Consider the following 131,219-nt stretch of genomic DNA (forward strand, 5'->3'; position numbering starts at 1 on the left):
TGAAGGCCTTTATTTTTTGAAATTTTCAAATTTAAACTTTTATGGTTCAAATAATTTTAAAAAAATGTTGTATGTAAGGATGTAACCCACATGTGTGTAAAAATTCATGATTAAATACCTTGAGTTGCGACCTGTGCAAAAAAGACAAATTCATGGCCTGGGAACATGAATTGTAGCGTGTGTTAAACAGCCTCAGATTTGTTTTTTTGCACAACCCTCATTTCAACGTATTTTGTCCTGAAAATTTACACACATATGTGTTATGCCTTCATGTATATCTGTGGGTTTTTTTTTCAGAATTTTTGAAACGTAAAAAATATGAATTTTGAATTTGGAGGCCTCATTGGAGGCCGAGCTCCAAAAGGGATTTCCAGCGTTAAGCATTGATCAGTGCCCAATCAGCCACTCATGCTTCAAATTGAAAACCAATGTGGATAATTTTTTATTAAGCAGATCTCTGAACAATCACACTGCATATGCACGTGGTACACGTCATCACCCACAAATAGGAAAGACGTAGGGCTGGAGCCTCCCACAAAACAAGAACTTGTGCGGGAAGTAGAAGGCCACCACGAACCCCAAGATGAACCCAGCCAACGCCCCTATGCTGGACGCGTCGTTGATCCTATGCAGGAGCTTCCGAATCCGGACAAACATCTCCCAAACCCAGACAAGCCGAACATGTATCCGCACCCTGAACCTCTTCCTGCACTTCTTGTCCAGCGGCGCCCCGCATAGCCCCGGATTGCCCATGAAGTTGGCAGCCGGGAAGCGTTGCAGAGAGTCCGGGACAGGACCCGACAACAGAGTTCTCGGCGACGTTGAAAGAAATGAGTCGTGAAAGGTTGATCGTCGGAATTCCGCCGGCGAACTGGTTGTGTTGAAGAGCAATGACATTGAGGTAGGTCATGTTCACGATGCTTGCGTGGATTCCACCTGAGAAGCCGTTATTCGAGATGTACAGAAAGCTCACATAGGGCATCTACTCCAAGATATGTTCCGAGAGCGGCCCTGAAAAGTTGTTGCCTGACAGGTCCAAGGCAGTGATGGAGGTGCAAAGCTCGAGGACTCAAGGGAATGGGCCTTCGAGTCCTAGGCTGCCGAGGTGCAAACTGAGAACCCTGTTCTCATCAGGGTGCCAACATTCCACTCTGGTGAACCAACATATGCCACTGTCATCGCGGATGTCAATAAAATTACATCGGAATTTTGTCCCTAGAATATCATTATCAACGATTGTTTGAGGTCCTTCAAGCATTGGTCATCAGAATCACTGATTCCATGGCCAAAGTACGCTGAAGAGTTGCTTAGGAGCAATAGCCAGATGGCCAACTTTGTGTAGACGTGTTTGGTTGCTGCATTTGGGCCAACCAAGCCGAGTTGGGCCACGAAATGTGTGTTTGGGTGCATAAGGGGTGGACTGGCTCGCATGGGCACGAAGTTTAAAGCAGCCCAGAGCCTCGCTCGCTGAAAACCCTCGAATCGGCAGTTTCTAGCAAGTCGGGCTCAGTGCGGCGCAAGCTCACACGCGCGGAAGCAACCCGAAAATGAGGGGGTGGCAGGAGATGGAAATCGAGCGCGGCGGCACAGCGTCAAATCTAGCCTCACCCCCAATTACTCGGTCACCACTACCTCTAGGACAACCACTTCCTCTAGGCTCACCAGCGGTGGCGGCGACAACTCAGATCTGCGCAAGCGGCGACGATGGCCGCGGACGCGGCAGCAACACTATCCGGCTGCAAGTCCAGTGCCCCCTTCCTGTTGGACACTGTCAGGTTGTCCTTGCCTTAGCCATGCCACCCCTTCGTCATCCTCGTCTCCGGTGCCAGTAAGAAACACCCCCTCTCCCGTATGTTGTTCTGATGGTAGGATCGATTTCCCCATGCTTAACGGACCCTCGATATCGACTAGGTTATGGACGCACAGATGAGGCTGGTAGTTCAGGCGGCAGCACTGATTGCTGTGATTCAGGCATGGGTCATGTTCATGCACAGGAGAGCTGTTCGTCATGGTGAGAGACCCGTCATTTGTTATGCTCCAATGTTTATGTGGGAGCAGGAGAGGATCGCCAATCTGAAATACATCTACAACTACAACGACACAGAGGCCCTGTGGATGTTTCAAATGAAAAGAGCACCATTTGACAATCCTGTATTCAATTCCCTTTGTCAATCGGTATGTTACTTTGCCCGAGATTCGATCGTCGGTATCCCAATACCTTGTTCAATCTCGTTACAGGCAAGTCACTTTACTCGTTCCGTAACACATCATCCCGTGACCAACTGCTTAGTCACATTGAGCTCATTATGATGATGCATTACCGAGTGGGCCCAGAGACACCTCTCCGTCATACGGAGTGACAAATCCCAGTCTCGATTCATGCCAACCCAACAGACACTTTCGGAGATACCTGTAGTGTACCTTTATAGCCACCCAGTTACATTGTGACGTTTGGTACACCCAAAGCACTCCTACGGTATCCGGGAGTTGCACAATCTCATGGTCTAAGGAAATGATACTTGACACTTAGAAAAGCTCTAGCAGACGAACTACACGATCTTGTGCTATGCTTAGGATTGGGTCTTGTCCATCACATCATTCTCCTAATGATGTGATCCCGTTATCAATGACATCCAATGTCCATGGTCAGGAAACCATAACCATCTATTGATCAACGAGCTAGTCAACTAGAGGCTTACTAGGGACATGTTGTGGTCTATATATTCACACATGTATTACGATTTCCGGATAACACAATTATAGCATGAACAATAGACAATTATCATGAACAAGGAAATATAATAATAACCATTTTATTATTGCCTCTAGGGCATATTTCCAACAATATATAGGCGGAAGAAATACATCAAGGGAGCCACGAGGGGCCCATGAGGGTGGAGGGCGTGCCCAGGGGGTGGGCGCGCCCCCTGCATCGTGCTCTACTCGTTGATCCCCTGACGTGCACCCGAAGTCTCCTGTATTGCTTTCTTTCCAAAAATAACTTCTCCGAAGGTTTCATTCCGTTTGGACTCTGTTTGATATTCCTTTTCTGCGAAACACTGAAACAAGGGAAAAACAGAAACTGGCACTGGGCTCTGGGTTAATAGGTTAGTCCCAAAAATCATATAAAATAGCATACAAATGCATACAAAACATCCAAGGTTGATAATATAATAGCATGGAACAATAAAAAATTATAGATACGTTGGAGACGTATCACGTATCTATAATTTTTGATTGTTCCATGCTATTATATTATCTGTTTTGGATGTTTATGGGCTTTATTATGCACTTCTATATTATTTTTGGGACTAACTTATTAACCCAGAGCCCAGTGCCAGTTTCTGTTTTTCCCCTTGTTTCAGTGTTTCGCAGAAAAAGAATATCAAACGGAGTCCAAACGGAATCAAACCTTCGGGAGCATGATTTTTGGAACGAACGTGATCCAGGAGACTTGGAGTTGAAGTCAAGGAAGCTTCGAGGTGGCCACGAAGCAGGGAGGCGCGCCCCCACCCTCGTGGGCCCCTCATGGCTCCCCTGACCGACTTCTTTCGCCTATATATGTCCATATACCCTAAAAACATCGAGGAGTGGAATAGATCGGGAGTTCCGCCGCCAGAAGCTTCCGTAGCCACCGAAAACCAATCTAGGCCTGTTCCGGCACCCTGCCGGAGGGGGAAATCCCTCTCCGGTGGCCATCTTAATCATCCAGGCGCTCTCCATGACGAGGAGGGAGTGGTTCTCCCTCGGGGCTGAGGGTATGTACCAGTAGCTATGTGTTTGATCTCTCTCTCTCTCTCGTGTTCTTGAGGTGGCACGATATTGATGTATCGCGAGCTTTGCTATTATAGTTGGATCTGATGATGTTTCTCCCCCTCTACTCTCTTGTGATGAATTGAGTTTTCCATTTGAAGTTATCTTATCGAATTGAGTCTTTAAGTATTTGAGAACACTTGATGTATGTCTTGCATGTGCTTATCTGTGGTGACAATGGGATATCACGTGATCTACTTGATGTATGTTTTGGTGATCAACTTGCGAGTTCCGTGACCTCGTGAACTTATGCATAGGGGTTGGCACACGTTTTTGTCTTGACTCTTCGGTAGAATCTTTGGGGCACTCTTTGAAGTTCTTTGTGTTGGTTGAATAGATGAATCTGAGATTGTGTGATGCATATGATATAATCCTACCCACGGATACTTGAGGTGACATTGGAGTATCTAGGTGACATTAGGGTTTTGGTTGATTTGTGTCTTAAGGTGTTATTCTAGTACGAACTCTATGATAGATTGAACGGAAAGAATAGCTTCGTGTTATTTTACTACGGACTCTTGAATAGATTGATCAGAAAGGATAACTTTGAGGTGGTTTCATACCCTACAATAATCTCTTCGTTTGTTCTTTGCTATTAGTGACTTTGAAGTGACTCTTTGTTGCATGTTGAGGGATAGTTATATGATCCAATTATGTTATTATTGTTGAGAGAACTTGCACTAGTGAAAGTATGAACCTAGGCCTTGTTTCCTAGCATTGCAATACCATTTACGCTCACTTTTACCACTTGTTACCTTGCTGCTTTTATATTTTTAGATTACAAAAACCCATATCTATCATCCATATTGCACTTGTATCACCATCTCTTTGATGAACTAGTGCACCTATACAATTTACCATTATATTGGGTGTGTTGGGGACACAAGAGACTCTTTGTTATTTGGTTGCAGGGTTGTTTGAGAGAGACCATCTTCATCCTACGCCTCTCACGGATTGATAAACCTTAGTTCAGCCACTTGAGGGAAATTTGCTACTGTCCTACAAACCTCTGCACTTGGAGGCCCAACAACGTCTACAAGAAGAAGGTTGTGTTGTAGACATCAGCCAGAACCAGAGGTTCAGGGTTATACACAACACGTTCCGGAGATCAATGGAGAGCATCTCAAGGTACTTCAAGCAAGTGCTCTATGCCATTAGGGAGCTCAAAAGAGAGATGATCAAGTCACCAATCGGCCGGACTCCTACTAAGATTCACACTAGCCCAAGAGTGGCATCCATACTTCAAGGTGAGCACTGATAGTATGTGCTTCATGGCTTGATATGCTTGTATTGTTCAAAGTGAGCACTAACACAATCTTCATTTGCCATTCCAGGATTGCATTGGGGTAATAGATGGTACTCATGTCACTGCGAGAGTGCCTCAGTCACAATCTGCAGCATACAGGGGGAGGAAGCACTACACAAGCCAGAATGTGCTCGCTGCTGTTGACTTTGATATGAAGTTCATGTTGGAAATATGCCCTAGAGGAAATAGTATTTGTATAATTATATTTCCATATTCATAATTATAGAGTTTACTTTTCGTGCTATAACTGCTATGATCCTGGAATATGTGATTCAGTAGAAAACTCATATGTACGTGTGGAATGATAAACGGTTAAATAAAAGGTTCCTAGTCTCGCCTCTAGGACTAGGTCAAGTATTGTTGGTGTCATGTTTTTTGGATCTTAGGATGTCATTAAGTGGTAGTCCTAGAACAACATTATTCACATGTACATCAGCAATGGAGATGGATCTAAATGGTGGGGGCTTGGCAGTTTTTTGGGATGAGAATTATTTTCTTGAACTAAATAAGTTTGGTGATCATTTTATTGACATGTACATCAGCAATGGAGATGGATCTAAATGGAGATGTACCTTCGTTTACGGGGAACCAAAGGCGAGCCAATGGTACGTTATGTGGGATCTTTTGAGGCGAATAAAACCTCTTGGCACGGGTCCTTGGTTTATGGTGGGTGACTTTAACAAGGCTATGTGGCAAAATGAGCACGTTTCTCGTCATAAGAGGTCAAATAGACTCATGTAAAATTTCTATGAAGTCCTTTTGGAATGTAATTAATTTGATTTGGGTTTCCAAGGCGTCCCATGGACTTATAATAATAAGCAAGAAGGCGACAGAAATGTCAAGGTGCGTCTTGATCGCGCGGTGGCTTGCCCTCAATGGTCTTTGTTATTCCCTCGTTGTAAGGTATCGCACATTCTGAGCTCAAGATCAGACCATTGTACTCTTATTATTCATCTGCTGGGAGATCCCAAAGTTGGTAAAATTACAAAGCACTTGAGGTATGAATCATACTGGGAGAGGGAAGGGATGGTGTTGGATGATCAAGTTAAGTCCTGCTGGACTAAAGGGATTCATGTGGAAGATTTGAGGGATGTTGCGAATAATCTAGATAGAGTTATGAAATCTCTACATGGGTGGAGTCGAGTTCATATTGGTTATCTTCCTAAAAAACTTGAGTCTGCTCATAAAAGGTTAAATGTACTTTTCTCGTCTGATAGTCAGTGTGCTATTTTGGAGAGGAAGAAGATTCTCAATGAGATGGATGAATTACTGTTAAAGGAAGAGATTATGTGGAAGCAAAGATCGTGCCTTGATAAAATGAGATGGGGAGATCAGAATACAAATTTCTTTCATCGGGAGGCTTCTTGGAGAGCAAAAAAGAATAATATTTCTTCTATCAGGAAGGACGATGGTTCTCTTACAGAAAATGTAGAAGAAATTCAAGGTATTGCTAATTCCTTCTTTAAGCAATTGTATACTTGTGATGCCATGGTTGACCCGACTATTATTATACCGCTTCTGAGACCTCTTGTTAGTGATGATATGAATGATGAGTTATGCAAACCTTTCACTGAGAAAGAAATTAGTGACGCCCTTTTCCAAATTGGGCCTTTAAAAGCTCCGGGTCCGGATGGCTTTCCGGCTAGATTCTTCCAACGTAATTGGGGATTGATTAAGAATGATATTGTCCGAGTAGTGCAACAATTTTTTACTTCTGGAAGGATGCCAGATGGGGTCAATGACACGTCTATTGTTCTTATTCCTAAAGTGAAGAATCCACAGTCAATGAAAGATTTTTCGGCCAATCAATCTATGCAATGTTATTTACAAGATTATTTCCAAATTTCTTGTTAACAGACTTAGACCCCTATTGGATGGTATGATCTCCCCTGCTCAAAGTGCGTTCATTCCAGGCAGGTTAATTTCTGATAATGCTCTTATAGCTTTCGAATGCATGCATTCTTTGAGTACGTTAAAAGATCAAAGGGGGGAGTTTTGCGCTTACAAGCTCGATCTTGCTAAGGCATATGATCGGGTGGATTGGCAATTTTTTGAGGAGTATGCTTGGCGCATTGGGCTTTGCACCTATGTGGATTAATTGGATTATGACATGTGTTACGACTATGAAGTTTGCTGTGCGTTTGAATGGGAAGCTGTTGGAGACGTTCTCCCCCTCTTGTGGACTAAGGCAAGGTGATTCGTTATCCCCATACTTATTCTTGTTTGTGGCAGAAGCACTTTCGTTGTTGCTCCAGAATGCTTGCGTGAATGGTACCCTCAAGGATTTCAGGCTGAACAAAAATGCTCCAGGTATCTCTCATTTATTATTTGCCGATGATACTCTATCATTCTTTAAAGGATCCATTGATCAAGCTATGACCATCAAGAATATTTTGAATATGTACGAGAGGGGAACTGGTCAGTTACTCAGTCCAGATAAATGTTCGATTATGTTTGGGAAGTCGTGCAGTATGGAAAACCAAGTGTCTACAATGGTCATCTTAAAGATTACTGTGGAGGGTTTTGAGGATAATATATCGGCCTTTCTGTTCCTCAAGGAAGAATGAAAGCTGATAGATTCCAGTCTACTAAGGAAAAGGCAGTGAAACGTCCCTCTGACTAGATTTATAAATATGCTTCAAGCGGGGTGAAAGAAGACCTTATTAAGTCAGTAATTCAGGCTCTCCCGGTGTACGCCATGGGTATTTTTAAATTCCTTGCTTCTCTTTGTGAGGATTTATCGCAGATTATAAGAAATTTTTTGTGGGGCGATGAGGAGGACAGGAGGAAAACCCATTGGTTGGCTTGGGATAAATTAACGCGACCAAAGGGTGAGGGTGGAATGGGCTTCCGTGACCTGAGGTTATTTAATCAAGCTCTTCTGGCAAAAAAAAGCTTGGCGTTTACTGGTTAACCTGGACTCGTTATGTGCTAAGGTAATGAAGGCAAAATATTATCCTCAGGGGCATCTTCTTGACACAGTTTTTCCTCAGTCAACCTCAGTGACTTGGCAAGGTATTATGCATGGTCTGGAACTCCTTAAAAATGGTGTCATTTGGAGGGTGGTTGATGGAGGGAATTGAAGGAAATATGCCCTAGAGGCAATAATAAAGTTATTATTTATTTCCTTATATCATGATAAATGTTTATTATTCATGCTAGAATTGTATTAACCGGAAACATAATACATGTGTGAATACATAGACAAACAAAGTGTCACTAGTATGCCTCTACTTGACTAGCTCGTTAATAAAAGATGGTTATGTTTCCTAACCATAGACAAAGAGTTGTTATTCGATTAACGGGATCACATCATTAGTTGAATGATCTGATTGACATGACCCATTCCATTAGCTTAGCACCCGATCGTTTAGTATGTTGCTATTGCTTTCTTCATGACTTATACATGTTCCTATGACTATGAGATTATGCAACTCCCGTTTACCGGAAGAACACTTTGTGTGCTACCAAACATCACAACGTAACTGGGTTATGCTTTAGAGACGGCCACATTCACATTAAATAGGGCACCATCGAAATCCGTTGAGACGACACCTTATGAACTGTGGTTTGGCAAGAAACCAAAGTTGTCGTTTCTTAAAGTTTGGGGCTGCGATGCTTATGTGAAAAAGCTTCAACCTGATAAGCTCGAACCCAAATTGGAGAAATGTGTCTTCATAGGATACCCAAAGGAAACTGTTGGGTACACCTTCTATCACAGATCCGAAGGCAAGACATTCGTTGCTAAAAATGGATCCTTTCTAGAGAAGGAGTTTCTCTCGAAAGAAGTGAGTGGGAGGAAAGTAGAACTTGATGAGGTAACTGTACCTGCTCCCTTATTGGAAAGTAGTTCATCACAGAAACCGGTTTCTGCGACACCTACACCAATTAGTGAGGAATTTAATGATGATGGTCATGAAATTTCAGATCGGGTTACTACTGAGCCTCGTAGATCAACCAGAGTAAGATCCGCACCAGAGTGGTACGGTAATCCTGTTCTGGAAGTCATGCTACTAGATCATGATGAACCTACGAACTATGAAGAAGCGATGGTGAGCCCAGATTCCGCAAAATGGCTTGAAGCCATGAAATCTGAGATGGGATCCATGTATGAGAACAAAGTATGGACTTTGGTTGACTTGCCCGTTGATCGGCAAGCAATTGAGAACAAATGGATCTTTAAGAAGAAGACTGACGCTGACGGTAATGTTACTGTCTACAAAGCTCGACTTGTCGCAAAAGGTTTTCGACAAGTTCAAGGGATTGACTACGATGAGACCTTCTCACCCGTAGCGATGCTTAAGTCTGTCCGAATCATGTTAGCAATTGCCACATTTAATGATTATGAAATTTGGCAGATGGATGTAAAAACTGCATTCCTGAATGGATTTCTGGAAGAAGAGTTGTATATGATGCAACCAGAAGGTTTTATCGATCCAAAGGGAGCTAACAAAGTGTGCAAGCTCCAGCGATCCATTTATGGACTGGTGCAAGCCTCTCGGAGTTGGAATAAACGCTTTGATAGTGTGATCAAAGCATTTGGGTTTGTACAGACTTTTGGAGAAGCCTGTATTTACAAGAAAGTGAGTGGGAGCTCTGTAGCATTTCTGATATTATATGTGGATGACATATTACTAATCGGAAATGATATAGAATTTCTGGATAGCATAAAGGGATACTTGAATAAGAGTTTTTCAATGAAAGACCTCGGTGAAGCTGCTTACATATTGGGCATTAAGATCTATAGAGATAGATCAAGACGCTTAATTGGACTTTCACAAAGCACATACCTTGACAAAGTTTTGAAGAAGTTCAAGATGAATCAAGCAAAGAAAGGGTTCTTGCCTGTGTTACAAGGTGTGAAGTTGAGTAAGACTCAATGCCCGACCACTGCAGAAGATAGAGAGAAAATGAAAGATGTTCCCTATGCTTCAGCCATAGGCTCTATCATGTATGCAATGTTGTGTACCAGACCTGATGTGTGCCTTGCTATAAGTTTAGCAGGGAGGTACCAAAGTAATCCAGGAGTGGATCACTGGACAGCGGTCAAGAACATCCTGAAGTACCTAAAAAGGACTAAGGATATGTTTCTTGTATATGAGGTGACAAAGAGCTCATCGTAAACGGTTACGTTGATGCAAGCTTTGACACTGATCCGGACGATTCTAAATCGCAAACCGGATACGTGTTTACATTAAACGGTGGAGCTGTCAGTTGGTGCAGTTCTAAACAAAGCGTCATGGCGGGATCTACATGTGAAGCGGAGTACATAGCTGCTTCGGAAGCAGCAAACGAAGGAGTCTGGATGAAGGAGTTCATATCCGATCTAGGTGTCATACCTAGTGCATCGGGTCCAATGAAAATCTTTTGTGACAATGCTGGTGCAATTGCCTTGGCAAAGGAATCCATATTTCACAAAAGAACCAAGCACATCAAGAGATGCTTCAATTCCATCCGGGATCTAGTCCAGGTGGGAGACATAGAGATTTGCAAGATACATCCGGATCTGAATGTAGCAGACCCGTTGACTAAGCCTCTTCCACGAGCAAAACATGATTAACACTAAGGCTCCATGGGTGTTAGAATCATTACTGTGTAATCTAGATTATTGACTCTAGTGCAAGTGGGAGACTGAAGGAAATATGCCCTAGAGGCAATAATAAAGTTATTATTTATTTCCTCATATATCATGATAAATGTTTATTATTCATGCTAGAATTGTATTAACCGGAAACATAATACATGTGTGAATATATAAACAAACAGAGTGTCACTAGTATGTCTCTACTTGACTAGCTCGTTAATCAAAGATGGTTATGTTTCCTAACCATGAACAAAGAGTTGTTATTTGATTAATGAGGTCACATCATTAGTTGAATGATCTGATTGACATGAACCATTCCATTAGCTTAGCACCCGATCGTTTAGTATGTTGCTATTGCTTTCTTCATGACTTATACATGTTCCTATGACTATGAGATTATGCAACTCCCGTTTACCGGAGGAACACTTTTTGTGCTACCAAACGTCACAACGTAACTGGGTGATCATAAAGGTGCTCTATAGGTGTCTCCAAAGGTACTTGTTGGGTTGGCGTATTTCGAGATTAGGATTTGTCACTCCGAATGTCGGAGAGGTATCTCTGGGCCCTCTCGGTAATGCACATCACATAAGCCTTGCAAGCATTGCAACTAATGTGTTAGTTGTGAGATGATGTATTACGGAACGAGTAAAGAGACTTTCCGGTAACGAGATTGAACTAGGTATTGGATACCGACGATCGAATCTCGGGCAAGTAACATACCGATGACAAAGGGAACAACGTATGTAGTTATGCGGTCTGACCGATAAAGATCTTCGTAGAATATGTAGGAGCCAATATGGGCATCCAGGTCCCGCTATTGGTTATTGACCGGAGACGTGTCTCGGTCATGTCTACATTGTTCTCGAACCGTAGGGTCCGCACGCTTAAAGTTACGATGACAGTTTCATTATGAGTTTATGTATTTTGATGTACCGAAGGTTGTTCGGAGTCCCGGATGTGATCACGGACATGACGAGGAGTCTCGAAATGGTCGAGACATAAAGATCGATATATTGGAAGCCTATATTTGGACATTGGAATCGTTCCGGGTGAAATCGGCATTTTACCGGAGTACCGGGGGGTTACCGGAACCCCCCGGGGGGTTATTGGGCCTACATGGGCCTTGAGGGAGAAGAGAGAAGGAGGCAGGAGGTGGCCGCGCGCCCCTCCCCTTCCTAGTCCGAATAGGACAAGGGAAGGGGGGCGGCGCCCCCCCTTTCCTTCCCCTCTTCCTCCTCTTTCCCCCCTTCTCCTTCTCCAAACTAGGAAAGAAGGGAGTCCTACTCCCGGTGGGAGTAGGACTCCCCCCTGGCGCGCCCCTCCTTGGCCGGCCGCCCCCTCCCCTTGGCTCCTTTATATACGGGGGCAGGGGGGCACCCTAGAACACACAAGTTGATCTTCGTGATCGTTCCTTAGCCGTGTGCGGTGCCCCCCTCCATGATATTACACCTCGATTATATTGTAGCGGTGCTTAGGCGAAGCCCTGTGACGGTTAAACATCAAGATCGTCACCACGCCGTCGTGCTGACAAAACTCCTCCCCGAAGGTTTGTTGGATCGGAGCCCGGGGTGCGTCATCAAGCTGTACGTGTGTCAAGAACTCGGAGGTGCCGGAGTAACGGTGCTTGGATCGGTTGGACCGGGAAGACGTACGACTACTTCCTCTACATTGCGTCAACGCTTCCGCTTCGGTCTACGAGGGTACGTAGACAACACTCTCCCCTCTCATTGCTATGCATCACCATGATCTTGCGTGTGCGTAGGAAAATTTTGAAATTACTACGTTCCCCAACAGGAATGTCAATATCTGGAGGGACAATTGGCTTCCAAGGATTTCTGGCCTCAAGATCTCTGGCAAGAAGAACAGATCAAGACTAAAATGGGTTTCAGATTTATTTAAGAGCGGGTCTAGGGATTGGGACGATAATATCATTAGGCATCTTTTTTATCATCACGACGCGGAAGAGATATTGAAGTTGTGAATTCAATCCTCAAGGGATGGTGATTTCATTGCTTGGCATTTTGAAAAGAATGGATTATTTTTTGTGAAAAGTGCGTATAGTCTGGCGCTAAAGCTTAAGGATCAGAAAGAGAATGGTGGGCAATCCAGTAATGCTATTAACGGAGAAAGGAGATTATGGGATATTATCTGGAAGGCCAACGTCCCACAAAAGATTAGAATCTTTGGGTGGCATGCAGCATCTGATAGCCTGGCGGTTCAGGTTAATAGAGTTTTACATCATCAAGCTACCATTCGTACTTGCTCTATCTGCGGGGTTGAGGATGAGAGTACCTTCCATGCTCTTGTTTCTTGCCCAAAGGCTCGTGCACTTCGTTTGGCATTGAGGAAAGTGTGGAATTTGCCAAGGGAAGAGGCTTTCAATTATTCTGGGCCTGACTGGTTACTTATTCTTTTAGACCACTTAAGTTGTTCGCAAAGGAAGCACGTCTTGTTTATTTTCTAGCGAGCTTGGCACTTGAGGAATGATTTGATTTTTGGAGAAGGAAAAGAAACTGTTAAAGGATCCACCATGTTTTTGGAAATTTACTGGTCGGCATTTTCGTCGTGTCAGCCTACAAATGAGGTAACCATCAGTTACAAAGGAAAAGAGGTGGTAGCTGGTTTTGGTGCAAGTAATACTGTTGTGAGGCCCAGAGAGGTGTGGCAGCCGCCTCCTTTTGGCCATATCAAGATCAATGTCAATGCAAGTTTTGTGGAGAGTTTAAGTGCCGCGAGCATTGGGGTGGTGGCCAGGAGTTATACGGGTGATATCATTGTCTCATCTTGGGACTTCATTGGGTTATGCTCTGGTGTGGATGAAGCGGAGCTTCGAGCATGCCTAGCTGGGATTTATATCGGTATTTCTCTTAACATGCCTATTATTTTGGAAACTGATTGTGCGTTCGTGGCTTCTTTTCTAGCAAAAAAGTTGTGACAGATCCTCGCTCATAGACCTCAAGAAGGAAGAACTTAGCATCATCAGGCTTCTGGGAAACGTCAAGTTGTCAAAAATAAATAGAAAGGCCAATTCAGTAGCGCATGAGATTGCTAAATTTAGTTTCGATAATAGATGTGATGGTTTTCTTTTTAATAATTTCCACCCTGTGTGGCGCCTGCTGTTATGAACGACTGTAATGACGTTTTAATTAATTAATATATGGACGGGTGTTTTTCAAAAAACAACAACATTGAGATTACGACATTGGAAAAACGATCATATTGAATCGAGCCAAACTTGTTTGTTGTGAATTGGATTATATAATCTATATTCAATTGTAATAACCTGGAGTGTTTACATTTGATTTTCCTCCTTAGACCATGAGAGTATCCTGGTGAATTCTTACCGTACGATGAGCTTTAGGATCGCTCAAACGTCACCTGTAACACGGTGATCATAACGACAACTTACAGGTTCATCGAAAAGTTTGACAAGTAACGAGATAGCTAAAGAGTGGGTTTTGCTCCTCCGACGATGGAGAGATATTCTTAGGACACTCACGGTGTGACGACATCAATCATAATCTGGCTAGACACATGTGACTTCCTCACGTGGATGCCGGAACACAATAACGAGAAAGAAGAACAAAACCAATAACAAGGATTTCGGTATAGCGAGCATAGTGATGACTCGGGAGGATACAGATGCATCCGAGTTTTTCGAAGTATCGCGAAGCAAAGCGAATATCACATGATAACCAAAGGTTCACTCGAATATCATTTGTGTGCTCATAGGGATGGATACGGACGTCCATGGTCCCGTTGCTGTCATTGAACGAACGGTTTGTTTCATGTCTACGAGTTACCAAACCTATGGGGTCACAAGCTTAAGGAAATCACGATCTGCTGAGTGTTAGTAGGATGGGATTCATGAGAATATATTTCTGGAATTGTTTCAAGAATATTAGGAATAGTTCCGAGAGGATCCGGAAGCGTTTCGAGGTCATCGGAAGGGTTTCAGACGGATAATACTGTTAGAATTGTGTCAAATATTATTGTACAAGGTAGGTTACAGTTGGACTTGGTTTGGGACTATGTGTAGACATGGTAGGAGTCGTGTCCAAGTAGGACACTTGTATCCTAGGCCTCTCATATATAGCGGGGGTAGACACACGATGTAATCTATGCCAACATAATAGCACGGGCACGCGGGGGAGCCGGCGGCGTGTGCCGGCGCCCGGGCGACACGGGGTGCGGTGTTGTAGCGGTGTCATGGGGAGGAGCGCCCGTAGTCAGGCCCCGGGGACGTAGCCATGATGGTGAACCTCGTTAACAAATCTCGGTGTCGTGCTGGTGTGATTGCTTGGTTCTCGGTAGATTGACGGTATGCCTCGGATTTATTCTAACAAGTGGTATCAGATCAAGGTTCGAAGAGGCGGTGAAATTGATCTAGAGGTGATGTCGCTGAAAGATCAGATCAGTTTAGTCCGTTGGTATGTCCTGCGATCGTGACTTTTCACGGAGATCGAAGGCCAGAAGCTAGTAGAAGGGACGGTGGGATCATAAATCAGCTCGGTGAGATTGGAAGCAATCGGAAACAGGCAGAGGTAGTGCTCGGCGAGATCGAATCCGTTTCGTGGTGGCGGCATAACGTGGACAGACGAAACTGCGACGTGTATGGAGCAAAAGGTGCAAAACCGCTCAGGATCGGATGCTCGGCCGGTGTGCCCGAGCGCGCGTGTGGCTGCAGCCCATTGCGGGCCGATGGGCCGGATCAGGCTGGAAGCTGCATGAAGGCCCAGCGTGGTGTGCTATCCAAGTGTTTGGGCGCTGGTGGGCAGTCCGGGAAGTGGTGGCTGCGCGTAAGGCCAACTCTACCGCGCGACCCTATCCTGTCCGCCCCCGTCCGTTTGGGGTAAAAGGGACAAAAAAGGCGGCCCAGCGCACGGGAGCAAACGGACTTTTGTCCGCTTTGTGTCCGCTTTCGACCCATCCCCGGCCCAAACTTGCGCCGGTTTTGGGGTGAAACGGACAGCGCGCGGACGGGCGGGACGCGCGCGCTTGTCCTCCCCTGGCCCGCCTGTCGGTGGGAGAAACCAAAAAACCCCCGACGGCCATTTGGCGCCATTTCCCCCAAACCCTCCCACGTCCCTCCCGCCCCTCCTCTCTCCCCCGTCCATGGCCGACGCCCGGCCGAGTTCCGGCGGCCTGGCCGTCGACCCGACCGCAAAGGTGAGGAAGAAGGCGGCAAAGAAGCCGCGGTCGGAGTACACGCCGGAGGAGATCGCCAAGTTGGACGCGGAATCGGCGAAGAGGAGGGAACGGAGAGCGGCCGTCAAGATGAATGCCGCCGCGGCCAAGTTCGCCGCCCAGCGCGAGGAGCTGGAGGCCGCACGGCGCAAGGCCGCTGCCGACGAGAAGGAGGACCTCGTCAACAAAGCGCACGCCATCCTCATGCTTGGCATGGGCCGTCCGGCGGGGTTCCATGCAGCGGCCGTCGGCCCGGCGAGCACAGGCTCGTCGGTCGCCCGGCCTACGCACTGCCAGTCGCCGACGTCGCACGCCGTGCCCATGTCGCCCGGCTTTCCTTCGCCCAGGCACGACGGCCAGACCCGTTTCTCGGCGTCGCCGGACGTGGGCTTGTTCGCGCCGTCCACACCACGCCCCGCGGCCGTCATCGACCTCAACGTGACGCCTGGGTCCAGCAGCGGCAGGCGGCGTTCCGTCGAGATGCAAAGAAAGCAGGCGCGTGCACCGTTCACGGGCACCATGCCGGCCCCCCGCGTGTTGTTTGACGAAATGCCAACCTCAACGCCGACGGTGGACGAACCCTTCTACAACCAGTACATGGAGGACGTGATCTTCCAGGGTGGGCATGGACGTGCTTACGACCCCGATGAGACCCAAAGTCAGGATGGCCGCGCCCAGTACGTGCCCGATGAAGAGGCCGACGACCGTGCTGACTACGACCATGGTGATTCGTGGCATGAAGACGATGACATCTATGTCGAAGGTGAAGATGAAGATGAAGCCAATGATGTTGATATTAGTGGCGCTCCATTGTTCATAGACGAGCTCACCCAAAGAGCGGAAGCACAAAAGAAGCGGAAGAGCATTCGCACCGGGTCATATACACAAGATGAGGACAAGTTGAGTTGCCAATCTTGGATGGAGATTAGCCAAGATCCAAGGACTGGCGCGCAACAAAAGGGCATTGTTTTTTGGACGAGAGTCCACAAAACATTCCATGAAAGGAAGATGTTTGAGCCCTACCAAATTACAAGCAACCGTGGCATCGGTTCGATTCAAAAAAGATGGTTGTTCATCCAACAAGAGTGCAACAAATATTGCGCCGCATTTGAGAGCGTTGAAGCACGGCCCGTGAGTGGTCTCGGTGTTGGAGACATGGTATGCTCTTCTCTTTCTAGCCCTTACTACGGCCATGAGACTTCGGCCGTGTATATGTTTGCATGTTCACTTGTTGTTGATCATGTGGTAGGCATTTCAATCTTTGGAGGCATTCAAGGCCCGGCACAATGACAAGCCATTCACTCTTACGCATTGTTGGACGATCATCGGCAATTGCCCTAAGTTCAAGGATCAATACCGTGAACTTCAAAGGAAAAGAGGCAAGAAGACGGCCAAGTTCGTCGGAGGTGGGGATGGCGAGGCATTGAAGAGGCCGAGGGGCAAGACCAACTCCAAGGTGGACGACATCCGTGACGCCTCATCCATGGCCTTGCATGAGACTTTGCATGGCATGATGTCACATAAGGATGTGAGGGACGAGAAGAAGCGGCAAAGCAAGGACGAGCAAATGAAGCAATACCTAGATCTCCAAAGACAGAAGCTTGAGATGGAGGAGGCGGCCAAGAAGAGGAAGATAGACATGGAGGAGACGGCCCGGCAAAGGCAGCTCGACATGGAAGAGGCCGCCCGGCAAAGGCAGCTCGACATGGAAGAGGCCACCCGGCAAAGGCAGCTCGACATCGAGGCCGACAACGTCAAGGCCAGGCAGAGGCAGCTCGACATCGAGGCCACCAATGCCGCCACCAAAGCAAAGGAGGTGGCCCTAGCGATCATGAGTGTGGACTTGTCGAAGATGAGCGACAAGACGAGGGCCTGGTTCGAGGCCAAGCAGAAGGAGATGCTCGACGCCGAAGGCCTAAACTAGGTCGTCCGATCGGCGTGGCCGTTCTTTTTGGAGGCTGGCATGGGTGCCGCCCGCCCGCTGGGCCCCTGGCATGGGTGCCGGCGAAAAAACATTCATTTTGGAGGCCGGCTGTGTTGCCGGCCGCTGGCTGTGTTGCCGGCGAGGACAACTATTCATTTTGGAGGTTGGCTGTGTTGCCGGCCGCTGGCTGTGTTGCCGGCAATGGTCGTGTAGGCCGCTGGCTTTGTTGCCGGCGTGATGAACTGGGGTCGTGAACTGGGGCTTGGCATTTGAAACGTCCCTTTTTTTTAAACTAGACGCGGACAGGATGGGGCAAAAGGATGCGTCCGCGCGCTGGGCGCACGGCCGCCGCATCCCAGGACAGGCCCGGACAGGACCCCAAATCCCTACCCAAAGGGACAAAAACTGGACAAAACGGACGTCCGTTTGGGGTCGCGCGGTGGAGTTGGCCTAAGAGCCACATACGATCGGAGGCTGAGGCGCTGGAGTTAGAGCAACTCCAATGGGGCGACCCATTTCGTCCGCCCGCATCCGTTTGGGTCGGCGCAGACAAAAGTGGCGGCCCAACGCGCCGACCCAAACGGATGCGCGTCCGTTTTTCGTCCGCGGGCGACCCATTCCAGGCCCTTTTTGAGCCGGATTTGCGTCGGCGCGGACACGAGACGGACGCGCGCGCTCACCCTCTTTCCTCACCGGGCCCGCTGGTCGGTGACACATTGGATTCACACCCTCGCCCGCCTGCCACGTCTCCGACGCCGCCGGCCATTTTTTCAGATAAAAATCGATACATAGATAATTCTAGCGTACACAGATAAAAAGAAAAGACCACTACTCGTCGATTTCTGACTCCGACTCGGTAATGTCCTCCTCCGATGTCTGAATGTAGGCGTCAGCATACGCCTCGTCTTCAAAGTCCCAACCCGCCGTTTCTCGTAGCTTCAATTTCAATTGAGCTGCCTGCTTCCGCGAACGCTTGTCCTCCCGATAGGCGGCTCGCTCCCTCCTCCTCGCGTCCCTCTCCGATCTCAATTGCTTGTAGAACTGCCGCTCATCGACGTTGTCCTGCGGGTAGCCTCCACGCCACAGCACCAAGGCTTCCACGTCCTTCTCTGCGATGGCGAGGCGACGCTGCCGCCTCCGGTGGACACGACGATCCTCGTCGGTGAAAAGCCGCGGGAGAGGCGCCAGATCCTACGCCCGCTGGCTCGACACGTTGGGAAAAATTCATATCCCGACGAGGCCTCAGGAGGCGCCACGCCGCCGCGTCGTGCACGCGGGCCGCCTCCTCTGCGGTGTCGAAGGTGCCGAGGGCGAGACGTTTCTCGCGAAACCAGATCTCGACGGAGAAGGCACCGGAGCGGCGCTCGCGGACTCCGCGAAAATCCGAAGCGCGTAGGCGGCGGATCGACATGGTGGCGCAGAGGCGGCGAGAGTGGGCGGCCGACAGAGTGTGGCGAGAGCGCCTTCTTTTATAGCGAGCGCCGGCCGCGGCGCGCGCGCGAACCTTTCCCGCACGCTGGAGCGTCAAAACCAGCGCGCGCGAACCTTTCCCGTGTGCTGGAGCGTCAAAATTAGGGCGGCGGCACGATGTTAAACGCGTACAGTCATGAAAATGGGTTGGTCCGTTGGGCGCACTGCCGACCCAAAACTAAAAGAGGACGGACGGTGGGCGGGCGGCCGACCCAAACGGACAAAAGCGCCGTCCGTTTGGGTCAGCCCGGTGGAGTTGCTCTTACGACACGAGATTTTGTTGAAACAAAAGAGAAAGCGTCTGGACAAGTGATTGCCAGCGTTGGTTGGTGCTATTCATCGTGAGCAAAGAGAGGGAGAGGCAAAGTCAAGCATACATGAAGACGTGGTGGAGTTTGGATCTCTATGACCTCGTGTATTTGGAAAGGCTGCTAGATGGATTTCCTCATTGGTTCTCTTTGCTTGGTACACGTACAGATCATGTACGGGATGACAGCGGTTTCATGCTGCAGTTGATAAAGACGTGGAGTCACAGGTTCAGATGGAGATTGACTGGTTCGATCAGTTACGTGTAATCAAGTGTTGCATCAGGACGAGGATGGTATTTTCACATCATATGACCATGAAGTTGGGGGAAACAGAGAACTTTGGTAATGGCATTTGTGGGTGAATAATCTGCTGAAGCAACGAGATGCTTGATGGTGTAGCGGGATGCCAAGTCAATAAAGATGGACCATCTACGGCGGATGGCGGCGTGCGTATAAGGCTTGGAGGAGTCTGGAGCATGTCGTGGTAGGGATCATGCAAACACATGGCGTCAAGCAATGCACGGAGATGTGCGGGTGGACAAGACGCGGGGTGAAGTATGGTTGCAGCCGGATAGTTTCGGCTGAATCGGACTGGACTGTCTAACGGACCGACATGGATGTTGGTCAAAGCAGAAGACGGCGGTGATTTCAGCGACGACGACGTAGGAGCGTGATGCTGATGGTGGCCGACTTCTGGAGCGTGGAAACACGTGGTGCAGGCCCGAGGGCTTGTGCGGCTTCGACAGACTATGGCGCAGGGTTGATTCAAGACAATGCACATGAGAGCTTGGAGTCGACAGGGTGCGGGAGGGTGGCACGTACAACCACCATGGAGTCATGTTGAAGGTGGAGTTGGAGTCTGATGGATGACTACACTCTGTGCTGATGGAGGGGCTACAGCGTAAATGCATGGAGAGTCGAAGCCTATTTCAGCGGGATAGTGAGAGACACGTGGATCGGACTGGGTACCAGTGGTCTGATGGAGATGTGATACTCGGCATTGGTCGGTGATGATCGGTGGTTCTCTGCAGTGGCGGTTGAGGCAGTGTGGGCTAGCTACCCGGGAGACTCGACCAGGACAGCAGAGGCTCGACGCGGTGATAGCGGCGAGGCGTGCGTTAAGCACGGGACACAGCGACAGGCCAATGCACTAGCGGTCAGACGTGTGGTCAGACAAATTATGCAGGAGGTGCTGAAGTAGTGTTGACGAGTACCAGATTCAACTTGGTGACTGGGTCTATCGGTGCCGGTTGATGGACAGGAGTTGACCATGGAGAATCTGAGGAAGTGGCGGAGAGTCTGAAATTGTCAAAAAGCTGAGAGAGTACATGGCCGTATATTTTGTGGTGTTCAGTGCACATGACAAAGTGCGGATGACAAGTACAGAAGGATCCGGAGTGCTATAGATGTGGGACATGTCAGAGACTATCCGGGAAAAGGGTGAGACAACTGCGAATTTGACTCAGGGTGACACATGACGACGATGAAATTCCTTCAAGTTTCAGACATGCGGTCAAAAAGGAGCGGTGATGTTGAGTTCGGGTAACTCTTATGTGTGACATCCAATATGTGAGTTTTTCATTTTCACGCAGACAGTGGTCGGTGTGTGATAGTGTTGAACGGATTATCCGAAAGTTGGGAGCACAAAGTAGAGTAATGATAAACTTAATTTTGCTCGAGTGTTGACTGTTAAGAAGACGAGAAGGGACTACAGTTGCAGGTGGAGTCACATGGAGTCTGGGAGTAGCAGCGGTGCTCATGACGTATCTCAAGTCCAATGTACATGGAGGTTTGATGCACGGACGAATTTAAGATGGTCGAGAATATTCGCCAAGGTGGAGTTTGTTAGAATTGTGCCGAATATTATTATACAAGGTAGGTTACAGTTGGACTTGGTTTGGGACTGTGTGTAGACAGGGTAGGAGTCGTGTCCAAGTAGGACACTTGTATCCTAGGCCTCTCATATATAGCGGGGGTAGACACACGATGTAACCTATGTCAACATAATAGCACGGGCACGCGGGGGAGCCGGCGGCGTGTGCCGGCGCCCGGGCGACGCAGGGTGCGGTATTGTAGCGGTGTCATGGGGAGGAGTACCCGTAGTCAGGCCCTGGGGACGTAGCCGTGATGGTGAACCTCGTTAACAAATCTCGGTGTCGTGCTGGTATGATTGCTTGGTTCTCGGTAGATTGACGGTATGCCTCGGATTTATTCTAACAAATACAGATAAAAGATGGAAAATATTTTTAAAAAAGTTAAAAATATATATAATGGTCTAAAGGTATTTAAACATTTTATATTTAAAAGACCAAAAAGGTGGAAGGCAACTTGGGCCACAAAGGCCCAAGTGAGTTGGCGCCCCCTTTCCTTTTTTGGGGGGGGTGGGGGGGGGGGGGGGGGATTGGAGTATCCCATGGCCAGCGCCCTGAAGGGGGACTTTTCCCCTTTGGTGGCCGCTCTCTCCTCTTCCAATCTATATATACTAGAAATTTTGCTCTATTGTTCATACAAGTTTTGGAGCCTCCTCTACTTTTTTTAGTTCTAGTTCTAGTTGATTTGATAATGTAATGCAGCAAGCAAATGCTTCAAAATGATGCATGCCTTGTTGTGCTTGCAGTTACCCTCATCAACAATCCCAAGCCACATGTGCTCTGGTTGAACCAGGCATCCGTCAACGCCTGGTACATCGCTGGACTCCCGCTCCACAATACAACGATCGCTGTTTTTTCCGTCAACGCCTGGTACATCGCTGGACTCCCGCTCCACAATACAACGATCGCTGTTTTTTCCGTCATCGGTGTGTGTAACATCAAGATGGAGATTGTTCAGCCATACATTCACCGTTGCATTGTACTTGCTACGTTGATGGACACTTGGTTTTGTTAACCATGAACGACTAGGTAAGTAATGACTGCATGGCAAGGAGCGGGGGGAGCGGGGGCATGGGCCCCCCTAGCCCACCTCACGACACGACATCACATTATATCTCATTAATAATTGTTTTACATTGTAGTACATACATCATATATTCATCATTTGTATCCTATAATCACACACACATAATATATTAGGACCTTATTTGCTATAAAATATTTTTTTATGATTATATCGTTGGAGTGACTTTCATGAGATGTACTATATACCCACATGAAAGTACTTTTCACTCTATTATGATCGCTACATGATCAGGGGCGGAGCTCTGTAGGGGCTAAACTGGGCCATGGACCGCCCAGGATTTTGACCAAAAAAATTTATATAGGCATCTCCCAAGCCCACTAGCCCAGCCCACGTGCATCCTCTCGCTTTCTCTCAGAGACTCATGCACAGAGCAGCCGCAGAGAGGCAGGCAGCGCTAGGAATCCCTAATCCCCAATTCCCAAACTGTCCCACAGTCGGCGAACCGACGGCGTCTATCCTCTCTCGCCGGAATCCCTGTATCTCACATCCACGGTTGAGCCCCTTGCTTTCCTCCCTTCCCCCGACTCTTTGCACCTGCTCACAGATGACATCTGCTCGCGCTCGGCCACGCCGTTGTTCTACTGGCCTGCAGCTTGCCGAACCACTCCTAGCGGCTGGCGCATGAGCAGATCACTGGATGAGCTCTCCTAGTCTCCAGTCTCCTACTGTCCTCCAAGAGTAGAGCAACTGTCAGAAGCAAGAGGTAATTCCCCATTTTATCACTTTTGTTCAGTTCTTTACATCTACTCATGAGTCATGAACTCATCTATTTTCAGTGTCCAGTGTTTATAAGAAACAGATTTTATCCATATGGAATTCCACGTGCACAGAATCCTATTGACTGTTGAGTGTCCAGTGGAATTTCTAACCATTAGTGCCAACTATTCATCTGTTTTGAGTGTCGAGTGTTGAACTGTTGATAAGAAATAGTTGTGTCCATTTGATAAGAAAGTGAATAGGCTGATCTTGTACAAATTGCAACACAGGTAATCATGGGCAAGGAAAATCAATCTCAGAGAAGAATTGATTTGGTTTTTAAAAGGAAAAGAGATGACATAACTCGAGTTCAGGAAGACCAGATATTGCCGTTGCTTGAATTGGAACAACATAACCAAAACCAGTACGAATAGGTTCGAACAAATGAAGCTGTTACATTCCAAAGTATTGAGTTCTTGCAGCGAGACCCTGGAAGATGAGAATCTTGCCAATAATCTGTTAGTTCATATAGAGGGTGGAATTCTAGAGAACTACAACCATGAAGATGTCCTTGCAGATTCTAGAAGCAAGGGTGACCGGAGAGTTGATTTGTAGTATGTGAGTAAGTCACATGTCTAATGTCTCAAAGCTTTTGTATTAGCTAACTTAATAGTGGTTCAGGGTTAAAATGTATTTTGCTGTATATATATACATACTGCTTGCTCCATCCGGTAATCATACTGATGCTTATGATTCAGAATTTCAAAAAAAATATGCTCTTGTTTAGTTTGGCCCACCCAGCATTTTCTTTCAAGCTCCGCCACTAACATGATGCCTCCTCTCGTCGTCTTGTTTTGCTGCCATGACATCAAGTTGAGCCTCCTGCTCCTGCGGTCGGTTATTCCTTTCGCTGAAAGTTTAGAGAGTTTTGCATCAGGTAGTGTGCAGCTCGCTGCTGCAGTGTTTAGGTTGTGATGAACTGACGAAGCGGAGCTGTTAGCACTATGGGTTTATAAGTGAAGCATGCAGCTAGCACAACACTGTGTGGTCTGCATTCGATTTATCAGGGGCCATCTCAGTAGCAGTATTTGCTGCCATATGGCCTGTTGTAGTATAGTATAATATAAGAGGCAAATAACATCACAATGTGCATGTCCATTTTTTTAAGTTAACAAAATCAACCAAATCGTGACTTTCATTTTTCTGTAAAATGTAGCAGATCAACAGCCAACAACCACCTCCAATCCAAGCCAGCAACCGCATGGCAAATGTGGTGATGAGCAACCTAAAAACAAAGAATGTCTAGTCTAGATAAAATGAGTGCCAGCATTGGCATCGAACATATGGAAGCGAGCGTGGCTGACACCATGCGGATCGTGTCCCGGCGCATGGTCCGGCCGTCGCACGGTGCCATGCCGGTGCCGCTGTCGGAGGACATCCACCTCACGCCGTGGGACCTCTGCTGCATCGGCATGGAGTATATCCAGAGGGGGATACTCCTGCCCAAGCCTACCGCCGGAGGTGAGATGAGCTGCCTCGTCGACAAACTCGCACCCTCCCTTGCGCGCGCCCTGGGACGGTTCTACCACCTCGCCGGCCGGCTCGCCGTCGAGGAGCACAGCGACAGGACGATCACCGTCCCGCTGCGCTGCACCGGGGAAGGCGCCGAGCTCGTCCACGCGGCGGCGCCCAGCGTGGCCGTTGCAGACATTGTCGGCTCGGTGTACACCCCATCGTCGGTGGTCTGGGGATTCTTCCCGTTGAACGGGCTGCGTGGCGCGGACGCGGCCAGCGTGTCGAGAAGGCTTCTTCACCTTCTCCGCAGCGAGCGTCAAGAAGCTCAAGGCGAGGGCGAACAACGAGATGGCCGGCGGCGCCACCATCTCCTCGCTCCAGGCCCTGCTCGCGCACCTCTGGCGGGCAGTATCCCGCGCCCGGCGCCTCCCGCCGGGGCAGGAGACGTTATGCGCTGTGACCGTCGGGTGCCGGGGGAGCATGCGCGGCATCCCGGCGGACTACGTGGCAAACGCCATTGAGATCCGCGTAGCCGGCTGCACCATCGGCGAGATTCTGGACAACGGACTGGGCTGGACGGCGTGGCAGCTGAACCGCGTCGTGGGATCGTTCGACGAGGCGGCCGTGCAGGAGTGGCTGGATCGCTGGCCCCGGGAGCCCACGATTTTTTCCCACCGGAACTCGTCGTTTTCTTCAGGTGGCGCTCCCGGCTACTTGTCTTGCCTTGCACTAGTTATTGCTAGTTTCAGTTGGAACCAGGAGAAAAGCGACGGCAGCAAAGAAGACAAATGCCATCTTGAGATGTACGTAATTTAAATTTCCGATTGCAATCAAGCGTGCAATGCAGTGAACAGTGTGACTGAATTTAAATTTCAGATTGTAATGTGATTTGAGAGTGGAGTTGAGTGAATAGTTTGACTGAATGCAAAATTCAGGGCTGTACACTGATGGAAATTGGGATTGCTAAAGAAATATGAGAAAAGTATGTTTTTGGTCCCTCAAGTTTTCACAAAGTATAGGCTTGATCCCTTAAGATTATTTGATATACATTTGGTCCCTCAAGTCTCAAAACCGGATAAGTTTGGTCCTAAACCAAATTTTGAGTACGTTGACCGGTTTTGACCACCACAAAACCGCCCGATGAACAGCAAATTCGAAAAAGAATCTTCAAAAAATCCTGAAATTTTTTGGGGTCGAATATCCTTACGTGCACAAGATGCGAATAAAATTTCAGGCTCTTTCGGCACTCGAGAAGCTCATGGCAAAAAAAAAATCTGCCTAATGAATAGTAAATTGAAAAAAAGTCAAAACAAAATCAAAAAATTATGAAATTTTTGGGGTCCAATATGCTTACGTGCGCAAGGTGTGACGAAAATTTTGTCATGAAATGACACCGGACGGGCTCTAGCAAAATTTTGTCGTTTTTTTTTTCAAATTTACTATTCATCAGGCGGTTTTGTGGCGGTCAAACCCGGTCAACTTGCTCAAAATCTGGTTTAGGACCAAACTTATCCGGTTTTGAGACTTGAGGGACCAAATGTATACCAAATAATCTTAAGGAACCAAGTCTATACTTTGTGGGAACTTGAAGGACCAAAAACATACTTTTCTCAAGAAATATTGAATGTGACCTTGCGTATAGAACCTGTAGGTGCATTGAACAAAATCCATGCCAAACCGGACAGTATTTAGTTCAGTCCAATTATGCTTCAATTCTGAGTAGCAATTAAAATGCTCAATCTCTTGACATTCCTTCCAGAGATATGGCAAAAACCTTCAGAGTTTGGTAGAGGAGGAAGTCTACTTCTACTAAAACATAAATTGTTGCCTGCTAGTACTTGCTAGACCAGTAGCTGTATACCAACAAGAATACCCATGGGGCGAGTGGCAGTCCATTCACGGACGTAAGAGCAAACAAACTAGTCCAGCCCCATGTGAGAAATGGAGACCGCCTGAAGAGGGGTGGGTGAAAGCTAATGTGGATGCGGCAATTTCCAAAATAGGGGGTGTGGGGGAAGCGGGCATTGTTCTCCGGAACCAGGAGGGTGCTTTTCTGGCCGGAGCTTGTCATATTTTCCCACGGTGTCAGGAACTAGCAAGGGCGGAGCTTTATGCTTGTAGAAGAGCTGTGCAACCAGCCGATGAGCTCAATATACCTAATCTACATGTAGAGATGGACTGCCGCGAGATCGTGTGCAAGTTGTAGAGCAAGGAGAAGGACTTGTCTTCGCTGGGACCGGTCATCGAAGAAGTCAAGCAGATGTTGGCATCGAGGGAGAGCTAGAGGGTTACTTGGGTTCATCGTTTAGCAAATAAAGCGGCACATTTGTTAGCTAGAGAGGGTGTGGCAAATAATTTTTGTAAGGTCTGGTTGCATTCTCCACCTGACAGTATTTTGCATGTTGTCTCAGACGAAATCCCAGCTTGGGAAACTTAAATAAAGTTCAAGTAAATTTAAAAAAAACCAAGAATACCCATGGTCCAGATTTCTCGTGCATATGCAAGGTTCTTAGTAGAAAGATGATCGGTATTTTTAGAAAAGGAGAATGACCCCCGGTCTCTGCATCTGGGAGATGCATACGACCACTTTATTGATTATTCTCGAGGACCTTACAAAGTATTGCAACAATATGCCTGAATCCGCCATCTTTGCAACATATGCCACTACTCCTATCCAAATGATGAAGGGGCGCTACCAGGGCCGCATACCCGGTCTACTCACCTAAGCCTATCATCAAAAGCCAGAAGCCCCAGCCGAGCCACATACCGGGTCTGGGGCATAAACTGGTCTGACACACTCACATGTGTCGTCGCCGCCATCTTCCACAGGTCCGTCTTCAGAGCAGATATTGAGGCTTCTACCTTGTCAGGCCACTCCGTCATCGACGCCACCTTGACGCCAGACAACAACCTCCACCTGCGCGAGTCCATCACCGCGCATCGGGCGCCGAGTCTCCACTGCACCACGCCGCCGAGATCCGTCGTCATCAATGTGAAGGATGAAGTACCGCTCCACCAAAAAAGCCGTCCGCTGGTCCCTCGATCCCGTGTACGCCTCCAAGAATGACGCCCCCAAGGAGGAAACGACACCAACGCGCCGCCGTCATCCGATCAACTGATTTAGGGTTTCCCTCAGAGGTAGCGGATAGAGGTCTAGAGCTTCTCCACGGCGATGCCTTCAAGAAGGTAATGACACCACAGGGTGCCACCAACGCCGGTCTTGGCATCAAGCCAAGCACAAGGTTTTCACCCGGATTCGCTCGAAGAACCTCCATCACGTACTGTGCGCACGGGTCGCCGCCGATCTGAGCCGCCGCCCATGGCGCAGGCCGCACCGGCCAGATCAGATCTGTCCGGAGGGCACAATCCGCATGGTGCCGACCCAACCACCAGGCCCTCCATGCCGCCACCGCCGATCCGAGGTCAGATGGTGTGTCGCCGCAGACCCGGCCGCCGCCGCCGAACGCCGCCACGTAGCCCGAGGCAGGGCCGGGTGCCGCACCCCACCATCGCCGCCCTTGGCCGAGGCAGCCGCCGCGCCGCCTCCGGAAGGCAGGCCCGCCGCACCGCCAAGCCAGATCGGCCGTTCCACCCACGCCGCGGGGCTCCGCACCGTCCGCACGGTGCAGGAAAGAGGGAAGACCCCCGCCACCGCCATCAGCCCCGGGCTATAGCCGGCGGCGTCCTTCGGCGGCAGCGGAGGGAGGGGAGGATGGATGGGGACCCCCGGCGGCTAGGGTTTTAGATCCCACCCGACTCGCCCGAGCGGGGGCGACGCGGGGGTGCCGGCGTCAGAAGTCAGATCTGTTCAGAATTGAAATATGCACTACAGGCAAACCAAAGCGCTGGCACTTGCGACTGGCTAGGTATACATATTTGTTACTTAAATCTGTTCCGGAATTGAAATAAACTAAGATTACTGTTCAGAACAAGTGAATCATCTTTCCAAAGAAAAAAACAGACAAGTGAATCATATGCGAACAACGAAGGCACGGAGCCTCTTGGAGCAGACGAAGGAGTGCAGGATCCAATACTGTAATGATCGTTGATCGTGTGGCATTTATGCAATGGTGTACCACAACAAAGCCCCCAGTTACCAACAAAGTTCATAGGCCAAACTTCTTGTGGCAAAACAGGAATAGCCCCCGATAACAAGTTGCCCCCAGTTAACATTGAATGTGTTAGACACCAGATTTTGACATAGTACAAAATGCAATTAAGATGGCTTCAAATGAAGAAATGATCTACATAAAAAATGTCGGTGGGAACGACACCTATGGGATCACAAGAATCCCTACTGTGGTTAGCGGGGCGCGGGGTCGTGAGAAGAGCGGATCTAACAGGTAGCACACGGTTCGTTTATCCAGGTTCGGGCCGCGAGGATGCGTAAAACACTACTCCTGCTTTGGTGGATTGTATATATGTGTTCTTGAGTTAGCTATGGGGCGTGAGGAGCTTCAAAAAACCGAATCCTTCTCCTGGTCGCCTCGGACTTCCTTTTATAGAAAAAGGGGTTGCCACAGTGGCACACAGGAGGTGGAAAGGGTACAGTGATGCGAGGTTATCCCTCGCATTACATGACAAGGCGCATTTAATGCGTCTTGCTTAGGTGTCCTTGCTTTATCGGGGACGGGGGAGAGATCTGTCTCGTCCGTCGCCGCTCCTTCTTGTGTCGACACGTGCCCTGGCCAGCGATGCCTGAGATGCCACGTAGGTAGGCAGGCAGCTGAGGTCGCGCAGTGGTGGGTCTTCACGAAGATTTGCATGCCGCCACGCAGGTGCCTGCCCAGCTGGTTGGGTCGACAGCTGCATGCATGCGGTGGTGGAGGTTTAGTCGGCGTGGGCCTGATGGTGGCTCCGTGGGTGTCCTCGGGAAGGGCCTTGCCGGGGCGCCTGCTGTCATCCCCGGCAAGGCGCTTGCCGGGGGCCTTGTGGTCTTCCTCGGCTGGGATCCCGCCAAGGGTTGTCGTCTCCTTAGTGCGTATCTGATCTTGAATGTCTTTACAAAGATCTGCATGCCGCCACGGGGATGTCTCCCGAATCCTTGCCCTTTGGGGGTAGTGGACTCAAGGGTGATTTGCTCCGTAGGCGCGGGACGAGTCGCCACGGCAAGGGTCTTGCCGGGGCTGCTAGAACTGTCTCCCGGCAAGGATCTTGCCGGGGGAGTCCGCTTTGTCCCCTTTGCTTTTCGTGGTCTTGGCCTTGGCGTCGTAGTTCTCTTGAGCTTCGGTCTTACCCTGGCTCACCTCCCTTGCCTTGCTTGGTGTGGTGGTGCCCGTGGCTCAGACTGTCCGTGCACAGTTATAGGGGTACAAAAAGTGTACCCCTCTTTTTGTACACCGACAGGAGCCCCCGGGCCTGGGCCACACATAAGCGCAACGCGTTGTTGGGCTAGGCCCAAAAACGGTGCGCGGGCAGGCGGGGCGGTTTTTACCGCGGTAAGGTTCTTCCCGCGCTGCGCTTCCCACGACTCCCGCGCGTGGCGCGGCGTGGGGAGGTGCGTGTGACGTGGGCAGCATGCGTGGGGTTGGTTCCTGCGGGCATGCGTCACACCACAGTTAATGTGAAAGGAGGCGGCCCGTGTTTTCCCTCATAAAAAAGGAATAACCGCGGGCGCGCTGCTCACTTTCTCCTCTTTCCTCGTGCCTTTTCCAATCTCAGAGCCGCCGTTTCCTCTCTTCCTTCCTTCCTAAGCTTCTGCCGTCGCCCGCCGTCGTTGCTTCACCATCCCTCTTCCTCAGCCCTCTAAACTTCTTGGCCGCCATGGCGCCCAAATCCATCAAGGGCAAGGGGGTGGCTAAGGGCGCTGGGACTGTGGAGCAGCCGGAGAGCGCGTTGTCGGGGGATCGGACGAAGTCCGCCTTTTTCTTCCCCTCGACGGTTGATGTTCATGAGCTCCGGGCCTCCTTCAGGCCCCTATGGGGAGCAAAGACGGGGCGAGAGAATTCGGGACACCCGGCGACGCGCGTCATTCCTGCTGCTTGCACCGATCCTGCTCCAAATTGGTATCCCTTTTTCGTCGATTATCTTTCTTGCGGGTTATGCCTCCCTTTCTTCGATTTCTTCTGCGACATTATGCACACCTTCGGCTTTCGCCTCTTGGATTTTACTCCGAATGCGGTGGCGTGCATGGCTTTCTTCGCGCATCTTTGCGAAGGCTTTGCCGGGGTGCAGCCCAACACGGCGCTCTTCCGCCATTATTTCTTCCCTCGGATCCAGCCGGGAGGTGCCTGAAGGAAATATGCCCTAGAGGCAATAATAAAGTTATTATTTATTTCCTTATATCATGATAAAGGTTTATTATTCATGCTAGAATTGTCTTAACCGGAAACATAATACATGTGTGAATACATAGACAAACAGAGTGTCACTAGTATGCCTCTACTTGACTAGCTCGTTAATCAAAGATGGTTATGTTTCCTAACCATTGACAAAGAGTTGTTATTTGATTAACGGGATCACATCATTAGTTGAATGATCTGATTGACATGACCCATTCCATTAGCTTAGCACCCGATCGTTTAGTATGTTGTTATTGCTTTCTTCATGACTTATACATGTTCCTATAACTATGAGATTATGTAACTCCCGTGTGCCGGAGGAACACTTTGTGTGAAACCAAACGTCACAACGTAACTGGGTGATTATAAAGGTGCTCTACAGGTGTCTCCAAAGGTACATGTTGGGTTGACATATTTCGAGATTAGGATTTGTCACTCCGATCGTCGGAGAGGTATCTCAGGGCCCTCTCAGTAATGCACATCACTTAAGCCTTGCAAGCATTGCAACTAATGAGTTAGTTGCGGGATGATGTATTACGGAACGAGTAAAGAGACTTGCCGGTAACGAGATTGAACTAGGTATTGGATACCGACGATCGAATCTCGGGCAAGTAACATACCGATGACAAAGGGAACAACGTATGTTGTTATGCGGTCTGACCGATAAAGATCTTCGTAGAATATGTAGGAGCCAATATGGGCATCCAGGTCTCGCTATTGGTTATTGACCGGAGACATGTCTCGGTCATGTCTACATCGTTCTCGAACCCGTAGGGTCCGCACGCTTAAGGTTTCGATGACAGTTATATTATGAGTTTATATGTTTTGATGTACCGAAGGTTGTTCGGAGTCCCGGATGTGATCACAGACATGACGAGGAGTCTCGAAATGGTCGAGACATAAAGATTGATATATTGGAAGCCTATGTTTGGATATCGGAAGTGTTCCGGGTGAAATCGGGATTTTACCGGAGTACCGGGAGGTTATCGGAACCCCCCGGGAGCTAAATGGGCCTTAATGGGCCTTAGTGGAAGAAGAGGAGAGGCGGCCAGGGCTAGGGCCGCGCGCCCCTCCCCCCTAGTCCGAATAGGACAAGGAGAGAGGGGGCCGGCGCCCCCTCCTTCTCTCTCTCTCTTTTTCCACCTCACGAATCCTATTCCAACTAGGATTGGGGGAGAAGTCCTACTCCCGGAGGGAGTAGGACTCCTCCTGGCGCGCCCTATGGTGGCCGGCCGGCCTCCCCCTCTTGAACCTTTATATACGGAGGCAGGGGCACCCCAGAGACACAAGTTGATCCACGTGATCATATTCTTAGCCGTGTGCGGCGCCCCCTGCCACCATAGTCCTCGATAATATTGTAGCGGTGCTTAGGCGAAGCCCTGCGACAGTAGTACATCAAGATCGTCACCACGCCGTCGTGTTGACGGAACTCTTCCCCGACACTTTGCTGGATCGGAGTCCGGGGATCGTCATCGAGCTGAACGTGTGCTAAAACTCGGAGGTGCCGTAGTTTCGGTGCTTGATCGGTCGGGCCGTGGAGACGTATGACTACATCAACCAAATGCTTCCGTTGTCGATCTACAAGGGTACGTAGATCACACTCTCCCCTCTCGTTGCTATACATCACCATGATCTTGCGTGTGCGTAGGAATTTTTTTGAAATTACTACGTTACCCAACAGTGGTATCAGAGCCTAGGTTTTATGTGTTGATGTTATATGCACGGGTAGAACACAAGTGAGTTGTGGGCGATATAAGTCATACTGCTTACCAGCATGTCATACTTTGGTTCGGCGGTATTGTTGGACGAAGCGGCTCGGACCGACATTACGCGTACGCTTACGCGAGACCGGTTCTCCCGACGTGCTTTGCACATAGGTGGCTTGCGGGTGACAATTTCTCCAACTTTAGTTGAACTGAGTGTGGCTACGCCCAGTCCTTGCGAAGGTTAAAACAGCACCAACTTGACAAACTATCGTTGTGGTTTTGATGCGTAGGTAAGATTGGTTCTTGCTTAAGCCCGTAGCAGCCACGTAAAACTTGCAACAACAAAGTAGAGGACGTCTAACTTGTTTTTGCAGGGCATGTTGTGATGTGATATGGTCAAGACATGATGCTGAATTTTATTGTATGAGATGATCATGTTTCGTAACCGAGTTATCGGCAACTGGCAGGAGCCATATGGTTGTCGCTTTATTGTATGCAATGCAATCGCGCTGTAATGCTTTACTTTATCACTAAGCGGTAGCGATAGTCGTGGAAGCATAAGATTGGCGAGACGACAACGATGCTACGATGGAGATCAAGGTGTCGCGCCGGTGATGATGGTGATCATGACGGTGCTTCGGAGGTGGAGATCACAAGCACAAGATGATGATGGCCATATCATATCACTTATATTGATTGCATGTGATGTTTATCTTTTATGCATCTTATCTTGCTTTGATTGACGGTAGCATTATAAGATGATCTCTCACTAAAATTATCAAGAAGTGTTCTCCCTGAGTATGCACCGTTGCGAAAGTTCTTTGTGCTGAGACACCACGTGATGATCGGGTGTGATAGGCTCTACGTTCAAATACAACGGGTGCAAAACAGTTGCACACGCGGAATACTCAGGTTATACTTGACGAGCCAAGCATATGCAGATATGGCCTCGGAACACGGAGACCGAAAGGTCGAGCGTGAATCATATAGTAGATATGATCAACATAGTGATGTTCACCAATGAAACTACTCCATCTCACGTGATGATCGGACATGGTTTAGTTGATTTGGGTCACTTGATCACTTAGAGGATTAGAGGGATGTCTATCTAAGTGGGAGTTCTTTAAGTAATTTGATTAATTGAACTTAAATTTATCATGAACTTAGTACCTGATAGTATCTTGCTTATGTATGTTTGATTGTAGATAGATGGCCCGTGCTGTTGTTCCGTTGAATTTTAATGCGTCCTTGAGAAAGCAAAGTTGAAAGATGATGGTAGCAATTACACGGACTGGGTCCGAAACTTTAGGATTATCCTCATTGCTGCGCAGAAGAATTACGTCCTGAAAGCACCGCTGTGTGCCAGGCCTGCTGCTGGAGCAACACCAGATGTTATGAACGTCTGGCAGAGCAAAGCTGATGACTACTCGATAGTTCAGTGTGCCATGCTTTACGGCTTAGAATCGGGACTTCAACACGTTTTGAACGTCATGGAGCATATGAGATGTTCCATGAGTTGAATTTAATATTTCAAGCAAATGCCCGGATTGAGAGATATGAAGTCTCCAATAAGTTCTATAGCTGCAAGATGGAGTAGAACAGTTCTGTCAGTGAGCATATACTCAAAATGTCTGGGTATAATAATCACTTGATTCAGATGGGAGTTAATCTTCCAGATGATTGCGTCATTGACAGAATTCTCCAATCACTGCCACCAAGCTACAAGAGCTTCATGATGAACTATAATATGCAAGGGATGAATAAGACTATTCCCGAGCTCTTCGCAATGCTGAAAGCTGCGGAGGTAGAAATCAAAATGGAGCATCAAGTGTTGATGGTCAACAAGACCACTAGTTTCAAGAAAAGGGGCAAAGGGAAGAAGGGGAACTTCAAGAAGAACAGCAAGCAAGTTGCTGCTCAAGAGAAGAAACCCAAGTCTGTACCTAAGCCTGAAACTGAGTGCTTCTACTGCAAGCAGACTGGTCACTGGAAGCGGAACTGCCCCAAGTATTTGGCGGATAAGAAGGATGGCAAGGTGAACAAAGGTATATGTGATATACATGTTATTGATGTGTACCTTACTAATGCTCGCAGTAGCACCTGGGTATTTGATACTGGTTCTGTTGCTAATATTTGCAACTCGAAACAGGGACTACGGATTAAGCGAAGATTGGCTAAGGACGAGGTAACGATGCGCGTGGGAAACGGTTCCAAAGTCGATGTGATCGCGGTCGGCACGCTACCTCTACATCTACCTTCGGGATTAGTATTAGACCTAAATAATTGTTATTTGGTGCCAGCGTTGAGCATGAACATTATATCTGGATCTTGTTTAATGTGAGACGGTTATTCATTTAAATCAGAGAATAATGGTTGTTCTATTTATATGAGTAATATCTTTTATGGTCATGCACCCTTGAAGAGTGGTCTATTCTTATTGAATCTCGATAGTAGTGATACACATATTCATAATGTTGAAGCCAAAAGATGCATAGTTGATAATGATGGTGCAACTTATTTGAGGCATTGCCGTTTAGGTCATATCGGTGTAAAGCGCATGAAGAAACTCCATACTGATGGACTTTTGGAGCCACTTGATTATGAATCACTTGGTACTTGCGAACCGTGCCTCATGGGCAAGATGACTAAAACACCGTTCTCCGGTACTATGGAGAGAGGAACAGATTTGTTGGAAATCATACATACAGATGTATGTGGTCCGATGAATATTGAGGCTCGTGGCGGATATTGTTATTTTCTCACCTTCACAGATGATTTAAGCAGATATGGGTATATCTACTTAATGAAACATAAGTCTGAAACATTTGAAAAGTTCAAAGAATTTCAGAGTGAACTTGAAAATCATCGTAACAAGAAAATAAAGTTTCTACGATCTGATCGTGGAGGAGAATATTTGAGTTACGAGTTTGGTGTACATTTGAAGCAATGCGGAATAGTTTCGCAACTCACGCCACCTGGAACACCACAGCGTAATGGTGTGTCCGAACGTCGTAATCGTACTTTACTAAATATGGTGCGATCTATGATGTCTCTTACTGATTTACCGCTATCGTTTTGGGGTTATGCTTTAGAGACGGCCGCATTCACGTTAAATAGGGCACCATCGAAATCCGCTGAGACGACGCCTTATGAACTATGGTTTGGCAAGAAACCAAAGTTGTCGTTTCTGAAAGTTTGGGGCTGCGATGCTTATGTGAAAAAGCTTCAACCTGATAAGCTCGAACCCAAATCAGAGAAATGTGTCTTCATAGGATATCCAAAGGAAACTATTGGATACACCTTCTATCACAGATCCGAAGGCAAGACTTTTGTTGCTAAATTCGGAAACTTTCTGGATAAGGAGTTTCTCTCGAAAGATGTGAGTGGGAGGAAAGTAGAACTTGATGAGGTAACTGTACCTGCTCCCTTATTGGAAAGTAGTACATTACAGAAATCTATTTCTGCGACACCTACACCAATTAGTGAGGAAGCTAATGATAATGATCATGAAACTTCAGGACAAGATACTACTGAACCTCGTAGATCAACCAGAGTGAGAACCGCGCCAGAGTGGTACGGTAATCCTGTTCTGGAAATCATGCTGCTAGATCATGATGAACCTACGAACTATGAAGAAGCGATGGTGAGCCCAGATTCCGCAAAATGGCTTGAAGCCATGAAATCTGAGATGGGATCCATGTATGAGAACAAAGTATGGACTTTGGTTGACTTGCCCGATGATCGTCAAGCAATTGAGAATAAATGGATCTTCAAGAAGAAGACTGACGCTGACGGTAATATTACTGTCTACAAAGCTCGACTTGTCGCAAAAGGTTTTCGACAAAGTTCAAGGGGTTGATTACGATGAGACCTTCTCACCCGTAGCGATGCTTAAGTCTGTCCGAATCATGTTAGCAATTGCCGCATTTTATGATTATGAAATTTGGCAGATGGATGTCAAAACTGCATTCCTGAATGGATTTCTGGAAGAAGAGTTGTATATGATGCAACCGGAGGGTTTTGTCGATCCAAAGGGAGCTAACAAAGTGTGCAAGCTCCAGCGATCCATTTATGGACTGGTGCAAGCCTCTCGGAGTTGGAATAAATGCTTTGATAGTGTGATCAAAGCATTTGGTTTTATACAGACTTTTGGAGAAGCCTGTATTTACAAGAAAGTGAGTGGGAGCTCTATAGCATTTCTGATATTATATGTGGATGACATATTACTGATTGGAAATGATATAGAATTTCTGGATAGCATAAAGGGATACTTGAATAAGAGTTTTTCAATGAAAGACCTCGGTGAAGCTGCTTACATATTAGTCATAAAGATCTATAGAGATAGATCAAGACACTTAATTGGACTTTCACAAAGCACATACCTTGAAAAAAATTTGAAAAAAAGTTCAAAATGGATCAAGCAAAGAAAGGGTTCTTGCCTGTGTTACAAGGTGTGAAATTGAGTCAGAATCAATGCCCGACCACTGCAGAAGATAGAGAGAAAATGAAAGATGTTCCCTATGCTTCAGCCATAGGCTCTATCATGTATGCAATGCTGTGTACCAGACCTGATGTGTGCCTTGCTATAAGTCTAGCAGGGAGGTACCAAAGTAATCCAGGAGTGGATCACTGGACAGCGGTCAAGAACATTCTGAAATACCTGAAAAGGACTAAGGATATGTTTCTCGTATATGGAGGTGACAAAGAGCTCATTGTAAACGGTTACGTTGATGCAAGCTTTGACACTGATCCAGACGATTCTAAATCGCAAACCGGATACGTGTTTACATTAAACGGAGGAGCTGTCAGTTGGTGCAGTTCTAAACAAAGCGTCGTGGCGGGATCTACATGTGAAGCGGAGTACATTGCTGCTTCGGAAGCAGCAAACGAAGGAGTCTGGATGAAGGAGTTCATATCCGATCTAGGTGTCATACCTAGTGCATCGGGTCCAATGAAAATCTTATGTGACAATACTGGTGCAATTGCCTTGGCAAATGAATCCAGATTTCACAAGAGAACCAAACACATCAAGAGACGCTTCAATTCCATCCGGGATCTAGTCCAGGTGGGAGACATAGAGATTTGCAAGATACATATGGAGCTGAATGTAGCAGACCCGTTGACTAAGCCTCTTCCACGATCAAAACATGATCAGCACCAAAGCTCCATGGGTGTTAGAATCATTACTGTGTAATCTAGATTATTGACTCTAGTGCAAGTGGGAGACTGAAGGAAATATTCCCTAGAGGCAATAATAAAGTTATTATTTATTTCCTTATATCATGATAAAGGTTTATTATTCATGCTAGAATTGTATTAACCGGAAACATAATACATGTGTGAATACATAGACAAACAGAGTGTCACTAGTATGCCTCTACTTGACTAGCTCGTTAATCAAACATGGTTATGTTTCCTAACCATTGACAAATAGTTGTTATTTGATTAACGGGATCACATCATTAGTTAAATGATCTGATTGACATGACCCATTCCATTAGCTTAGCACCCGATCGTTTAGTATGTTGCTATTGCTTTCTTCATGACTTATACATGTTCCTATAACTATGAGATTATGTAACTCCCGTGTGCCGGAGGAACACTTTGCGTGCAACCAAACGTCACAACGTAACTGGGTGATTATAAAGGTGCTCTACAGGTGTCTCCAAAGGTACATGTTGGGTTGACGTATTTCGAGATTAGGATTTGTCACTCCGATCGTCGGAGAGGTATCTCAGGGCCCTCTCAGTAATGCACATCACTTAAGCCTTGTAAGCATTGCAACTAATGAGTTAGTTGCGGGATGATGTATTACGGAACGAATAAAGAGACTTGCCGGTAACGAGATTGAACTAGGTATTGGATACCGACGATCGAATCTCGGGCAAGTAACATACCGATGACAAAGGGAACAACGTATGTTGTTATGCGGTCTGACCGATAAAGATCTTCGTAGAATATGTAGGAGCCAATATGGGCATCTAGGTCCCGCTATTGGTTATTGACCGGAGACATGTCTCGGTCATGTCTACATTGTTTTCGAACCCGTAGGGTCCGCACGCTTAAGGTTTCGATGACAGTTATATTATGAGTTTATACGTTTTGATGTACCGAAGGTTGTTCGGAGTCCCGAATGTGATCACGGACATGACGAGGAGTCTCAAAATGGTCGAGACATAAAGATTGATATATTGGAAGCCTATGTTTGGATATCAGAAGTGTTCCGGGTGAAATCGGGATTTTACCGGAGTACCGGGAGGTTACCGGAACCCCCCGGGAGCTAAATGGGCCTTAGTGGAAGAAGAGGAGAGGCGGCCAGGGCTAGGGCCGCGTGCCCCTCCCCCCTAGTCCGAATAGGACAAGGAGAGAGGGGGCCGGCGCCCCCCTCCTTCTCTCTCTCTCTTTTTCCACCTCATGAATCCTATTCCAACTAGGATCGGGGGAGAAGTCCTACTCCCGGAGCGTCGATACAGTGACGTGTTCGTGTGAGAACACACTTTTTGCGTCGAGCGTCGATACGCAAGACACGTCATCGAGGAGGCTCACCGGAAGTGTCTTGCGTATCGCGCTCGACGCTGAGGGTATACAGTGACGTTGGGGACGAAGCTTCGAACGATCTCCGGCCTGTTCTTGCTACGAAGAGATTGTCATCTAGGTTTTGCAATATACAAAGGTAATATGAATAGCCAACTCACCTATGTAGATACAAATAATTTATATGTTGTTGTTAGATCCCCTAATGAGCATAATGTATCGGCTAGCCCTAGTTTTCTCAATCATGCTTCTAATTATGTGCAAGTGTCGATGCAAAATAATCTTCATGCTTCAAATTCTTATGATTTTAGCAACATACAACATATGTATCCTAACTATCATGCATCGGCAACCCCACAAATCCATATGCCGATGAACAACATGATGGGTTTGCTTAATCAATTTGAAACACCCCATGTTAAAATTTTCAGTAGCATACAAGAAAGTGTTTCACCCTTTTATTCATCGACAACTAATTTGCAATATGTGAATCCAACCTTGCTGATGGATGGGAGAATTGGCCATGCTACTACTAGTTATTCGGCAGTTACTCTCAACCATCATATGCTACACCTCATGTTAGTAATTTTTCAGCACCGTATGCAATTGTAGATGTTCATAATTCGGCCCCGCATCTTCCTGGTCATAGCCGAATAAGTGAAAATTTTACAGGAACACATGTGCCATCATCAAATACTGTAACATATAATGCATACCCTACGCAATTCAAAAATTTCAGCAACACTCACGAATCATTGCCGAAAGAATCTGAAAGTATTGCGGAGCAATCCCTTCCAGAAGCGGTTGTGGCTGCATTAAAAAAGAGCTTGGCACAAAACAAGAGGATTAGTGCTCTTTGCCTTGAACAATATGAAAAGGGGTTGTTTCCTGATTATGCTGCAATGAAGGCTAGAGTTTTGCAAGAAGATGAAACTTCATCAATTGATAGTATTGGTGAGAGAGCATATGGTTATACAGTAGTGCATACACCTCCACCTAGTACCGCAGCATATTATACATCCCCTACACAATTGCAAAATTTAAGCAACACTAACACTTCATTGCCGAAAGATCCTAAAAGCATTGGGGGCAAACTAATCTAGAGCGGGCTGAAATTGAGAGGGGAGTTAAAGCTCTGCGTGATAGGGTGCAAGTACTTCGCCAAGAGAGAATTTATAGGGAATTAGCTCAAAGAAAAGAAGCCTTGCCAATTGATATAACCGGTGAAAAGAATGATTATTCGGAAACTAAAAGTGCTTCGGTTGGAAAAACCGAATCAAGTAGTATATATTCCGAATCCATCAAATCCAAAGAGGCAAACATTGTTGAGAAAGGGCATGGAAAGTATAGCAAGACAGCTATACTTAATTTTTCTAAAGTTAATGGAACCTACTTCCTTCCCTATGAGTTTCGTGCCATAGAAATTGACGAGCTTCAAGAACAAGAACAAGTAGCCGAAGAAAGTTTGGGGGACAAAGATCTTCAAACTAATGATGCACGAAATCAAGAAAAAGATGATGACACGGCGTTGGGGAGCTATCCGAAGGTGGAGCAAGATATTCTTCAAGTCACACCACCACCATGCTCTCCCAACATATTTGAAGAGGTATGTCTAGCAATTAATTTACCTGTTTTCAGATTTGGTCATGACTTAGTTGTTGATGCATATATTAGAAAAATCTTCATAAGAAATATTGAGAGACCAATGAAGAAGGGTAATTTATTTGTTAGCAATCAGATTGTCACAAAGAATATCAGTCAACATATTGCACCATTCAGAAAGTCCGATAGGGAAAAATTATTGTAGCCAAGGATTTCCCCATTGCTTTATTTAAATCTCATATCTAATTGGGTAGCTTTGCTTATTTCTTACTTGGCTTACACTTGGTCTCAATTGAGACATGTATGTTCTAACTATTTTCATTTCAGAAATTTAAAGCCAAGGTTAAAATCTTCTGAGCAAACCGATGCAAGCATAGTTTCTTATCCAAAGACATCAGAGATAGAGTGCAAAACAAAATGCATAGCCGAATGAGGTGATGCAAAATCTGAACCATTCGTTTGCTTAACTCCAAAGCCGTTCTCACAACAAGATCAGCTAGAGAATAAAAAGTTTACCTTCAATTCAAGCATGTGTGATCAAATATTTGGTTTCTTGTTGAGAAATAATTATATTAGAATTCTTGATCACCATGTTGAGCTATCTATCCAGGGACGAATCTATTGTAAGTTGCATGATTCGTCCAAGCATAATTTTGAGGATTGCAACATGTTTCGTCAAATAGTTAAATTAGCCATTGATAAAGGATGATTGAAATTTGTGAGACACCAAGAGATGACCAGTCTATTCCGATTGGTCCCGATGCCAGAAAGTTTTTGCATCGGCTGCTTCAAGCCGATCCATTTAAAGAGAAGGTAAAAACTGCAGGTGATGGGATCAAGCTTTCAAGTAAATAAGTTGTTGAAGAGCATAATGAACATAATCTTGAGGGTGAGAATTCCATCGAAGCTACAATGGAGACGCCAAGGACTGGAGGGCAACAAGCAAATCCAATAATCGATGAAGGCAAACCAAAAGAAAACAAAGGCTGAAATAAGCGCAAGTGTAAGAGATCAAAAAACACCTTTGCTGAACTATTGGATAAATATCAAAAGAAGAGTGAAGAGGAGAATGCTTATCGGCCAAATCATGCAAAGAAAGCAAGATCACCCCCAAGGCACAAATATGAGGATCGGTATTGGCAAAGTGAGAATTTTAGTGCAATGTATTCATATCCTTATTTTGGGCCACCAATGCCAATGCCGTGGATGCCTCCTTATGCTCATATAGATCCATATCCATCATGGGACAGGTATCATACAAGGGCACATTCTTCATCTTATTTTAGACCATCTCACAAATATGATGCAGCTCCAAAAAGATCAACATTTGAACAATCACATGTCAAAGACCGTTTCAATCATAAGGGATCGGTCCGGACTCCATGGACGAAGAAAGAGGTGGTCAAGCAAGTATACCGGGTCAGGAAAGATGGTCATAAGTGTGCTACTTCAGATTTGATATCAAATGACAAAGAGCCAATTAAAATGTTGACATTGGCTACTAAAGGCAATGAGATGAAGCAACCAATTATTGAGAGTTGAAGTGCCAAATCTGAAGAAAAGAAGTTGAGAATGCACAAGGCTAAAAAGGAATTGCCATTGGTCAAGACAGTATCACAGCCAAGATGTCCACTCGGCTTATCGTATTGGCAAAAGAAGAAATTACAAAATCTTAGCGCACAAGAGCCGAGACAAAAGAACATGGCATGGGTTCCCAAGAGGATCAATCATAACAAAATTGATGTGCATACTTCTATTGCAACAAATACAATAAAAGTGAAGAAAGTTAAGAATGGAAGCAACAATCAATTAAGCCGAAGGTGTGCATCACAACATCAAAATCTTCGGTTAGCACATCATCCATTTTCTTTAACAATGCAATTAATGCCTTTGCCCTAGAATTCATCCATAGGAGAAGCAAGGATAGGAAGAAGTTCATTCATGATTATCTGCAAAATCCTAGTAAAAGGGTGAACAATATGGTTCGGAGGATGGTTTTGGGATACATATCTATGAAACTTTATCACCGGAATGTTATAGAAGTTGAGAAGTTTTCACCCGAGTTTGCATCAAGAGGTTCAAACAAGCAATGGACGATACACAATTATCACCCTAAGAGTACAAATGGACGATGGAGTGTTGACATCGTCCTTAGAATAAACACGGTGCAAATTATTTTTTGGCATTCAAGTTTTGCCGAAAAACAGGAGGACATGTGTTGACACCAGATTTTGGCATGGTACAAAATGCAGTTAAGATGGCTTCAAATGAAGAAATGATCTACATGAAAAAGATCTGTATTGTCTACGTGAGCGTCTTTGAAGTTTGGGCCATTACTATCCCATCTCATCTCGAGGGCCGAAACTATATTCAAAGTACTCAAATTTTGTATTCAGATTAGTATTGGGCCTGTCGGTGTCAAAATCGGCGGATCTCGGGTAGGGGGTCCCGAACTGTGCGTCTAAGGCGGGTGGTAATAGGAGGCAGGGGACACGATGTTTACCCAGGTTCGGGCCCTCTTGATAGAGGTAATACCCTATGTCCTGCTTGATTGTTCTTGATGATATGAGTATTACAAGAGTTGATCTACCACGAGATCAGAGAGGCTAAACCCTAGAAGCTAGCCTATGGTATGATTGTATGTTGTCCTACGGACTAAAACCCTCCGGTTTATATAGACACCGGAGGGGGCTAGGGTTACACAAGGTCGGTTACAAAGGAGGAGATATCCATATCCGTATTGCCTAGCTTGCCTTCCACGCCAAGTAGAGTCCCATCCGGACACGGGACGAAGTCTTCAATCTCGTATCTTCATAGTCCAACAGTCCGGCCAAAGGATATAGTCCGGCTGTCCGGAGACCCCCTAATCCAGGACTCCCTCAGTAGCCCCTGAACCAGGCATCAATGACGATGAGTCCAGCGCGCAGTGTTGTCTTCGGCATTGCAAGGCGGGTTCCTCCTCCGAATACAACATGGAAGAGTTTGAATGCAAGGACAGTGTCCGACCCTATAAAATAAGTTCCACATTCCATCGTAGAGAGAATACTACTTCATAAATCCAATCTGCTGACATGTTTTGATAGTATGACATCACTTCATAGCCCGGTTATTATTCAAACCACTTTTCTCAACCAGCCCCGCACATATCGCGAGGCGGTTTTCTCGATACGTCTTGTCAAAATAGAGATCATGTTCCCCTTATCACGGGATTCTCATCAATACGGACGTGGGTAACCCAACCGCGCCATCAATTACGGTGCCTGGGGAATAAGCGGTTTTGCCAGGCAAGTGGGGAGACTCATCGCCTCCTCCACCCTTATAAAAGGGACAAAGATCTACTTTTTTCACCAATGCCTTCTTCCTTCTCGCTTTCCCATTCCCACACACTCGAGCTCTAGCGCCCAAGCTCGCGCCCTTCTTCTCAAACCACTCCAAGCATGTCTGGAGCAGGAGGCAAGTGGACGGCTTCCTCCGTCAGGGAGGAAGACATCAAAAAGTTACGGGAGGCCGGATACCTAGCTGCGAATATCGCGCACCGGCTGGCGAATGCGGGGCAGGTCGTTCCTATGCCCGAACCCCATGAGAGGGTAGTTTTTCGCACCCACTTCGTCCGCGAACTGGGATTTCCACTCCACCCGTTCGTCTGCGGGCTCATGTTCTACTACGGGCTGGATTTTCATGATCTGGTCCCCAAGTTCATCCTCAACATCTCGGCATTTATCGTCATGTGCGAGGCCTTCCTCTGCATCAAGCCCCATTTCGGCCTATGGCTGAAGACTTTTAATGTCAAACCGAAGGTGGTGGTCGGCCAGCAGGCGGAGTGCGGAGGAGACATGGTGGGCAAGATGCCAAACGTCACCTGGCTCGAAGGCTCCTATGTGGAGACCATAAAGGGGTGGCAATCAGGGTGCTTCTACATCACCAAGCCGCGTGACACCAACTGGGTGGCGGCCCCCAAATTTCGATCCAGAATCCCCACGCGGGTCACCTCCTGGAAAGAGAAGGGCCTGTCCTGGGGTTCTTCGGCATAGCTAACCGGACTCCAAACTTGTATCCAGAACATGATGAACAAGAAAATTAAACTTGTCAATGTGGTCCAGGCTATGCTCGTCCGCCGGATCCTTCCGTGCCAACGACGGACATTCAATTTGTGGGAGTTCGACTCGGCCAAGCACCAGATGTTGCGAGAGCTCTATGACACGACGCACAAAGACGTCTGGAGGGTGTTATTCAAGAGCGCCGAGATCCCTCCCCCTCTTACCGAAGACCGCGGACTCAGCGCAAAGCACCATGCCGGTCCGGTAAGAATTTATATTTCTTGGGGTATTTAGTTGCCCAGGTATAGTTATGCGTAGGATCTAAGCTCCCATGTCACTAACATGACTGGTTAAAGATGACGGAGCAGCTTGACAGCCCAGCCTCGCTGCCCAAAGATCCTGCAGACGCTCTTCTAACGAAGATGCTCACTCCGGCACCTTACGAGGTGCCGACATAGAAGACCAAGAAGAAGACCGCGGGGACCCGAAAGGGTCTCTGGCGTACGGTCATATCGGACGATGACTCCGACGCACATTCCTCCCATGGAAACGAGGAGGAGGAGAAAAGTTCTCCCCCCCAGCCGGGGGAGACAAGAAAAGGACGGCCGACCCATCTAAGGAGGCCGAAGGGTCCAAGAAGGGAAGGACCCTCCTTCCGGACCGTGCCACGACGGCCGTCGACAGCGGCGACGAGTGGCTGCCCAGGGACAAGCCCCTGGCGAAGTCGTAAGTGTTCGGACACCATAGTACTTCATGATATGTTTTATTGTACTGCCTTTCCTCACGCCGAACATGATTATGCAGTCCGTCCCGAGCTCATCTCGACGTACCTTCGTCGAGCGGCTCGTTGGGCTCGTCGGATATGAACAGTGGTTCTCTTTCGACCGCTTCCACCCCTCGTCCTACGGACAATGCCGAGGTGTTGTCCAAACAGGCACCGAGCCAAGGGGAGGCGGTCCTGGGGGCGCCTTGCGGCGACTTCCCGGACCCTGGGTACCAAGGGAGCGAGGCTCCTACGGGCTTCGAGTTCGGGCCCCAACGGACACTGCGCCGGAACCCTCGACGGTTCCGGACTCCGGCAGGCGGTCCCCCATTAAGGAGGGGGCAACCATCCGTGCCGGTGCCCTCTGTCCAACCAGAGGCACCAGACAACTTGCTGGAAGCGCTTCACAGCGCTTCCATTGATGAAGAACACCGCACTATCATGAGTGCGGTGGTTAAGAAGGTTCAGTCCACCGAGAACAAGCTGACCGAAGCTTGCGCCAGCCTCCTAACATGCTTTGAGGTAAGCATTCAAAATATAAAAATATTACCGCATAGATAGTAGCCCCTGATGCTCTGTTCGGCGTTCACGAAAAAAAGCCGAATAGAGTATCAAATGATAACTCAGGAGTCTAATCAGAGTATGTCTATGTGTATGTGCAGGCTTCCCTGTTGGCCGCTGCCGTACGTACTACGGAGGTTTCTGCGCTGAAGTAGGACTTGAAGCGGTCCGAGGATGAGCTCAGCCTGACCAAGAGGCAGCTCGAAGAGAGCAAAGGTAAGAAATACCCTTGTCTATATAGTTAAAAGAGAAGTTCGGGTATAAAGTAATAGGATCATCATGAATTTGTCAGGGTCCACGACCGAGGTGGAGACCCTGAGGAAAGCGTTGTCCGCGGCGGAAGACAAAGCAGCCAAGGAACACATTGAATGGGAGAAACAAGAAGCCCGAGTGGGCGAGGTGCAGCAAGAGATCGAGGCTCTCGCCAAAGAGCACGAGTCCTTGGAGCTGGACTCTAAAACACGAGAGTCCGAGCTCGCGCAGGCGCTTGAAAGCGTCCGGAGCACCAAGGCCGAAGCCCACAAGGCCCTCCAGGAGATTGATGAGGCGAAGAAGATAGCAGTGGTAAGGCATTCAATATGCAAAGCAAGCATGTGAAGGGGAATTTCCTTTTTCTTACCCGAGTTTGGAGCTCTCCAGGAGCGTTTGCAGATCTTCCATGCAGTGTGCTAGATGCCGCAGAGTTTTACCGGGCTGAGGAGGGGAGCTCAACGAAGAAGTTGTTCTGGTCTCAGTATACTGGGATCGAACACCCCGTGTCCTTGAGCCACCAGCTGAAGCAGTTGGTAGAACTCCACAAGGCGACCGAACAGGCCATGAAGGGCCTTATAGTCCGGATGTGGCCTGGCGAGCCCCTGTCCGGCAGCTACTTCGGTCTGGTGAGACGACTGGTGGAAGCCTGCCCATGGCTTGAGGTCATCAAGCGGTCCGTCTGCATCGAAGGTGCACGTAAGGCTTTTGCCCGGGCGAAGGTGCACTGGGCGAAGCTGGACGCCGTGAAGCTTGTGAAGGAGGGGCCATCGGAGGGCAAGGAGCATTGCCGCCCCGAGAATTATTATGAGGGTCTCCTGGAGGGATCCCACCTAGTGGCAGATGAGTGTGGCAAGGATGTAATTTTTGAGTGAACATGCTCATGTCATCCTGTAATATGAAACGAGTTCATTTGCGCCATGCGACGCTTTCTTAATTTAAAATATTACCTTCTGTGCGGCTGTTTATAAAATCTGAGAGTTGGCCAGTCGTCGGCTTCTACCCACATGTAACTAGTACTGGGGTGTTCGGGATAAATCTGAACATTCTTTACCCCAATTTTGGGTCCTTCAAGGGAGGTGTTCAGCGCAACGAACCAGGCAATCGGACTATAATGCTTTATCACTCTCACTTAGCCATAGAAGTCTATGATTTCAAATTTTTCGCGAAGCCCCTGGTATTCGGAGGGCCGAATTTGGGGCGCTATACACGCCTAAGCCGGACAAGACCGACTCCTCGTCCGAAGCGGAAAAAGTCTTTAAGGACTTGAAACCTCTCGAACAACGACCCTCTCTCGCCTTATCATGATAGTCAGTTTTTGGCTTTCTCTACTGAGGTGCTCGTCCGGAAGAACCGGGACACAATCGCACTAGTTCTCCCACCGCTACCTTAGCCGATATAGCGGAACGTAAGGTACCAAAGCGTGGGAGCCGGGCAGCCCAACATTTGACCCAAGACATGATTCGGAGCTGATGCATATAATGCTATAAGTTTGGGGTGCCACACTGTCGAAAGTGTTCGGACTTCTTGCGTCGTATTATGGGGTAAACCAGAGCCCCTGGCGTACTGACCACACCCGAGCGCGCAGGTGCGGAATGTCGTAAATGTACATATAAGAGAAAGAGAAAAACTTAAATAATGCAATGACAGATTAATAATATGCAATGTTATTTGAGTAATACGTCGAGACGTACTGGTACAAGTAGTGCAATAAGCATAAAGTGGGACAATTCGAAATGTCCTATCCCAAGGCAAGCTACGCATAAATAGTGAAAAGCGGGTATAAGTATTACTAGAGGCCACCTGGCGGTTCCCGTGTTCATCTTAGCTTCTTGCCGCCTTGGTTGTTGCTTCGGGAGTGTGTCCGGCAATCGGACTGCCGGAAAGGGCTTCCGAAGAGTTAGGCCCTGAAAGAGAAAAAGAATGTGAAAGGTGTACAGCCCCTGGCGTGGTTTAAGCCACAATGCGGGGCGTGTCCTGATTGTGCCCCCGCTTATGCCCATGGTATTTTCAATGCGTAGTTATGTACGCGCGACACGAATTTCATCGCTGCACTGGGAATGGGACGGGGGCCGAATTGCTAGACGAGCATAGATCGCGCCAGGCGATCCTGTTGCAGATTATTTCGGACGCGCTTGAAGGTGTCCGGGGGCTGTAACGCCGAATGAGTGGTCTGCCTGAACATGCTGCTTTGTGCCTCTGCTGCAAGAGCCGCAGTGTGCTCTTCCATACGGAGCGACCGTTCTGTGTTTCCATTTACTATTATGACCCGCGAGGTCCTGGCATCTTGAGATTGAGGTATGCATAATGCGGCACTACATTGAATTTTGCAAATGTTGTCCGTCCGAGCAGTGCATGATAGCCACTGCGAAACGGGACGATGTCGAAGATTAACTCTTCACTTCGGAAGTTATACAGTGATCCAAAGACCACTTCCAGTATGATTGAGCCTGTGCAATGGGCCTCTACACCTGGGATGATGCCTTTAAAGGTGGTTTTGCTGGGTTTGATCCTTGAGGGATCGATACCCATTTTTCCCACTGTATCCTGATAAAGCAGGTTCAGGCTGCTGCCACCGTCCATAAGGACTCAAGTGAGGTGGAATCCGTCAATGATGGGGTCTAGGACCAGTGCAGCGGATCCGCCATGATGGATGCTAGTGGGGTGGTCCCTGCGATCGAAGGTGATCGGACAAGCAGACCATGGGTTGAACTTCGGGGCGACGGGCTCCATCGCGTAGACGTCCCTTAGTGCGCGCTTCCGCTCCCTCTTGGGAATGTGGGTTGCGTTTATCATGTTTACTGTCTTCACTTGTGGGGGGAACCCCTTCTATCCTCCTGGGTTGGGCGGCCGTGCCTCCTCCTCGTCATCGCTATGCAGCCCCTTGTCCTTGTTTTCGGCATTTAACTTGTCGGCCTGCTTGAACACCCAGCACTCTCTATTGGTGTGATTGGCTGGCTTGTCGGGGGTGCCGTGGATTTGACACGAGCGATCCAGTATGCGATCCAGACTGGACGGAGCCGGAGTATTTCTTTTGAACAACTTTTTCCGCTGACCGGATCTAGAGCCTTTGAATCCGGCGTTGACTGTCGTATCTTTGGAGTTATCGCTGTTATTGCGGCACTTTGGTCTATTACGGCGCTGCCTACCGTTAACGTCTTTGGTATCCGAGGTATCCGGATTCCTAGATGTGTTGTTGCTGCGAGCCAGCCAGCTATATTCGCCCGCGCAAAAGCGGGTCATGAGTGTTGTGAGGGCTGCCATAGATTTCGGCTTCTCCTGGCCAAGGTGGCGAGAGAGCCACTCGTCACAGATGTTATGCTTGAATGCCTCTAGGGCCTCTGCATCCGGACAGTCTACAATTTGGTTTTTCTTAGTCAGGAACCGAGTCCAGAATTGTCTGGCCGATTCCCCTGGCTGCTGGGTTATGTGGCTCAAGTCATCAACATCCGGTGGCCGCACATAAGTGCCCTGGAAGTTGTCAAGAAATGCGTCTTCCAGATCTTCCTAACTGCCGATGGAATCTTCTGGCAAGCTATTGAGCCAATATCGAGCTGGTCCTTTGAGTTTTAGTGGGAGATACTTGATGGCATGTAGATCATCACCGCGGGCCATGTGGATGTGAAGGAGGAAATCCTCAATCCATACAACGGGATCTGTTGTGCCATCGTATGATTCGATATTTACGGGTTTAAAACCCTCCGGGAATTAATGATTCATAACTTCATCAGTGAAGCATAGGGGGTGTGCGGCACCTATGTGCCGGGCTATATCCCGATGTAGTTCGTATGAGTCTTGTCTGCTGTATTCGGCCCGACAGGATTTACTCTTGGTGTATCCGATGCGACGATCATCATCCCGTGTGGGTGCACGTGCCCATGTCCCGTATATTGACCTTGTGATTTTTGCCGTATTGTCCAATATGTCTCGCAGGTCCTCTGTGTTGCCCCGGGCCGTAGTATTTTTTGACTGAGTGGCAACTGGGTGCAGGCTGAACTTTAGGCTAAAACGCCTTACTGACTCGGCCGCGTAGTGGCCGGTCAGCCGCATTGTACACTGGTGAATGAGGTTTCAATGCTTCCTCCTCGAGGTGAGGTAGCAACCTGCATTTTGGATAACTCTTGGAAGGGCGCTCGAGTTCATGCTCCTCGGCCGCAAGGACTTCGGTCCAACTGTCTGCTAGCAAGTCTTAACCAGCTTGAAGATGTTGCTGCTTTTTCTTCAGGCTATTTGCCGTGGCCATAAGCCGGCGCTTGAAGCGCTCTTGCTCGATGGGCTCCTCAGGCACGATAAACTCATCGTCGCCGAGGCTCGCCTCGTCTTCAGAGAGAGGCATGTAATTGTCCTCCTCCGGTTCTCCATCTGTTGCCCGCTCTGGAGGGCTAGCTTGTTCGTCCTCCGGCTCTACATCGTGCTGGAGGGGATTGTTGTTGTCTTCGGCACTTGTGACGCCCCTGATTCAATCGTACACTAATCATACACGCAAACGTGTACGATCAATATCAGGGACCCACGGGAAGATATCACAACACAACTCTACAAATAAAATAAGTCATACAAGCATCATATTACAAGCCATGGGCCTCAAGGGCTCGAATACAAGAGCTCGATCATAGACGAGTCAGCGGAAGCAACAATATCTGAGTACAGACATAAATTAAACAAGTTGCCATAAGATGACTAGCACAAACTGGGATACAGATCGAAAGAGGCGCAAGCCTCCTGCCTGGGATCCTCCTAAACTACTCCTGGTCGTTGTCAACGGGTTGCACGTAGTAGTAGGCACCTCCCTAGTAGTAGTAGTCGTCATCGACAGTGGCGTCTGGCTCCTGGGCTCCATCGTCTGGTCGCAGCAATCGGGTATAGGAAGGGGAAAAGGGGGAACAAAGCAACCGTGAGTACTCATCCAAAGTACTCGCAAACAAGGATCTACACTACATATGCATGGGTATCTGTGTAAAGGGGCAATATCGATGGACTGAACCGCAGAATGCCAGAATAAGAGGGGGATAGCTAGTCCTGTCGAAGACTACGCTTCAGGCCACCTCCATCTTGCAGCATGTAGAAGAGAGAAGATGGTAAGTTCACCAAGTAGCATCGTATAGCATAATCCTACCCAGCGATCCTCTCCTCATCGCCCTGTTAGAGAGCGACCACCGGGTTGCATATGGCACTTGGAAGGGTGTGCTTTATTAAGTATCCAGTTCTAGTTGTCATAAGGTCAAGGTACAACTCCAAGTCGTCCTGTTACCGAAGATCACGTCTATTCGAATAGATAAACTTCCCTGCAGGGGTGCACCACATTTCCCAACACGCTTGATCCCCTTTGTTCGGACACACTTTTCTGGGTCATGCCCGGCCTCGGAAGATCAACACGTCGTAGCCCTACCTAGGCACAATAGAGAGGTCAGCACGCCGGTCTAAATCCTATGGTGCAGGGGTCTGGGCCCGTCGCCCATTGCACACCTGCACGTTGCGAGGGCGGCCGGAAGCAGACCTAGCCTAGCAGGCATTCCAGTCCAATCCGGCGCGCGCTGCTCAGTCGCTGACGTCATGAAGGCTTTGGCTGATACCACGACATCGGGTGCCCATAACTGTCCCCGCGTAGATGGTTAGTGCATATAGGCCAGTGGCCAGACTCAGATCAAATACCAAGATCTCATTAAATGTGTTATCTTGAAAAAAACCGCGAACGCCGACCAGGGCCAGGCCCACCTCTCTCCTAGGTGGTCTCAACCTGCCCTGTCGCTCCGCCACAAAGTATTAGTCTGGGGCCGTCGGGAACCCAGGCCCACCTCTATCGGGATGGAGCCACCTGCCCCTTCAGCCCCCATCTCCGAACATTATCATAAGTAATGTAACAGTATAAAGTATATAGCCTATGCCCGTGATCACCTCCCGAGTGATCACGGTCCAGTAGTATAGCAATGGCAGACGTACTAGAATGTAGGGCCACTGATGAAGTGCTAGCAACCTATACTAAGCATGTAGGATTGCAGGTAAGGTATCAACAGTTGTAGCAACAATGACATGCTATGCATCAGGATAGGATTAATGAAAGCAGTAACATGCTACACTACTCTAATGCAAGCAGTATAGAGAAGAATAGGCGATATCTGGTGATCAAGGGGGGGGCTTGCCTGGTTGCTCTGGTAAGAGAGATGGGTCGTCAACGCCATAGTCGTACTGGGTAGCAGCGGCGTTGGTCTTGGTGTCTAGTGAGAGAAGAGGGGGGAAGAAACAATAAATATAATGCAAACAAATGCATGACGATGCATGACATGAAAAAGCGTGATGCTAGGTGTGCCCTAACGCGGTAAGAGGTGGTACCGGTGAACGGAGGAAACATCCTGGAAAATATCCCGGTGTTTCGCATTTTCGGACAGACGAACCGGAGGGGAAAAGTTGCATGTTCGCTATGCTAGGGATGCGTGGCGGACGAACGGGTTGCGTATCCGGATTCGTCTCATCGTTTTGAGCAACTTTCATGTAGAAAGTATTTTCATCTGAGCTATGGTTTATTTTATATGATTTTCTAAAGCTTTAAATCATTTTAAGAATTTATTTAATTAATTTAATCCAACATTATCCAGAATAGTGCGCGCAGACGTCAGCATGACGTCAGCAGTCAATAGGGGTTGACTTAGTCAAACTAACAGATGGGTCCCGCATGTCATACACTCCTAGTTAATTAACATTAATTAATTAGGTTAATTAGGCTAACCTAATCAGGATTAATTAAGTTAATTAATTCTTTAATTAATTAATTAACATTATAATTACTTTATATTATTTATTTATTTATTTATATATTATTATTATTATTTACATTTTTCTGGGGCTGGGCCCCCATGTCATAGGGCCAGAGGCCTAGCGGGCACAGGTGGGTTACGGGCGCTGGCCCGCCCAGGTCAACAAGGGGCCTGAGATGACAGGGGCGAGACCACGCCGAGGCGGGGTGGGACGTCGGGCCGGCGTGGGCGACGGCAAGCGGCAGCGGTAGGGGGCGGCCCCGGAAGGAGCGGCACCAGCAGGCAACGCAAGCGGGGGTGCCGAGGCTTAGCACGTGCGCGTGGGAGTGGCCAGTCCGAGCGTGGTCGCGGCCAAGCACGGGCGTGGGGGTGAGCGGGGTCGAGCGGGGAGTGGCCGTGGTCGGATCGGCCAGTTCGAGCGCGGGGCGCGGCCAGATGCGGCGCGAGCGCGCGGCCAGATGCGGCGCGAGCGCGCGGCCAGGGCGAGCGGTGGTTCGGCGGTGAGGGGCGGTTCGGCAGGAGGCGCGGCCGAATGGGCGAGCACGCGCGCGCAGCGGGATGCAGGGGAACGGCGTGGCGCGGCAGCAGGAGCCGGGGATGGCCACGACGAGCGCGGCGCTGTGGGTGGAAGGGTGCGGCGATGCGGGGACGTGCGCACGCGGCGGAGCAGCAGCAGTCTGCTGGAGAGGAGCGGGGTAGGGAGGCGGAGGGAGGCCGTGGTCTCACCGAGATTGTAGGGCTCGGGGCAATGGGGCACGGGGAGGAGGTCGACGAAGACGGCAACGGTCAAGAGGAGGCGGTCTGGCGACGGGCGCGACATCGAGGTGGCCGTTGAGGAAGAGGGTGAGGTGGTGGCGCCGGCGGGGGCCCTAGGCGTCGTTGGACAGCGACGGGCGGGCGCAGGGCGTCGGGCTCGTGGGTGATGGGATCGGGGTGGCGTGCGTTGGGGCGCCCCCAATCCAGATCGCGCGCGGGGGGGGGGGGGGGGTTGGGGATCGTGGGGAGTGAGGGGAGAACGAGGGGAACTGGGGATCAGATGAGGATTAGGGTTCGGGGAGGTGGCCTTGTAGGCCAGAGAGGGTGGGTTGGGCCGGCCGATTGGCTAGCTGGGCCGGTTGGCCCAGCGTGGGGGGTGGGGAGTTGTGTCTTTCCCTTTTTTTGTTTTTTTGTCTTTCAAATTGTTTTATTTTTTTTAAATTATATAGTTAGCACCTAAATTAGTAATAGGAGTTATACCACCCCATAATTATTTTTATAGTTATAAAAAGTGGTTTTCAATAATTTAGTCATTAAGAGATGTTTAAATAATTGTTTCAACTATGTTTTACTTATCTTAGAGCATTTAATTATTTTATAAAATGTGGTTTCTTCACCAAATTAATGTATGGATTATTTTTCGCAAAACGAACATTTTAGTTTCAATGTTTGAAAACTTTTAATGTTTGCCATTAACTCAAAATTCGAATTTGAATCGTTTTGAACTAACGCGGGATTAGCAACAGTAATCGGGGTGACGTGGCATCATTAGCAGGGTATTACTGTAGCTTAAATATCCGAGCGTCACTATTCTCCTCCACTACAAGAAATCTCGTCCCGAGATTTAAGAGGGGAAAGGAGGGGAAGGGATTTGGTTACGAAATTCTAACGAGCGTCATCAATCTTGGTTGCTCTTCTTGAAGCGTTCGATCCATTATGATGGTGCCTTCATTTCTCTGCTTCAGGTCATGATGATGTAGTCGTCATCCTTTCTTTGGGAACCCCTTCATACTTACGAAGAATAAATGGTGGGTTTGTTCCGGGAGAACGGAGCTCTGCAAGGTTGACTATCTGGTAGCTAACATCGGGGACGGTGGCAGAAAGTAACTCTCGAACTAAAACTTAAGAAAATATCGAGATTAAAGTAAGGAGGTACCCCGAGAAGTTTCAAGCAGGTAGGCAATCATTCGATGCCTGAAGCAACATGTTAAAGGGGTCCAGAGCAACGAGAATAAGTATTGCGTTTGATATCAGAATAGATTACTGGGAAAGTGACCCCGTGAATTACATACGAAGTCAAGCGCGAGGAATAACTTTGGCAACAGGGGTGTACAAGAGAGCCAGGTTTTGATCCTGTCGAACTTGTGGGTTATGGGCCCACCATGTGGGTTAAAAGTAGAAGGAGTGGTGACATCTTGCATGATCATGTAAGCAAGGCATGTCAGGGGATAGCCTGTTAGTTATGTCGGCAACAACATCGGTACCAAGGGCAAGGGACGAAGAGAACCACTTTCCTGCTCGTTGAACGAGGCGGACCAATAGGCAAAGTTCTCGTCCATTGGTGGCTACCAGAATGTCATCAACAATAGTAACAGGGTCTTACTAACAGGATTGTACACCGAGGTGTTTACATAAGCAGGAGAATATTACTGCTTAGATCATATAGATCACAAGAAAGGTTAAACCAAACAATGGAAAGGAAAAATATGATTATCAGATTAAACAGAACAATAGAAAGGAAAATGTGTTTAAACACATATTTCAAGGGTATATCCTTCCCAAGGACAAGCAGAGCATGATATCCATGACAGGATATAATGTAGAAAACTCTTTAGGTAAGGAGAGAGAAATTTCATGACATTACCCATACAATGGTGTTTGGATAATTGATAAAGAAAAGTTTAGCGTTGTGGTTCACATGTTCTTATTGAAAACCGGAGTACCACAGACATGCTTCGAGATAGCACTGACATGGTCTGCAAGCAAGGATCGAACTCGGATACACAAAGGATTCATTGGAACAACAAATAGAATAAGTCTTACGATCTACTTATGGAAGAATGGTTAACCTTGCTAAATAGGAAACTGATAACAATAGGTCCTCCGGCTAGGTGTGCTAGGCATGACATCACCTTACCGATATATAAGGACCAATGTTATAACTCTTGGAAATATGTCCCAACCATCATATCCGACTGAGATTCATATCTGATTGGTGTCAGGATAACTCAGACTCGGGATGCCTGAGAAGAAAGGTGCAACAAAAATTGTCGAGATGACATTGTAAGATTCTCGGGAATTGAACTATGGAAGCGAGTTCTGAAACAAGAGTTAATCATTAAACCAAGGAGAGGATAAGGAGGTGGCTGATGGACTCAGTGAAAATTCATCGAGATTTCCAGAAGATGGATTTCCTCAATCATGGGAACAAGGAGATAACAGCTGTCAAATCAAATGATATAATGATGTATGCTGGAGGAAAAACATACATAATTAAACATTGGTTGAATGGTGCACCCGAAATATGGGCTGGGTTGCACGATCAATGTTAGAATGGTGACTCGATGACGAAACTATCGGCCATTCACTTTGAAACAACAGGGTTGCTAGAGATATTAAATTCTCATAACAGAGTTCACTCAACACGGGGGAGAGAAAGAATGGTGATGGCGAGAAGCATCACTTCATCAAGAATTTCTTAAGAGGTGGTGAAATTCTCACGACATTCTTAGCATAATAGATGGTAATACTCCAAGGTAAAGAACAAATGCTGGATAGAAGGATCTCAAGGTATAACATGAAACACGAACAAGTTTGTGTTGAACGGAAGGCAATAAAGTGGTCGATGATAACACAAATCATCGAGGGGCAAAGATGGTATTTCCCATCATGAATTTGATTGATATCCTGAAAGAAGTCAAAATGTTGATGATGATCACGACAAATTTTGTCGAGATATTTCATGAAGATGTAATCGATCAGTGATGACATCAAGTCAAAGGAATGATGAATCAAGAGGTTATTGGAACCACAGCTACGACACAAACTCGAAATCAAGCTTGTTGTCTAAGGTGAAAGGGTATGACGAGGAAGATCGACGTAAGCTTAACTATCGTCGCAAATTGGTGCTCTGAGAATAAGGACCAGGTAGCATAGTTAAAATCAGCACAATAATGATATATCCAATCTGACTAGGAATGATGTGATCGAGTTCAAACCCGTAAGCAATGATGGTTAATGAGAGTTGTTGAATCGTAGTGCGGACTCGATTCAGTTATCGGTGTTCTCGAGTGACTAATAACTCATAACCCGAGGAAAAATTGGAATTGGTGAGAAATAATTGTAGATGAAGAACTTATAAGGAGTTATGTAGTTCCATGATATTCTCGAGATACCAGAAGGTAAAATTCAAAGGTAGAGCAGAGTAGAGGGTGGACATGTTAACTGATCTGCAGAGGACAAGTACTTCATCCTATTTGAGAAATGGACTCAATGGAGAACAATCATGGTCGGAACTACGATTGCAAAGGATCAACTCACATATACCAGATGGTATTATATCAAGGAAATAGTTATTATTACAAGAAGCTTCCATGATAGGATCTGCATCATTTCCATGGGCATGAACACAAAGTTCAAGGTCGACTCCCACTTCTCCAATGCATAACCTTTCACTCACTTCTCATTTTCGAAGAAGTTGTAATATTGAAATTTTATCTGACATAACACTAGTAGAGTATGACCCGTAGTAGTTTCCGGGTCACATAGATTCGAAAAGGCATAGGTTCAACCCATCTGGGCCTCTTAGGAACATATACCACAAACTTCAGAGTAAATAATACAAGCTCAAAAGTAGAGCATTGATAACAAAGCAGATGATACAATTTACCAAAGGCATTATATACCCATGGAAAGGTTCTCAAGGTTAAAGAATATGAAGGACATCGCCAGATAATAATCCAACAAGGGGTCTTATGGTCTACAACGGAGCTGATGCGAGTATCGATACTCTATCAGAGGAACAAAGAATGCATGGAGATCAGATTATAGAAACAACTGACTAACTCAAAACTCAAGTGCAAAGGAATTATGAATTCCAAGACAAGGGATCAGAAGCAATGCTCTGATTAGGGATGGATAAGTTGAATAGCCTTAGAGGTACAATCGATGGCAATTTGATTGGTCGAGATCCAGCTCATGTCCAGAATGATGTCTGAATCGGAAGGATAACTTCCAGGGAACAACTGATGATTGTGTGCATTCACACACATGTTGAATCAAAAGGATCAGAATGACAATCACAAAGGTTTTTAAAATAAATTGCTAGACCAATGGAATTATCCGGAATGCAAGTATGCAAGAATTTCAAGAACAATAGGATGTCGAGGATTTTCAGAAGAACGAATGGTATTCTGAAGACTTTTGTGAAATACATGAATCAATTGAGGATGAGCAGATACTCGATAGGTGCACAAAGTTATCCGTAGGGGTATTCAGGTGACAAGGAACTGCAAGGCAGTAAGCACAAAGTTTTCTCGGAGCAATAGAGAGAAGTACGGGGTATATTGTAATAACAAGATCAACTGGGAATAGAAGTAAGAACGATGGGTGTATGTATTTATCCATAGGGATATTTTGGTGGTACGGAATTGTAAATGCAATGGGCACAAAGTCTTGTGAGAACATCTAAGAGTATCTTCGGAATCTTCTGATGCAACACACAATCATCTGTAATAATGGGCTCTCCGGCTGGATGTGATCACGAGATCCTAATGTTAGAGTTAGCAAAATCTTTAACCCGAAGAGAAGAGAGATCAGAATCCCAGAGAATAGGTCGAGGAATAAAAGATCCTAATACCACCCAATGGCGACGTGGGCCCGTAAGGCACACAACCATGTTAGTAAAAAGTTTTGTAATGTCTAGACTCGACTTCGGCCAAGGAGTGTGGAAGGGGGATTCCTACAGGCAGTCGACTCTGATACCAACTTGTGACGCCCCCAATTCAATCATACACTAATCATACACGCAAACGTGTATGATCAATATCAGGGACTCACGGGAAGATATCACAACACAACTCTACAAATAAATAAGTCATACAAGCATCATATTACAAGCCATGGGCCTCGAGGGCTCGAATACAAGAGCTCGATCATAGATGAGTCAGTGGAAGCAACAATATCTGAGTACAGACATAAATTAAACAAGTTGCCATAAGATGGCTAGCACAAACTTGGATACAGATCGAAAGAGGCGCAGGCCTCCTTCCTGGGATCCTCCTAAACTACTCCTGGTCGTCGTCAGCGGGTTGCACGTAGTAGTAGGCACCTCCCGAGTAGTAGTAGTCATCATCGACAGTGGCGTATGGCTCCTGGGCTCCATCGTCTGGTCGTAGCAATCGGGTATAGGAAGGGGAAAAGGGGGAACAAAGCAACCGTGAGTACTCATCCAAAGTACTCGCAAGCAAGGATCTACACTACATATGCATGGGTATCTGTAAAGGGGCAATATCAATGGACTGAACTGCAGAATGCCGGAATAAGAGGGGGATAGCTAGTCCTATCGAAGACTACGCTTCAGGCCACCTCCATCTTGCAGCATGTAGAAGAGAGAAGATGGTAAGTTCACCAAGTAACATCGTATAGCATAATCCTACCCGGCGATCCTCTCCTCGTCGCCCTGTTAGAGAGCGACCACCGGGTTGTATCTGGCAATTGGAAGGGTGTGTTTTATTAAGTATCCAGTTCTAGTTGTCATAAGGTCAAGGTACAACTCCAAGTCGTCCTGTTACTGAAGATCATGGCTATTCGTATAGATAAACTTCCCTGCAGGGGTGCACCACATTTCCCAACACGCTCGATCCCCTTTGTCCGGACACACTTTTCTGGGTCATTCCTGGCCTCGGAAGATCAACACGTCGCAGCCCTACCTAGGCACAATAGAGAGGTCAACACGCCGGTCTAAATCCTATGGCGCAGGGGTCTGGGCCCATCGCCCATTGCACACCTGCACGTTGCGAGGGCGGCCGGAAGCAGACCTAGCCTAGCAGGCGTTCCAGTCCAATCCGGCGCGCGCCACTCAGTCGCTGACGTCACGAAGGCTTTGGCTGATACCACGACGTCGAGTGCCCATAACTGTCCCCACGTAGATGATTAGTGTGTATAGGCTAGTGGCCAGACTCAGATCAAATACCAAGATCTCGTTAAACGTGTTATCTTGAAAAAACCACGAACGCCGACCAGGGCCAGGCCCACCTCTCCCCTAGGTGCTCTCAGCCTGCCCTGTCGCTCCGCCACAAAGTATCAGTCGGGGGCCGTCGGGAACCCAGGCCCACCTCTACCGGGATGGAACCACCTGCCCCTTCAGCCCCCATCTCCGAACATTATCATAAGTAATGTAATAGTATAAAGTATATAGCATATGCCCGTGATCACCTCCCGAGTGATCACTGCCCAGTAGTATAGCAATGGCAGACGTACTAGAATGTAGGGCCACTGATGAAGTGCTAGCAACCTATACTAAGCATGTAGGATTGCAGGTAAGGTATCAACAGTTGTAGCAACAATGACAGGCTATGCATCAGGATAGGATTAACGAAAGCAGTAACATGCTACACTACTCTAATGCAAGCAGTATAGAGAAGAATAGGCGATATCGGGTGATCAAGGGGGGGCTTGCCTGGTTGCTCTGGCAAGAGAGAGGGGTCGTCAACGCCGTAGTCATACTGGGTAGCAGCGGCGTCGGTCTCGGTGTCTAGCGAGAGAAGAGGGGGGAAGAAACAATAAATATAATGCAAACAAATGCATGACGATGCATGACATGAAAAAGCATGATGCTAGGTGTGCCCTAACGCGGTAAGAGGTGGTACCGGTGAAGGGGGGAAACATCCGGGAAAATATCCCCGGTGTTTCACGTTTTCGGACAGACGAACCGGAGGGGAAAAGTTGCGTGTTTGCTATGCTAGGGACGCGTGGCGGACGAACGGGTTGCGTATCCGGATTTGTCTCGTCGTTCTGAGCAACTTTCATGTAGAAAGTATTTTCATCTGAGCTACGGTTTATTTTATATGATTTTCTAAAGTTTTAAATCATTTTTAGAATTTATTTAATTAATTTAATCCAACATTATCCAGAATAGTGCATGCTAACGTCAGCATGACGTCAGCACGTCAGTAGTCAATAGGGGTTGACTTAGTCAAACTGACAGATGGGTCCCACATGTCATACACTCCTAGTTAATTAACATTAATTAATTAGGTTAATTAGTTAATTAGGCTAACCTAATCAGGATTAATTAAGTTAATTAATTCTTTAATAAATTAATTAATTAACATTATATTTACTTTATATTATTTATTATTATTATTGTTTACATTTTTTGGGGGTTGGGCCCCACATGTCATAGGGCCAGAGGCCTAGCGGGCATAGGCGGGTTACGGGCGCTGGCCCGCCCAGGTCAACAGGGGGCTGGGCGCCAGCCACGGGCACGGCGACGCCGGTCACCTGAGGCGACAGGGGCGAGTCCACGGCGGGGCGGGGTGGGACGTCGGGCCGGCGTGGGCGACAGCAAGCGGCGGCGGCAGGGGGCGGCCCCGGGAGAAGCAGCACCAGCAGGCAACGCAAGCGGGGGGGCGAGGCTTAGCGCGTGCGCGGGGGGTGGCCAGTCCGAGCGTGGTCACGGCCAAGCGCGGGCGTGGGGGTGAGCGGGGTCGAGCGGGGAGTGGCCATGGTCGGATCGGCCAGTTCGAGCGCGTGGCGCGGCCAGATGCGGCGCGGGCGCGCGGCCAGGGCGAGCGGTGGTTCGGCGGTGAGGGGCGGTTCGGCGGGAGGCCCGGCCGGATGGGCGAGCACGCGCGCGCAGCGGGATGTAGGGGAACGGCGTGGCGCGGCAGCAGGAGTCGGGGATGGCGACGGCGAGCGCGGCGCTGCGGGTGGAAGGGTGCGGCGATGCGGGGACGTGCGCACACGGCGGAGCAGCAGCAGTCTGCTGGAGAGGAGCGGGGTTGGGAGGCGGAGGGAGGCCGTGGTCTCACCGGGATTGTAGGGCTCGGGGCAATGGGGAACAGGGAGGAGGTCGAGGAAGATGGCGACGGTCAGGGGAGGCGGTCCGGCGACGGGCGCGGCGTCGAGGTGGCCGTTGAGGAAAAGGGTGAGGTGGTGGCGCCGACGGGGGCCCTAGGCGTCGTTGGACGGCGACGGGCGGGCGCAGGGCATCGGGCTCGTGGGCTACGGGATCGGGGTGGCGTGCGTTGGGGCGCCCCCAATCCAGATCACGCGGGGGGGGGGGGGTTGGGGATCGTGGGGAGTGAGGGGAGAACGAGGGGAAGTGGGGATCGGATGAGGATTAGGGTTCGGGGAGGTGGCCTTGTAGATCAGAGAGGGTGGGTTGGGCCGGCCGATTGGCTAGCTGGGCCGGTTGGCCCAGCGTGGTGGGGGGGAGTTGTGTCTTTCCCTTTTTTTTGTTTTTTGTCTTTCAAATTGTTTTATTTTTTTAAAATCATATAGTTAGCACCTAAATTAGTAATAGGAGTTATACCACTCCCATAATTATTGTTGTAGTTTTAAAAAGTGGTTTTCAATAATTTAGTCATTAAGAGATGTTTAAATAATTGTTTCAACTATGTTTTACTTATCTTAGAGCATTTAATTATTTTATAAAATGTGGTTTCTTCACCAAATTAATGTATGGATTATTTGCCGCAAACCGAACATTTTAGTTTCAATGTTTGAAAACTTTTAATGTTTGCCATTAACTCAAATTTCGAATTTGAATCGTTTTGAACTAAAGCAGGATTAGCAACAGTAATCGGGGTGACGTGGCATCATTAGCAGGGTATTACTGTAGCTTAAATATCCGGGCGTCACAACACTATCCGGAGTGTTATTATCTCTTGTGTCGGTATCACTGCTCCTGCTGTGGCGGGACTTAGAGCGGCGCCGCTGACGTCAGTGCTTGGGTTGCTTCTTGGAGGGGTCATCCTCCGCTTTCTCGTCGCCATTGGCTTCTTTGGGGGTGTCCACCGTGTATATATCATATGAGGAGGTGGCGGTCTAGTGCCGTGAGGGCGTTGGACCCTGTTCGTCTCCGGCTTCATCGTCCATACCGTCGAAGTCTTCGGAGTCGAAGTCGAGCATGTCGGTTAAGTCATCGATAGTGGCTACTAAGCGGGTGGTGGGTGGGTAGCGAATTTCTTCGTCGTCCGTATCCCATTCTAGCCGGACATAGTTCGGCCAAGGTTCTCCTGACAGGGAGAGAGACCTTAATGAGTTTAGCACATCTCTGAAGGGCGAGTGCTGGAAGATATCCGTGGAGGTGAACTCCATGATCGGCGCCCAGTCGGATTCGACGGGCACGGATGTGAGCGGCTCGGAGTCCGTGGCCGGAGATGAATCCAGTGGTTCGGCGACGCGGCTCTCGTAAGGGGTGAAGTCAGTATCCGGCTCTATCGCCACTGAGAGTGCGGCCTCCATGGCGGAGTCCATCCTTCCACTCTCGGATGGCGCGACTTGCTCCGGATTAAAGGCCGGAGTAGTTGCGGATGTGATTTCCCGAACACTGTCCGACTGCAGAGTTACATCATGCTCGTCGCGACTGCGCGACACGTCCAGCATGGGCTTGAATCCGTCGAAGATCAAGTCTCCGCGGATATCGGTTGTGTAGTTCAAGTTTCCAAATCTTACCTGATGGCCAGGGGCGCAGCTCTCAATCTGCTCCAGATGGCCAAGTGAATTGGCCCGCAGTGCAAAGCCGCCGAATATGAAGATCTGTCAGGGGAGGAAAGCCTCACCCCGGACCGCATCGCTAGCGATGATCGAAGGAGCCATCAAGCCTTATGATGACGACACAGAGGAACTCTCAATGAACGCACCAATGTCAGTGTCAAAACCGGCGGATCTCGGGTAGGGGGTCCCGAACTGTGCGTCTGATACGTCTCCAACGTATCTATAATTTTTGATTGCTCCATGCTATATTATCTACTGTTTTGGACCATACTGGGCTTTATTTTCCACTTATATATTATTTTTGGGACTAACCTATTAACCGGAGGCCCAGCCCAGAATTGCTGTTTTTTGCCTATTTCAGTGTTTTGGATAAACGGAATGTCAAACGGAGTCCAAACGGAATATAATCTTCGGGAACGTGATTTTCTCACCGAACGTGATCCAGGAGACTTGGACCCTACTGCAAGGGATCAAAGAGGAGATTACGAGGGTGGGGGCCGCCCCCCCTAGGGCACGCCCCCCTGCCTCGTGGGCCCCTCGGTGCTCCACCGACGTACTCCTTCCTCCTATATATACACACGTACCCCCAAACGATCAGAACGGGAGCCAAAAACCTAATTCCACCGCCGCAACTTTCTGTATCCACGAGATCCCATCTTGGGGCCTGTTTCAGAGCTCCGCCGGAAGAGGGCCGTCATCACGGAGGGCTTCTACATCATCATAGCCTCTCCGATGAAGTGTGAGTAGTTTACCTCAGACCTTCGGGTCCATAGTTAGTAGCTAGATGGCTTCTTCTCTCTCTTTGAATCTCAATACAAAGTTCTCCCCCTCTCTTGTGGAGATCTATTCGATGTAATCTTCTTTTTGCGGTGTGTTTGTTGAGACCGATGAATTGTGGGTTTATGATCAAGTCTATCTATGAATAATATTTGTATCTTCTCTGAATTCTTTTACGTATGATTGGTTATCTTTGCAAGTCTCTTCAAATTATCCGTTTGGTTTGGCCAACTAGATTGGTATTTCTTGCCATGGGAGAAGTGCTTAGCTTTGGGTTCGATCTTGCGGTGTCCTTACCCAGTGACAGAAGGGGCAGCAAGGCACATATTGCATCGTTGCCATCGAGGATAACAAGATGGGGTTTATTTCATATTGCATGAATTTATCTCTCTACATCATGTCATCTTGCTTAAGGCATTACTCTGTTTTAACTTAATACTCTAGATGCATGCTGGATAGCGGTCGATGAGTGGAGTAATAGTAGTAGATGCAGAATCATTTCGATCTACTTGTCACGGACATGATGCCTATATACATGATCATGCCTAGATATTCTCATAACTATGCTCAATTCTATCAATTGCTCAACAGTAATTTGTTCACCCACCGTAGAATACTTATGCTCTTGAGAGAAGCCACTAGTGAAACCTATGGCCCCCGGGTCTATTCTCATCATATCAATCTCTCCATCACCTTAATATTATTTTGCTTTTTACTTTGCCTTTACTTTTTTACTTTGAATCTTTATATCAAAAATCAAAAATACCAAAAATGTTATATATATATATATCAAATCTCACTCTCGTAAGTGACCGTGAAGGGCTTGACAACCCCTAATCGCGTTGGTTGCGAGTAGCTATCGCTTTGTGCAGGTATGAGGGACTTGAGCGTGGGCTCCTACTGGATTGATACCTTGGTTCTCAAAAACTAAGGGAAATACTTACGCTACTCTGCTGCATCATCCCTTCCTCTTCGGGAAAACCAACGCAAGCTCAAGATGTAGCAAGAAGGATTTCTGGCGCTGTTGCCGGGGAGTCTACGCAAAAAGTCAATATACCAAGTACCCATCACAATCCCTATCTCTCGCATTACATTATTTGCCATTTGCCTCTCGTTTTCCTCTCTCCCCAATTCACCCTTGCCGTTTTATTCGCCCTCCCTCCCTATTTGCCTCTTTTTGCCCGTTTGCTTTTGTTTGCTTGTGTGTTAGATTGCTTGTTTGTCGCGATGGCTCAAGATACTACCAAATTGTGTGACTTCACCAATACCAATAATAATGATTTCCTTAGCACTCCGATTGCTCCTCTTACCGATGCTGAATCTTGTGAAATTAATACTGCTTTGTCGAATCTTGTTATGAAAGATCAATTCGCTGGCATTCCTAGTGAAGATGCCGCTACTCATCTGAATAGCTTCGTTCATTTATGTGATATGCAAAAGAAAAAAGATGTCAATAATGATGTCATTAAATTGAAGCTATTTCCTTTTTCGCTTAGAGATCGTGCTAAAGCTTGGATTTCGTCTTTGCCTAAGAATAGTATTGATTCATGGAACAAGTGCAAAGATGCTTTTATCTCTAAGTATTTTCCTCCCGCTAAGATCATCTCTCTTAGAAACGATATAATGAACTTTAAACAACTTGATCATGAACATGTTGCACAAGCTTGGGAGAGAATGAAATTAATGATACGTAATTGCCCTACTCATGGTTTGAATTTGTGGATGATTATACAAAAATTTTATGCCGGATAGAATTTTGCTTCTAGAAATCTTTTAGATTCGGCCGCGGGAGGCACTTTTATGGAAATCACTTTAGGAGATGCAACTAAACTCCTAGATAATATTATGATTAATTATTCTCAATGGCATACTGAAAGAACTTCTAATAAAAAAGTGCATGCGATAGAAGAAATTAATGTGTTGAGTGGAAAGATGGATGAACTTATGAAATTATTTGCTACTAAGAGTGTTTCTTCTGATCCTAATGATATGCCTTTGTCTACTTTGATTGAGAATAACAATGAATCTATGGATGTGAATTTTGTTGGTAGGAATATTTTTGGTAACAACGCTTATAGAGGGAATTTTAATCCTAGGACATATCCTAGTAATCCTTCTAGTAATTATGGGAATTCTTACAACAACTCTTATGGAAATTATAATAAGATTCCCTCTGATTTTGAATCTAATATTAAAGAATTTATTTCTTCACAAAAGAATTGTAATGCTATGATTGAATAAAAATTGCTTAAGATTGATGATTTGGCTAGGAACGTTGATAGAATTGCTCTTGATGTTGATGCTTTGAAACTTAGATCTATTCCACCTAAGCATGATATCAATGAGTCTCTAAAAGCCATGATAATTTCAATTGACGAGTGTAAGGAAAGAACCTCTAGGATGCGTGCTTCCAAAGATGCCTTTATTAAAGCATGTTCTTCCAATACCTATGAAAATCAAGATGAAGATCTAAAAGTTATTGATGTGCCTCCTATTAAATCTTTATTTTACAATATGAATCTTTATGAAACTGAATATGATCTTCCTTTACCTAGAAGGCGTTCTAAAAATTCGGAGTGTTTAGATCTTAATGATGAAATTGATGAAAGTGGGATTGAAAGAAATAAAAATCCAGATGTTGCTAAACCCACTATATTGGATTTCAAGGAATTTAATTATGAAAGTTACTCTTTAATTGATTGTATTTCCTTGTTGCAATCCGTGCTAGATTCTCCACATGCTTATAGTCGAAATAAAGCCTTCACCGAACATATTGTTGATGCCTTGATGCAATCTTATGAAGAAAAACTTGAGTTGAAAGTTTCTATCCCTAGAAAACTCTATGATGAGTGGGAACCAACTATTAAAATTAAAATTAAAGATCATGAGTTTTATGCTTTGTGTGATTTGGGTGCTAGTGTCTCTACTATTCCCAAGACTTTGTGTGATTTACTAGATTTCCGTAATTTTGATGATTGCCCTCTAAACTTGCATCTTGGGGATTCCACTATTAAGAAACCTATGGGAAGAATTAATGATGTTCTTATTGTTGCAAATAGGAATTATGTGCCCGTAGATTTCATTGTTCTTGATATAGATTGCAATCCTTCTTGCCCTATTATTCTTGGTAGACCTTTCCTTAGAACGGTTGGTGCGATTATTGATATGAAGGAAGGGAATATTAGATTTCAATTTCCATTAAAAAAGGGCATGGAACACTTTCCAAGAAAGAAAATAAAATTACCATATGAAACCATCATGATAGCCACTTACGGATTGCCTACCAAAGATGGCAATACCTAGATCTATCCTTGCTTGTTATGCCTAGCTAGGGGCGTTAAACGATAGCGCTTGTTGGGAGGCAACCCAATTTTATTTTTATTCCTTGCTTTTTGCTCCTGTTAGTAATAAATAAATTATTTATCCTCTGTTTTGTTTGTGTTTTTTGTGTTTAATTAGTGTTTGTGCCAAGTAGAATCGTTGGGAAGACTTGGGGAAAGTCTTGTTGAACTTGCTGTAAAAAACAGAAACTTTAGCGCTCACGAGAACTACTGTAATTTTTATTTTAAGAGTGATATTTAGTTAATTATTTTTGCAGATGATTAATAGATAAATTCCTCACGTCCAGAAATTTATTTTAGGATTTTTGGGGTTCCAGATCTTGCGCTAGATACAGATTACTACAGACTGTTCTGTTTTTGACAGATTCTGTTTTTCGTGTGTTGTTTGCTTATTTTGATGAATCTATGGTTAGTGAAATAGTTTATAATGCATAGAGAAGTTGGAATACAGTAGGTTTAACACCAATGTAAATAAAGAATGAGTTCATTACAGTACCTTGAAGTGGTCTTTTGTTTTCTTTCGCTAACGGAGCTCACGAGTTTTCTATCTTGAGTTTTGTGTTGTGAAGTTTTCAAGTTTTGAGTGAATTCTTTTGATGGATCATGGAACAAGGAGTGGCAAGAGCCTAAGCTTGGGGATGCCCATGGCACCCCCAAGATAATTCAAGGACACCAAAAAATCAAAGCTTGGGGATGCCCCGGAAGGCATCCCCTCTTTCGTCCACTTCCATCGGTAATTTACTTGGAGCTATATTTTTATTCACCAACATGATATGTGTTTTGCTTGGAGCGTCTTGTATTATTTGTGTCTTTGTGTTCTAGTATGCCACAAACATCCTTGCTGTACACACCTTTTGAGAGAGCCATACATGAATTAAAATTTGATAGAATACTCTATGTGCTTCACTTATATCTTTTGAGCTAAGTAGTTTTGCTCTATGTGCTTCACTTATATCTTTTGAGCTAGATAATTTTGCTCTATGTGCTTCACTTAGATCTTTTAGAGCACGGTGGTGGATTCGTTTTAAAGAAACTATTGATCTCTCATGCTTCACTTAAATTAATTTGAGAATCTCTTAATAGCATGGTAATTTGCCTAATAATAATATGCTTGGTATTCAAGATTTGTGAAACTTTCTTTTGAGTGTGTTGAATACTAAGAAAATATTGAAGCATGATAATTGTTTTGAGATATGGAGGTGATAATATTAAAGTCATGCTAGTTGAGTAGTTGTGAATTTAAAGAATACTTGTTTTGAATTTTGTGATTCCCGTAGCATGCACGTATGGTCAACCGTTATGTGATGAAGTCGGAGCATGATTTATTTAGTGATTGTCTTCCTTATGAGTGGCGGTCGGGGACGAGCGATGGTCTTTTCCTACCAATATATTGTTGGGGATCGTAGTAGAAATTTAAAAAAGTCTACGCATCACCAAGATCAATTTATGGAGTCATCTAGCAACGAGGGAGAGAGGAGTGCATCTACATACCCTTGTAGATCGCTAAGCGGAAGCGTTCAAGTGAACGGGGTTGATGGAGTCGTACTCGTTGTGATCCAAATCACCGATGATCCTAGCGCCAAACGGACGGCACCTCCGCGTTCAACACACGTACGGAACGGAGACGTCTCCCGCGCCTTGATCCAGCAAGGAGGAAGGAGAGGTTGAGGAAGAGGGCTCCAACAGCAGCACGACGACGTGGTGGTGGTGGAGCTGCAGTACTCCGGTAGGGCTTCGCCAAGCTCTTGCAGAGGAGGAGAAGTGTTGGGGAGGGGAGGGGCTGCGCCAGGGAATTTTTTGTGCAGCCCTCCCCCTGCCCCTCTATTTATAGGGGAAGGAGGAAGGGGGCCGGCCCCCTCTAGACGAGATCTAGAGGGGGGGCGGCGGCCAAGGGGAGGGGGCTTGCCCCCCAAGCAAGGGGGCGCCCCCTTTAGGGTTTCCCCCCCAACCCTAGGCGCATGGGCCCAAGGGGGGGATGCGGCCAGCCCATGTAGGGCTGGTTCCCTTTCCTCTACAGCCCATTAGGCCCTCCGAGAGAGGTGGCCCCTCCCGGTGGACCCCCGGAACCTCTCCGGTGGCCCCGGTACAATACCGATATGCCCCCGAACCTTTCCGGTGACCGTATGACAACTTCCTACATATAAATATTCACCTCTGGACCATTCCGGAACTCCTCGTGATGTCCGGGATCTCATCCGGGACTCCGAACAACATTCGGTAATCACATACAAGTCTTCCTAACAACCCTAGCGTCACCGAACCTTAAGTGTGTAGACCCTACGGGTTCGGGAGACATGCATACATGACCGAGACGACTCTCCGGTCAATAACCAACAGCGGGATCTGGATACCCATGTTGGCTCCCACATGCTCCATGATGATCTCATCGGATGAACCACGATGTCAAGGATTTAATCAATCCCGTATACAATTCCCTTTGTCTAGCGGTACGATACTTGCCCGAGATTAGATCGTCGGTATCCCGATACCTTGTTCAATCTCGTTACCGGAAAGTCTCTTTACTCGTTCCGTAACACATCATCCCGTGATCAACTGCTTGGTCACATTGTGCACATTATGATGATGTCCTACCGAGTGGGCCCAGAGATACCTCTGCGTTTACATGGAGTGACAAATCCCAGTCTCGATTCTTGCCAACCGAACAGACACTTTCGGAGATACCTGTAGTGTACCTTTATAGCCACTCAGTTACGTTGTGACGTTAGGCACACCCAAAGTACTCCTACGGTATCCGGGAGTTGCACAATCTCATGGTCTAAGGAAATGATACTTGACATTAGAAAAGCTTTAGCAAACGAACTACACGGTCTTGTGCTACGCTTAGGATTGGGTCTTGTCCATCACATCATTCTCCTAATGATGTGATCCCATTATCAACGACATCCAATGTCCATGGTCAGGAAACCGTAACCATCTATTGATCAACGAGCTAGTCAACTAGAGGCTTACTAGGGACATGGTGTTGTCTATGTATCCACACATGTATCTGAGTTTCCTATCAATACAATTCCAGCATGGATAATAAATGATTATCATGAACAATGAAATATGATATAATAATAACTAATTTATTATTGCCTCTAGGGCATATTTCCAACATCTATCCCCCTAGGAGCATGCGCATAATACTTTGCTTTGATAACTTCTAGATTTTTGCAATAAGTATATGAGTTCTTTATGACTAATGTTGAGTCCATGGATTATACGCACTCCCACCCTTCCACCCTTGATAGCCTCTCTAATACCGCGCACTTTTCGCCGGTATCATACACCTACCATATACCTTCCTCAAAACAGCCACCATACCTACCTATTATGGCATTTCCATAGCCATTCCGAGATATATTGCCATGCAACTTTCCACCATCTAGCTCATCATGACACATCCATCATTGTCATATTGCTTAGCATGATCATGTAGTTGACATAGTATTTGTGGCAAAGCCACCGTTTATAATTCTTTCATACTTGTCACTCTTGATTCATTGCATATCCCGGTACACCGCCAGAGGCATTCATATAGAGTCATACTTTGTTTTAGTATCGAGTTGTAATCATTGAGTTGTAAATAAATAGAAGTGTGATGATCATCATTCAATAGAGCATTGTCCCAAATAAAAAAAGAGAAGGCTAAAGAAAAAAAGAAAGGCCCAAAAAAGGACAATGCTACTATCCTTTTTTCCACACTTGTGCTTCAAAGTAGCACCATGATATAGCGAGTCTCATATATTGTGCTTCAAAGTAGCACCATGTTCTTCATATAGAGAGTCTCATATGTTGTCACTTTCATATACTAGTGGGAATTTTACGTTATAGAACTTGGCTTGTATATTCCAATGATGGGCTTCCTCAAATTGCCCTAGGTCTTCGTGAGCAAGCAAGTTGGATGCACACCCACTAGTTTCTTTTGTTGAGCTTTCATACATTTATAGCTCTAGTGCATCCGTTGCATGGCAATCCCTACTCACTCACAATGATATCTATTGATGGGCGTCTCCATAGCCCGTTGATACGCCTAGTTGATGTGAGATTATCTTCTCCTTTTTGTCTTCTCCACAACCACCATTCTATTCCACCTATAGTGCTATATCCATGGCTCACGCTCATGTATTGCGTGAAAATTGAAAAAGTTTTGAAAAAGTTAGAGTATGAAACAATTGCTTGGCTTGTCATCGGGGTTGTGCATAATTTAAATACTTTGTGTGGGGAAGATGGAGCATAGCCAGACTATATGATTTTGTAGGGATAACTTTCTTTGGCCATGTTATTTTGAGAAGACATAATTGCTTTGTTAGTATGCTTGAAGTATTATTATTTTCTATGTCAATATAAAAATTTTGTCTTGAATCTTTCTAATCTGAATATTCATACCACAATTAAGAAGATTTGCATTGAAATTATGCCAAGTAGCACTCCGCATAAAAAATTCTCTTTTTTATCATTTACCTATTCGAGGACGAGCAGGAATTAAGCTTGGGGATGCCTGATACGTCTCCAACGTATCTATAATTTTTGATTGCTCCATGCTATATTATCTACTGTTTTGGACTATATTGGGCTTTATTTTCCACTTTTATATTATTTTTGGGACTAACCTATTAACCGGAGGCCCAGCCCAGAATTATTGTTTTTTGCCTATTTCAGTGTTTTGGATAAATGGAATATCAAACGGAGTCCAAACGGAATAAAATCTTCGGGAACGTGATTTTCTCACCGAACGTGATCCAGGAGACTTGGACCCTACTGCAAGGGATCAAAGAGGAGATCACGAGGGTGGGGGCGCCCCCCTGCCTCGTGGGCCCCTCGGTGCTCCACCGACGTACTCCTTCCTCCTATATATACACACACGTACCCCCAAATGATCAGAACGGGAGCCAAAAACCTAATTCCATCGCCGCAACTTTCTGTATCCACGAGATCCCATCTTGGGGCCTGTTCCGGAGCTCCACCGGAAGATGACCGTCATCACAGAGGGCTTCTACATCATCATAGCCTCTCCGATGAAGTGTAAGTAGTTTACCTCAGACCTTCGGGTCCATAGTTAGTAGCCAGATGGCTTATTCTCTCTCTTTGAATCTCAATACAAAGTTCTCCCCCTCTCTTGTGGAGATCTATTCGATGTAATCTTCTTTTTGTGATGTGTTTGTTGAGACCGATGAATTGTGGGTTTATGATCAAGTCTATCTATGAATAATATTTGAATCTTCTCTGAATTCTTTTACGTATGATTGGTTATCTTTGCAAGTCTCTTCGAATTATCCGTTTGGTTTGGCCAACTAGATTGGTAGTTCTTGCCATGGGAGAAGTGCTTAGCTTTGGGTTCGATCTTGCGGTGTCCTTACCCAGTGACAGAAGGGGCAGCAAGGCACGTATTGTATCGTTGCCATCGAGGATAACAAGATGGGGTTTATTTCATATTGCATGAATTTATCTCTCTACATCATGTCATCTTGCTTAAGGCATTACTCTGTTTTTAACTTAATACTCTAGATGCATGCTGGATAGCGGTCAATGAGTGGAATAATAGTAGTAGATGCAGAATCGTTTCGATTTACTTGTCACGGACGTGATGCCTATATACATGATCATGCCTGCATATTCTCATAACTATGCTCAATTCTGTCAATTGCTCAACAGTAATTTGTTCACCCACCGTAGAATACTTATGCTCTTGAGAGAAGCCACTAGTGAAACCTATGGCCCCTGGGTCTATTCTCATCATATCAATCTCCATCACTTTAATATTATTTTGCTTTTTACTTTGCCTTTACTTTTTTACTTTGCATCTTTATATCAAAAATACCAAAAATATTATATCTATCAGATCTCACTCTCGTAAGTGACCTGAAGGGCTTGACAACCCCTAATCGCGTTGGTTGCGAGTAGCTATCGCTTTGTGCAGGTACGAGGGACTTGAGCGTGGGCTCCTACTGGATTGATACCTTGGTTCTCAAAAACCGAGGGAAATACTTACGCTACTCTACTGCATCATCCCTTCCACTTCGGGGAAAACCAACGCAAGCTCAAGACGTAGCAGCGTCTAAGGCGTATGGTAACAGGAGGCAGGGGACACGATGTTTACCCAGGTTCGGACCCTCTTGATAGAGGTAATACCCTACGTCCTGCTTGATTGTTCTTGATGATATGAGTATTACAAGAGTTGATCTACCACGAGATCAGAGAGGCTAAACCCTAGAAGCTAGCCTATGGTATGATTTTATGTTGTCCTACGGACTAAAACCCTCTGGTTTATATAGACACCGGAGGGGGCTAGGGTTACACAAGGTCGGTTACAAAGGAGGAGATATCCATATCCGTATTGCCTAGCTTGCCTTCCACGCCAAGTAGAGTCCCATCCGGACACGGGACGAAGTCTTCAATCTCGTATCTTCATAGTCCAACAGTCTGGCCAAAGGATATAGTTCGGCTGTCCGGAGAGCCCCTAATCCAGGACTCCCTCAGGGCCAATTAAGCCTTCAAGATGGCCTCATATGAAAAAAAAACGTTCTACACGAGTTGTATTTGTCTCGTCGAAACGGTCGATTTTGGTATAAAAATCGTTCCAATCTGAATTCGTATGAAAAAGTTAGAGCCATCGAAATGCAGCCCAGTCACGAGCCAGAAGTGGCGCGTCCCATCAGCCACGTATCTGGTGGATAGCGCGAATAATAGCCTGTTTTGCGCGAGCGATTTGACCCTCAAGATGACCTCTGATCACAAAACGTTCAACATGAAAGTTGTTCGTCTCGTCGAAGCGGTCAAGACTGCTTTTGGGCTCGTTTCCATCCGAGGTCGTTTACCACCTCAAAAAAGACCCGGAAGGTGCAGCTAGTTTTAAACCGAACAATTTTGGAAAGTTCTGACAAAACCAATGCGGATTTGACTAGGGTTTTGGACATGAATCCAAGCCTTTTTCCTTGCACGGGAAGTCCAGCCGCCTCATATATACCTAAGGGGTGACGGTTGATTGAACAACACAGAATCACAAAACCCATCTACAAACTTTCATCTCCTACCCTAGTTTAATGCTTCTCATTCATCAGTGTTCTTCGCTTTGGAGAGCTTCGATCTACGAAGTCCTAGGTGCGGGTGAACCGACCTAGGGCAGCCCATCACCGCCGTGCGTCCAGACGAGGTCTCTCCTGGCCGCATGGGGTTTCGGGTCTTCAAAAGAGTTCGTTGTATTGTCATGTGTATCGCGCTTCCGGTGAGCCTCCTTCGGCTACGTGTCTTGCGTATTGCGCTCGATGTCGAGGGTACACGTTGACGTGTTCGTGTGTGAACAGAATGTAGTTAACTGATCTAGCTTATCGGATCGCAGAAACGGCTAGTAAATCGTTCCATAAGTTGGTTATGCTGAATGTTAAAATAATTATTCTAGAAGAGTTGAAATACACATTACAACCAAAACACCCTGATGACCCACAAGTATAGGGGATCTATCGTAGTCCTTTCGATAAGTAAGAGTGTCGAACCCAACGAGGAGCAGAAGGAAATGATAAGCGGTTTCCAGCAAGGTATTCTCTACAAGTACTGAAATAAGTGGTAACAGATAGTTTTGTGATAGGATAATTTGTAACGAGCAACAAGTAACAAAAGTAAATAAGGTGCAGCAAGGTGGCCCAATCCTTTTTGTAGTAAAGGACAAGCCTGGACAAACTCTTATATGATGTAAAGCGCTCCCGAGGACACATGGGAATATCGTCAAGCTAGTTTTCATCACGCTCATATGATTCGCGTACGGTACTTTGATAATTTGGTACGTGGGTGGACCGGTGCTTGGGTGCATCCCTTACTTGGACAAACATCCCACTTATTATTAACCTCTATTGCAAGCATCCGCAAATACAACAAAAGTATTAAGGTAAACCTAACCATAGCATGAAACATATGGATCCAAATCAGCCCTTACGAAGCAACGCATAAACTAGGGTTTAAACTTCTGTCACTCTAGCAACCCATCATCTACTTATTACTTCCCAATGCCTTCCTCTAGGCCCAAACAATGGTGAAGTGTCATGTAGTCGACGTTCACATAACACCACTAGAGAAGAGACAACATACATCTCATCAAAATATCGAACGAATACCAAATTCACATGACTAATAATAGCAAGACTTCTCCCATATCCTCGGGAACAAAAGTAACTACTCACAAAGCATAAACATGTTCATAATCAGGGGGGTATTAATATGCATATAGGATCTGAACATATGATCTTCCACCAATTAAACCAACTAGCATCAACTACAAGGAGTAATTAACACTACTAGCAACCTACTAGGACCAATCCCGGACTTGGAGACAAGAATTGGATACAAGAGATGAACTAGGGTTTTGAGATGAGATGGTGCTGATGAAAATGTTGATGGAGATTGCCCTCTCCCGATGAGAGGAGCGTTGGTGATGACGATGGCGATGATTTTCCCCTCCGGGAGAGAAGTTTCCCCGGCAGAACAGCCCCGCCAGAACCCTAGATTGGTTCCGCCAAGGTTCCGCCTCGTGCGGCGGTTTTTCGTCCGAGAAGATGGCTTATGATTTTTTTCCCATCGAAAGAGTCCATATAGTAGAAGATGGTCACCGAAGGGCCACCAGGGGGCCCACGAGGTAGGGGGTGCGCCCAGGGGGTAGGGCGCGCCCCCACCCTCGTGGGCAGGGTGTGGCCCCCCTGGTGAAGTTCTTGAGCTCAATGTTTTTTATATATTCGGAAAACATCATCCGTGAAGTTTCAAGACTTTTGGAGCTGTGCAGAATAGGTCTCTAATATTTGCTCCTTTTCCAGCCAGAATCCCAGCTGCCGGCATTCTCCTTCTTTATGTAAACCTTGTAAAATAAGAGAGAATAGGCATAAGTATTGTGACATAATGTGTAATAACAGCCCATAATGCAATAAATATTGATATAAAAGCATGATGCAAAATGGACGTATCACACCCACACTTGAAGAAAAGCTAAGTAAGTTGTTCATGCAGAAACAGAAACCAACCTAAACTTGTAGTTCGAAGTGCTAATTTGGCCCCTGGTTGTTCATGACGGACAAAAGTTCTAGAACAGGTGGATCATGTGCGTAAGACATAAGGAAGGAGCCTCTCACAGTAGTACAAGTGGAAGTAGAAGGCCACCACGAACCCTAGGACGAACCCGACAGCCGCTCCGATACTGGACTCGCCGTTGATCCTGCGCAGCATCCATCTTCGACTCCTGGGGCACTCGTCCAATGGTGCACCGCAAAGGTCCTGGTTACCAGCAAAGTATAAAGGCGAGAAGTCCTGTGCAAAAGTGGTGATAGGCCCTGATAGCAAATTGTCTGCAACATTGACAAGGTTAACCGACCGAGCATGCTGAAGCGCTCTGGAATTTTACCTCCGAGTTGGTTATGTTGAAGGTTAACCATGTTCACGTATGCCAAATTTGCCATACTCTCTGGGATTTCACTTGAAAAGTTATTGTATGAGAGATTCAGAGATGTCACATACGGTATCTGATGTGCAATACGAGAGGGAATGGGTCCTGAAAAGTTGTTATACAACAGGTCCAAGCCACTCATGCTTGTGCAATTTTGAAGACCTTGGGGAAATGGGCCTTCAAGTCCTAGGTTGCCGAGTCGCAGAGAGAGAACCCTGTTTTCGTCGGGGTGCCATTCCACACCAGTAAAGTGGCATATGTAACCGTCGGTGTTATTTCTGAAGTTCCAAGAGGATTTGAGTATGCCCAAGGGATCAATCATTGATTGTTGCACAGGCTTGAGACACTGGATATCATGATCAGTACTAAAACACAATGTTGAGCTGTTCAAGAGGAGAAACAAAAGGAGGAACTTGGTATCCTCAGCCATGGCTCTGCCAGGCCAAAAGCTGCAACTTGTCAATTCCAAGGCGGGTGCCACCTGACCAAAACATGTGTAAGAACACTTAACCGAAAAAGGCTTTTGCCCCTCTTTATAGATAAAGCAAACCACCACAATCACAAGGTCCAAACCAAGTTCACAACACACACAAGTCAACGCACATACGAACACACACGAAGTACAGAAGGGTTCTGCTGAGGGCACAGCTCAACAAGCCCTATAAAGAGGGGAAAAACAAAGGTAGCTTATAAATTCGGATTGAAATAAACCAGACCAATACATGGAGACACTACAAAGCAGCCTTCAGAAAGGAAAATAAGAAGACATGTTTACTTGCTTTGTTGATTTCAAGTACTACAAGATGATGTGTTTCGAAAAACTCATCAGTTGATGCAGCCAAAGGAGAGGCCACCGCCTGCAAAGATTGAACAGGAGCAACACGTTTAAAACGGAGAGTCCCTCCAACAGAGGAAATAATATTTTTCCTGTTAAAGTCTAAAGTCTTGTTGACAGCAGCACATTGCACCAAGGCAATAGAAATTCAGTCGCGGGCGGTCGGCCGGCCGGCTGGCCGGCAAGCAGGTAATTTAACAAGGAATAGTGCTATGTTGGCTTACAGAAGGTCTAGGTTTAGGGAGTTAATTATGTTAGGATTTCAATTATATGGTGTACGGTGATTTCCAGAAAGCATTCTAAAAAAATGGGAGGAATGCATTTTAAAAAGATGGAGGACGACGCATGGCGCACACACTCATGCAGTGCCTACTCAAGACCAGAATGACGGAGCTTCAAGATTGATGAAAAATCACCAGATGTGTCTCGTTGTCGACGGAATGTCGGACTCCCACTGAAATAATATTCCATCTTAGGCCGCGCTTGGATTCACGGTAACTAATTACGGGGTGTTTATTTTACACTTGTATCTTACCAGCCGCTCAGCAATTTTCGGCTGGAAACCAGACAATGAGCCGAGACCTGTAATTTTTACAGCTGTATTTAAAGGGAATATGACAATCCAATCAGGGCCTTCCCTCAAGCCCTGGAGCCATTTTCACAAAGTTTTCTTGTTTGAATTCAGGAGACATTTTCAATACACACCAGAATGTACACAAGCTCATCCTTTTGGACACGCATATGAGTTGTTTTCCGACATTGTTACCACCCAATGATGAACAGACCAACAAAGACAGCAGGTGCATTCTCCTGCTAGTTTATTCTGCACATTCTTTTTTTTGCGAGACATTCTGCACATCCTTGGCCGGGGGTCATCCTTCTTTTTCTAAAAAAAAATCTGCACATCCTTGGCATCCCTTCCCTGGTTGAGAAGCCGTCGACATAGATGCATGGATCATAGCCATCAGCCTATCATGAACGGATGAACCCCATCCATGCATCAGGATCTCCACAATAACAGAAAACCAAACTGAAAGAAGGGAGCTTCCACAGAAACCAATCGGCTCTGTTGATGGCACACTGGCAGAGGGACCAACCCGGCGTCAAGAGCCTCCGGTCTCCCTAGAATTTTCACCGGAACACGCGAAGGTGTCCTCTTCGTGAGCGAAGCCTTTCATGAGTCTCAGGAGGAACTGGATCCGTACTGTCTGCCATTACAAAGACGATCGGCATGCATGGGAATGGGGAGAAAAGCACTACAGAAGTGCAGATTTCATAGGCTAGCCGGAGCTGCCTTGTATGCGTTCCTTTAGAAATGTGGACAGGGTACATAAATAATCACGGCCAGTTGATGCCTCGCCTCTCTCTAGAAGAGTTGAAATAGTATGCATTCAACCGCAAAAAAAAAAGAAAAAAATATATGCATTAACAAGCACCGGCAGTTGCTAGTTGCCAGGCATACATTTTCGAAAAAGGGTGCTTTATATTACTTAAAAGATTTAAGTATTACACCGGCTCTGTATAATTAAGACGCACACAGCCAAATAAGATCCTCTTATACAAATGAAAAATAAAAAGGCGAAATAAAAAGAGACACAGAGTCTGTATAACGCCTAAAGCGTAGGGGGGCAATCCTAAGATCATGCTGCCATACATGTTGGGTAAAAGTACCTCTCATCGTAGCCTCCAATCATGTACACACCTCCGTAAACAGGTCTCGATTCTCCACGCGTTATAGAGAGGACCATAAACGAAGAGTCCCGGTACATCCGTAGATAACCTGCATCAGAGAAGTACTTTTATCATCAAAAACCTTATCGTTTTTACATAGCCAAAGCGACCAAATAACGGCAAGCGCTCCCACCCCGAGAAGAGTTCTAAACTTGTGATCAATCTCATTCAACCAGTTGCCAAATACATTAGCAACACTACAAGGAGGATACAAGCCAGAAGCTATTTGGATGACTGACCATATAGAACGAGCCAATTTGCATTGGAAGAATAAATATTTTATTATCTCATCATGGTGACAAAAGACACATTGCGCACTTCCATGCCAATTCCTCTTAATAAGGTTATCTTTAATAAGAATGACTCCGCGACGAAGATACCATGCAAATATTTTATTCTTAAAAGGTATCTTCATCTTCCAGGTCTTCTTATTATTATCAACTGACACATCAGACTGGATTAACGCTCTATACATTGATTCCACTGAGAATTGTCCATTCCCATGGAGGTTCCATCGGAAAACATCAGACCCATGTGACAATTGCACCGTGGACAACTGCTCTAGGATGTTCCGCGATTGGAGTCTGGGTCCAATTAAATCTCTTTTGAACGTCACATTTGGTGGAAATGATTTCATTAGTATCACCCTTGTGGCGCACAATGTTGTATAGAGCCGGATATTGTTCCCGCAGTGTGGCATCTCCTAGCCACCTATCCTCCCAGAATCTAATTTTCGAGCCTTCCTTAATTGAGAAGGATCCAGAGCAGAAAAAATATCTCTTCGTAGTCAATACACCCGCCCAAAAGTGTGAATCCCCAGGCTTCCAGTATACTTGGGATACCGCTTTGAAACCCACATATTTCCTCCTTAGAAGGGTTTGCCATACACCATCTTCCGTCAGTAATTTAAACAACCATTTGCCAAGGAGGGCCCTATTCTTAACCTCAAGGTCATGAATGGCCAACCCGCCTACATATCATGTGAATTAAGATAAGCATTACTGTAGGGAACAATCTAAAAAAGATTTACTACCGGAAGTGCTCATTTGGCCTCCGGAAGCTATGGCAGACAAAGTTTCAGAAGAACAAGTGAATCATATGCGGACGATGTAGGCACCGAACCTCTTGGAGCAGACGAACAAGTGCGGGAAGTAGAAGGCCACCACAAACCCCACGACGAATCCGACGGCCGCTCCTATGTTCGACTGGTCGTTGAGCCTGTGCAGCCTGATTCGTACCGGCCTCCATCTCCTCCTCGAGGGGGGACAATCATCCAATGGTGCACCGCAAAGCCCTTGGTTACCAGCAAATTTCGAAGCCGAAAAGTTCTGTAGCAAAGAAGGAATAGGCCCTGATAACAAGTTCTCCGCAACATTGAATGCGGTTAACCGAATAAGCAAATCGAATTGCGGTGGAATTTGACCGCTGAGTTGGTTATGCTGAAGGTTGAGGATATCCAGATATGTCATATTTGAGATATTCTGTGGGATTGAACCCGTAAAACTATTGTACAAAGGTCCAGAGATGTCAGGTACGGCACCTGCCGTGAAATGTCCTGAGGGATTGGTCCTGAAAAATTGTTGTTTGACAGGTCCAGGCCGGTCACGCTTGAACAATTCTGTAGACCTTGAGGAAATGGGCCTTCAAGTCCTAGGTTGCCAAGACGTAAACTCAGAACCCTGTTCTCGCTAGGGTACCAGCATTCCGCACCAGTAAAGCTGCATATGTAAGCATAATCGGGAGAGGAGTTTCAAAGTACCACGAGGATTTGAGTACGCTGTTGGGATCAATCACTGATTGATGTACAGATTTCAAGCACTGGATATCAGCTTCAGAACCAAAACACAACGATGAGCAGCTCAAGAGTAAAGCCAAAAGGAGGAACTTGGTACCATCAGCCATCGCAAACATGGACTGAAACAAACAGCAGCTCTGCTTGGCCAAAACCTGCAGCTTGTAAATTCCGACGCCACCTGACCAAAACATGTGTAAGAACACTTGTAAACTCGGATTCAAATACCAAGACATGGAGACACTACAAAAAGCAGCCTTCTGAAAGGCAAATAATAAGACATGTTTACTTGCTTTGTTGATTTCATGTAGTATTAGTTCTTGGACAAGAGGAGGTGTTTGGGAAAACTCACCAGTTGATGCAGCCAAAGCAGAAGCCACCGTCTGCAAAGATTGAGCGGGCGCAGGGCTTTTAAAAGGGAGAATCCCTCCAATAGAGCATATAATATTCTTCCTGTCAATTTCTCAAGTGTTGTAGACGCGGAAATGCAGTCGCGGCCGGCCGGCAGGCAGGCAGGTCAAGGTCAGCAGGTTTACGTACCAATGAAATTAGTGTTGTATTGTCCTAGAAAGTCAGGCTTAGAGAGTTAACTATGTTAGCAGCTCGATCATATGTGTAAGGTGACTTGTGAAAAACATTATGGAAAATGAGGGGGAACATTTTTTAGAAAGACGGAGTACAACATAGACGCATATGCATACACACCACCATTACACGCACACATTCATGCAATGCCTACTGAAGACCAGAATCATGGAACTTGAAGATTGACGAAATGTCACCATATGTCTTATTGTTGACGGGATCATTGACTCCCGCTAAAACTTATATTCCGTCTTAATGAGACATACAAGTTCTATGATCTAGGGTTTTATTCCTGGTGGGACTCCTAATCATCCGACCACGTGTTGATTCTCTAAAGCTAAGATGTTCTAGAAGAGCACAGAAAATAATTGGAGTCCTTATGAAATGAACTTTTACTCCCTACGTCTCGAAATAAATGTCGTTGATTTAGTACAAAGTTGCACTAACTTTATACTAAATCAGCAACACTTATTTTGAGATGTAGGGAGTACAAGATAAAGAAAAGGAAAGCACAGAAAACTCACAAAATATTGAGGAAAATTCACGGAAATTCAGGAATATAGTGATTTGAGTGAATGCTCATGAATTTTTCATGAGTTTTCTTGATTATTATTTATGAGAATGCTTATGAATTTTGTATATTCTTGTATAATTTATTTGCTCATATTAAGATTACCGTCGGAAGTGCTCATAAAAGAGTAATAATTAGTGCAGGGTACATACTAAGGTTACTCTGTCAGGATTTATTTTCTCATATTTCCAATTCTGAGATGTTTTTGTAACTTTTCTATAACATTTCTCAAGTTTTCTTCATGTTTTCTATTTTCTCCGACTTCACCCTGATTTTTGTTACAATTGTATTTTATTTCCATGATTTGTTCATTTTTTTAATGATTAAGCCATACCATCGCGTTCATGAGTGAGGAACCACTCCCACATCATCAGCCATACCACTTCTTGTAAGGTTGGGAGTAAATCTGCTATCACAAGTTATGGTTCAAATTTATTTGTTTTGATAACAGGGGACTAAAGAAAAGCTTAATCAATAGCCGAGGGACCAGTTCCCTCAAGCCCTAGAGCCATTTTGTTTTGAGCAAAATGGAATTTCCCCAATTTCCATAAACAGATACCATGAAGGAGGCATTATAGGTTTCACAAAAATTTCTTGTTTGAATTTAGGAGACATTTAATACACACCAGAATGTACACACGCTCATCCTTTTGGACACGCACATGAGTTGTTTTCCGACACTGCTACACCCAATGATGAAGAGACCAACAAAGGCAACGGGTGCATTCTCCTCCCGGTTCATTCTACACATCCTCTGTTTTTGGTGTGACATTCTGCACATCCTTGGCATCCCTGGCTGACAAGCCATCGACCTAGATTGATCATGGGCATGGGACACGAACCAGTCAGGAAGTATAGATGGCCACCACGAACCCAATCCATGCATTAGGCTCTCTGCAATAACAGAAAAAGAAACTGAAAGAAGCGAGCTTACACAAAAAACAATCTGCCCAGTTGATGGCACACGACAGAGACACCAACCCTAGCATCAAGAGCTTCGGATCTCCGTAGAATTTTGAACGGAACACGAGAAGGCTTGGTCGGCAAAGCCTTTCAGAAGTACTCTCTTGGGATATCCTGCTATCTATATCTATACATACCTACTAATAAAGCACTTATTGCTTCTGATGGTACGTCATGTAACTTACCCCATAAGTTCACAAAAATTACTCACCAGTGCCACCTATAAGTCAAAAAACAATTCGGATTTTTCAAAGTCGCCGTTGCAATTAGTGCTTTTATAGAGATGAGATGATACAGCATAAAGTTCACAGACATATAGATAGCCCAGTGGCTAGACCTTATCTCTTTCCATGTCGAAAGTCGAAACCACGGTTCGATTCCCAGGCACCGATAATTTTCCCCCACTTATTTGCCACGCACATGCCCTCCACGGTTCGATTCCAAGGCACCGATAATTTTCCCCCACTTATTTGCCACGCACATGCCCTCCACCAGTGCGCGCTCATGGGCAAGCCCGCAGGCATGCGCCCCTGTTTTTTTATTTCATCTTTTGTCTGTTATTTATTTATTTTTTCATTTGTTTTTTGTTTTTTCCTTCTCCAAATTTTAAAATATTGCGAATTTTTTAAAACATGTTCGAGAAATTATAAAATGTTTGTGAATTAAAAAATATGTGGGAAATCATAAATTTTTTACTGTTTCAGAAAATATTAGTGATTTTTCAAAATTGTTCGCAAATTAAAAAAATCACAATTTGGAAAAAAGATATCCAGAAATAAAACCATGTTCATGATTTTGAAAAAATTATCCTGTATTCGAAACAAATTCCCGAATCTGACAAAAATGTCCATCAAATTTTAGAAATATAAAAAACTCGAAAAATTGCGAGTTTGTGGTCGATCAGATTTGTTTTTAGAAGTTTTTAAAGTGTGTCATGCAGTGGCAAGCTCATTGCCTTGGGATTTACCATGTCAAATACATTGCAATCATGTCAATATCGCATCCATCATCAACGAGGGTGGGAAAAAAGATAAGTGGCAACATGACGAGTCACTGTGTTAAAATAGAGGATGCTCACATATCAGGGTATTGAGTCATACTTATTTGGCTAGTATGTAATTTGTTTCTCTCCCGTTACGCATGGACATGTTTGCTAGTCCATTATTAATTCCCCATTATCTATGGAGCTAGTACAAAACTCTTAAAAGTTCAGAAACATACAACAAGGTACGTAGCTAGTACTAGAATCGATGTAAGGGACAACTAAAAGTTGAGCTCAGTAGCCACCACTTGTACATCCACGGAAAGCGCAAAGTATAAGAAAACATTGTAAAACTTGTATTATTCCATATACCGTCTCCCACGTGAAACTAATGTTCAGAATTTCAGCACGTTAAGCTCTGCGCTGTTCAGAATTTCAGCACGTTACATCATCCCTGCACTTAAGCTGTTGAGCATCGTCTTGTTTTGCTGCCATGCATGTTGTCACTCATGGTCGTCAGATATCGTCTCCGACAACTTCTTGGTTACCACTCATGGTCGCTTATTCCTTTCGCTGGAAGTTTAGAGAGTCATGCATCAAGTAGTGTGCAGCTAACTGCATGCAGTGTTTAGTTTGTGATGAACTGACTGATGAAGCGGAGCTGTTAGCCGCACTATGGATTTATAGGTGAGGGAAAGAGAAGAATGCAGCACTGTGGTGACCACGAGCTTAGCGCGGTTCGACGTGTTTGGGAACGACTTCGGGTGGGGGAATTAAGCCGGTGGGCGTGCGGAGCAGCTCCGGTGACAAGAAAAACGGGAAGGTCACTGTGTTTGAGGGGCCGGAGCAGGAAGGGAGCATCTCGCTGGAGGTCTGCTTGGCGCCGGAAGGGCTGGAGAGGCTCGTCGCCGACCACCACTTCATGGACGCCGTCTCCATGCCGCCGGCGTGATCAGCTTGTATGTCGTTGCGCTCAGATCGGTGCACTCTCCCTCTGTGTATGCTTGATGCTTCCATACTTCTTTGTCGTCCCCTGCTCTGCTCTCTTCTTAGCTAGGATTTCTAGTGCTCTGCCCAGGCCCAGGGCCGGCCCATAGATATACGGGGCCCAGGGGCAAGACAGCAATAAGGGGTCCTTGTGTTTACTTCAAAGCTCAAAATATTTATATTTCAAAAGCAAAATAATATCCAGTACATAGCATAGTCTAATGATCTTAATTTGGACTCTAAAACTGACAGTACAAATTATTTATTGATAAGTGAACTACAACATGATAGTAATGAAATGATGTAGAAGCTCGCTTTCCACAAAAGCTTGCATTTCTAAATTTTAATGGAGACTCCATTTTGCCCTGCAAAACAAAAATTGCTGTCAAAACAGGTCGCTACTTAGATCTTTTGTGTTACCATGAGATAAAAAGTTAGGCACGAACTTACATTTGTTTCTAGATCCTCCCCAATTGGCCATGTTCTTCGCTCCAAAAATCTTCACCCGGACTCAGTTCTTCCAAACATTCCTGCTCAAGGCATAGTAAAGCAAACTGAGCAATTCACGTTTATACTAGAACTTGGAAATTCGTCTAACACTTCTAGAAGCAAAGTCATCGATTATTGCATCAACATTTATTTCATCCAACTTATCTTTCTCAATACATAAAGTAGCAAGACCATTTAATCTTTCTTGTGACATTGTTGACCTCAAATAGTTCTTTAACAATTTCAACTTTGAAAAGCTACGCTCCGCTGATGCTACGGTCATTGGTACAGTGAACAGAATTCGATAAGCAATTAAAACATTTGGAAAACAGTCAATATCTCTAACAAACTCAAAAATCTCCATAGCATGCAATGGCAAACCTGATTCTGGTAAGGTCATTTGCAGCAGTCTATGGAAGCAACGCAATGGGAGAGTTTTTGGAAATCGCGCCATACTGCACGAGTGGGGCACGACCGAGGCGATCTTCGACGAACTTAGGAACTGGATAGCAACAGGAGCTTTTGGAGATCATTTAGTTAGTGAGATTTAGTGTTAGTCTTTCGGAGTGGATGTTTGGCTATGTTAGGATCTTTTGTGATCTCTAACTTGCCACCCTGTAACTCTCTTGTACATAATTTCTTTCTCCTATAAAGCTATGGTACGCTTTTGGCGTACCCTCGAAAAAGAAAAAAAATCGGAAAAAAGATCATCTAACTCAACATCGCATGAACCATTTCGTGAAAATGTTTCTACGAACTTAGCACAACATTTGCGTAGTTCAACATCATCCAATAACTTCATGTCTTTTGAGCTAAGTAAGAAACCAATATACTTTTGAACACTTTGAGTTCTTTGAATCTAGTTCTCAGAGAGACATTTGCAATATCAACCAGAACTAAGAAGTAATTAACTTCAAACGCCTTCTCAGCTTTTAGAACTTCTTCATCGTTATTAGGTTCATCAAATTGTTTCTTCCTATTAACATTACGTTTTATTGGAAATGATGGTTCTATGCACATATCAACTGCAAGACCTTTGGCGATAGTCAAACAAGATGCAAATCCTTCATCTCTGTACTTATCCAAAAACTACATTACGCCTTCAATTTACTGCAAGGTAGAGTCGACACACATAGATGCCGACTGCAACTTCTTACTCACCATGTTTACAGCAAATAATATATCATGCCAAATAACCATGCCAAGTAAAAACTCAAAACTACCAAGTGCATCAAATAAATTATTTGCGTCGCTCTTTGACTTGGCATCATCACAAATTTTACATAACTCGGACAAAGCTAGCCTTAATTGTGGAGCTTGATATCTAATAGCTTTCACACTTTTGATTCGACTCTCCCACTGAGTATTAGACAAACCTTTCACGGTTAAACTAGGAATATGATCAAGTAAAACGTTCCATCGTTTAGTGGAACTTGAAAATAAAATATAAATTCGTTGCACAATTCCAAAGAAGGATATAGCTTTACTGCAAGAACTTGCCATATCACACAAAGTAAGATTGAGGCTATGACACGCACATGGCATATATGAGCTCTTGGATTTTTTTTCAAGTAAACGACTTTGTACCCCTTGTTTATTTCCTTTCATGTTGGAACCGTTATTGTAGCCTTGGCCCCTTACATTATCAATATTTAAGCCAGAAGAATCTATTGCATCAAGAAGTACATTAAAAAGACCCAAACCAGAAGTGTCATCCACTGTAAAAAATTCCATAAAAAATTCTTCTATTTTTATTTTCTTATTTGACATGTTAACACATCGAATAATTAGGGTCATTTTTTCTTGATGGCTAACATCCGGAGTACAATCAAGAATTATGGAGAAATATTTAGCCTCTTTAATAATGTGTAAGATAGACTAGTAACACTAGAGGCCAATAGAGAAATCAACTCATTCTGAATTTTGTGGCTGAGATAGTGATGATAAATTTCATCATTTTGAATTCGTCTAAGATGTTCTTGCATTATTGGATCAAATTCAGCAATCATCTCTACACATGCCAAAAAATTACCATTATTGTGTTGGTAAAGTTTCTCACTAGATCCACGAAAAGCCAAGTTACGTTTACCAAGATATTTAACAATGGCTACTAATCTCACTAACACTTGTCTCAAACGTTCTTTCTCCTTATTGATTTGCTGTTGCAAATCCTTACCAATGGTTTTATTTTTGGCTACTCTAACTTTTAACTCATTCCAAGTGTTCATGGTTTTAATATGCTCTACACCATTTTCATGTTCTTTAAGCCTCTCGCTAAGATGCTTCCAATCACTCAATCCATTACCTGCTAACGCACTCTTGTTGCTATGGGATTTGAAAAGCTTGCAACAAAAGCAGTACACTTTGTTAGCATGTTCAGAGTAAACCAACCATTTCCTGTCATTTACCTCTCCATTGCTAAACTTTCTCGAATAATAAGATTTTGAAAAATGTCTAGAGTTACTATCTGGAGGGAACACAATATCATCATTTCTTACGGGACACTTCTCAACTAAAATATCTCTAGCCTTATCATCCAGATTATCCTAGTTTCATGGATCAAAAATATCAACAGTGAATAGTTGTTGTTTATCAACACCCGGTGATTCAGAATTTGGTGAATGAGTTACATTTTCTTGCTCACTGGAATTGCTATTACCGCCATTCATATCATCATCAATAGAATTTGTATTTTCAGTTGGTTGTTCTTCAACACATACTATGGCCAATTCCAGGGGATCTCTAGAAGAACTAGCAGGTCTGAAAAAATTCTTAAGTGATCCTTTTAGGGATTTTACCTCTTCATCTTTTTCCTTCTTTCTCTTCCTTTTGGCACTACCAGATAAATGCTTTCTAGAGGACATCTCACTAAACAAGAACAAGCAGCATAAAAAGATTAAAACAGGGAACAAATGCACCTGAATGTGGATGTAGGTGGCCAAATTAGTAGATCCGCAGGTTGCAGTCAGCACGAACGAGAACACAACACCCCTCCTTCTCCAGTTCAACAGTTCTCCCAAGCACTCAAACTTAGATCCGCTGAAGTCTGAAGAGCAGAAGATAAGAAGAAAGATGTGGAGTCGTCATAGGGGGAGGGCACCTCTATTTAACTGAAAGGAGGAACGGGTTTATGGAGGGGAAGAAAAGAAGAACACGCACCGTCTCTGATAACATATCATGAGGTGACGGGGCGCCCGCCCTGGGCCTTCGGAAGGCAGGGGCCCCAGCCCAGGTATTATTGCCTCTAGTAGTCGGTCGATTTTTCCCGTTCAGCGAGAGTAAAGAGGGCCCGTTCAGCATCGGTCGATGTTTCCCGTGCTCCTCGTTTCCTCTTCCCCAAATTGAGACTCCCAAAACAGCGCCGCGCCGCCGCCGTTCCTGTGCCGTATCCGTTTCCAAGATCGCCGCCGTCCATTAATGGAAACTAAAGGCGCCAATCGACTCCCCTTCGTTCTTCAACGTTCTGCTCGTTCCCCATCAGCTGGACGTTGGAGAGGAGATGGTGCGTGTTCTTATTTTCTTCCCCTCCATAAACCCGTTCCTCCTTTCAATTAAATAGAGGTGCCCTCCCCCTATGACGACTCCACATCTTTCTTCTTATCTTCTGCTCTTCAGACTTCAGCGGATCTAAGTTTGAGTGCTTGGGAGAACTGCTGAACTGGAGAAGGAGGGGTGTTGTGTTCTCGTTCGTGCTGACTGCAACTTGCGGATCTACTAATTTGGACACCTACATCCACATTCAGGTGCATTGGTTCCCTGTTTTAATCTTTTTATGCTGCTTGTTCTTGTTTAGTGAGATGTCCTCTAGAAGGCATTTATCTGGTAGTGCCAAAAGGAAGAGAAAGAAGGAAAAATATGAAAAGGTAAAATCCCTAAAAGGATCACTTAAGAATTTGGTTAACCGGTCTAGCTTATCGAATCACAGAAACGGCTAGTAAATCGTTCTATAAGTTGGTTATGCCGAAGGTTGAAATAATCATCTTAGAAGAGTTGAAATGCGCATTACAAGCAAAGCACACACACTTGCTAAGTTACATATCATGAGGTGACGAAGCTACTAGTAAGCAGAAACAGAAACCAACCTAAACTTGTGCTCATTTGGCCCCTGGTAGTTGATGATAGACAAAAGTTCTAGAACAAATAGATCATGCGCGGAAGACACAAGGAAGGGTCCTCTGACAACAGAACAAGTGGAAGTAGAAGGCCACCACGAACCCTAGGACGAACCCGACAGCCGCCCCGATACTGGACTCGTCGTTGATCCTGCGCAGCCCGATTGGTTTCAGCCTCCATCTTCGGTTCCTGGGGCACTCATCCAATGGTGCACCACAAAGGTCCCGGTTACCAGCAAAGTATAAAGGTGAGAAGTCCTGTGCAAAAGTGGGGATAGGCCCTGATAGCAAATTTTCTACAACATTGAACGAGGTTAAGCGGCCGAGCATGCTAAAGCGCTCTGGAATTTGACCTCCGAGTTGGTTATGTTGAAGGTTGGACGTGTTCAGGTATGCCAAATTTGCCATACTCTCTGGGATTTCACTTGAAAAGTTATTGTATGAGAGATCCGGAGATATCACATACGGTATCTGTTGTGCGATACCGGAGGGAATGGGTCCTGAAAAGATGTTATTCGACAGGTCCAAGATGTTCAAGCTTGTGCAATTTTGAAGACCCTGAGGAAATGGGCCTTCAAGTCCTAGGTTGTCGAGTCGCAGAGAGAGAACCCTGTGCTCGCCGCCATGCCAGCATTCCACACCGGTAAAGACGCATATGTAACCGTCGGTGGCATATCCAAAGTTCCAAGAGGATTTGAGTACGCCCAAGGGATCAATCACTGATTGTTGCACAAACCTCGGGCACTGGATATCTTGTTCAGAACCAAAACACAACGATGAGCTGCTCAAGAGGAGAAACAAAAGGAGGAACTTGGTATCCTCAGCCATCACTCTGCCGGGCCAAAAGCCGCAACTTGTTAATTCCAACGCCAGCGCCACCTAACCAAAACATGTGTAAGAACACTTATAAACTTGGATTCAAATAAACAAGACCAAGACCCGTATACACTACAAAGCAGCCTTCAAAAAGGCAAATAATAAGAAATGTTTACTTGCTTTGTTGATTTCATGTACAAATAGTTCTTGGACAAGATTATGTGTTTTGGAAAACTCACCAGTTGATGCAGCCAAAGCAGAGGCCACCGCCTGCACAGATTGAAAGGAGCAACGCTTTTAAAACGGAGAATCCCTCCAATAGAGGACATAATATTTTTCATGTCAAATTCTGAAGTCTTGTTGATGCTAGCACATTGCACCAAGGCAACAGCAATTCAGTCGCGGCTGGCCGGCCGGCCGGCAGGTAACATAATAAGGAAATTAGTGTTGTGTTGGCTTAGAGAAGGTTTAGGTTTAGGGAGTTAACTATGTTAGGAGTTCAATCATATGGTGTAAGGTGATTTCCAGAAAACATTCTAAAAAAATGGGGGGGATGCATTTTAGAAACACGGAGGACAACGCATGGCGCACACACTCATCCAGCGCCTACTCAAGACCAGAATGACGGAGCTTCAAGATTGATGAAAAATCACCAGATGTGTCTCGTTGTCGATGGAAACGTCGACTCCCGCTGAAATGATATTCCGTCTTAGGCCATGCCTGGATTTGCTGTAACTAATTACAGAGGTGTTTATTTTACACTTGTATCTTACCGCCCTCTCACAATTTTCGGCTGGAAACCGGACAATGAGCCGAGACCTCTATTTTTTACAGACGTATTTAAAGGGAACATGACAATCCAATCAGGGCCTTTTTCTTTTGCGAGAGAAATTTCCATCGATCATGGCAGTACAAAGAACACAAGAGGTAATAAAAATTACAACCAGGTCTATGGACCACCTAGCGATGACTACAAGCACTGAAGCGAGCCGAAGACGCGCCGTTGTCATCGCCCCTCCATCACCGGAGCTGGGCAAACCTTGTTGTAGTAGATAGTCGGGAAGTCGTCATGCTAAGGCCCCAAAGGACCAGCGCATCAGAGCAGCAACCATCACCGATGGAGAGAGTTGTAGATCAAAAAGATCAAACCTGGAACCACATGAATGAAGACGAACAAAAACTGAATCCAAATAGTTCCACCGAAGACCAGCAGCGACCGAATCCCATGAGATCCGACAAAGACACACCTCCACACATCCTTCAACAACGCTATTCGCACCATCGGGACGGAGATAGGACGTGGGAGACATTATTGCTACCGAGAGACATCGCCACTGCCACACAGCCCCAACAAAGACGTTCAACCTAGCAAAAACAAGAACGGGGTCCCTCCCGCCGGCGGGGTGGGGGGGGGATCCTCCACACCTCCATAGCCTAAAGGCCATCGGAGGAGGGGCGGATCGGCGGCGGAGCCAACGGGAGGAGGAAGGAGATTTTTCTATAAGTTGGTTGTGTCGAAGGTTGAAATAATCATTCTAGAAGAGTTGAAATGCGCATTACAAGCAAAGCACACACACTTGCTAAGTTACATATCATGAGGTGACAAAGCTACTAGTAAGTTGTTCATGCAGAAACAGAAACCAACCTAAACTTGTGGTTCAAAGTGCTCATTTGGCCCCTGGTAGTTGATGACAGACAAAAGTTCCAGAACAAGTGGATCATGCGCGGAAGACACAAGGAAGGAGCCTCTCACAACAGAACAAGTGGAAGTAGAAGGCCACCACGAACCCTAGGACGAACCCGACAGCCGCTCCGATACTGGACTCGTCGTTGATCCTGCGCAGCCTGATTGGTATCAGCCTCCATCTTCGACTCCGGGGGCACTCGTCCAATGGTGCACCACAAAGGTCCCGGTTACCAGCAAAGTATAAAGGAGAGAAGTCATGTGCAAAAGTAGGAATAGGCCCCGACAAGAAGTTATCTGCAACACTAAACGTGGTTAACCGAGTGAGCATGCTGAACCGCTCTGGAATTTGGCCGCTGAGTTCGTTATGTTGAAGTTTCAATAAATTCAGGTATGCCAAATTTGCGATACTTTGTGGGATTTCACCTGAAAAGCTGTTCTTGGAGAGATCCAGATATGTCAAATATGGCATCTGCTGTGCGATGTCATAGGGAATCGGTCCTGAAAAATTGTTATTTGACAGGTCCAAACTACTCATGCTTGTGCAATCTTTAAGACCTTCAGGAAATAGGCCTTCAAGTCCTAGGTTGCCGAGTCGCAGAGAGAGAACCCTGCCCTCGTCGGGATGCCAGCAGTCCACACCAATAAATCGGCATATGTACCAATCGTAGCTAGATCTATCATAATTGTCAAAATCCCAAGAGGAATTGAGTACACCATTAGAATCAATCACTGATTGTTTTACAGACCTCAGACACTGGATATCAAGCTCAGAACTAAAACAAAATGATGAGCTGCTCAAGAGGAGAAACAAATGGAGGAACTTGGTATCATCAGCCATCACAAACGGGGAATGAAGCAAACAGTTGCTCGCACAAAACATGCAGCTTGTCAAATCCAGCTTCACCTGATCAAAACATGTGCAACGCTTAAAAACTCCGATTCAATCAAATAAGAAAAAAGACATGAAGACACTACAAAGCAGGCTTCAAAAAGGCAACAGGACATGTTCACTTTCTTCGCTGATTTCATGGACAATATGAGGTGTTTCGGAAAAACTCACCCGGCGCTCGGCCAAAACTTGCAGCTTGCGAAAGCAGAAGCCACCACCTGCAACTATTCAAGGGACGCAGCGCTTTCAAAACGAAGAATCCCTCCAATAGAGCACATCACATTTTTCCTGTTAATTTCTGAGGTCTTGTAGACGGCACGTTGCACCAAGGCAACCGAAACGCGGTCGCGGCCGGCCGGCCAGCCGGCCAGCAGCCGGCAAGACGGTCATGGTCAGCAGGTTACGTAGCAAGGAAAATAGTACTCTATTGCCTAAGAAAGTCAGGTTTAGGGACTTCACTATGTTAGGAGTTCGACCATATGGTATAAGGTGATTTCTGAAAACATTAAAAATTAGGGAAAGTGTTTTTTTTAAACTTGGAGTACAATGTAGATGCACACACTCATGCAACGCCTACTGAAGATCAGAATCACGGAGCTTCAGACAAAAGGTCACCACATGCGTCTCGTTGTCAACGGGACGTTGACTCTCGCCGAAACAATATTCTGTTTTAATGAGACATAAAGGTTTTCAAATTTGGGTTTTTATTGCTGGTGGGTCAGGGGTAACCTCCTAATCATCGAATCACATGTTGATTCTCAAAAGTTGAGATATTGTAGAAGAACATAAAAAAATTGAAATCCCTACAAACTAAATTCAGGAAGAATATCATACGAAAACCAACATTCAAAGAAAACTTCACGAAAACCATGTTTGAAAGTTTGACGAAATATGCTTTCGCCCCGTTATATAGATATAGCAACTGCCCGATACAACAAAGAGTCCAATGCTGGGGCAAGCAGCACAAGCACGTCCAAAAGAAACAGAAGAGAAAGAAAAGAGAAAATAATGTTAACAGTGTCATATCGACAAAAATGATGATAACCCGAAACCGCTGCGTCCACCGGAGATATACCACCTCGCTCCTAGCACCTCGAACCTCCACATACCAAGCAGCACCTTCAGGAGGGAACACGACGACGACGACGCTGCTGCCCGGACATGTCCTAGGCTTTCCCCCGGTACGCGGAGGGGCGGGGGAAGGGGAATACCCGACGCCCTTTAGGAAGGAACGGTGGTGCCCACCGGCGTCACCGCGTCGGTGTCGGCGAGCCGGCATGGATTTCTCCCATCCGCCAAACACCCACATCCCCGAACGGTCCGACGCGCTCCACCAGACATGCCACCCACCAACGTGTGCCACCACGATCTTGCCATCATCACCGCCGTCTCACCATGGTCAATGAAGCGAGACCAACGAGGATGAGAGGGAGGAACCGGGAACGAGGAGCGGCAGTGACAGCAGCCACGCGGGAGGAGACAACCTCGACCGCCATCGGCGGTCACCGACCGGATGCGACAAGGGAAGCGTACCAGGCCCTCGAGGTCCGTCCGAGCCCAGAAGGGGCTCGTGAAGCACCCGTCGTCGCGCTGCAGTAGACGTGCCGCCGTCTCCACAACCACCCGCACAAGCCGCGCCCCCGCCGGAGCCGCTGCAGGCGAGACCGAGTCAGGCCCGCCCAAACCTAGATGGGGCCCAAAAGGGCCCAAATCTGGGCCGCGAGGGCGCCGCGCGCCACCATCCACCGCGCCAGCCCGCCGCCAAGTGGCTACGCCGCCGCCTCTTGGCCACCCAAAGCCGCACCGCCTTGAGCTGTCGTCGCCGTCGGAACCACTGTCGACGGAGGGGCACTACCGCGGGTCGCCACCACCTGAGCCATGGCACCACGCACGGGGAAGGAAAGGCCGCCACTGCCGCCAACACCACGCGGGCAGGGCCCGGTGGCGTAGGTCGGCAGTGGCGGGAGGTGGGGAAGGGGAGGGGGCACTGGGGGCGGGGAGAGGGGCCCCGGGTCGCCTCGCTCGAGAAGTCGACGCGGGGGGCGGGCCTAGAGGGGGAGAGGGAGGCGGGGCGCGGCCGGCGAGCGAAGGTGCAGGAGAGGAGGGCGGTCGGCGGCGGCGTGTGGAGAAAACCTTGGAGCGGGAGCGGGGCTTCCTAGTGGAATCCTCCGAACCAGCAGTAGTTCGGTCCATGTTTGAAAATTTCAAAAAATTCTTAAAAGAACCATTAGATGTTAAGAGGATGATATTTTATCGTCATGTTAAATTTCAATATAAAACACATTACATGATGCGAGCTATGAAAAAGACAAATGCGACAATGATAGTGACGTTATTGTTCGGCACTATTCCGTGTTGATTTTGTTTTTTTCACAGCTCATATATTGTAATGTGGTTGAACTTGAAAATATGCAAGGCAATAGAACATCACTCTCTTAACATCCGATTCTTTAGATTTTTTTTTTAAACTTCAAAACATCGTTTTCGCCTGGTCCTTTCACCGGTTTCCATTGAATGCTGGTTTTCATATGATATTTTCCCATGGATTTATTACAAGATAAAGAAAAGGGAAATGTAGAAATATTTTATAGGAAGACATGAAATTTGAAACAACTCACAAGATATTGAGGAATAATCATGGAAATTCAGGAATATGGTGATTTGCGTGAATGGTCATGGATTTTTTTATCAGTTTCTTGATTATCCTTTTATTAGAATGCTTCTGAATTTTTGTATGTTCTAGACTTCTAGTAGACTTCCTAATTTATTTTTTCATATTTCAAATTCCAAGATGCTTTTGTAAATTATCTAGGACATTTCTGATGTTTTCTTCATGTCATTTGTTTCTTAGACTTCACCCTGATTTTTTTTATAATTGTTTTTCCATGATTTGTTAATTTAAATGATTAAAGTGCCACGCCTTCTTTTTTTGATTGGGAGAAAGTTCAAATCTATTATAAAGATTCATCGAAAGTACAAAACACCTTAAACATAATAAAAATCATATCGAGGTTCATGGATATCTTGATACCTTCGCGTATATGAGGACAAGGAGTGAAACAAACAGCTGCTATGCTCGGCTAAAAGCTGGTGTTAAGGGTTAAGGCGAAGAAAAAAAGAATCCAGCATGGGCCCCGCAACAACGTCTATCGTGGGGGTGTGTTGTGATACGCACGATTACAGCAAGATCAAGCGTCTCGCTTGCGACCGGTGCAATGTTCCGTTGGTCGCCCGTTAGTAAACGTTTTCCTGTGTTTATCGTGGGGTGTGTTGTGATAGTGCGCCGCAAGCGAGACGCACTGTCAAAAAAGAATCCAGCATGATCAAGCGTCTCGCTTGCGATCGGTGCAATGTTCTGTTGGTCGCCCGTTAGTAAACGTTTTCCTGTGTTTATTGGTGGAAATGAAATCAGGGGCAATATGCGAAAATAATAACCATCGATCGATGTCCAATCAGCCACTCATGGTACAACCCCCATCATGGGAAAAAGAACTACTCAGTACTCCTGTATTTCATAGGCAGAACTCTGAACCATTGCATTGCATATGCGCGTGGTACACACACTCACCCACAACGGCGGCCCGCAGAGCCCCGGGTTGCCCGTGAAGTTGGCAGCCGGGAAGCGGTGCAGAGAGTCCGGGACAGGACCAGACATTGAGTTCTCCGCCACGCTGAAGGAAACTAGCCGCGAAAGGTTGCCCAGCTCCGCTGGAATTCCGCCGGTGACCTGGTTGTGTTGAAGGGTGAGCGCGTTCAGGTACGTCATGTTGGCGATGCTTGCGGGGATTCCACCTGAGAAACTGTTGTTGGAGAGGTCCAGGTAGGTTATGTAGGACAGCTGCTCGGAGATGCGCTCCGGGAGAGGGCCTGAGAAGTTGTTGCCTGACAGGTCCAGGTAGGTCATGAGGTGCAAAGGTCGAGACCTTGAGGGAATGGACCTTCGAGCCCTAGGCTGCCCAAGTGCAAACCGAGCACCCTATTCTCGTCAGGGTGCCAGCATTCCACGCCGGCAAACCGGCATATGTAACCGTCAATGCTCTTTTCAGGAAATGTCCACGAGTCTGGGTATGGACCGTTTTCTGGGCTGGTTTCGAGTACATGGTTAGGAACTTACGATCAACCAACGATTGCTTGAGACCCTTCAAGCAATGGACATCAGAATCACCGATTCCATGGCCAAAATACGATGACGAGCTGCTTTTTTTTTTTTTTGCAACGAGCTGCTTAGGAGTAGCAGCCAGACGAGCAGCTTCGTGTAACCTCCCGGTGTCACCTGTGCCATTAAAATACGCACGATCGATGGTATTGTGTTATCACCTTATGTTTTTACTAAAATACTTGTATGAGAAGAGAAGAAAATAGTGGTGGCAGAAATAAAAAGGTTCGGCTCTCGTGAACTCACCTGGCCCGTAGATGACGGCTGCTCGCAAATCATGCAGCGGAAAACAGCGCCTCTAGCTATAATTCCTTGAATGAACGAAACGTTCATGCCATGCCCCTTATTAGCTGAAGAAAAAGGAACAGATCGATATGCTGACTGAGGAAGAACCTTCAACTGGTGGATTTATTACTTGGTGATGGCGCGCTGCACGACAAACGGCCGGTCGCCGCCGTGGACTTGACGCCGGAACGTGTGGAGACCGGTATCACGTTGCGGGCCTACGTTGTGTCTTCTCGTTACTCATTCTGTTTTAGCACTCCTTGTATGCAGTGAAAGCACTGAAGTCTGTACTCATCTGAAAAAAACAATGTAGTCTGAAGGCCTGGTTTATGTCATCTTAGACTGCCACGGTACCACTTCAGAGGTATGTGTCCCGGGGGGTTGTTCGACGAGGCGGCCATGCTGGAGTGGCTTTTTTTTGACAAACTATGAATTTTATCGACTCAAAATAAAATATCAAGTGAATACAAATACAATGAACACACACCCGGTCTCTACTAGTTAGAATGCACACATCCACTTAAGCCATTTTTGCCGTGCTGGAGTGGCTGGACAGCTGAGTAAGGGAGCCCATGTCCCTGTCCCATCAGAACCCGTCGTTATAGGGCGTTGGTGACCACGAGCTCGCCAACGCCACCGTTTGACGTGTTGGGAACGCCTAGTAGGGTGCCTGGTTTGTTCCTGATGTGGCATCCGATCAGTTACCGCCTAGGGCGGTGGAGGTTGTCCCCTCCTGCGTGGCTGCCGATTCTGTCACTCGTCGTTCCCGGTTGCTTCCTCTCGGTTCGCCGGTCTCGCTTCGCTTGCCATGGTGAGACGGCAATGATGCTAGCAGGACCGTGGTGGCACGTGTTGGTGGGTGGCAAGTTTGGTGGAGCGTGCTGGATCGTCTGGGGTCATGGTTGGTTGACGGTCGGGAGAAATCTTTGTCGGCTGGATCGGCACTGACGCGGTGATGCTCGTGGGTGCTGTCGTGCCTTCTTGAAGGGCGGCGGGTATACCCCTTCCACCACGCCCCTCCGCATATCGGGAGAAACCCTAGGACAAGTCCAAGCAACAGTGTCGTCGTTGTCGCGTTATTTCCTGAAGGTGTTGCTTCGTGTGTGGCGGTCCGGAGTGCTAGGAGCGTGGTGGGAATTCTCCGGTGAGCGTAGCGGTTGTGAATCAACATCGTTTTCATCGAGCCGGCGTTGTTGGCATTTTTTCCTCTGTTGTTTCTCTTTTGTTTCGTTTGGTTGTGCTTGTACTGAGGCCCCAGCATGTATTATGTGGTTGCCATATTAATATAGTAGGACGAAAGCCTAGTTCGACAACTTTTGATAGGCACAGTTTCAGAACAAGTGAATCATCTTTTCGAAATAAAACACACACACAAGTAAATCATATGCGAACGACTTAGACACAAAGCCTCTTGAAGCAGATGAAGGAGCGTGGGAAGTAGAAGGCGACGACAAACCGTCCCCAATCCAATGGTTGCTCCAATACTGTAATGATCGTGTGGCATTTACGCAATGGTGCACCGCAACAAAGCCCCCGGTTACCAACAAAGTTCATGAGCGAAACTTCTGTAGCAAAACAGGAATAGTCTCTGATAACACGTTGCCTGCAACATTGAATATAGTTATCGGAAAAGGCTTTTAGAGCAACTTCAAAGGGCCGACCCATTTCGTCCGCCTGCGTCCGTTTGGATCGGCGCGGACAAAAGTGGCGGCCCAACGCACCGACTCAAACCCAAATCACGTCCGCGTCGTGTCCGCACCGACGTATTTGTGGCCCAAATGTATCGGCGCGGACGCCGAACGGACTCTTCGCGCGCCTTCCCGTTGTCCGCCGCGTCCCCACATGGCGGTCGTCCAACTACCCGCTGCTCACACGGTCAGCTTAATTTATGACGACAGGCCCACGCATCAGCGACGACGCTCGTCCTTTTTAAGCCGACCGTGCGGCGGGGCCGTCCTCATCCAAACTCGTCGTCCACATCTGCCATCCTTTGCTCCCTCGTCGCCGGCAAACCCTAGCCACCAAAACCACAGCGAGATGGGCCTCTTCTCCGGCGCCAACGGCAGCAAGGCCAAGGGCAAGTCCCCTGCCACCCCTTTCCCCTCAGAGTTCCTCCCGTCTCCGCCGGCGCCTGCAGAGGCAGCACGTGAGCATGCCAGTGCACCAGGCGGAGTGGCACTGGCAGCACCGCCAACCTCTGCCATATCCCGACGTGACGCTGCCGCACGACTGGCATCTGGATCCAGATAGGATCCCAGTGGTGGCGCCATTGCCGGGAGAGCGAGGAGGACGAGCGGCGCAGGATGGAGGCGGCGGAGGCGAAAGAGGAGGCTTGGTACGAGGCGGCAATGGCGTAGGCCCTTGCCCTCTCCGCGGCGGGCGACAGCGTGGTGCCGCCGAGCCGGAGCCCGAGTCGTCCCCCATCGAGCGCTACTCTTGGACGGGAGTAGTGCGCGAGTGGGTACGCGCGCCGCTGGTCTGGATGGGAGCGACGCCGGCGCAGGAGCAGGCGTACCTCGAGCACTGGCGCAAGATCAGGGTGGCCGAGGAGCGCCGCGACGGCGAGTACCTCGAGATGCTCGAGCGCGACCTCGAGGAGGAGCAGCGAGAGGCCGAGGAGGAGGTGTGTCAAGCCGCGGCTGCACACGCGGCCGCACAACCCCCCGCGCCGGCACTGCCCGACATGACGACGCTCTGGAACACGGCGTTCGCCTGGGCCGGGCCAGCGCCGACGCTCATCGACCTCACGGACCCCGAGGACGACGACGAGGACGCCTAGGGCAGCGCGCCGCCTCATAGTTTAGACTTTTTTTAATGCAAACGTGGACGCGTGGACTCTCGCCGGCCTTCGTGGCCGGCTTTAATGTTTAATTAATGATGTTTCTCTTTTTTAATATGCATGCGTTCATTATTTTTTTTGCATCGTCAAAAATAGGTTCAGGGCAGCGTTGGGCGCACGCGCCGACCCAAATGCGGAAACGGACATCCGTGTCCGTCTGGCCGACCCAAACGGACAAAAAGCGAACGAAATCGCCGTCCGTTTGGGTCGGTCCGTTGGAGTTGCTCTTACCCCGCTTTATAAATAAAGCAACCCACCACAGCCACAAGGTACAACATAAGTCCACAAACACACACACGCACACAGGTAGCACAACACAAAGTACAATAAGGTTCTGCTAAGGGTCTGGCTCAACAAGCCCTAAAAGAAGAAAAACAACAAGGGCATCATCGCAGAGGAGGAGCTAATGCGGCTCAGGTGGTGGAGGAGGGAGCGGCGGCGCCAAGCGATATAGCTTATCGAATCGTAGAAACGGCTAGTTTTTTTCCTTTGATAAAGGACATTTCATTGAATTGATTTATCAAGGTGATACAATCGCATCTAAAAAATGGTCGGACTCTACATAACATGATGTACATAGCCAACAAGTCCAAACGACCAAAAAATAAACATAGTTTTGCAGTAAAAATAAATCAATCCAGTCTAGGGTGGGGCAGATCCTATACGGAGATCACACCGCCATCCATGGAGGGAGAAAACCTCCCTAGCTGTACGCTCCAGCCGTGTAGACGCCATCATAAAAAGGTCTTTATCCTCGGAAACGGCTAGTAAATCATTCTACAAGTTAATCATGCTAAAGGTTGAAATAATCATTCTAGAAGAGTTTTTTTTAAAGATCCAGTTGATGGTTGGCATATATTGATCATAAGCAGGGAGCAGGCTGGAAACAACAAAGTTCTAGAAGAGTTGAAATATGCATTACAACCAAAGCAACCACACTTGCTAATATAAGTTACATATCTGGTGAAAAAAAGCTAAGTTATTCATGCAGAAAGAGAAACCAACCTAAAATTTTATTTCAAAGTGCTAATTTGGCCCCTGGTAGTTCATGACAGACAAAAGTTCCAAAACATGTGGATCATGTGCGGAAGACATAAGGAAGGAGCCTCTCACAGCAGTACAAGTGAAAGTAGAATTCCACCACGAACCCTAGGACAAACCCGACAGCCGCTCCAATACTAGACTCTTCATTGATCCTGCGTAGCTTGATTGGTACCAGCATCCATCTTCGACTCCTGGGGCACTCGTCCAATGGTGCACCACAAAGGTCCCGGTTACCGGCAAAATTTAAAGGCGAGAAGTCATGTGCAAAAGTGGGGATATGCCCTGATAGCAAATTGTCTGCAACATTGAATGAGGTTAACCGACCGAGCATGCTGAAGTGCTCTGGAATTTGACCTTCGAGTTGGTTGTGTTGAAGGTTGACCATGTTCAGGTATGCCAAATTTGCCATACTCTCTGGGATTTCACTTGAAAAGTTATTGTATGAGAGATTCAGAGATGTCACATACGGTATCTGATGTGCAATACCAGAGGGAATGGATCTTGAAAAGTTGTTAGACGACAGGTCCAAGCCACTCATGCTTGTGCAATTTTGAAGACCTTGGGGAAATGGGCCTTCAAGTCCTAGGTTGCTGAGTCGCAGAGAGAGAACCCTGTTTTCATCGGGGTGCCAGCATACCACACCAGTAAAGCGGCATATGTAACCGTCGGTGTTATTTCTGAAGTTCCAAGAGGATTTGAGTACACCCAAGAGATCAATCATTGATTGTTGCACAGACTTCAGACACTGGATATCATGTTCAGTACTAAAACACAATGTTGAGCTGTTCAAGAGGAGAAACAAAAGGAGAAACTTGGTATCCTCAGCCATGGCTCTGCCGGGCCAAAAGCTGCAACTTGTTAATTCCAACGCAAGCGCCACCTGACCAAAACATGTGTAAGAACACTTAACCAAAAAAGGCTTTCGTCCCGCTTTATAGATAAAGCAAACCACCACAGCCACAAGGTCCAAACCAAGTTCACAACACACACAAGTCAACGCACACACGAACACACACGAAGTACAGAAGGGTTCCGCTAAGGGCACAACTCAACAAGCTCTATAAAGAGGGAAAAAAACAAAGGTGGCTTATAAACTCGGATTGAAATAAATCAGACCAATACATGAAGACACTACAAAGCAGCCTTCAGAAAGGAAAATAAGAAGACATGTTTACTTGCTTTGTTGATTTCAAGTACTACAAGATGATGTGTTTCGGAAAACTCACCAGTTGATGCAACCAAAGCAGAGGCCACCGCCTGCAAAGATTGAACGGGAGCAACGCGTTTAAAACGGAGAGTCCCTCCAATAGAGGACATACTATTTTTCCTGCTAAATTCTAAAGTCTTGTTGACGGGAGCACATTGCACCAAGGCAACAGAAATTCAGTCACGGCCGGCCGGCCGGCCGGCAAGCAGGTAATTTAACAAGGAAATTAGTGTTGTGTTGGCTTAGAGAAGGTCTAGGTCTAGAGAGTTAACTATGTTAGGAGTTCAATCATATGGTGTAAGGTGATTTCCAGAAAACATTCTAAAAAATGGGAGGGGTGCATTTTAGAAACATGGAGGACGACACATGGCGCACACACTCTGCAGCGCCTACTCAAGACCAGAATGACGGAGCTTCAAGGTTGATGAAAAATCACCATATGTGTCTCGTTGTCGACGGTAATGTCGACTCCCACTGAAGTAATATTATGTCTTAGGCCGCGCTTGGATTCGCGATAACTAATTACAGGGGTGTTTATTTTACAGTTGTATCTTATCGGCCGCTTAGCAATTTTCGGCTGGAAACCAGACAATGAGCCGAGGCCTGTATTTTTTACGGATGTATTCAAAGGGAAGATGTATTCAAAGGGAACATGACAATCCATTCAGGGCCTTAAATGGGACATACATGTTTTCAAATCTGAGATTTTATTCATGGTGGACCGGGGTAGCCTCTTAATCACCCAACCACACGTTGATTCTCTGAAAGCAGATATATGCTAGAAGAACATAGAAAATAATTGGAATTCCTACGAAAGGAATTTATTTACAAGATAAAGAAAACGAAAATATATAAATATTCTGGAGGAAGACATGAAATTTGAGACAACTCACGAAATATTGAGGAACAACCATGTAAACTCATGAATATGGTGATTTGCGTGAATGATCATGAGTTTTTTTATTATCCTTTTATGAGAATGCTTCTGAATCTTGTAAGTTCTTTTTTTGCGGGAATCTTGTAAGCTCTAGTAGACCTCCTAATTTATTCGTTCAGATTTCAAATTCTAAGATGTTATTGTAACTTTTCTAGAACATTTCTGACGTTTTCTTCATGTTTTCTCTTACTCCACCCTAACTTCTTTATAATTGTTTTTATTTCCACGATTCGTTCATTTTAAATGATTAAAGTGTCATGAGTGCGTAACCACTGCCACATGATCAGCCATACCACTTTTTGTAAGGTTGGTAGTAAATCTGCTATCACAAGTTATGGTTCAAATTTATTTGTTTTGAAAAGTGGGGACTAAAACAAAGCTTAATCAATAGTGGAGGGATCAAATCGATCAAAAATTGTACGTTACCATTTCCCATTGATACCGGGCTTAGTAAAGCATGAACAAGATCACATTAATCCTCATCAGTTCCCTCAAGCCCTGGAACCATTTTCACAAAGTTTTCTTGTTTGAATCCAGGAGACGTTTTCAATACACACCAGAATGTACACAAGCTCATCATTTTGGACACGCATATGATTTGTTTTCCGACACTGTTACCACCCAATGATGAACAGACCAACAAAGGCAGCAGGTGCATTCTCCTGCCAGTTCATTCTGCACATCCTACTTTTTTGTGGGACATTCTGCACATCCTTGGCATCCCTGGCTGACAAGCCGTCGGCATAGATGGATCATGAGCACGGGACACAAACCAGTCAGGAAGCATCAGGCTCTCCACAATAACAGAAAACGAAACTGAAATAAGTGAGCTGCACACGGCAGAGAGACCAACCCTGCGTCAAGAGCCTTCGGTCTCCGAAGAATTTTCACCGGAACACGCGAAGGTATCCAGCTTGGTGGGCAAAGCCTTTCAGGAGTACTCTCTTGGGACATCTTCCTAGTAAAAAGACGATAGGTGTGCATGCGTTCAAGAAGGACAAAGCATGGAAATGGGCAGAAAAGCACTGCAGAAGTGTAGAGTTTCACTGTGTTCCTTTAGAAATGTCAACATGGTACATAAATAATTACGGCCAGTTGATGCCTTGCCTCTTTCTAGAAGAGTTGACATATGCATTATCATGCGAATTAAGATAATCGTTACTGCAGGGAACAAAGCTAAAAAAGATTTGCTGCCGGAAGTGCTCATTTGGCCTCCGGAAGCTATGCCAGACAAAGTTTCAGAATCATATGCGGACGACGTAGGCACGGAACCTCTCAGAGCAGACGAAGCAGTGCGGGAAGTAGAAGGCCGCCACGAACCCCACGACGAATCTGACGGCCGCTCCGATGCTCGACTGGTCATTGAGCCTATGCAGCCTGATTCGTACCGGTCTGCATCTCCTCCTCGAGGGGGGACAATCATCCAACGGTGCACCACAAAGCCCTTGGTTACCAGCAAAGCTCGAAGCCGAAAAGTTCTGTGGCGAAGAAGGAATAGGCCCTGATAACAAGTTGTCCGCGAGATTGAATGCAGTTAACCGAGTAAGCAAAGTGAATCGCGGTGGAATTTGACCGCTGAGCTGGTTATGCTGAAGGTTGAGGACATTCACATACGTCATATTTGAGATATTCTGTGGGATTGAGCCCGAAAAGCTATTGTACGAAAGGTCCAGATATGTCAGATACAACATCTGCCGTGAAATGTCCTGAGGGATTGGTCCTGAAAATTTGTTATTTGACAGGTCCAGGCCGGTCACGCTTGAACAATTCTGTAGACCTTGAGGAAATGGGCCTTCAAGTCCTAGGTTGCCAATACGTAAACTGAGAACCCTGTTCTCGCCAGGGTACCAGCATTCTACACCAGTAAAGCGGCATATGTTACCCTTGGTGGTATTTTCAAAGTTCCAAGAGGATTTGAGTACGCCGGAGGGATCAATCACTGATTGTTGCACAGACTTCAGGCACTGGACATCATGTTCAGTACTAAAACACAATGTTGAGCTGTTCAAGAGGAGAAACAAAAGGAGGAACTTGGTATCCTCAGACATCACTCTGCCGCGCCAAAAGCCGTAACTTGTCAATTCCAGCGCCAACGCCACCTGACCAGAACATGTGTAAGAACACTTACAAACTCGGATTCAAATAAACAAGGCCAGGACATGGAGACACTACAAAGCAGCCTTCAGAAAGGCAAATAAGAAGACATGTTTACTTGCTTTGTTGATTTCATGTACAAATAGTTCTTGGACAAGAGGATGTGTTTCGGAAAACTCACCAGTTGATGCAGCCAAAGCAGAGGCCACCGGCTGCAAAGATTGAATGGGAGCAACGCTTTTAAAACGGAGAATCCCTCCAATAGAGGACATAATATTTTTTCTGTTAAATTCTAAAGTCTTGTTGACGCTAGAACATTGCGCCAAGGCAACAGAAATTCAGTCGCAGCCGGCCGGCCGGCCGGCCGGCAGGTAACGTAACAAGGAAATTAGTGTTGTGTTGGCTTAGAGAAGGTCTAGGTTTAGGGAGTTAACTATGTTAGGAGTTCAATCATATGGTGTAAGATTTCCAGAAAACATTCTAAAAATGGGGGGAATGCATTTTAGAAAGAGGTAATATCACCAAGAGTCACATAACTTGCGCTAGGTGTTCAGTTTAGTGCTAGAACTTTGAAAATACGGATTTGTGGTTATCTAACTTGACCAAACGTTCAGATACGGTCGCAACACACGTATACAGACGCATTAGTATGTATGGCTGCCGCTGAGTGAGCGATGCATTTTTTCCAGAGAACACCCTTGTATTACTTTTTTTTGAGAAAAGCCAAACACTGCAATGAATTTTTGCATGAAACCCTGTCAACTTTTTTTATTTGTGCAAAAGACAGACCACTGTACTGCTCATAAAAGAGCAAATTAACACAAAAACGTGGAAGCCAGGTTTCGAACACGCAACCAAAAATTATTAAACGAGTCGTTATAACTACTACACCATTCACGTTGTACTCTCTATAAAGGATAACAAAATCTATTGAACCAAGCGGTGCGTGGACCTTAAACAGGCTGCAGGTACTGCAACCTTTTTTGCACTCGCTATTTTCTTTAAGATAATTGTAAAACGCAGGTTATGCTCATATATTTGTGTGTTAAAAATATACGTACAGACGATGATAAGTAAATAAAACATTTAAATATTGTTCTTGACTTACCATATACAATTATGATCTTAGTAATAAAAATAACGTTTAAATATTCATGTATTATAAATATTGTAAACACCACTGAAATAACCTACTTTTAATTTGTTCATGCATTATTATTTTAAAATTTATATATACTTAAAAACATTTATGAATTTTAAAAATGTTTGTATAATTTCAAATAATACAAATATTTGTAAAATTACAATTCAAACATATTAATTTAATTATATGAATATTTCAATAATTGTACGCACATATTTGTAGTCCAGTGTTTGTATAATTAAAATATTCCAAAACTTAAAATTTGAACTGCTGATATGGATATTCAATCTTGTCCAATATTGAAATTACATAATTTTTTAGGATACATTAAACATATTAATTAAAAAAATTAAACTGTTGATATGGATATTCAATGGTGTCATGAGTAAAAGAATCCATATTAACTTCACATTCTATTTTTTTGTACATTAAACATAATTATTCAATAAACATTTTAAATGTCCGTATTAACTAAACATTTTTTATACAATACACAGGTTTATATTTAATTTTTTATTTACTAATCATTGTTTGTATGTATATTTGTAACACACAAATATTTGGGCATAACTTATTTCCTATGATTTACCGTTTCTTTAAGAAAATAGCGCGTGCAAGTTAGAGGCTGGAGTATGTGCAGCCGTTTAAGCTCCACAATAGGCTTGGTTCAATAGATATAGTTATCCATTTTAGACAGTAGAACTGGACTCGTGTAGTGGCTGTAGCGGGGCTCGTTTGTTGATTGTTGGACGCGGGTGTTGGAGACCTAGTGTCCCCCTTTTTTTTGTTAATTTGCTCATTTATGAGCATTCCACAAAAAAAAATGTGACGCTGTTTCGTGCAAAAAGTCATCGCAACATTTGACTTTTTTCGCAAAAATAATAATACAAGGGTGTTTTGGGCAAAAATACATCGCGCACTCACTGACAGCTGGGGTCGTACACACAAATCCGTCCACATACGCGTGTTGTGATCGTATTTGCATGCTTAAGTCAAGTTAGATGACCACAAATCCGTATTTCCAAAGTTCTAACACCAAACTGAACATCCAACGCAAGTTCTATGACTCTTGGTGATATTAGCTCTTTTAGAAACATGGAGGACACTCATGGAGCGCCTACTCAAGACCAGAATGACGGAGCTTCAAGATTGATGAAAAATCACACGGATGTGTCTCGTTGTCGATGGAAATGTCGAGTCCTCCTGAAATAATATTCCATCTTAGGCCGCTCTTGGATTGCTGTAACTAATTATGGGGATGTTTATTTTACACTGGTATCTTACCGGCCGCTCAGCAATTTTTGGCTAGAAACCAGACACTGAGCCGAGACCTGTATTTTTTACAGATGCATTTAAAGGGAACATGACGAGCCATTCAGGGCCTTAATGAGACATACATGTTTTCAAATATGAGATTTTATTCCTGGTGGACAGGAGGTAGCGTCTTAATCATCCAACCACATGTTGATTCTCAAAAGACATGAAATTTGAGACAACCTATGAAATATTGAGGAACAATCATGGAAATTCATGAATACGGTGATTTGCGTGAATGATCATGATTTTTATGAGTTTTTTATTATCCTTTTATGAGAATGCTTCTGAATTTTGTAAGTTCCAGTAGACTTCTGGTAGGACTAGGGTTCCTACCGGCTCTACTCCGTAGATTATACGGGCAGGACGGCGAGGGTTGAGGGCGAGGATGGCGGCTCCGGCGTATGGGCGCCGTCGCGAGGGAGAAGAAGGGCGGCGGCTAGGGCAAGCTGCAGCTAGGGTTTCCGGCTCCTCTGGAGTCGGCAATATGATAGAACTATCTTTATTGCTTAATTCCAAAAGGTATCTTACAATCTAATATTTATAACCTGAAAACGACTAGCCTAAGATAACTTGTGGGCCAAGCCCTTAATCTACTGCCCAGCGGGCCTCCTCCGGTTGTATTGTAAACCGGTCATAACATCTCTTCCCGCCTGCACAAACAGCTCGTCCTCGAGCTGAAAGTCTGGATAGTGGTGGTAGAAATCCTCGCGTGGCTCCCAAGTAGCCTCCTCCACCGGAAGGCCCGCCCACTGGATCAAGACGAACCACACCCCGCGACGAAGTTGCGCCTTCAACACCTTCTCTGGCTCCGGAAGAAGACGTCCGTTGGCGGTCGGAGGAAGCGCCGGTGGAGCCGCCGGTGGCTCTCCATGAAAAGGCTTGAGCAGCCCCACATGAAACACATCGTGGATGCGAGCGCCGGCCGGAAGCTGAAGGTGATAGACCACCTGCCCGATGCGCTCCAAGATGGCGAAGGGTCCTGCGTAGCGAGGACCGAGCTTGCGCTTCGCGCGCGGGTCGAGTGACTGCGTAGAGCGGTGGAGAAGACGCAGCCACACCTAATCACCCACCGCGAACTCCGCCTCGCGATGGTGGTCGTTGTAGTAATGATTCGCCAGCTGCTGAGCCTGAAGTAGACGCTGACGGACCTCAGCAAGCATCTCGTCACGGGTGCGAATAAGGTCGCCTGCGGCCTCCGTCCTAGCCGTAGCCGGGTCCATCGGCAAGATAGGCGGAGGTGGCCGCCCGTAGACACCTCAAATGGTGTTGCACGCAGGGCGGAGTGGTAGAAGGTGTTGTAGCAGTACTCCGCCCATGCGAGCCAATCCACCCAAGCGCGAGGCCGATCACCTGTAACACAGCGTAAATACATTGCGATCACCTTGTTAACCACCTCAGATTGGCCGTCCGTCTGGGGGTGGAAGGCCGTGCTGAAGCGGAGCTTAACGCCCGCCATCTTGAAGAGATAGCGCCAGACATGGCCTGTGAACACCGTGTCGCGATCACTGACGATCGAAGCAGGAAACCCGTGCAGGCGGACAATACCGTCGAAGAAGGCACGAGCCACTGACGCAGCGGTGTAAGGATGCCCCAACGTGATGAAATGAGCATATTTAGAAAAGCGGTCGACCATCGTGAGAATGACCGACTTGCCTCCCACCTTGGGAAGCCCCTCGATGAAGTCCATGGATATATCGGCCCAGACCTGAGATGGCACATCCAGGGGCTGAAGCAGACCAGCTGGCCGTAGCGTCTCCATCTTGTTGCGCTGACATGTCGCACAAGAGCGCACCCAATCGCGAATGAGGGCACGATCACCAGGAATGTAGAAGTCGGCGCGAAGACGATGGAGGGTTTTCTGCACACCCTCATGGCCAGCCGAATGGGCTAGCAGCAAGACCTGGTGACGGAGATCATCATGGGCTGGAACGAAGACACGGCGCCCATGGACAAGCAGACCGTCGGCGAGGCGCCATGGCTCCTCCAGGTCCCCGGCTGCCAGCTGCTGCTGCAGGAGAACCGCGTCGGCGGCGGTCGCGGTGGCCCGGCGAATGTCGTCGAAGAGGCCGAAAGTCGGCCCTGAGCGGATGCAGAGTGCCCGCCCCTCGGAGTCGCCGGTGATGGAATCGAGGTCGGCATCGCGGCGGGATAAGGCATCTGCCACGGTGTTAAGACGACCCGGGCGGTACTCGATAGAGAAATCGAAGCCGAAGAGCTTGCTAATCCACCGATGTTGTCGCACGGTCGAGAGCCGCTGATCCAGCAAGAACTTGAGGCTGTAGTGGTCCGTGCGAATCTGGAAAGACTGGCCCCACAGATAGGGCCGCCAATGGTGCACCGCCTGCACCAAGCCAATGAGCTCCCGCTCGTACGCCGCGAGCTTGAGATGGCGCGGGGCGAAGGGCCGGCTGAAGAAGGCAAGAGGGCCATCGCCCTGATGAAGCACAATGCCGAACCCCACACCCGAGGCGTCACAGTCCACAACGAACGGCCGGTCGAAGTCCGGCATCTGAAGAACGGGCCCCATTGTGAGGGCCCCCTTGAGGGCCTCAAAAGCTGTCGTCGCCTCCGCATCCCAGGCGAAGGCGTCGCGGCGTAACAACCGCGTGAGTGGCGAAGCGATGACACCAAACTCCCGGATGAACTTCCGGTAGTAGCCAGCAAGGCCGAGAAACCCGTGAAAAGCCCGCGGAGACTAGGGCGTCGGCCAGGCAGCGACGGCGGCCACCTTGTCGGCTTCCATAGCGACCCCGTCGGCCAAGATGACGTGGCCCAAGTAGGCCACCGAAGGCGTCCCAAACGAGCACTTCAAGCGCTTAAGATGGAGATGGTGCGCCCGAAGCTCGTTGAAGACGATGGCTACGTGTTGTAGGTGCTTTGCCCAAGACGCACTGTAGATCAGAATATCATCAAAGAAAACGAGCACAAACCTACGTAAGTAGGGCCGGAGGACATCGTTCATCAGAGCCTGGAAGGTCGCCGGGGCGTTGGTGAGGCCAAAGGGCATCACCAAGAACTCGAAGTGGCCGTGATGAGTCTGAAACATCGTCTTGGCGATGTCATCAGGGTGCATGCGCACCTGGTGATACCCCGACCGGAGGTCGAGTTTGGTGAAGAAGCGCGCCCCGTGGAGCTCATCGAAGAGCTCGTCGACCACCGGAATAGGGAACGTGTCCTTAAGTGTGACAGCATTAAGGGCACGGTAGTCGATGCAGAAACGCCATGTGCCGCCTGACTTGCGGACGAGAAGCACCGGCGCGGTAAAAGGCGAAGTGGAGAGCCGGATGATGCCTACCGCGAGCATGAGCGCACACTGCCGCTCCAACTCATCCTTCTGCAACTGCGGGTAGCGGTAACGCCGTACCGCCACCGGCGGAGAGCCTGGCAGAAGATGGATACGGTGATCGTACGCGCGGGCGGGCGGCAGCCCCTGTGGCTCGGTGAAGATGTCAGCGTGCTGCTGTAGGAGGCTCTCCAATAGTGGGTGCTCGTCCGTGGCGGTGGTCGCGGCGAGCTGGAGTGGAGGGGTGGGTGCGGCACCCCCAATGCCGGCCCACCTAATGCGGCGGCCGAACCGCCAGAAGGTCATCGTCAGCGCATCGAAATCCCAGAGAATAGGACCAAGAGTGCGCAAGAAGTCGACGCCGAGGATGAAGTCGAAGCAGTCCAAGTCGATGCCGGCGCAGGTGATGGTGAAGTGCTCGTCACCGATAGTGATGGGCACATCGCGGGCGAGCCCGTGGCAGCGGAGACGGTCGCCATTAGCGACTGTGACTCGCAACTGCTCACTGCCGGTGGGCTGTAATGCAAGGCGCCGCATGGCTGTCTCCGGCAGGAAGTTATGTGTGGACCCTGTGTCCACTAGAACCACCAGGCCCTCGCCCTGGATCATGACCGGTAAGAGCATCGTCCGTTCATCACGGATGCCGGCCAGCGCGTGTAGGGACACCACGAGGGCGGTGGCCGGGGCGGGCGCGGGTGCCGCGGCGGGCTCCGCAAGGGCTGGAGCGCCGAGGCCATCCTCCAGTGTCTCCTCCTCAGTCTTGTCTGTCGTCTCCAAGTAGAAGAGGCGGGGACAGACATGGCCCGGTGCATAGGGCGCATCACAGTTGAAGCACAAGCCCAGTCGCCGGCGTTCCAGCTGTTCCGCCTGAGTGAGGCGCCTGAACGGCCGCGTCGGTGCCGGGGTGGGTGCCGGGGCAGCTCTAGACGACGCCGGTGCCACCGGGGACGACCGGGGAGGCTGTCGGCCCCCACATGGCGTGGATGGACGCGTCACGGCCTGGGCACGCTGCTCGAACGCCTGGCATAGTACATGGCCGTCTGAAGGTCTTGGGGCCCCTTCATCTCGATGTCCACTCGGATGTGGTCGGGGAGGCCGCCGATGAAAAGCTCCGCCCGCTGTAAGGCCGTCACACCGGGCGCGTGGCACGCCAGGGCCTGGAAGCGGTCGGCGAAGTCCTGCACCGTGGAGGTGAACGGCAGGCGGCCCAACTCGGCCAAGCGGCTCCCACGGACTGGTGGCCCAAAACAAAGAAGGCACAACTCTCGAAAACGATCCCACGGCGGCATGCCGCCCTCGTCCTGCTCGAGGGCGTAGTACCATGTCTGGGCGGCCCCGTGGAGATGGTAGGAAGCCAGCCAAGTGCGCTCCGACGCGGGCGTGCGCTGGCCGCGGAAGAACTGGTCACACTGGTTGAGCCAGTTAAGCGGGTCATCGGATCCGTCGTACGTGGCGAAGTCAATCTTGGCGAACCGGGGCAGCTGCTGGTATGGCGCGCCCTGGCCCACTGCCTCGGCGGTGCGGAGGGCGGATGATGGCGCGCGGTCCATGGTGGAAGGCCCGGTGTAGTCCCCGGTGGCGCCTGACGCCTCGGGCTGCAACGTGAAACCGGACGGCGGACGGGCCTCCGGGTATGCCGATGGCTGTCCGTAAAGCCAGCCGGGGAGTGGCGATGGTGACGACGGAAAGCGGACCTCCTGGATCGGAAGTCCGCTCGGCGAAGACCGGCCTAGTTTAGGGCTGGAAGGGGCCGGTGGAGGAACCTGCTCCGGGGCCGCTGGAAGGGATGGCGCGGCGGAAGACGGCGCGGCCGGCGCGGTCCAGGTGGGCCACTGCGGCCCCGTGGTGGCGGCGAGTGGCGCGGTTGTCGACGCGAGCTGCGGCGGCCACTGTGGCCAAGGCGGCGGTGCAGCCGCCGGGGCGGGGAGCGCCGGGTAGCCTCCAATGATGGCCCCCGGTACCGAGTACCATGGTAGCGCCTGCCGACCCGCGGCCATGGCTGGATGGAGTGGTGGAGGCGGCCCGTACAGACTGGCCAGGTAGAGGCGGATGCCCTGGACCGCGGTGACGAGGTCGTTTAGGACGCCAGCCATTGCCTCCGGTGTGAACTGCTGCGGCTGCAGGGGAGGTGACGGCGGCAGCGTAAGTTGGACGGGGGCTGGTGGCCGCCCGTGGCCTGGCGCGGTGCCGGGTGCCGGGATGGTCGGCGCCGAGAGCGACGCCATGGCGCCCGCCGAGAGAGAGGCCGTGACGCCCGGCGCGGAAGCGACGGCGGTGGAGGAGTTGGCAGGCGGCGGCGGTGGTGGCGGCGGTGGCGGGATTGGTGGCGAAGACATGGTCGAAACCCGGGTACCTGATACCAAATTGGTAGGACTAGGGTTCCTACCGGCTCTACTCCGTAGATTATACGGGCAGGACGGCGAGGGTTGAGGGCGAGGATGGCGGCTTCGGCGTATGGCCGCCGTCGCGAGGGAGAAGAAGGGCGGCAACCTGCGGTTAGGGTTTCCGGCTCCTCTGGAGCCGGGCAATATGATAGAACTATCTTTATTGCTTAATTCCAAAAGGTATCTTATAATCTAATATTTATAACCTGAAAACGACTAGCCTAAGATAACTTGTGGGCCAAGCCCTTAATCTACTGCCTAGCGGGCCTCCTCCGGTTGTATTGTAAATCGATCACAACAACTTCCTAATTTATTCGTTCATATTTCAAATTCTAAGATGTTATTCTAACTTTTCTATAACATTCCTGACTTTTTCTTCATGTTTTCTCTTACTTCACCCTAACTTTTTTGTAACTGTTTTTATTTCCATTATTTGTTCATTTAAATTGATTAAAGTGCCACGAGTGTGTAACCACTACCACATCATCAGCCATACAACACTTTGTAAGTTTTGGAGTAAATCTGTTATCACAAGTTATGGTTCAAACTTATTTGTTTCGTAAACTAGAGAACAAATTGACAAAGCTTAATCAATAGTGGAGGGACCAAATTGACCAAAAAAACTGTACATTACCGTTTCCCATTGATACCGGGCTTAGTAAAGCATGAACAAGATCACATAAATCCTCATCAGTTCCCTCAAGCCCAGGCACAAAAGTTTTTTTGTTTGACTCCAGGAGACATTTTCAATACACACCAGAATGTACACAAGCTCATCCTTTTGGACACGCATATGAATTGTTTTCCGACACTGTTGCCACCCAATGACGAACAGACTAACAAAGGCAGCAGGTGCATTCTCTTGCTAGTTCATTCTGCACATCCTTGGCATCCCTGGCTGACAAGCCGTCGGCATAGATGCATGGATCTGAAGGAAATATACCCTAGAGGCAATAATAAAGTTATTATTTATTTCCTCATATATCATGATAAATGTTTATTATTCATGCTAGAATTGTATTAACCGGAAACATAATACATGTGTGAATATATAAACAAACAGAGTGTCACTAGTATGCCTCTACTTGACTAGCTCGTTAATCAAAGATGGTTATGTTTCCTAACCATGAACAAAGAGTTGTTATTTGATTAACGAGGTCACATCATTAGTTGAATGATCTGATTGACATGACTCGTTCCATTAGCTTAGCACCCGATCGTTTAGTATGTTGCTATTGCTTTCTTCATGACTTATACATGTTCCTATGACTATGAGATTATGCAACTCCCGTTCACCGGAGGAACACTTTGTGTGCTACCAAACGTCACAACGTAACTGGGTGATCATAAAGGTGCTCTACAGGTGTCACCAAAGGTACTTGTTGGGTTGGCGTATTTCGAGATTAGGATTTGTCACTCCGAATGTCGGAGAGGTATCTCTGGGCCCTCTCGGTAATGCACATCACATAAGCCTTGCAAGCATTACAACTAATGTGTTAGTTGTGAGATGATGTATTCAAAACGAGTAAAGAGACTTGCCGATAACGAGATTGAACTAGGTATTGGATACCGACGATCGAATCTCGGGCAAGTAACATACCGATGACAAAGGGAACAACGTATGTTGTTATGCGGTCTGACCGATAAAGATCTTCGTAGAATATGTAGGAGCCAATATGGGCATCCAGGTCCCGCTATTGGTTATTGACCGGAGACGTATCTCGGTCATGTCTACATTGTTCTCGAACCGTAGGGTCCGCACGCTTAACGTTACGATGACAGTTATTATGAGTTTATGTATTTTGATGTACCGAAGGTTGTTCGGAGTCCCGGATGTGATCATGGACATGACGAGGAGTCTCGAAATGGTCGAGATATAAAGATCGATATATTGGACGACTATATTCGGACACCGGAATGGTTCCGGGTGATTTCGGATAAAACCGGAGTGCCGGAGGGGTTACCGGAACCCCCCCCCCCCCCGGGAAGTAATGGGCCTTATTGGGCCTGAGGGGAGAGAGAGGGCAGCAGCCCAGGAGGTGGCGCGCCCCCCCCTCATGGGGAGTCCGAATAGGACTAGGAGGGGGGGCGCGGCCCCCCTTTCCCTCTCCCTCTCCCTCTCTTTCCTTCCCCCTCCCTATTCCTAGTTGGACTAGGAAAGGGGAGTCCTACTCCCACTAGGAGGAGGACTCCCCCCTCTCTCCTTGGCGCACCAAGGGCCGGCCGGCCTCCCCCTTGCTCCTTTATATACAGGGGCAGGGGGCACCCTAGAACACACAAGTTGATCTTCGTGATCGTTCCTTAGCCGTGTGCGGTGCCCCCCTCCACGATATTACACCTCGATCATATTGTAGCGGTGCTTAGGGGAAGCCCTGCGACAGTTGAACATCAAGATCGTCACCATGCCGTCGTGCTGACGGAACTCCTCCCCGAAGCTTTGCTGGATCGGAGCCCGGGGAGCGTCATCGAGCTGAACGTGTGCTAAGAACTCGGAGGTGCCGGAGTAACGGTGCTTGGATCGGTTGGACCGGGAAGACGTACGACTACTTCCTCTACGTTGCGTCAACTCTTCCGCTTCGGTCTACGAGGGTACGTAGACAACACTCTCCCCTCTCGTTGCTATGCATCACCATGATCTTGCGTGTGCGTAGGAAATTTTTTGAAATTACTACGTTCCCCAACAGTAGCATCCGAGCCTAGGTTTTATGGTTTGATGTTATATGCACGAGTAGAACACAAGTGAGTTGTGGGCGATATAAGTCGTACTGCCTACCAGCATGTCATACTTTGATTCGGCGGTATTGTTGGATGAAGCGGCCCAGACCGACATTATGCGTACGCTTACGCGAGACCGGTTCTCCCGACGTGCTTTGCACATAGGTGGCTTGCGGGTGACTGTTTCTCCAATTTTAGTTGAACCGAGTGTGGCTACGCCCGGTCCTTGCAAAGGTTAAAACGGCATCAACTTGACAAACTATCGTTGTGGTTTTGATGCGTAGGTAAGATTGGTTCTTGCTTAAGCCCGTAGCAGCCACGTAAAACTTGCAACAAACAAAGTAGAGGACGTCTAACTTGTTTTTGCAGGGCATGTTGTGATGTGATATGGTCAAGACATGATGCTAAATTTTATTGTATGAGATGATCATGTTTTGTAACCGAGTTATCGGCAACTGGCAGGAGCCATATGGTTGTCGCTTTATTGTATGCAATGCAATCGCGCTGTAATGCTTTACTTTATCACTAAGTGGTAGCGATAGTCGTGGAAGCATAAAATTGGCGAGACGACAACGATGCTACGATGGAGATCAAGGTGTCACGCCGGTGACGATGGTGATCATGACGGTGCTTCGGAGATGGAGATCACAGGCACAAGATGATGATGGCCATATCATATCACTTATATTGATTGCATGTGATGTTTATCTTTAATGCATCTTATCTTGCTTTGATTGACGGTAGCATTATAAGATGATCTCTCACTAAAATTATCAAGAAGTGTTCTCCCTGAGTATGCACCGTTGCGAAAGTTCTTCGTGCTGAGACACCACGTGATGATCGGGTGTGATAAGCTCTACGTTCAAATACAACGGGTGTAAAACAGTTACACACGCGGAATACTCAGGTTATACTTGACGAGCCAAGCATATGCAGATATGGCCTCGGAACACGGAGACCGAAAGGTCGAGTGTGAATCATATAGTAGATATGATCAGCATAGCGATGTTCACCAATGAAACTACTCCATCTCACGTGATGATCGGACATGGTTTAGTTGATTTGGATCACATCATCACTTAGAGGATTAGAGGGATGTCTATCTAAGTGGGAGTTCTTTAAGTAATTTGATTAATTGAACTTAAATTTATCATGAACTTAGTACCTGATAGTATCTTGCTTATGTATGTTTGATTGTAGATAGATGGCCCGTGCTGTTGTTCCGTTGAATTTTAATGCGTTCCTTGAGAAAGCAAAGTTGAAAGATGATGGTAGCAATTACACAGACTGGGTCCGTAACTTGAGGATTATCCTCATTGTTGCACAGAAGAATTACGTCCTGGAAGCACCGCTGGGTGCCAGGCCTACTGCTGGAGCAACACCAGATGTTATGAACGTCTGGCAGAGCAAAGCTGATGACTACTCGATAGTTCAGTGTGCCATGCTTTACGGCTTAGAATCGGGACTTCAACGACGTTTTGAACGTCATGGAGCATATGAGATGTTCCAGGAGTTGAAGTTAATATTTCAAGCAAATGCCCGGATTGAGAGATATGAAGTCTACAATAAGTTCTATAGCTGCAAGATGGAGGAGAACAGTTCTGTCAGTGAGCATATACTCAAAATGTCTGGGTATAATAATCACTTGATTCAGATGGGAGTTAATCTTCCAGATGATTGCGTCATTGACAGAATTCTCCAATCACTGCCACCAAGCTACAAGAGCTTCGTGATGAACTATAATATGCAAGGGATGAATAAGACTATTCCCGAGCTCTTCGCAATGCTGAAAGCTGCGGAGGTAGAAATCAAAAAGGAGCATCAAGTGTTGATGGTCAATAAGACCACTAGTTTCAAGAAAAAGGGCAAAGGGAAGAAGACGGGGAACTTCAAGAAGAACGGCAAGCAAGTTGCTGCTCAAGAGAAGAAACCCACGTCTGGACCTAAGCCTGAAACTGAGTGCTTCTACTGCAAGCAGACTGGTCGCTGGAAACGGAACTGCCCCAAGTATTTGGCGGATAAGAAGGATGGCAAGGTGAACAAAGGTATATGTGATATACATGTTATTGATGTGTACCTTACTAATGCTCGCAGTAGCACCTGGGTATTTGATACTGGTTCTGTTGCTAATATTTGCAACTCGAAACAGGGACTATGGATTAAGTGAAGATTGGCTAAGGACGAGGTGACGATGCGCGTGGGAAACGGTTCCAAAGTCGATGTGATCGCAGTCGGCACGCTACCTCTACATCTACCTTCGGGATTAGTATTAGACCTAAATAATTGTTATTTGGTGCCAGCTTTGAGCATGAACATTATATCTGGATCTTGTTTAATGCAAGACGGTTATTCATTTAAATCAGAGAATAATGGTTGTTCTATTTATATGAGTAATATCTTTTATGGTCATGCACCCTAGAAGAGTGGTCTATTCTTATTGAATCTCGATAGTAGTGATACACATATTCATAATGTTGAAGCCAAAAGATGCAGAGTTGATAATGATGGTGCAACTTATTTGTGGCACTGCCGTTTAGGTCATATCGGTGTAAAGCGCATGAAGAAACTCCATACTGATGGACTTTTGGAACCACTTGATTATGAATCACTTGGTACTTGCGAACCGTGCCTCATGGGCAAGATGACTAAAACACCGTTCTCTGGTACTATGGAGAGAGCAACAGATTTGTTGGAAATCATACATACAGATGTATGTGGTCCGATGAATATTGATGCTCGTGGCGGATATCGTTATTTTCTCACCTTCACAGATGACTTAAGCAGATATGGGTATATCTACTTAATGAAACATAAGTCTGAAACATTTGAAAAGTTCAAAGAATTTCAGAGTGAAGTTGAAAATCATCGTAACAAGAAAATAAAGTTTCTATGATTTGATCGTGGAGGAGAATATTTGAGTTACGAGTTTGGTGTACATTTGAAGCAATTGGGAATAGTTTCGCAACTCACGCCACCTGGAACACCACAGCGTAATGGTGTGTCCGAACATCGTAATCGTACTTTACTAGATATGGTGCGATCTATGATGTCTCTTACTGATTTACCGCTATCGTTTTGGGGTTATGCTTTAGAGACGGTCGCATTCACGTTGAATAGGGCACCATCGAAATTCGTTGAGACGACGCCTTATGAACTATGGTTTGGCAAGAAACCAAAGTTGTCGTTTCTGAAAGTTTGGGGCTGCGATGCTTATGTGAAAAAGCTTCAACCTGATAAGCTCGAACCCAAATCGGAGAAATGTGTCTTCATAGGATATCCAAAGGAAACTATTGGATACACCTTCTATCACAGATCCGAAGGCAAGACTTTTGTTGCTAAATTCGGAAACTTTCTGGAGAAGGAGTTTCTCTCGAAAGATGTGAGTGGGAGGAAAGTAGAACTTGATGAGGTAACTGTACCTGCTCCCTTATTGGAAAGTAGTACATCACAGAAAACTGTTTCTGCGACACCTACACCAATTAGTGAGGAAGCTAATGATAATGATCATGAAACTTCAGGACAAGATACTACTGAACCTCGTAGATCAACCAGAGTGAGAACCGCGCCAGAGTGGTACGGTAATCCTGTTCTGGAAATCATGCTGCTAGATCATGATGAACCTACGAACTATGAAGAAGCGATGGTGAGCCCAAATTCCGCAAAATGGCTTGAAGCCATGAAATCTGAGATGGGATCCATGTATGAGAAAAAGTATGGACTTTGGTTGACTTGCCCGATGATCGGCAAGCAATTGAGAATAAATGGATCTTTAAGAAGAAGACTGACGCTGACGGTTATATTACTGTCTACAAAGCTCGACTTGTCGCAAAAGGTTTTCGACAAGTTCAAGGGGTTGACTACGATGAGACCTTCTCACCCGTAGCGATGCTTAAGTCTGTCCGAATCATGTTAGCAATTGCCGCATTTTATGATTATGAAATTTGGCAGATGGATGTCAAAACTGCATTCCTGAATGGATTTCTGGAAGAAGAGTTGTATATGATGCAACCGGAAGTTTTGTCGATCCAAAGGGAGCTAACAAAGTGTGCAAGCTCCAGCGATCCATTTATGGACTGGTGCAAGCCTCTCGGAGTTGGAATAAACGCTTTGATAGTGTGATCAAAGCATTTGGTTTTATACAGACTTTCGGAGAAGCCTGTATTTACAAGAAAGTGAGTGGGAGCTCTGTAGCATTTCTGATATTATATGTGGATGACATATTACTGATTGGATATGATATAGAATTTCTGGATAGCATAAAGGGATATTTGAATAAGAGTTTTTCAATGAAAGACCTCGGTGAAGCTGCTTACATATTAGGCATAAAGATCTATAGAGATAGATCAAGACGCTTAATTGGACTTTCACAAAGCACATACCTTGACAAGATTTTGAAGAAGTTCGAAATGGATCAAGCAAAGAAAGGGTTCTTGCCTGTGTTACAAGGTGTGAAGTTGAGTCAGACTCAATGCCCGACCACTGCAGAAGATAGAGAGAAAATGAAAGATGTTCCCTATGCTTCAGCCATAGGCTCTATCATGTAAGCAATGTTGTGTACCAGACCTGATGTGTGCCTTGCTATAAGTTTAGCAGGGAGGTACCAAAGTAATCCAGGAGTGGATCACTGGACAGCGGTCAAGAACATCCTGAAGTACCTGAAAAGGACTAAGGATATGTTTCTCGTATATGGAGGTGACAAAGAGCTCATTGTAAACGGTTACGTTGATGGAAGCTTTGACACTGATCCGGACGATTCTAAATCGCAAACCGGATACGTGTTTACATTAAACGGAGGAGCTGTCAGTTGGTGCAGTTCTAAACAAAGCGTCGTGGCGGGATCTACATGTGAAGCAGAGTACATAGCTGCTTCGGAAGCAGCAAACGAAGGAGTCTGGATGAAGGAGTTCATATCCGATCTAGGTGTCATACCTAGTGCATCGGGTCCAATGAAAATCTTTTGTGACAATACTGGTGCAATTGCCTTGGCAAAGGAATCCAGATTTCACAAAAGAACCAAGCACATCAAGAGACGCTTCAATTCCATCCGGGATCTAGTCCAGGTGGGAGACATAGAGATCTGCAAGATACATACGGATATGAATGTAGCAGACCCGTTGACTAAGCCTCTTCCACGAGCAAAACATGATCAGCACCAAGGCTCCATGGGTGTTAGAATCATTACTGTGTAATCTATATTATTGACTCTAGTGCAAGTGGGAGACTGAAGGAAATATGCCCTAGAGGCAATAATAAAGTTATTATTTATTTCCTCATATATCATGATAAATGTTTATTATTCATGCTAGAATTGTATTAACCGGAAACATAATACATGTGTGAATATATAAACAAACAGAGTGTCACTAGTATGCCTCTACTTGACTAGCTCGTTAATCAAAGATGGTTATGTTTCCTAACCATGAACAAAGAGTTGTTATTTGATTAACGAGGTCACATCATTAGTTGAATGATCTGATTGACATGACCCATTCCATTAGCTTAGCACCCGATCGTTTTGCTATTGCTTTCTTCATGACTTATACATGTTCCTATGACTATGAGATTATGCAACTCCCGTTTACCGGAGGAACACTTTGTGTGCTACCAAATGTCACAACGTAACTGGGTGATCATAAAGGTGCTCTATAGGTGTCTCCAAAGGTACTTGTTGGGTTGGCGTATTTCGAGATTAGGATTTGTCACTCCGAATGTCGGAGAGGTATCTCTGGGCCCTCTCGGTAATGCACATCACATAAGCCTTGCAAGCATTACAACTAATGTGTTAGTTGTGAGATGATGTATTACAGAACGAGTAAAGAGACTTGCCGATAACGAGATTGAACTAGGTATTGGATACCGACGATCGAATCTCGGGCAAGTAACATACCGATGACAAAGGGAACAACGTATGTTGTTATGCGGTCTGACCGATAAAGATCTTCGTAGAATATGTAGGAGCCAATATGGGCATCCAGGTCCCGCTATTGGTTATTGACCGGAGACGTATCTCGGTCATGTCTACATTGTTCTCGAACCGTAGGGTCCGCACGCTTAACGTTACGATGACAGTTATTATGAGTTTATGTATTTTGATGTACCGAAGGTTGTTCGGAGTCCCGGATGTGATCATGGACATGACGAGGAGTCTCGAAATGGTCGAGACATAAAGATCGATATATTGGACGACTATATTCGGACACCGGAATGGTTTCGGGTGATTTCGGATAAAACCGGAGTGCCGGAGGGGTTACCGGAACCCCCCCCCTCCCCGGGGAAGTAATGGGCCTTATTGGGCCTGAGGGGAGAGAGAGGGCAGCAGCCCAGGAGGTGGCGCGCCCCCCCTCATGGGGAGTCCGAATAGGACTAGGAGGGGGGCGCGGCCCCCCTTTCCCTCTCCCTCTCCCTCTCTTTCCTTCCCCCTCCCTATTCCTAGTTGGACTAGGAAAGGGGAGTCCTACTCCCACTAGGAGGAGGACGCCCCCCTCTCTCCTTGGCGCACCAAGGGCCGGCCGGCCTCCCTCTTGCTCCTTTATATACAGGGGCAGGGGGGCACCCTAGAACACACAAGTTGATCTTCGTGATCGTTCCTTAGCCGTGTGCGTTGCCCCCCTCCACGATATTACACCTTGATCATATTGTAGCGGTGATTAGGCGAAGCCCTGCGACAGTTGACCATCAAGATCGTCACCACGCCGTCGTGCTGACGGAACTCCTCCCCGAAGCTTTGCTGGATCGGAGCCCGGGGAGCGTCATCGAGCTGAACGTGTGCTAAGAACTCGGAGATGCCGGAGTAACGGTGCTTGGATCGGTTGGACCGGGAAGACGTACGACTACTTCCTCTACGTTGCGTCAACGCTTTCGCTTCGGTCTATGAGGGTACGTAGACAACACTCTCCCCTCTCGTTGCTATGCATCACCATAATCTTGCGTGTGCGTAGGAAATTTTTTGAAATTACTACGTTCCCCAACAGGATCATGGCCATCAGCCCATCACGAACCCCATCCATGCATCAGGCTCTCCACAATAACAGAAAACGAAACTGAAAGAAGGGAGCTTCCACAGAAACCAATCGGCTCTGTTGATGGCACACGGCAGAGAGACCAACCTGGCGTCAAGAGCCTCCTGTCTCCGTAGAATTTTCACCGGAACACGCGAAGGTGTCCTCTTCGTGAGCGAAGCCTTTCAGGAGTCGGGAGGAACTCGATCCGTACTCTCTGCCATTACAAAGAGATCGGTACGCATCGAAATGGGGAGAAAATCACTGCAGAAGTGCAGAGGTTCATAGGCTAGCCGGAGCTGCCTTGTTTTTGTTCCTTTAGAAATGTGGACAGGGTACTTAATAATCACGGTCAGTTGATACCTCGCATCTTTGTAGAAGAGTTCAAATATGCATTAACAAGCACCGGCAGTTGCTAATTGCCAGGCATACTGTCAAGTAAATTAAGATGATCATTACTGCAGGCAACAAGCTAAAAAAGATTTACTGCCGGAAAGTGTTTATTTGGCCTCCGAAGCTATACCCGACAAAGTTTCAAAATAACAGGTGAATCATATGCGGACGATGTAGGCTCGGAGCCTCTCGGAGCAGACGAAGCAGTGCGGGAAGTAGAAGGCCACCACGAACCCCACCACGAATCCGACGGCCACTCCGATGCTCGACTGGTCGTTGAGCCTGTGCAGCTTGATTTGTACCGGTCTCCATCTCCTCCTCGAGGGGGGACAATCATCCAACGGTGAACCACAAAGCCCTTGGTTACCGGCAAAGTTCGAAGCCGAATAGTTTTGTAGCAAAAAAGGAATAGGCCCTGATAACAAGTTGTCCGCGACATTGAATGCGGTTAACCGAGTAAGCAAAGTGAATTGCGGTGGAATTTGACCGCTGAGCTGGTTATGCTGAAGGTTGAGGACATTTAGATATGTCATATTTGAGATATTCTGTGGGATCGAACCCGAAAAGCTATTGTACGAAAGGTCCAGAGATGTCAGATACGGCATCACCTGTGAAATGTCCTGAGGGATTGGTCCTGAAAAATTGTTATTTGACAGGTCCAAGCCGGTCAGGCTTGAACAATTCTGTAGAGCAACAGGAAATTGGCCTTGAAGTCCCAGGTTGCCTAGTCGCAGAGAGAGAATCTTGTTCTCGTCGGGGTGCCAGCATTCCACACCAATAAAGCGGCATATGTAACCGTTGGTTCCATTTTCAAAGTTCCAAGATCTGAGTACACCGCCCGGATCAGCCAATGAGCCTTGTACAGACATCAGGCACCGGATATCTTGTTCAGTACCAAAACACGGTGGTGAGCTGCTCAAGAGGAGAAACAAAAGGAGGAACTTGGTATTATCAGCCATCACAAACGAGGAGTGAAACAAACAGCCGCTCAGCCGAATCTAGCAGCTTGTCAATCCCAGCATCACCTGATCAAAACTCGTGTAAGAAGAACACTTATAAACTCCGATTAAAATAAGAGAAAAGACATGGAGACACTACAAAGCAGGCTTCAAAAAGGCAAAAAAAAAGTAAGACATGTTTTACTTGCTTTGTTGATTTGATGTACTAATTCTTACACAAGGTTGAGGTGTTTCGGAAAACTCACCAGTTGATCTAGCTAGCCAAGGCAGAAGCCACCAGCCCACCACCACCTGTAGTCCTGTACTGCAAGTGAACGGGCACGGGACTTTTATAACGGACAATCCCTCCAATAGACTACACAACGTTTTTCCTGTTAATTTCCAAAGTCTTGTAGATGCTAGCACATTGCACCAAGGCAACGGAAACACGGTCGCTGCCGGCCTGCCGGCCGGGCAAGCAAGTCAAGGTCAGCAGGTTACGTACCAAGGGAATTAGTGTTGTATTGTCTTAGAAAGTCTAGGTTTGGGAAGTTAACTATGTTAGGAGTTCAATCATATTGTGCAAGGTGATTTTTTTTATATACATGAAAGAAAATTGGGGGATCAGGGGAGCAACCATGTTTTTATAAGAAACATCGCTAGACCATAGACACACACAGCGTCAATTAAAGATTAGACTTGCGGAGCTTGAAGATTGAAGAAGTCATCACATGTATCTCGCTATCGGCAGAAAAGTTGATTCCTGCTGAAAAAATACGTGGAGTAACACAAACAACTTGTCAGCCAAATCTTGCAGCTTATAACTTCCAGCGTCACCTGATCAAAACTTGCGTAAGAATACTTGATCACTGTACTTGAAAAAAGAAGAAATAACTTACTCAGAAAACTCACCAGTTGATCGATACAAAGCAGAAGCCGCTACCTGCAATAGTTGAAGGGGCACAACTCTTAAAGGGACAACGCCTCCACTGGAACACAGACTTTTTCTTCGGCTAATTAATTCCTCAGGTCCTACTGAACAGGAGAGTAGCTAGCATACGGTGGAAAGATTGACCAGCTCACTATCCCACTCCAAGCAAGTAAGCAGTCAACGAAACTCAACAGCAAAGAGAAAATAGTGGTAGAACTTTCTGCGCTGATGCATCACATCACCGATTTATGAGGCTAGAAAAACTAAGACATATGAGAGAGACATCTACGACTTTGTCTAGAGCAATGACAATGCTTCTCCTGGTCCTAGTAGGCACTTGGATTAATTCAGGATCAAACCAGGACTTGTTAATTACAATTTGAAAAACACTTGATATTGGGCAAAGCATGGACACACTACCAGAAAACTGAAATTTTTTCTGTGTGCCAAATGTTTTTCCTGTCAGGCCTGCAGCTAACGCACAGTAAAATTCATATCCATGTCAGCCCATTGTACAAGATCAGATAAACGCACATCAACATGAGAAGTTTCACAATTTTTATTATTTAATTGGACCATGAGATATTCGTAATATTCATCAGAATGTAGACGTACTTCACTCTTGTGACCACACACATGACTTGTTTGTCCACATATTTACCACTGAATAGACCAACAAAGGCAGCTGGCGCATTCTCTCGTGTACCCGCCGTCACCCACACACACATATTTACCACTGAATAGACCCACAGAATAAGAACTTGCGCGGAAAGTAGAAGGCCACCACAAACCCCAAGATGAACCCAGCCGACGCCCCTATGATGGACGCGTCGTTGATACTATGCAGGAGCTTCTGAATCCGGACAAACATCACCCGAACCCGGACAAGCCGAATATGTATCCGCACCCTGAACCTCTTCTTGCACCTCTTGTCCAGCGGCGGCCCGCAGAGCCCCGGATTGCCAGACGGGAAGCGCCGCAGAGAGTCCGGGACAGGGCCCGACAGTGAGTTATCAGCGACGTTGAACGAAATGAGCCGCGAAGTGTTGCCCCGCTGCGCCGGGATTCCGCCGTCGAACTGGTTGTGCTGAAGGGCGAGCGTGCTCAGGTATGTCATGTTCCCGATGCTTGCAGGGATCACGCCCGAGAAACTGTTGTTCGAGAGGTCCAGATAGGTTATGTACGCCATCTGCTCGAAGATGTGTTCCGGGAGCGGCCCTGAGAAGTTGTTGCCGGACACGTCGAGAGCGGTCATGAAGCTGCAAAGCTGGAGGCCTGGAGGGAATGGACCTTCGAGTCCCAGGTTGCCGAGACGCAACCCGAGAACCCTGTTCTGATCAGGGTGCCAGCATTCCACGCCGGTGAACCGGCATATGTAACCGTCCATGCCGTTGTTAGAAAAGCTCCATGAGGCTTCGAGCACGCCATTAGGATCGATAACGGACTGTTTGAGGTCCTTCAAGCATTGGACGTCGGAATCACTGGTTACATGGCCAAAGTACGACGAACAGCTGCTTAGGAGCAGCAGCCAGACCACCAACCTCGTGTAGCCATGCATCGCAGAACCTGGCAGCAGCCTCCCGGTGTCACCTGCTCCATCAAAATACACACGATCAAGGGGATACTCTATCATAGTAGTGTACGAGATTACGCGAAAACAGCAGTACCTTTGCAAATATGCCTCTTAAAAAATCCTAGTGGCGGAAATAAAAAGTTTTAGCTCCTGTGAACTCAAGGAATACGTAGCTCGCAGCTCTTTGCTAATTTTGCAGCAAGAAAGCAGAGCCAGCCCTGGTAGAAATACATGGACAAGACGCGGCACGGCCCAGAGACCGACCCTGAGTCAAGAGCCTCTGGTCGCCGTGGACTTGTCTCCGGAACGTGTGGAGACCGGTAATCACTACTCCTAGATCTCTTTACGAAAATGAACGTTGCAGACGGCAGACCTACACTCCCTTGTGACTCATGGTTACTCTGATTCTATTCTGCCACGTCTACGACAGACATTTTTTTATTTCGAAACGGAGGCAAAGATTGCCTCATCTATTAATTAAGCAGAAGAGAATTGCCCAGTTAATTACGGAAAACCGGACGAAAATCGAAACAACAAGGGCCAAGCCCATCCCAAAGACTAACACACAGGGCAAAGCCCACCTACGAACAACATCGATGACAACCACATCGCCCACACGACACGAGGTCCATGCCCTCGAAGCTGCAACTCTCCCGAGGCCGCCGCCTCGACATCCACTGCTCCGTTGCGCCCTGCGCACTCAACCGACACCGCCTTCTGGAGCCGCCGCCCCAACATGCCACCGCACACCCTCGAGCAGCAACGCCGCACGATACAGCAACCCGCAGCCCACACTGCTCAGGACAACCGCACGCAGACCACGAACGTCGCACCACATCCGGAGCCGCCGCCCCGACATGCCTCCCCTCGCCCTCGAGCAGCAACGCCGCACAATACAGCTAATGCGCTGAAGCCTGAAGGCGTACATTTTTAGCATTCGTTGTAGACAGTGAATGCGCTGAAGCCTGAAGGTGTACTTCAACATCACCTTTTTGAATTTACGTCGTTGTCAGCTTAGACTGCGGCTGCTACTTGTGAAGACCCAGTAATAAGGGTGAAAGCAGTGTCTCTCTTCTTCCCGAGAAACTATTCAATTAGGTTATAAATTAACTCATCACCACTATAAAATTAATACTACTATATTATATTTATATGTCTATTGTTCCCTAGAATTAGACTTCATCAGTCCCCACTCACCACCAAGAGAAAAATACGAGTGTACAACTTGTGAAACTGATGCCACCAAATCATCCATTTATGAAGACATACGTGACAGGCAAGGTAAAACTTTGTGGAGAGTAAAGGCAATGCATACTTGGATTAGTATATGATAAAGCCAAGACTTGGTACAAATTACCTTTTCACTTGACATTTGGCAAAGAACACTAGGACTGATGTGGTGCTACTCCGGGGTGGACCGACAATGACATACGATAAGCCGAGTGTATCTTCTACCGTACAAAAGTTTGAAAAGCACAACCAGTCTCAGTCTGAATCATGATCGCTCTAGCCTGATCCAACGGCTCTGATAGGCGGTGCGTTGCCATCATATCATGAATTCATGAGTATGGCAAGAAGGCACACGGCAGAAAGAGCGACCCAGCATCGTCGAGAGTCACCGATCTTGGTAGAAACTTCCATTGAAGAAAGTGGAGGGAGTTTACATCATTTTCTGGCAGAAAAGAATTAGCCCTCTTGCAAGAACTTTGATCTCATGATCTTGCCGGGTGCATTTACAGTTTATTTTATTCCAAAAATGTTATTGGATTTTCAGAACACTTGAATGGATATCGTTCCTATAACACTACCTACATTTTGAAGCCATGTGTCTCCTGTGCATACAGAAACTGGTACAGTTCAGAAAGTATATACTACCTTATTATTCAAGTTGCACCAATTTGTTTGGTTACACGCCATATATGGTCATATTTCTGTATCGAATTTTGAAGTGTGCATGCCATAGCAGAACATTTATCATGCATGTTTTAAAAGGTGTTCACTGGACCAAAAAAACGAATATAGAATGTGAACGTATCATGGTAAAGAAAATCTGGATACTCTTACAAGACGTCCTCAAGGTTGAGGGAGGACTCTCTTACTAGGCAGAAAACGTAAGAGGCATTATTTGGTTCTTCGTGGAATACAGTATCTGGTTTCATTAATGATAATATATATAAAGCACGGAAGAGGGGGCTCCGGTCTCCTGTTCATGTAAAGAAACATGCATGACTTTTTCACTTATGTCTCAAAAACAAACCTGAATTTGGAGAATCTTGATGACATTTATGTGACCCACAGGGTGGATTGCACATGTAATGAGCTTCGTGCGAGAAGCATTGGTGTGTGACTATTGTTTCGTCAAGGACGACGACAAGAACGACGAGAGCGAGCTTTATCCCCAAGATCAGACTGCAGTTCAGAAGGTGTGACTATTGTTTCGTCAAGGACGACGACAAGAACGACGAGAGTGAGCTTTATCCCCAATATCAGACTACAGGGCAGAGGATGTGACTATTGTTTCGTCAAGGACGACGACAAGAACGACGAGAGTGAGCTTTATCCCCAATATCAGACTACAGGTCAAAGAGTGTGACTATTGTTTTGTCAAGGACGATGACAAGAACGGCGAGAGCGAGCTTTATCCCTGAGATCAGACTGCATGTGAAAGGCTAGCCTAGCATGGAGTTTGGTCTGTGTATATTATATGACAATTCTATGGACAACAATGTAAAGTAATACAAATGAAATTTGAACAAAAAGCCCAATGTTAATGTATAGCACGTGCCAACCCGGGAGATGCAATTGCGCTATGTGTACTATGTATGACAGTTCTGTGGACAACAAATTAACAAACGAAATTTGAACAAAAAGCCAGTGCTAACGTATAGCACGTGCCAACCCGGGGGATGCAATTGCGCTATTTTTTTTACGACTGTGCCCTCATAGGGGATCTTTTTACTGCATTGTTTTTGTCCGTGCGCACTTATCGGTGCTTGGTCACGGATGGGCTCGGAGGCCTTCTTTTCGTCCATGTGCACTTGTTGATGCTGGGTCACGGGTTGGGCTCAATGGCCTCTTTTATTTGTGCTCTTTGGCATCTTTCACAGCTAACAGCCGTGCATAATCCCCGTGTTGGCGATGTAGCAAACATAGTCCGTTTAATAAACCGGTCACGCTTCAATTAGACTTCCGGTATGGTACTAACGACGCGCGCCGCGAACGGAAACCAGCGCCATCTTTTCTCTCGCGTGGACACGAAAACAAGCCAGCCC

General features: G+C 46.7%; 6 protein-coding genes and 6 pseudogenes across 8 annotated transcripts; 1 reads left to right on the forward strand and 11 right to left on the reverse strand.

Moving 5' to 3' along the window:
* Positions 1-495: 495 nt before the first annotated feature.
* Positions 496-1,431, reverse strand: LOC125547067 (putative inactive receptor kinase At1g27190; annotated as a pseudogene).
* Positions 1,432-18,642: 17,211 nt separating this feature from the next.
* Positions 18,643-19,225, reverse strand: LOC147980896 (uncharacterized). Its single transcript, XM_087515785.1, has 2 exons — positions 19,088-19,225; positions 18,643-19,005 (listed from the first exon to the last, which is right to left on the reverse strand). The coding sequence occupies exons 1-2, from the start codon at positions 19,223-19,225 to the stop codon at positions 18,643-18,645; spliced, it is 501 nt and encodes a 166-aa protein (XP_087371911.1).
* Positions 19,226-24,479: 5,254 nt separating this feature from the next.
* Positions 24,480-85,681, forward strand: LOC125547065 (putative acetyltransferase At3g50280; annotated as a pseudogene).
* On the reverse strand, positions 76,925-77,700 carry LOC125547068 (probably inactive leucine-rich repeat receptor-like protein kinase At5g48380 pseudogene; annotated as a pseudogene).
* Positions 80,931-81,744, reverse strand: LOC125545545 (probably inactive leucine-rich repeat receptor-like protein kinase At5g48380 pseudogene; annotated as a pseudogene).
* A 4,576-nt stretch (positions 85,682-90,257) lies between the features above and the next one.
* Positions 90,258-91,145, reverse strand: LOC125547069 (inactive LRR receptor-like serine/threonine-protein kinase BIR2). The gene is made up of 2 exons (XM_087513661.1): positions 90,671-91,145; positions 90,258-90,598 (listed from the first exon to the last, which is right to left on the reverse strand). The coding sequence occupies exons 1-2, from the start codon at positions 91,143-91,145 to the stop codon at positions 90,351-90,353; spliced, it is 723 nt and encodes a 240-aa protein (XP_087369787.1). The 3' UTR covers positions 90,258-90,350.
* A 1,706-nt stretch (positions 91,146-92,851) lies between these two features.
* Positions 92,852-93,658, reverse strand: LOC125547072 (probably inactive leucine-rich repeat receptor-like protein kinase At5g48380). The gene is made up of 2 exons (XM_087515787.1): positions 93,153-93,658; positions 92,852-93,080 (listed from the first exon to the last, which is right to left on the reverse strand). The coding sequence occupies exons 1-2, from the start codon at positions 93,656-93,658 to the stop codon at positions 92,852-92,854; spliced, it is 735 nt and encodes a 244-aa protein (XP_087371913.1).
* Positions 93,659-97,150: 3,492 nt separating this feature from the next.
* Positions 97,151-97,628, reverse strand: LOC125547073 (uncharacterized). The gene has a single exon (XM_087513662.1). The coding sequence runs from the start codon at positions 97,611-97,613 to the stop codon at positions 97,206-97,208; it is 408 nt and encodes a 135-aa protein (XP_087369788.1). The 5' UTR covers positions 97,614-97,628; the 3' UTR covers positions 97,151-97,205.
* A 4,439-nt stretch (positions 97,629-102,067) lies between these two features.
* Positions 102,068-102,862, reverse strand: LOC125545546 (probably inactive leucine-rich repeat receptor-like protein kinase At5g48380). Its single transcript, XM_087515788.1, has 2 exons — positions 102,388-102,862; positions 102,068-102,315 (listed from the first exon to the last, which is right to left on the reverse strand). The coding sequence occupies exons 1-2, from the start codon at positions 102,860-102,862 to the stop codon at positions 102,068-102,070; spliced, it is 723 nt and encodes a 240-aa protein (XP_087371914.1).
* A 2,559-nt stretch (positions 102,863-105,421) lies between these two features.
* LOC147980897 (probably inactive leucine-rich repeat receptor-like protein kinase At5g48380 pseudogene) lies at positions 105,422-106,225 on the reverse strand (annotated as a pseudogene).
* An 18,143-nt stretch (positions 106,226-124,368) lies between these two features.
* Positions 124,369-126,440, reverse strand: LOC147980898 (probably inactive leucine-rich repeat receptor-like protein kinase At5g48380 pseudogene; annotated as a pseudogene). 2 transcript variants are annotated; one of them, XR_015598751.1, is made up of 2 exons: positions 125,710-126,440; positions 124,369-125,417 (listed from the first exon to the last, which is right to left on the reverse strand). The product of XR_015598751.1 is annotated as a probably inactive leucine-rich repeat receptor-like protein kinase At5g48380 pseudogene, transcript variant X2 (transcript). The 2 variants fall into 2 exon arrangements; XR_015598750.1 differs by having other exon boundaries at positions 124,373-125,530; positions 125,710-126,431.
* A 475-nt stretch (positions 126,441-126,915) lies between these two features.
* On the reverse strand, positions 126,916-128,169 carry LOC147980899 (uncharacterized). Its single transcript, XM_087513660.1, has 2 exons — positions 128,042-128,169; positions 126,916-127,964 (listed from the first exon to the last, which is right to left on the reverse strand). The coding sequence occupies exon 2, from the start codon at positions 127,930-127,932 to the stop codon at positions 127,105-127,107; it is 828 nt and encodes a 275-aa protein (XP_087369786.1). The 5' UTR covers positions 127,933-127,964; positions 128,042-128,169; the 3' UTR covers positions 126,916-127,104.
* Positions 128,170-131,219: the final 3,050 nt, after the last annotated feature.

The sequence above is a fragment of the Triticum urartu genome, chromosome 3A, assembly GCF_056163025.1.
Source record: "Triticum urartu cultivar PI428250 chromosome 3A, HENAU_Tu73, whole genome shotgun sequence".
In the NCBI taxonomy this organism is placed as follows: Eukaryota; Viridiplantae; Streptophyta; class Magnoliopsida; order Poales; family Poaceae; genus Triticum; species Triticum urartu.

Bases quoted from the DNA above. Each gene is read 5' to 3' on its own strand.
- LOC147980896 (XM_087515785.1), bottom strand. From the start codon at position 19,225: ATGTCGATCCGCCGCCTACGCGCTTCGGATTTTCGCGGAGTCCGCGAG. The intron at 19,006-19,087 runs GTGCACGACGCG...CAGCGGGCGTAG, and splicing joins CCGCAGAGGAGGCGGCCCGC to GATCTGGCGCCTCTCCCGCG.
- LOC125547069 (XM_087513661.1), bottom strand. From the start codon at position 91,145: ATGGCTGAGGATACCAAGTTCCTCCTTTTGTTTCTCCTCTTGAGCAGC. The intron at 90,599-90,670 runs GTCAAATTCCAG...ATTTGCTATCAG, and splicing joins TCAACATAACCAACTCGGAG to GGCCTATCCCCACTTTTGCA.
- LOC125547072 (XM_087515787.1), bottom strand. From the start codon at position 93,658: ATGGCTGATGATACCAAGTTCCTCCATTTGTTTCTCCTCTTGAGCAGC. The intron at 93,081-93,152 runs CAGCATGCTCAC...TCCTACTTTTGC, and splicing joins GGCCAAATTCCAGAGCGGTT to ACATGACTTCTCTCCTTTAT.
- LOC125547073 (XM_087513662.1), bottom strand. From the start codon at position 97,613: ATGACCTACCTGGACCTGTCAGGCAACAACTTCTCAGGCCCTCTCCCG.
- LOC125545546 (XM_087515788.1), bottom strand. From the start codon at position 102,862: ATGGCTGAGGATACCAAGTTTCTCCTTTTGTTTCTCCTCTTGAACAGC. The intron at 102,316-102,387 runs GTCAAATTCCAG...ATTTGCTATCAG, and splicing joins TCAACACAACCAACTCGAAG to GGCATATCCCCACTTTTGCA.
- LOC147980899 (XM_087513660.1), bottom strand. From the start codon at position 127,932: ATGCATGGCTACACGAGGTTGGTGGTCTGGCTGCTGCTCCTAAGCAGC.